Here is a 144,179-nt window from a genome sequence, read left to right as displayed (position 1 = left end):
GGGAGCACACCACTTACTGAGTTATTCTTCAGCCAGTTCAGTCCCATAGGTAGTTCACTGAATGATGGCACAAATGATTTGCTAGCTCCGAAGGAAAGGTGATTGGGAAAGGAACAAGTGACACAAAGCACTGAGTTATGCCACCCTAAGGTGGTTTTCCAGCAATTCCTGATACAACAAGTGAGATATCAATATCAATCCATTTTCATCCTGTCAGACTGCCAGGTTTTCAAGAGGAAGATGAGGACTTACTCAAATGTGCATTTCTCTTGTTCCTGACATGCTGAACACCTCAGCTCTGGCATGCACAGTGGGCTGCAGGGGAAAGAGGTGGTCACCATATTCCCATGCTGGGGCTCTCCTCCCCATTTCCAGCTTTCCATCAGATCTAGCAAACTGACATGCCAGCTGATATGACAGAGACTTAATTTTCAGTCAAATCAGAAAACTATGTATATTGTGTGTTTTAATTGATTGAAGCTTGGAAATTAAAGGTCCAGGCTCACACTGCACAAGAAGGTCTGTGGAAGTCACTCGGTGTTTAAGCCAAACTGCATCAGTGCTATGACCCAAGAATATCCAAATGTCAGTGAGACACAAATCCAAACATAAGAAAACAAAAGGATAAGAATTCTTTATTTTCCCTCAAGGCTGATTTTCTGCTCTTTCCCAAATGGAGGAAGGCGGAGGGAAAAGAGTTCTTTCAAAGGATGGAGAAAATTTGTGCAAAGTCAGAATAAGTACCACATAGTTAAACATGCAATTTAATTCAGTGTCCTAATGAATGAATAAATACAAACACCAGCAACAGATGCTGGAAAGCTGTAAACTGTTGCGTGGCAAGTTATGTCCATTACAAAAGAGACAAGGAAAAATAATGGGAATATCTTTACTTTTCACATGGCTGTAACTTTATTTGAGTCATTCATGTCAATTCAGAGACAAGAAAGACTGTAGGTAATACAACAGATTACGTTATTCAGCATCTTCCAGGTAAGGAGACTTTTATTACCACACTATTACCGTTAGTTACTATTACTATTTATTACTGACCATAGATGTGCCAGAAGAACAAGGGCAGTAATTGTGTATGTGCATATGCATATATGTCCTCCTAAAAATTAAATCTTCCTGCATTTTGGGTAATTAGTAACACCAATAACTTCACACATAGTAACTAACCATAAAATAAAAGGTAAGAAAAAGAATAAAAAATCAACTTCTTATGTTTTGTCACAGATAGCAAAACTGGTTATAAAAGTGACCCAAAAGTTTGTCAGTCAAAACTAAATCATGCAAATTCATCACAGTATGAATTTCCTCATGTCATTGGTAAGCAAGCTCAATAATTTGTTTAATGAACTCAGTCACAGATGGAGACTACACTGGAGACTTTCAAGAAGCAGTTCTAAGTCCTTCTCAAAAAATAACTGTGTCAGGCATTTGGGGACCAAAATTCACATAAGAACCCACCTTGAGAGGACACAGAATTGATTGCACATATCTGTGACTCATACAGCTGTTTGTCAAAGCAGAGGAAAAGAATGGTTTGCACCTGAAAGGGCACTGCTTGTTAATTCCTGCTGGTTTCATTCTGGGGGAAAAAAATAATCCCCACTCAGCCTGTGTCCTCAAGAGTGAGTCAAAAACATCAGCAAATAGGCTGGGCTTCAGTCATTTTTATCAACAATCTAACAGTTTTTCTCTATAAAACCCTCTCAAAATGGGCTTGTGGGGAGATGCTCATGTGGAGTGCCCATCCCTCTGCCAGGTGCTCACTGCAGGCACCTCTGCTTCCCAGTGTATCTGAGCATAGACAGCACGCTGCTTGTGGTGGAGCAGACATCTTCTGGACTCTTGGCTCTCATTTGGGTTTAAGATCCTCTGCAGTCTTTAAGGCATCCTATTGCTGGCTGGAAAAGGAAGTGTCCCAGGAGGAGAAGGCATTCCTGGCTGAGTGCTCCCATCACGGGCCGAGCTGCATGACAGGCAGGGATGGAAACAAGCCGCCAGCTGTGTTTCCTACAGGAGTTGGTCCCATTCAAGGACATGTTTTCAGCCCCACCATGCACTGCACCCTCAGGGGACATCCAGGTCCCCAGCCCCACTCTCATTTCACACAGAGGTTTAGGCAGAAGCCATGGCAGCATCCCACTGTCCCCGCTGCAGAACTGCTGCTGCACTGGGGACAGCTTTAGGCAAACTTGGTCACAAACTTGGATCTAAATGCTCAAACTCTACTGATATCTCATTTCAGGCTCCCCTACCTGATATACTATCCTGACCCCAGATTTTCTGACTCCTAGTTCAGCCATCCTTTCTAATAAATTTTAAAACAACATCTTTATTGTTGTTGTCACTATTTAGAAGGTTTCATTTGATCCTCACATTTCTTCCCAAAACTTTCACATAATTCAATCTTTGAACTCTTTTTTTTGGCAGGGAAATTGCATCTGATACCTTGTTTTGTTTTTCTCTTAAGCAAATGAGCTCTACACTTTTTTTTATTGATAAGGATATTCCACATATCACTGATGATACAGAGCTGAAGTCCAGATCCAGCACAGAGAAATGGTTCTAAACCTTCATACAAGATGAGGCTGTGGATTAAGGAACACCAACAAATCACAGGCACACCAGTAAAATTCCTTTTTCTAGGGGTTTGTTGCAGTGAAATAATTTTTGCTCATGAACAAAACGTGTTGAATGATCAGATTATTTTTACTCTAGATTGTATTTCATATGAGGCAAACAGAAGATCCAAGAGTTTCTGTGTTTAAAGCCGGAAAGAATCATTAGATCATCTAGTCAAGCTTCATCGGCCATTAAATTTCAAGCTGGTACCTTATATTAAATCCAAAGGCTTTAGAAAAACTAAAGAATTTCGGGCCCTCGCATCTTTTGAGGAGATTAAGCTGTATGTTGCAGGCAGAAAATCAGAGAGACAAAGTTGGTGCCAGAGGAGTTGTGAAGAGCAGAGAATTGATTAGGTGCAGGATGTTCTAAGAAAGTAAATAGTGCCCTCATCACTGACGAAAGTAAAAAACCTCTGTCAGTCCCTGGAAGTTAAGTTATATTTCTGACCCCAAGCCTGAGCATGTTGTGGGCAAAGTAAGCAGTCTGTATCAGCAAAACAAGGGTTAGCAGGGCACTGACTTGAGAAACAAGTGAGACCCCCATTGCAGCCTAACTGCCTAGAGAATCTGTAATACTTTGTTAAGACACAGCACTAAAGCCTGCTTTTTATAAAAAGGTTTCTAGACAATCCTTTCTCTGATTGGAAATCAAGTCTGCATGAAGCAAGTTGATTGAAAGACTTGGCTGCACTTCCTCAGTGGCACTGGCTGGTGGGGTGGGCCACCTCCAGAGCTGTCTGAGGCAACTGGATGAGCACACAGTCCTCATACATGAACCAACAGTCCCACTGTCTGGGTCTGCCTCCACCTACAACTCTCCAAGAACAGCAAACTTGGAGTTCAGATCATGCTTTAAAGAAAATCCTGTTCATATTCACAGCTTTTATAATCTCTGGACTTCTTAAAGTTTAAGAAATCTGTATATCTTTAACAGTCAGCAATCACAGACTATGGAACAACATAAAGTAAGTAGGAAAACGTACAGGACAATTATTCCTTAGGGAAGCCAACAGAGGGATGAGCATCTTGTTGAAGTGCCCAGAACAGCCACCAATTAGGGTACATGGTTATCAAATATTCATAGACCCCATCCTGCTATAGGCTTAAAATATTTACCATGAAACTGTGCCCTGTGTTTTAGTGATTCCAAAGGGGTTGAAAGATCCCCCAAATCCAGAAGACAGACAAGATATCAGAAAGGCAAATGCTAGCCAGATGGATATGGACAAACCTCCATTATATCATCTCACAGTGAGGTAGCTGCATTCAAGAGAATTGCTCAAGGGAAGAACTGTGAAGAGCTACTTTGTCATCTCACTGCATCAAGATCCATTTTCTTTGATTAGAGTTAAAATCTATACGTTCTGCTGATTCAGGAACTCTAAATGTATTTCTTAAGTGCTACTCTTTGATTATTGAGCAAGGATGAAGTAAACAGTGAATGTTCTTGGAGCACCAAAGTCATCCTTTTGGATTATAAGTGAGCAGGAGTAACCTTAAGTCTGGCAGACACCCATGGGGTGCATAAAATGGAATATTCAATATTCTGTTTAATATCTCCTTGCCTTCAAGTGATCTTCCTGCACATTTGCAATGGGTCATGAGCGACTTTGCTTGCTGTTTTGAAGCAGAGTGATAAACCCATACAAAAGCAAACAACAGCAGGAATCAGGTTCCCAAAAGAAGAGAGGAATAAAGTTTCTACCCAATATATTGAACATCCTGTGTCTTTATGCAACTAATTTCTCAGAGCTGCCAGGGTGTAGTTTATGCCGGGGAAAAGTGACCTCCACACCTCTTATCAACGTCTGTGCAGAGATCGGCCCTTGATTTGAACCTTTGGTTAATTTGTCAGCATTGTGCATGTTAGAGGAAATGACTCTGTGCAGCTTCCCTGGTGGGCAGTGATATCAGGTGAATTCAGTCTCCAAGCTCCCCCAGCAGCACGGTGCACTGAAACAAGGATGTGACTGGTGTTTGTTTCAGCCTGTTAATGAATAAAAGCAAAATGTCATCCAGTGCTTCAGAATGAAAGAAAATAATTGCTTTGGACAGACTGATCTAATTTTATCAGTGTTGATTTAAGTGGCAGGCCAGGGTTACTGTCCTTTGAAATTTCTGTATTGGAGCAGGAGAGATTTGCCAGTCAATACAGAAATATACTCTACCCAAGATTGATCTTCTCTGACAGATTATTATGCAGTAGAATCCATAGGTGAAATTTCATGGCTTGTGGTATCCAGGAGGTCAGACTAGATGATGATAATGGTCTGTTCTAATCAAAAAAGTATCCATGGCTGTTTTCACAGAGAAGATGCTATTTTAAACTTAATTTAAAAATAGTTGAATTGAGTGAAAGAAAGAATATAGCAGTAGGAGTGGTACAGATAATTTAATCTTTGTTAATATTTCTCTACTCTTGGCAGATGCTGTCTCTCCTTTGCAAGAACAAAAAACATCATAATCCTTCCCTTTCTCCCACATGTGTTCTGTTTCAATATGAAGCAAAAAAGAGTGACCTTAGCTCTGCACAGCCAGAGCCAAGGGCTGGGACTGCAGGTTGAAAACTCATAAACCAGTAAAGCTATTTTAGTTGTAACATATGAAAAACAAACAAACAAACAAATAAACAGATTTTATAACTTTTTGCATTGTAAAAACTCTTAAAATCTAGTTCTATTTTTTCCAGGGCTTTGATTAAACAGATTGTGTGTTTGATAAATTTTCACTAATCCCATTCATAATTTTTCTGCACACAATGCAATCAAATATTCTGTTTCACTTATTACTTGATATTGGTTAGAAATATCCATAATGGGTCATTCTTGGTGTTTATGTGCATACAATTCATTGCAGGACACACTCAGTAATACATATAAATTTTAAGGATTCTTTCCCTTTCATATGTGATCAGGGAGTGACTGCACTCTTCATACCCTGCTACTGTGAAATGGAATAAGCACTTGTCCCTGTTGCACAGGCAGTGAAGAAGGCTAGTAGAGGAGTGCAGGGCCATTTCAGGGTTGTTCTTCCATATCTTCCCCCTACTCACCAAAAATGAGTCCCATGCTGCAGATCTGGCTTGCCATGGATGAAACTCTCCATTCTCAATTACTGGCTCCAGCTACCCTCAAACACAATTGGAGCCTGAAGCATCAACAAAGTAGATTGCTACCTCAATAACACAACTGATGTAAATTACATTTTTCTGCACATAAACTGTTTTCATCCTAACTTTCTTGAAGTTTCTATGTTGTTAGCAAGCTACCTAAAACTTGAAAACCAGTGTCAAGAAGAAAAAAAAAACACATTGTTTTCAGAGATCCATCCTTCGTGTTTCCAGATGGCAGTAAGAGCCAGCATAGCTTGGACTCACAGATTACCTCCTATTCTACAGGTGGTGAGTGAAAAAATGGTTATTAGAATAGCAAGTATAAAGCACTAATATATTTTCATGCTGTTCAAAGAGAGACATTAAGAAGATAAGACCAACTTTTTGTCATTTCAGGAACAAGAGAGTTCCAGCTTACAATGGTCCACAGCATCCCTGTCCCACATTTATCACCCTAGGCACCAAGACAAACCTCATCAAACTTTGGATCCATAAGAACAGATCAGAAGGTACTAGGAGAGAGGGTCGTAGGAAATCAAATCACCTTCCCCTCTTTCATCAGCAGAAGCAAACCATGCATCAAAGCACTCCTCACTCCCTCCAGGTGACCAGCAGAAGCCTCGAAGCAACAGGGAAGCAATAGCAGTTGTAACAAGACAGAAACTCCCAGCTGAAGACTGGGGAGCTCAAAGCCAATTCTGTGAGCACAGCTCAGAAACACTTGTGGTGAACTCAATGAGAGGCTTTTCTTTATGAATAGTGGCAGCTAGTGACAAGCTCAGTGATTTTGAAGGGATGTATTCTGAGGGAATGTGAAAACAGCATTAATAAGAGCCTACTCAGTTTTTATAACTGTGTGTCTCTGTCTACACAACAACCCTGATTAGGTAAAGATAATAATAGCTGTTTGTCTTTGAAGGTACACATCTCAGCTGGGAGCATTACATATTCGCAACAGCACAGGATAATTTATTTTAAGAGGGTTAGGCATCAGTGCTTCTAAAATTGGAAGAGACAGATATCTATTGACTCTCACACCACTAAAATCCTTGTGAAAAATTGATGACAGGTTGTTTTTTTGAAAAGGCAGTAAGACATAGCACTGATATCACAACCTTGGGCTCCCACTCATTTCAAAGGATCCATCAACTTCATAAACTCTAATAGAGACAACAATATCTCAACACACTTCATTTTAGTGAAAGTGGAAAAGTAGCTAAAACAGTGACAAATATTATATTCTAAAATTGGGATTGAGTCATTCAGACAAATGGTGACATTCTCGTCTCTTTCCCTGGCAATCAGAGGACAAAATGTCAGCTATTTAGTCTAAAAAAAGGAAGAACACACTAGATGTTAATCCTTGACCCCTATGGCTCACCAGGGATTGTCTTCCTGCAGATGACTCACATGAGAGACAACTTTTATCAGTTCTGACTCTAAGATGCCTTTTAGCAGCATGTTGTCAAGGACCATGATCAAAATCACACCCTTACTTCTTTTTTTTCCCTCCCCAGTTATTATGCATTCACAGTGTCCTTGGAATAGCCTGCCCATGCTTCACAGCAAGGCTTCAAAACCACCCGAGCAGAACTCCCAGACTGTGCATTTCACCTTTATTGAACACAAGGCAATCTGGCCTTGTTGCTGTCCTCTTCTAGTGCAAAATGAACAATAAAGATTAGATAGATTTGATTACGCTGTGCCATATTCTCTGGTTTCCCAGTTCTGCATCTGGAGAAATAAAAGAAGATATACATAACTGCATTTGAAAACAAAGTCATGTGCCGCTTTTTTTTTTTTCTGTTAGTCATTTTACACTAATGTTGGTTTTCTAAACGATATTATGGCAAGATGTTGTGTGCTCTTGCGAAGAAGAAAACTCTATAAAAAACATGTAACCTACAAAATATGTATCCTAAGTCATAATTAGGGTGTTTTACTTTTTTCATTCTAGCTCTCCCTCTCGTAAAAAGCTCCATTTGCAGATGGTTTTAAAATAATCATATTTGAGAGTCCAAAACTAGAGTGAGCCAAAAATCTAGCATAGATGGTCCCAAGTTGGAGCACATCCTCACCAGTTACATGTCACAGGACTAAAATTTGGGCTAACAAGTTTCAGTTAACACAAGTAAAGACATTGTAAGCCAAGAGTAAAAGCAGTGTCACGTATGGTATTACTGTTATCACAGACCTCAGGGATTGCATCAGTACTCATGTACAGTTGAGATCAAAAAGGGTTATTGGGTTGTTTTAAGGACTCTATTTAATATTTTTTTCACTTATATGTTTTCCAGAGGCAAGGTTTGCTCTCTTCTCCTGTGGCACCAAGGTCTTCTCATTAAAAGCCTAGGGAAGAACATCTGGTGTCCAGCCCCCAAGCTTTTTGTGGTTTTAACATTTTAAAGCTAAGGTCATAGCAACAGGTGTGATCACAGTGGTGAAATTTTCGACCTGTAGGCTTTCATTTCTTTATTTTTTTTCTCCTTCAGATAGATTTGATTTCTAATGTAAGACTTGCACTATATAAAACACTTGCTCCTGGCTTCAGGTAGCAGTGTTTCTAATCTTGCTTCTTTATATGCACCTCCACTGTGTGTGAAAGATACTGATTAGCAGTCAGGTTTTTGCCAGACAGCAGCACACTCTTGTCTGCCAGTTCCTCCCCAAAACCTGCAAATGAACTTGGGCTGGGGTCTAAAACAATTGCTGTCAGTCTCATCCAGAGCACTCAAGATACCTCTGAGTAAAGAGTGACAATTTTCACACTGACTTTGCCAGATCTACAAAAGGAAACTAGGAAAATACACCCAATGTACTCTCTTTTAAAGCTTTAGGCAAAACTGAATCTCTCATCAGGACAATGACAAAGCTCCAGACCACAGCATCCAAACAGTCCTTAGCAGAGCTTTTCCCCATTCCTTCTATCCTTTCAGGAAATTAAAATAAAATAAAATAAAATAAAATAAAATAAAATAAAATAAAATAAAATAAAATAAAAATAATCTGTATCAGCTTGCAAAATAGAAGGACACCCATCAAGGAGAGGGGTGAGCTTCTTGCCCTTGGCTCTATTTTCAGTCAGTAAGACTGTAGTGTGAGTTGCACTTCTTTCAGAATGTCTATTTCTGTCTTCAGAATCAATTTGGTCCATGCTAAGGTGGTTAAGACTGATGGGAGAACCTGATCTTGAATAGTGCTTGTCTCTGCATCAGCTAGTCAGCGAGTCTAGATAACTGGCCTATTTTATATGCTTTATTTTGTCCGGCTAAAATAAGATGTAGTGATCTCCACCAAATATTGCTTCTATTTCATACTAGCTGCTGTGTAAACAACGTTAAAAGCCCTTGCCTATGCACCAGCCTGGGACCTTCCAAATTGTTGAGGTGATTAGGAACATGTGTTCTTCTGGTTTTCTTTTAGGGTAATGCTCCTAGATCACTTGGTACTTATGAAAATCCCATCTAGTTTCAAGCCTCTGCCCAGACTGGACTGGTTTTGGTAATTTTAAAACATTTTCAGAACTTTCAAAAAAAACACCTCCAATCATTATGCTGCTGAGAAAGAATGAAAACCCCAGGGCCAATGCTGGTGTCAGTTCCAGCTGTGTAAGCCAGTGGACATTTGCCTGGCTGAGATCTGCATCTTTGTTTTATCAGAGCTGCAACCCGATTTCCACTGTTTCTTATAGTAACCTCAGTATTCTTTCCATCACCTGGTTATTTAGTACATCTCATCTACTAGAAAGAGAAGGCATTCTGCATTGCCCATAAAAATGTGCTACTCTATTATGTTATATTTTGTATGTGAACAATCCTGGAGACAGAAAAGCTTTGGTAAGCCTCTTCTCAGTTTAAACGTCATGTCTCGAATTATCACAATGAGCAATCAAGCGTTGATGGAAACTTTTCATTTTAATTACATTCAATAACTTCTGCAATTTCTGTATTATTAATTTTCTTCCAGACATTATAGGAAACCCAGATTTAGTGTTCTGACAGAAGTGTAACGTGAATAAGCTCCACAGAAAGGCAGGAAGCTAAAGACATACTTTTTTGTCTCTTTTTTTCTGAGACAAGCCTTAGGCAATTTTGTGATTGATTCTTTCATTAATTTCACCTAATGCCTTTGAACATGAATGCTTTCACTCATTTTCTCCTCATGAACCACAAACATTCCAACTTTCAAACCATAAGTGTCCTGGTCAAGATGGAAAACTTAATGGCCATTTCTACCACGTAAAATACACTTGCAGGGAAAAGGTGAACAGACCCCCAACATCAAAGAAAACTTTACAAGGCAGAAGTGATAAAGAAGAGCAACAGGGACATTTTGGATAAAATTGATGTGGCCAAAAATATTAGTGAGACATGTCCTTCAGCCAGAACCCCAAGTCAGGGAATTTCATAAACTCACACCTGAGGTTCCATACATCCTTAAGAGCTGTGGATGCCTCTGAGACTTGCTTTAGGTGTTTTTCTGAAAAGCAAATGAGTTTCTTCCAGCTATGATGTAAGAAAATTTTTCAAACTTACAGTGAGAATTGCTGAGAAATCACATGATAGATGAGGTCCTGTTCAATAAAGCAGTTGCCATCTTTAGAAAAAAGGTCTTGAGGCACTCCAGTGTTGTGACAACAGCTGCCTGAATACTTACAATAGTGTATGTGGCTGTATAGAGGGCAACAAAGAACAGTTATGTGTTGAAATGTGCCTCACATACAAACAGTCTAAGATTTGTGGTTCAGGTTGAAGAAGCACATGATACTGCGTAAACAAATCCTGTGGCTGGGTTTATCCAAGAACTGCCTGGTGTTCTGAACAAGGCTGTTCCTGTGCCAGAGGACCCCAGCAGTATTGCTGAACTAGAAATGCTGGTGATCTTCAGGTAGCAAGGGGGTTTAAGGATGTAGAGGAAAAATAGGCAAAGACAGATTATAGGGAGCTAAGGGGAATTTCAAAAGGGTAACAATAATAATATATTTTGTAAAGGTGTATTTTTTACATCATTCCTCTTCCCTGACTAGCTTGTTGTCAGTGACAGTGGATTCCCCATGTGTTTTCCTCATGTGGGAACACGAACACTGCCTCTTCTTATTGCACCGGCCAACAGAACCATGAGCTGTTCAGGGCCAGATCCTGCTACAGAGGAAAACACATTTTTGGGGTGTACCAAGTTCAGAATCTATCCCCTGAGAAAATGACCTTATGTTAAAAAGTGCAGCTTGCCCTCTCTGAATACTAGATTGTATCTTTGTGCTTCCTGAAAAAGTATTATTCACTTAAGTATTTTTTTGGGGAGAACTGAAGTCAGTCAAGAAGGCAATTAAAAATTGCTAAACTTGGGAAAGGTGAAATGCCAGAGAGAGGAAAACCTCAGGTTCACACCTACCGCATACTTGGATAACAGCAGCTGGGTCATCAGTTGCAAGAGCAGGTTTATCAATAGTAAGTTGTTTTGCCAATTAATCCTCTCTGAGCTTTACCCAAGAACAGAGATTTAACAGAAACTTGGCAGAGACTAACAAGAAGAAAAGGAAAGCCTCTGAAACAGGTTAAGTATGTCACTGAAAAGCTGATAATCTCCTTGACACACAAAGAAACTGAACAGATCAGCCTGCCTCTTTCTACCCAAACTGGAGTTAGCTGAACTGACATAAACCATAAACAATGTCACCCACACTGGCTTTTTAACTGTTTTTAACCATTTGCCTTAAGCAGCAATCACCTGATACTGGATGGTTGCTATTTGTAAAAGCAGATATGAAGATCCCCAGTGCCTTAAGTGCTCACTGATACTAGCAGTGAAGAAGACCTCAGGGATGATACAGATCATCCCCCTTCTCTGTGCAGATTGCCTCTGCATCATATCACTTTTAATACCCCTTTCTTCACTGGGGGATTGCAAACAGTAGCACACCTGGAGATGGACTTGCAGATGAAAAGGCAATACAAGCATGCTTTGGAATATTTGGGTGAAAGGAGACATAGGAGTACAAGCAATTATTTTTGCTGTATATTTACATTTTTTATTCTAACTATTTAAGTGTTTAGATGAAGCGTGTTCTCTGTTATTTGCTGGCTCACCATCCTAAATGAAACAGCTGGTATAGGGCCTCCAGGTCCAGGCGCATTTTCCTTCTTGTGTGAGTAGGGGCTGTGTGTTTAGTTTTGCACTCAGCAGCTGTTTACCTCCTGTGTGCTCCTCAGCAGAGTACCTGTGCTAATTAAGTGCCATGTGGTGAGCTGGTTATAAAATACTTATTGTCTCTTCCATGAATGTACATTGTATGTGTTTCCATGGCATTATGTTCAGGGTCTCTGGCATTTCCACACCTGTATGCTAATGGCACATTCTAAGTGAGACTTTTTCCTCCTGTATTCTTCCATTAGTCACTTTACAATGATTTGAAAAGACAGGCTTTCAGTGCACTCCCACAGGCAGGGGGGTGACAGTCACTAGGTAATAACTTTGGCAGCTTTCAAACAGGAGTCACTTAGCAGTAACTGGTAAAACCAAATATCCATGGTATGTCACTTATCACAGGATGTCACTACAGCTCTCATGTGCTAAGCAGCTTCATTTGGCAATTCTCTTACACCTTCCCATTTTTCTATAATACTATGGAGTCATTATTTGGAATACTACTTGTCTCGTCAGTTGTAATAAAAATATGAGGTAAGATTTATTTTGGGATGTAAAATGACTTCCTGCAAAAAACAGAAGAAAGTTTCAAAATTGGAAGTCATGGGAAAAGCACAGTGGATCCAGAGACAGCTAAGTCACAGGAACTTGCCCCCAGAACTTCTTATGTTGATGCAAATTTTCCCTGCACATTTCTTCTCTGTGAAACATAAATGCTTATAAAGAAAGGACTGGGCAAGGCACTAGTTTAGACATAAGCACCCTTTTCACATCACAACTCATTGCTGCTCTCATTAGTGGTACTGTACTGGTTCTATCATTGTGATGGGAAAGGTGAAGAAAGATGCAGGTGTAGGCTCAGGCTGAAGCCAGGACACTGAGAAAATTAGGTATCCATTATGACAACAATAAGTGATGCATTAAACCATCCTATAACCTAAAGAAAGTTATAAATCTGTGATGAATCTGTGGTCTGTTTTTTTTAATGTTCTAAGCCAACTGGAAAACACTGATGAGAGAGAAGTCCTTTCTTTGCTGGCACAGCTATTTACAGTGTATGTGTTTAATTACCCTCTTCCCTCCATTCACCTGCATTTCAATGCAGAACTGACTTATTTTCTCATTTAACAAAACGCAGCCCTCAAGCAGCTCACCAGCCTCTGGAAAAGGTTTAATCTGTATGAGGTCAGCAGCAGGGTCTTCAAGCAGGTGTCCAGAAGCAGGTGTGAACTGCTCTCAGTAATTACCTTCAGCTCTCAATTTGTCCTTCAACGTCTATTTGAAATTTAACTATAAAATAATCAAATGGCTTGTACCCCACTTCATCTTCAAAGCATGTCAAATCAAAGCAAGAAAGATTACAGCACAGTAATTCCTCCAGTTTTTCTTGTCACTGAAAGCTATTGAAGATGTTTCTGAGATGTAAGAGATTAAGACAAGCAGAGGTTTTACCTAAGGCATCGGAGTGCTACTGAGAGAGGCTGTGACAACACAGGTCCATTTCAGGAGCACAGCTGAGGAGGCTGCACTTGGCCAGAGTCTGTGAACAGGGTGGCCAGCATCACCTGGTCACCGTAAAATCCAGAAGAAATATGCTTCCATGCAAGCAATAATGAACCCATAGTTCCTTTCTCTCTCTAGTGGGATTACATCTCAAGTTACTGTATTTTAATAATAACACTGTTACTTGACAGTTACTTCACAATAGACTGTAGTCCCAGACACATTTTCTTCCTTTGACAACTACTTTCTCCTAGTAAAAATTACAAGGAAAAAAAAAAAAAAAAGAAATTATAGCTCTGAGTAAAGTGATTACAGAAAATATAGAGAAGAATCAGACCATACAAAGAATGTAATTTTAGGCTTTAACAATCACAGGCTAGATGTTGCAAAATGCCTATGACAGATTATGTTAACCACATCTTGGCTGCACACAAAGAACAGCACTGTCTCACGCACCTGGCCACAGTGGGGTTCTCATCTTTTTCCCACATAAGATGGCACTTTTTTCAGGACACCTTGTTAACTGTAAAATGTTGTCTTGGTTTTGGATTTGCTTATTTGATACCTTTTAAAAAGCATTTTTATTGGAGAAAATGACAAAATTCTCCCTGGGGCCACAAAGCTAACGTTTTCTACCATCCTGCCCTGAAGTAGCTTCTCCTACTTTAAAATGCATGAAGTCTGTTTAAAAATCTACCTTTTTCAAAGAAAAATGAGGCAGCCTTCAAAAACCTGTAATACTTGACCAGGCTTTCTAACTTAAGGGATCCTAATTTGTCACATTAAAAAAAACCCACAGGAACTCTGAATATTATGCTAGAAGGGTTTCTCAAAATTCTTTATGTTTCTTTATAGACGTGTACAATCCTAAAAAATATCCAGCCAGAATTGCCTTAAATCCAGATGCATTAACCTTTCAAGTAATATCTTTCTGTGCCCTTTTTATAGTTATGCTTTCTAAACACTGATCCAATTAACTGAAAAATATCTTCTGGAAAACCCTGTCATTTACTGTTCTGTTTTACCTTAAGTTACCTATACAATCTCCAGTTCCACAATTAAATACCCGTGGGGAAGTTAAACCAAGCAGAGCATGAGCAACTTATCTGACTTGAACACGTGGCTGCCCATGGCCATGGCAATCTCCCACCTCTGATGACCAAGGGCATGGATCAGACCAGGTCTGGGCTCTGCCTGGACTCATCCTCCCAAATGACGCTCTGTAAAGCTTTATTGTCTTTCTTTGACAGTGAGCAGATTTCTTTTTTACATGTAGGAAAAATGAACAAGTCAAGACAAAGAAACCCTTGAAGCACAGTGGTTAGCCAGTCAGTTTTGGAAGGATGGCACACCCCACTCTGAAGCACAGAGACAGACCATTTAAAAGGTCATTAACCAGCCTGTCCTGTATGTTTAAGCCTATGGTGAGCAGCAGTACTGGCAGACTTACAAAGTGAATTGTGATGAAAGCTGTTGAACAGTGTGCATTTTCACAGTATCTAAGCAGAGCACAATTTAGTGGATCTGTTTCTCTAATTGTAACATGTTGCAACGATTCACCACATTCAATCACCTGCAGAAACCTACTGCAACTAGCGCAGAAGAGCAAAAAGGAGGGAGCGGCACCAGGAAGGCCAGTGGGTCCCAATACAGACACATGAGCAAAGACTTACAGACCCTGATATTGCTGACAGAACCCTCTATCGTTGCAGGCACCATATCATCTTTTTTTCATCAGTTGGACACTTTCCTTCTGCTACTGTTGAAATCTCTTCTCAGAAGGAAACCTTCTGCAGGTTTTTGAGGAAGAAATGTTTTATAGTTTTAATAAAAGGATTAGTCAGGTTATACAACATTTGGTACTACAAGATGATGTGTAGGTAAGGCCACTGGAAATGGAATAATTGTTATTTGGGATATGGTGCTTCAGCAGTCAAGGCCAGGTGCTTGGCAGGTTTTGGTTGATTGTCATACAAGTGGAAAGGTTGCAGTTTCAGATCAGTCTGACTGGTTGTGATAGAGAGCTCACATTACATTACAGAGGGAAACACTACAGGCACTTGTTGCATTATGGGAAGGCTGAATTTCCAAAAATACTGGTTGAAGAACAAATGCTATCAATACCTGTAAGGAGAAAGTATTCATGGATGTGTCAGCCAACATATTTCTTCATCTCAGTTGCAGATAGCCAATGAGACGTTATGTTTTGGGATTTCAGTAAGTGATGGTTAATGGAACAGAATAATAGAAAGTAACTGCAGAATGATCACAAATTGATTCAGCTTATATTTAAAATCAAATAGCAAATAGGGGTAGGTCTTTAACTAAGGATTTGGATTTCAGAAAAAGCAAATTTAGACAAGCTAAGGAAGTTGATTAGTAAAATCAGCTGGACTGAGATGATAAAGAAGCTTGACCATGGAAGGAGAAAAGAATTTTCTGCTGTCTAAAGAACTAAAGGTAATAGAAATCTATCCTCAGTCAGAAGAAAAACTTATAGAAATGGATTCCACACTTATGTAAATAAATATCCACCTTGTTAGGATATAAAAAAATATTATACCCTTTAAAAAGGTATAAGCAAAGGATATAAGCAAAGAGCTTACAAGAAGTAGAAAGGCAAAATGACAGCTAAGTAAGGCTAGATTTCACAGATTAGGACATACAAGGATAAAAAACCAGGAACTGCCAAAAATCTATCTGAGATAGGTCCTGCAAGGGATACAAAACCAAACAAAAAATGTCCTTTGGAAATACATTGCAGAATGAAACAGGAAAAAAAGTTTGGCTGCTAGTCCTCATGATTGGGTAACTTGCAGATTAAAGATTGTCTAGAGGTGATCTCAAAACTAGAGGATGTATGCACTGATGGCAAGGGCAATATGTAGAATGAGAATGAGGATATGGAAATCAAAGCTAGTCCCCTGGAGAAGAGGGGACTTGAGGAGAGTTGCAAATGAGTATGGGAAAGGAGGAAGTGGGAGTAGTCTCCATGGCAGAAAAAAAGGTCTGATACACAATGTAGGTTATTTGTGAGCTATTTTTAGGAAATCCGCTAGATCAAATGTGGTACTTTCTAAATGGAAACTACTTACAAGGAGAGGGGAAGTGGGACACAAGATCAGAAAACATCTTCAAAAAATTATCTAAACAAATATGATTTGACCTGAGCAGAAGGGTTTTGCAACAGATTTGGAAGGAAAGGAGAACAATAGCCTTGGAGATAAACACGAAGTGGCTTACTAATACCCTAATCTCAGTAAGAACTACCTACTAGATATCAGTGTTTCCCACTGGCTTTCTGCTGCTTCTTGCTCTGGTCAAGTCCAACTAGTTCCACTAAAAGCCCGGGAACGAGAGCACAGGAATCAAAAGCATGTAACCATGTCAAGTATGCATTTTCTGTTTATATTTATGCAGTAAAAGCATACTTTACAGTCATGTAGCCTCTCTTTCTCTATTTCAGTCATCATTTTCTCTTCTCCTACAGACTGTCTCATTCTCTGACTGATCAAACAGAATTTTTTAACTTCTTCTGGTTTTGGTTCATTTTTCTTGAAAACAGATGACAAAATTCCTAATTGCTGTATTTTGGGAGAGGGCTCATCAGGACATTGCCCAGTGGTATTTAAACTTCCCTAACTAGGAAATTTATTTCTTGAAGAATCCTAAGGGTATGTTTTCCTGTCTCTGTCTTTTACACGTGTCTTGCCACTTGTCAATGACAAGTATGTTCAAATCTATCTCAGTCACTTCTCTCTGATCAGCTTATAGTGGAAGTTCATATCAGAGACTTTCTTGTCCTAAAGGGCTTTTTTTAATGTCTTGTATGGTTAAATATTTTTCAGCCACACCTACCATCCCTCTTCTGTCCTTTCCTGCTGATATTCTCACACTGTTCTGTATGATGATGCTTCCCAATTCTGTCAGTGTTGCACTTGTCCTGTTTGTGTAAAGCTCATTAATGGAAACTAACAGGGTCAGATCATCTAGGAACATCCTGCTACTTCATCTTTAAAACTAGCTATTTCCCCTGCAGCCAGTTCCTGGCTGTGCTCTAGCTCCCTGTGATAATTCCCATATCTTCAACCTGACTGTGGTACTGAAATTTAAAATAAATGGCAATCAAATGTGATATGGAGCATGTGAATTCTTACTGAAACTGTCGGATGATTTCCAGCCTTTATCAGGATTTGTCTCTATGTCAGTTTCCAGACCATATGAAATGTCTATCATGCAAACTGATAAATGCTTTTGTAGCCAGAGGGAGCTGAGGAAGATGTTTAAAATATAGATACCTGGCAGTTTTGTAAAGGAAGCAACAATCTGCTGCCTCAAGAGCAGTACACCATGGTAAAGGTTTCAGAGATATAACAGAACATATAAAGGCCAGCACTTAAAGAACACAAAAAAATTTGGGGGCTTGTCGTTAAGGTATTTTCAGATACTTTTTACATCAAAGTTCCCTGGAAATATTATCGCTTTCAGAAAAGAAAACAGAAGTGCCTGGAGAACAGTTACTTGTTTGTCACACATGACAGGAGTCTCTCTGGCAATATGCTTGGACAGGGGCCTGAGCATCCTGCTCTGACCTCAGCTGACTCTGCTTTAAGCACACAGGTTGGACTAGAGCCCTCCTGATGCTTCTTCCAATCTGAATTTTCTGATGGTCTTGTGAGACTCAGATGACTCTATGCTGCCCCTAGGCACAAGCAGGAAGGCTGAGCTTACATAGCAGGAGTTTGCTGGCTGCCTGAGTGTACCAGGTGAGCCCTCTCTCAGGCACTCCTTTCTAATTTCTGTCCCACCTCTCCAGGGAAGGATGCCTACCAGGTTTTTAAGGGACTCTATCACAGCCCTGTGAGAACCAACTATAGCACTCTGCAGAAGCTTTAAATTACACAAAGTAAGCAGCAAGAACTGAGACATCAAGCAAAGCTGACCTCTATTAGACACCTACTCTCTGAGTGCAGCACAATACCCAAGCAAAATCAACCTTCAGGCTATTCTGACTACCATGCAGTCCCTTGGCAGGACAAAAAATACAGACATAAAAAAGTAACTTGTGCTCATTCTTCTCACTGCAGACATGTGCTCCCACTCTGAGCACAGAAAGGGGGCATAAGGAACAGTATAATGTATGTCTCATTCCTGAAACTACCCTTCTTCCCCACTTCAGAAAGCAAGAAAAGCAAATGAAGAAATAAAATAAACTCCCAACCACAGCCCTAAAACAGGATAAATCCAAAAGGATTGTTGCCAAAGTGTGGTTCCCAGCCCGCCACTTCTCCATGTCTGCTGTGAGTGACCTGATGAGATGATGAAAAGAGAAAATGCAACGTGGGTCCATGCAGCTCCCCTCTAGTGAGTAGTTCTGGCAGTTCACTGGTGTACACTGTCTAGACAGATGCTGAAAGCAAGCTGAAGAAATACTACAATACACCCAGAAGGTTCAAAAAAACATATTCTGAAAGAGCTAGTAGATTTTACTTTCTGCCTTAGGGAAAACTTCAGCACATCTAATCAATAAGAGCTTTCTTGGCTGCATTTGCAAGAGTTGGTTGGTCCCAAAGACTGAGAAAATCCCAAGGCTGTGTTCAAAGGGTCAGAAAAGAAACAAAGATCAAGACCTTTCTGATAAAGAAAAAGAAGGTCCTGACTGAGTGCATGTTATGGGATCTGACCCCTTCCACATCCAGTGTTTGTTTCTCTCCTGAGGGTGGGCTGGAGCATGGGCAAGACTCATTCTCCTGAAGCATGAAAAAGGAAAGGGTAACATGCTTCTTAACTGAAAAGGAAAAAAAGATTTAAAGCAAACTGGTTTTCCAATGAGAAGTGTCTTCCACAGATCCAATGAGAAGTGTCTTCCACAGATTTGAAAACTTCCTTAAGAAAATTCTGAGGTTTATTTACTATTTTTATTTCTAAATAAAAATAGTGAATTCTATAATTCTTCTATGAGAGGACCTAAATTAAATAACTTGTCTGCATTGTTTCAGCATTAATTTCTGTGTCTTTTTTAGTTGTTCAGTGCCACATGGGTGCTGCTGTTAGATACTTGATGTCACCATGCTCTCTGGACATACTGCCTGAACTATACGTCTGATGGCACACTGTGATAGCATAGCCAGAAGCCTGCATTGCTCCAAAGATGTTCAGTTTATTTCAGGAACAATGTTGTGACAAACGTTTCTATTTAACCTTTTAATATGCCCAAAGGTAAAAACAAAACCCCAAAATACTCACAATTCCCTCCAGGCAAAACTTCTGCTTTCATGTCATCTCTTGCTTTAGGTCAGATAAACAGAAAACAAAAATGAAAACATCCCCGCAAAAGACTCTCATTTTGGCACAAAGGCAGGATAGAAGGCAGGTTCATTTGGAGCTTATTTTGTTTTTTCCATGTGAAATACTATGGAACCACCAAGGATCTTCCAGGTTCATTCACCCAGTGGAGCTTCTCACTGACTCAGTCAAGCCAATACCTGCATACTTTGGGACAGCAGGGTTGACCATGACTGGTGGCACCTGTTAGGAAATCTGAAAGCATACAAGATGCGTAACAAAGAAACATCAGGTAAAAAAATGAATTAGCTTGGGATCGTGTCAGCAGCCCAGAGCTCCCCTCACCCTCTTTGATTAAACTGTCAAAACATATTCTTTGAGCATGTAGTGTGCCAATACCATGGTGTTTGTCTATGGCTCAGTGGCACTGGGAGGAAAGGATTTAGCTGTCTGCAAAACAAACACGCAAACAAAATCACAAAGCAATAGCAGGCAAGACCAAAGGCACAAACCCCCTTTTCCAATCGATAACTGTACAGTGCTCACAAATGTGTGCCAGGAGCCAGGCTATAAAACAGATACCTGTGTTAGAAATGACACCTTGGGGGTGAGAATCATTCCCCTCTTGCCAGCAATAGGGTAAATCCACCCCATTGATTTCCACAGAGGGTTATTCCTATTTATCCCACTAGAAGACACTTAGGATCTTGCTGTGCCCTTGACATTCTCTGTCCCCTGTCCTCCTCACTAAGTGTACCATGGCCATTTTAACAGACAGAAGATATTTCTTGATGAATTACAAAAAGAAATCGAGTTAGAAGCACCTTTCTGATCCTTCATATACCCCCACCCTCTCCCCAGCCAAGGAAGTGCCCTGATACTGGGGCTGGCATTGGAGGGCACAGCAAAGCTGTGGGCAGCCTCACTGTATCAGAGAAACAAGGTTTGAGAAAGTGGCTGAAACCATCGGTCAGGCTGAATTAGCTAAAGTGGAGCCCAGCCAGAAGACAAAGGCTAGAACTAAGATTGTAGGAAATGTCATCAGATCTTTATTAAAGGCAGGTAGCATCTTGATCCCTTATTGTGACAGGCAGATTACAAACATGCATGCGGAGATGGAAGTTACACCTCTGTGCAAAGCTTAGTTGCACTCAAATTTTAAAACACTGTCAGCTACTCACTGTCATTCCCTTCCTAGAGCCCCTGCTTGTGCCAAGTTATCAGATTTAGAGAGGACATTTGGCAATTATATTTCAAATTCAATCCTTATTTCCTTTTAAAATTTACAAGCTTAGTTAAAATAAAAATACTCCCTTTAGGGCTTTCTTTTGGAATTAGAAACATAAAAAATTTTTAAAGCTGTGGGAAGGCATGCTTTCTGAGGTGACACTAGTTTATATAAAGAGATTATTCAAATACAGTGGCAGTTCCTTTCAAATAACTGGAAGGTTATATTCAGGAAACAAGATCCTAAGATTGCTTAAGCTCTCCAGAGTAAAGAGATATCACTACCTTCCTTCAGCCCACTGCTCCCCCTCAGCCTTTTCAACAGCGTGCAGCTGAGGGGTGGAGGAAGGTGTGAGTGAAGAGAGCATGCAGCAGGAGAAGTCTTTCCCTTTTACACATCCTCCAAAACATGGCACAGCACAGGATCTTATGAGTCATTAAAGGTACACAACATACAGGTGGGAGGAGAGTGGACTATAGTTAGCCATAACCTGTAACCTGCAATCAGTTGCTCTTTGCAACTGATTTCTGTTGCTATAAAGCATGGGCAGGAGATACCATGCCCATGTGGGTGTGCATTACCTTAATCTCCTCAGGATGCAAATGACCACACGGACTACAGGGGAACTCAGTGTGCTGGTGGAGAAGCTCACATGCTGCAAGCTGGTCCCTCAGAGTTGTATTCACAAGACCCTATTCACACTCACCTGTTGTCTGAAAATTTTGTAGGAAAGCAAATGTTACCTTTGCCAAATTAAGTACATTGAAGTAAGCAGACTGCCATGGTCCTTTCCACGCAAAAAGAAGTAATTCACCTACATGGAGCTTTTGCGCCACTACTGCTGTTTGTGGAAACCTTTCACCTCAGCACAGTTGTTTGCTGTTTCAGGCCTTGGTTTTGTTATCCAAGCTGGGAAATGCCAGAGAAGTAAATATGTGCAGCATTCTCTGGTGTGAAAGGACTCAGCAACGGCGGGAACATATAGCTGAAAGGATGTCTTATTTTCTGGTTTGGCTGGTTGTTTTTGAACTGCTTGCAATCACTTCCTAAAAAACAAAACAAAACAAAACACCACACCTAAAAAACAACACCAACAGCAACGCAAAACAAACAAACAAAAAACCCACAAACAGCTAAAAATTATCTCCTGTTCCATTTTTTTTCCTTTAATATTTTATATATACACTAGAGCTATGCTTCCTTCTTCCCCTTCTTCTGTGGGAATCAGACAAAACACAGAGCCCAAAACGTTGCACTGATTCTGGGGAATGAGACACCATGAATGAGCTCTGCTTCCAGGAAAAAGGAAAGCTCAGCTCTCTAGGTGGACAATTCAGAAGTTTCACAGTACCTCCTAGGAAAGTCTCTGCTTTCTGACCTCAAAGCTCCAGGCATTGAAACCTTCAAAACTGAACTGGGATTTCAGTGTAGAGCAGGGAGTGCATATCGGCCTTGGGAAGAAAGAAAACTTGGTACAATTTTCACTGCTACCTGGGGTTTACAGTATGGCATTTCCATCAGCTGGGTCAAAGAGATAGAACTAACAAACAAGTTTTTGACCATTTGCCATCTCAGTTCGTTACTGCCTCCTAGGCCAGTATTGTACTGCTACTATACTGGTAAATGAAATGGTGGAAAGATGTTCAATCCAGTCCTAACTCAAGCAGCAGCAGAACAAACAGGTAAGTCACAAATTTCACTTGTGGCCACACTGGAAACACAATACCAGGATACAAGAGAGGAGACAATTAGAAATTGCGCTCCATTTTACCCTGTGAATATCAAGACTGGGTGAAACATTAAGGTAGGGTTGTTATAGCAACAGGATATGGATCTGAAAAAACCCTGAAGTCTCCTTTCTCCAGAGAATAATTCAAGAAGGCAAGGTTTGAGGGGTGAGGTAGTGTCCTTCAGTAAAATAACTGATGCAATAAGAAAAATAAATCAAACAAGCTTTTGGACCTATCAGCCTTCTTGAAGAACTGTTTATGCTCTTGAAAGCTTTTCTGTTTCATCCAATTACTTCTGTTGCTCTCTGAAGACATTCATATCAAACTCTTCTTACTTATGTCTTTAGTCTGTCCTAGCTACAACGCTCCTGTGACAGACAGACTGCCATACTAAGATATACAACTGCTTTCAGAGGTGTTGTGTAGTGGGACATCATAGATGGCTATCAAAAACAGCAATTGAACAGAACTTATAAAAAATATAGGGTCTCCCACAAAGTCCAGCTCAATAGAAATACCATAACATTGTCACACTAGTGTTCATTATTAAAGTGATTCCAGAAAACAAACAAAAACCACAACACCACATGCCTGCAAATGTATATTCCCCTTAGGTGCAAAGAATCTATATGGACTGGAAGGAGGTATGAAAAGAAAGTAAGATAGACAAGGCAAGGAAGACAAGGAAAAAAAATACCAAGAACCAAGGATAAGATCATGAAATACAAAAAGCTCATAAAAATTTTAATGTCCAACTGGTAAAGTGTGAGGAAGTCAAGTCACTGGTGGACACCGGCCCAAAGTCAAGAACGTAGAACACAAGGAATGCGTCTTCCATGTGTAGTGCTGCCCTGCTGCAGGGCTGAGTGATAGTGCTGCTTCAGTGACATGCAGCAGATCTGTTAAATGTAAAAGCTGACCTTGATATGTTTGCCATCTGCACCATACCTGTGTACCTTATAGAGAAACCCTGAGTTCTTCAAGACCATATCTGTGTTTATAGTCCTCAGAGGACCTGGTTTAATTTGTTTTTCCATAAAGCTCTGAGGAAAAAACTCAATATTTTTTCTTATGTTTTTACATTCCTACATTATATGTATTTGTCAGCCCTAATGCCAACAAAGGGTTCTTCTACTTTGTCAAGCAAGTACACCAGTGAATCCCAAGAGACCAGTTAAATCCTGAGGGAAAACCTGACCAGAGTCCAAAATCAACCATCACAGGGGAAGAAAATCCCAGTGGCCACCAGCAGCAGAACCTGGCAAGGAAGAAATTCCCCAGCTGGGCATGAATGATGAGGCTCAGCTTTTGCACAGCAGACCTGTATGATGGATACACACACACAAAGTGAATCTCTGAGTGTCCACAGGCAGCATTATCCACATTTGAGCCAAGTACAGCTGCTTCTAGATTTGGGCCCATGCCAGGGAGCAATGCACCCTCCCTGCAGCTCTGCATCTCCATGTTGCTCCCTGTATAGCTCAGATGCCCACCCTAGGAGACGAGGATGTGTGGCCGTATGTGGGTCTCAAAGGAGGACCTGTGCTGGCTGTGCTGGGTGCCCTGTGAGCTGGGGTGGGAGAGAGGGGTTGGGAAAGGAGAGTAGTGAGAGTCAGAGCTGTGCTGGACGCTGGGATTATAACAGATCTTCTCTAGAAAGGATTTCAATTGCCCTGGCCATGGGAGTAGCACTAGATTTTGGCAGAGGCATCCAGTAAGGCTGTGGTAAGTGGTGATTCTGATTAGGAAGTAATTTAGCTTAGAGTAAAAAACTACAGATGCAAGAAACTCTCAAAATATGCCTGGACGGGGAAAACGCAGGAGATGCTTTGTGAGGAACAAGAGAGCCTGAGGTGATCATTGTGGAGCTGGGGTTAACCCAGGAAGGCTGTGCAACACTAGTGCCAAACTTGTACGGGACACCACAAGCAAGATTAAACAGAGACTTGGAGTTTTAAAAGCTCTTCACGAGGTCAGCTCTTCTTACTCCACATTAGCAGAGCAAATGAGTGAGGCTGCACACCAGTCAGGCTGGACATTTTTCAGACTCTTCCATGAACAAAGGGATAATGGACCCATTTTCTGTCAGTGCTTGTTCCGTTGTTTGAAATCTACAGCATTTAAGGCAATGGCATGAAGTCTCATTTAGCAACAAAGTGGAAAATGTACAAATTTCTCTCCATTGTATCCTGAAAAGCTACCTTTAGTCTAAAGGTAAGGGACAGTGCTTCAAGGGATGAAAGCTCATTAAATCATTCCCGTGCTCTTCCATGCCCTGCTAATGGTTTTCTGTGTGACACCCTATAACTGGTCTGAATTTTTCCCCACCTGCTGACCTGGGATACATTTGAGCATATTGATCTCACCACTCCTGGCTTTGTTGCGTATTATCCTTAGATTAAAGGATGTCTCTGTTTGCACATCAGCTACCATTTTGCAGATGGCTGTGGATTAACTGCTAAACAAGATAAATTAAACAGTAGAGAGCATTACTTTGCATCCTTCTTGGAAAGAATCATAATGGAAGGCACCAAAGTACAGTACATCAGGCACACCAGCATCATTTTCCTTCTACAGGACCACAGTTTGCCAACATCTCTGCATAAGCAAGTGCTGTCTGTTTAGAGCATATACACAGAAATACTGTTTTCTGCACCCCTGTTTTAAAGAAACTTACCCTTCTGCAGTTGGCATCTTCCTGTCCTGGCGTTTACAGCAAAAATGTGCTCTTTCAAACTTTTTGAAATGATTTTATGGTATAATGCAGAGCAGGCAAGTATAATGCTGTAAGTACAAGCATGAAACAGAGTGGCACAGCAGCAAATGGACCCATTAGAACCCTTCAGGCCTTTGTTTCCTTTTACTTAAGTGGTGCTTTGTACACATTAAGTATGAAAATGAAGGATTGCAGATATTCTCTTTCCATTTTATTTAGTATTAAGTATGTATTTAATGCAAGCCCTTGGATTGTTAAAACATCTTCAGACAGAGATCCTTTAGTAACTGAGGACAGACTTGAGAAAGCTACTAAATGTCTGAACTAAAAACTGAATTATTAAAATGAAAAAGACAGAGACTTATTTCTAATTGTAATAAAATCATAGTGCTTCTCATGACTGTCTTTAAGTCTGAAAAGGCAAGCTTTTCCTTCCCAATCATCTTGTTTTTACCACCAAAATGTGACCCCTACTTTATATGTATGCACTTTTTATGCATGGGTTTCTTCAGCAGCCTTATTGGTATTCACTGTTGCTGTCTTTTATTCCACACTGAGCTTGTGCAATTCGGGGCATGAAGCATTTCTGTTGTGTAACACAATGTGATGGACTCTTCAAAAACCATGTTTAACCATACTGTCCAGAATATTTACTACATGTTTAATTTGGCTTTATTTTTAAAAGATTTTGAGGTGATTTTGTGTTAATGTCAGGGTGTTTTGAAATTATGACAATAACACATTTAAATGGTAAGTAGTTGTGTCAGTTTATCTAGTATGTACATTTGCAAGCTAAGCTTTTTTCCTGGGGGACTGAGAGGATTACAAATATTTTTAGTATGAATTTCCCTTATCATTTTTCTTTTACTTGTAGAACTTCCTGTTGCTATCATCACCTTCCAAATATAAATAGATGCAGCAGTTAACATTACTGACTATATATTATACCTGGAAAGAAGCAATTAACCAAGGTTCTTTTACTTAATTAGAGATGTAAAAATTATGTGCTCTAAGGTGTGATGTTAGTCATCTATGTGACCTTAGAAAAGCAAGATAACAATTCAATTCTGCATTCCTGTGAGGTTTACCAGCAAAATGGAATGCCAAGATCAAAGCTGATCTGGAAGTATCTCAGATTACAAAGATGTCAAGTTCATCCATGTCTCCCCTTTTTATGAGACTAGAAGTATACCCAGATATTTTATTCCTGGAGGGAAAAATATTTATATGGATTTAAACAATATCAGGAGATATTACTATCTTGCTACCAGCTCTGTCGGCAGTTTAATAACCCTGGTAATTATGCATTACTGCATGCCGAGGGCTGGTGTTGACTTTGGATGGCTAATCTTGGTCTGCAAGGTGAAATGAAAGCTATCTTGCTGGTACCAAGGGTACCAAGGCATCAGTCAGGGGTTAAATACATCCCAAGGTTGTCAAGGGAGGTGAGTGGCTTGGAAATATGCAGGGATGCAGACTTATGCCTTGAACAATTTTATAATAAACTACTGAATGCTATAAAGCTCTACAGTAACCCTGCTATACGTTCTCTTCTGGTAGCCACCCTTTCATAGAATAATCTTTCTTCTGCTCCTGCCTCTCTTCTCATTTTCACTTGCTAATCACTTTCTTCTTTCTTGGAATCAGCAGATTCTTTTCTCTGATTTTAATGTTGAACTGTTTACCTACCTACAGCTGTTTTTCAAAAAGGATAATCACTGCATTTAAATTGAGTATAAATTCACAGGCTTTGATTACATACAGCACTCTGAATTTTACACAGGCAGTAAAATTGGAGGCAGTACGTTGTTTTGGAGTTGCAAGTGTGGAAAGAAAATGTTAGGAAGCCTACCTGATCAGAGCTCTTAAAATGGAGCCAAAGCAAATTTCTTACTGGGCTACCCAACTGAAGACCAACAAAACCAAGACATTTGCACCTAACATTGAGATATCGAGAGACTGGCGTGTTACTAAAAAGGTTAGAAGGAGAGATTTTTCCCTTCCTGCGCTGGAGAACATCAAAATAGATGGATATTCAATATAGAAACTTGTCTTGATCAGTGTGGTCATTAACCATAGCTGTTCATGAAAATTCTGTGTCCTGAAGGATGAGATAAATGTTTCCTATTACATTTTATCTTGATCACACAAGCCTGGGGGAAGTAAAATGTCTTTCGTTGGTTAAAGGACATTGTGGCATACAGTTCTACCATTACCTTGTTGGTGCCTTTTCACACTTCTTGTCAGAATCAGAAAACCTAGCACAGGAATCAAACAGTTTTGGTAGGTTATTTGAAACTTTGGCTATAAGTAAAGGGATATGGAAATTGAAACTTTTTCTTTAATATTTTTAATGTAGCTATAAAAAAGTCTGAAGTGGCTTTTGAATTTAGGTTGGACTAAAAAGCAGGTATTGTCCCTCCCTCCAAGCACAATATCAGATGCAGAGTCCACTTAGTTACACTGTCCCAACTCCAGTAATGAAAGGTAGAAAATGCTTAGGGAAAATTTATAAGAAATAGGGTAAATAAAGCATGGATCTTTCCCTTGCAGCTCTTCCAATTCCTTACTGCACACTTAATCTGGTCCTTCATTTAGGATATAACCAGACAAGTAAGACACCAAAGTTTTGCTGCTCTCAAGGTGTCACATCCAAACAACAGAGCAACCCAGCTTTGGAAGGCTCCTCTTTGCAACTCAGTGCTGTTCATTATTCCCTTATTGTCTGCCCAGCTCAGCACACACAAACTGCAAATAAATGATGATATGAAAAGATGAATTCTGGGACCAAGAAATGCCTTATTTTTCCAGAACTTGTGGGTTTAATCCAACAGCAAACTCTGAGGCTGCATGATCATTGTGTTTTCTTGAAACAGTAATACATAATTCTTCACTCCCTGCTTGATTTATTGACTGCAAATATCAGCCTGTATGCAGGTATTGTCATCTGATACATTTGTTTTAGTAGTCAGTATAAAATGAATTGACTACTAGAAAATGCATATCTGTTTCACAGCCAGGCTGCAATACAAAATATATTCCCAGTTCCTTTATTTATTATTTTTCCTGTTTATTAATATATGATGTCTGAAACTATTAGTCTTACTGAAGCCAGTAGGATTGCCTGGGCTAAGGAGCACTTTAATCTACACAAGGTTACCAAACTGCAGTCTTTGTTACCAGCCTAAATTTAGGAGGAAAATTATTGCAGCAGCCCGAGAGCAAAGCAAGATGAGAAAGACGACAGGGGAGGGTGATGCTGCTGGGTGGCACAGCAGCAGGAGGGGCAGTGCACAGGGCGTGCTAAAGGCTCTTGAAAATTAGTCCTCAGGTATCTCCCCAGGGCCCCTCATCACTCAAACCTTACATGATTACTAGCTATTCTGGTCACTTTGGCTTTAACTGCCTTTTGCTTTGGTATCCTGGTTATAAAATGAGGATGACACCAGCAGTTAATTCTACTTGGTTGTTATGACAATAAGTATGTTACATGTTCAAATGTTCAACATTTCAAATACTGAGGTGAGTAATCCAAGAAGTCCATAAGGAAAATGATAAATCTGCATTTAGTCCAGTGCTTAAGCAAGGTGCAGGAAACAAATGAAGGAGCATACTGACAAAGAGCTTTCCTTTGGAAAACAGAGTTGGAGGTTACAAAAGTAAATCAGTCATCGCAAGTACAGAAGCGGAGGCGGCTTTACACACATGTATTGCCCCACAGTGTCTTAATTATTGTGACTTTGTTCTTTAATTTTGTGTCCTGTTCTGGTCAAAATATGCATGTCTACTTCTGTGGCTTCACAGAGATTTAGGAGTATATTGTGTATGTCTCAGTAAAACTGACCTTCAAAGGAACCATTACACCATGGTTTTCAGAAAAGATCTTAAGTATCAGTCTAGAGCTGTTCAGAACTTGGGCACAATCTGTTGCCCTTTGAAGGGATGTGCCCAGGGTGGCAGCACAGTCCACCTAATCAGCAGTGACAACGGCACATTTAAATAATTCAGAAGTTAGAGGTATGATGAGGGTGACAGGAACCTTCTAATGGCATGATTGCTTTAGCACAGGGAACTGATGCTGACACTTGGTGGTGCTTGGACTAGAAATGAAGCCTTGATGTGGTGAAGCAGCAAACAGTGAGAGACAAACTGGTTGCCAGTTTGTGGAAAGTAGAGCTGTCATAGTTGCTGAGTGTAGTAATGACAAAAACATCTTTGTTTCAAAAATTCTGACATGCACAAAAGCAGGAGGGAAAAAAAAAAAAAAACACTACATCACCTGCTGTTCAGTCCTTCTGAGGTTAAAGCAAATGAAATTTTTAAATCTATTGCACCAATGTCTCATTGTCAAATGTCTCTGAGATATTGGTACGAATAACACTTTTAACTTCAAGTATCAAACTACTTTTCTATCTGTTTCTGGGTCTCTTCTGCCAGAGAGAGACCACCAGGTAACATAGATTAGCCAAGGTGCTTCTACAGCTCTGAGATACTGAGGCTGAGATGTAGAAAAGAAAGAGTGATGAGAACGCATGAAAGTGAGTACACATAAAATGAACAGAAGTCTGTAGCTTTAATTTTTAAAGGATACAGTCGTCGTTTCTGGCCACAGCATTTTCGCATTCTTTCCTGGCACAGCCTGGGTAGTCCTGACACAAGCAAATCACTCTTGATTGTAGGAGGTGCCTTGCGAAAGAGAGAAATTTGAAGATGTCTGAATCTTTAAAAACTATTTGTGCAGAGTGTGTTCTCTCTGAGGAGAAGTCCTGTCTCAGCAATTGGGAAGGAGCTGTTGCAAGACACGTTTAAAGATATTGCATTTGTTTGTTTGTTTTTCATGTCAGATACCTTTGACAGAATCGTAAATAACAGTAGGAGACTCCTGCCTGATTCTGGTCTTCTGAGATTTGTTTGTTTTAGGACAGTAGAGGAACCATTTTCCCTCCAGGAGTCCTGGACCCTGGCACATATGTCTAATAAGCATACGTTAGTAACTTAGTGATGCAGGCCAAGTCACTGTGTTGGTTTGAACAAAAAAAATAGAGAAAAAGTAATTACTTACAAGGTATTTTTACCAAGTGAAGTATTGTATAAAGAAAGGAATTATGTCACCCCTTATCAACATGTAAAAAAAAAAGAAATTGTCTATTGGTATATATACATATCTTTATATTTAACAAGGAAAGTGTTACATATTTGTCAGGGAAATTAAGGTACATTTTCTCCAATAAGAGAACCAAGCTCAAAGCCTACAGGAAGTTTATTTTGTGTAGAGCCTAGATACTGTTAAATGTAATGTGAGAGTAGAAGAACAGTCAAATTTCACAGGAGAGGTCATAGCCAGGCATTTTATTAGTTGTTTACACTATAAATCCCTACATAAGTCTCCACAGTTAAGACATGAAAATGCTATAAAAACTTGCTAGAGTTTTAAATGCCTTGCTGAATGGAAGTAAGAAAAGCAACAAGCAATCAAGCTCAACCTACAAATGTGTCCTGTAAAATTGTTGATAAAAGCCATTTCCTCCCAAAGCAGAAGAAAATTATTCTCCCTGGTTTAGGCAATCCAGAGAGAACTCAATGGTGAAACTGAACTCCAGGGGTTCACTTGTGGTCCCATGTTAGCACAGCAGTAGGAAAAGAACATCTTAACGTTGCAAATGGTGTTTGATGCACCTAAAGCATTATCTTGATACCTGGCTGACTGACACAGCTACCACAGCCAGAATTGATGAGGGACCACGTCCTTCTTTGACATTTCTATGGCAAGGGTCAGACTGATCACTGGAAGGGCAAGTAGTAAAAGCTGGGGAGCTCTGGCAAAGAGTTCTCCTTCTCAGAGGAGCTGGCATCATCTCTCAATGCACCCACAAAGCAAACTGACTGCAAGGATGTCATACCTATTAAAATTCAGGTAGTTTTCAAAATCTCAGGTTCACCATCAACCCTGTCTTATATTTTGCTTCTATTACATTTTTTTTCCTCTCTCTCTTTCCCAGTCTTTTAATTGTGTTTTTCCTTTTCTAATTTAAAACAAAGACAGGTCACTTACCCATGTTCCCTGATTAACACAAGTGCTCACTGGGAAAGACCTTACTGCAGTCTGACAGAGAAGCAGTTGGTAGATTAACAGCCCATCTTTTGACAAATTTTACTGAATACAAAATAAAAGGAAGAAGATAACTTTTCAAAGACATTTTAATTTGTGTATTTAACTTTCCCCAGCATTTAAAAAGGACTCTAATAGCAGAAGTGGGTGAGAGCTGGTTGGTGTCCCTATGGCAGAAAGCCCAGCTAATGGGGTGTGCTCTGTAATTATTTCATCTGAGCTCCACCACCACCTTTGGATTTGATCTTGCACAGATCAAACTGATCTTCTCTTGAGGTGAGAGGACAGTAATTTGTGTTCTTGCTTTTTTTCCCTTATTCTCTGGTGTAAAGAATATAATCTAATATTTTCTTACTTCTTCTTCTAGGTTTCCTTCTTTCTAAGTGTTTCAATCTGCTTCAGCCTTACATACTTACCTATGGTAATTTGTAATACTGTTTTACACTGTGTGGTTTCAGTTCAATTAAATGCCTAAGTGTTTAACTGCTTTCCCATACAGCAATACCTGAATACGCTAATAACCAAGCACTTGTGTTAGAACTTCCTTCAGTGAACACTGTAAGCCAAACCAACTAACCCAGAAAAGTAATTTTTGCATAGTTAGGCAATAAAGTGCTTTTACCATGCTATTAAAATACAGCTGAAAAGCGATAATAAAGAATCATAATCCAATTACATTTTCTACAGTATTTCACTACACTGCTACAACTTGACAAAAATAGTTTGTGTCATGAAAGACACGTATAACAGGAAAGTAATCATATGTTAGTTTATTTTATAAATAATATACATTCATTCAGCCAAGGACTGTCTGATAGACCTAAATAAGTGGAATACATTTTTCCCCCAGTTTATCCTCCTGTAAATAAATCCCAGTGCCAAGAACAGGACAGACAAGTAGCCCTGATTTCAACTGGTCTACTCACATAAAAGTATTTTCTTACACAGCACTTACTGCATTGGTTCTTCAGGTATCAGGCTGTGACAATGACACAGGAAACTGAAAACTTCACTGCCTTTCTTGCACCACTGAGAATGGCTACATACAGAATTTGAAAAATTTTACATATATAAATCCATATACATAATTTGGAAATTTATAAACCAGTTCCATACCTCTGTAGAAATACCTGGCACATAGTGGAGATTAATTATCAAGATACATGGATATTCCCCTCACATCAGGACTGACAGACCTTGAAAACCCATCTGTCAGCAAACTCTGTGGTGGATTCTTATTGCAGATGTTAAGTCAAGATGACCGTATCTAGTCCTATTTAGAGATGAGGCGGAAAATATGATGACCACTTTCCTGACAGGCAATAACTTCTTGTTAGTAAAGCCATCAGAACCGTCAGATAAATACGTAGTTCAATACATAGCATAATTTCAGGCATGCATATTATTTACTCAATTGCCTGTTACAAGTCTGGTTTGTTTTAATCTGTTCTATCAGTCAGTGATTGAGAAATTTCATTAGTTTGTTGGGTTTTTGTTTTTGAAAAATAAATCTCATCTCTGTCATACTGACACTTTTTTGAACACTATTTTTCAGATTATGTTAAAATCCCCTGAAGTCTCTAGCACTCCGAAGGTGATTACCTATCAAGCCATTTCATATAATCAAGTGTCATACTTCTCTTCATTCATGTACACAATTTTTTTTTTACTTCCCAGGGAGAGCAGCTGCACAACTGCATGAGAAAAGGCCCTGCATCAGTAAAATATTACTATTCAAATACTGATTGAAAAACATCTGGTCAACCTGTCATTTTATTTAAGTTCTGAAACTAAATCTTCCACACACACAACAGTCTGAATTCCAAGAGAGTGAGTTTATTCCTAATAACATAATCCTTTAGCAGCAGAGAACATAACTTATATTTTTCTGAAACTGAGCTAAAAATAACATTATTTCTGAACTGAAACCCCGTATGTTGTGTTTCAGAGTAGAACAAATGGTTTTCTCTTAGTTTGAGACAGATTAGCATGCAGTTTACAATAAGCAAGAACGGCCAAAACGTATTTTAGATTTAAAAGAATCTCCTTTTCCAATGCAATTTATGTAATAACCTGGCTTCTGAGAATACACCAACTTGTTTTTCTCTGTCACTTATTCTTTAGGAACCTGCTTCCCTGCAGGAGTTTTATAATGACAAATTTTAACTCTGAAATTTAAAAATGCCTTAAAGTTTTCATTAAAATTTAGAAGACTGCCAGTACCATCATTTCTGATTGGAATGGTCAAAATCAGAAACTGTTAATGAAGGGTAACATGTAATTTATTTTCTTATATGATAAAACTTCATGTGCTCTCATTTTTATACTACAAGTGGACTTCAATTAAAAGTCTGTCTTCTTTCCTAGACGTAAGAACAAAACACTTAAGTGCACAGAGGAAATGCAGCCCTGAGCCCACCTTTTCCATGACAAGATATGTGGCTTATATTTTTCTAATATTCACAACATGAATTAGCTGGAGTCAGTTAAATGTGGTGATCAGTGAAATACTGCTCTACACCTGGTGTTGGAGTGATTTAGGATGTGGAAATTAGAATCTAGCAGAAATTCAGAACCAAAAAAACCCAAAACAAAACACAAAACAAACAAGTAAGAAACAAACAAAAAAAAAGAGTCAAATCCCACAGTTCTGTGTTTCAGACTCCCAAACCCACATGGAAAGAAAAGCATCCACAGGGAAATCACCCTGCAAAGTCACATTATCTTGGTTTTATTCTGTGACACTGAACAGATCGATATCTCTCTGCCTCCAGCACAGTTCCTTCATTTTCTCTTTCTAAACTGTCCCTTCTGTAGTTAGTAGTCTCACTACATGCCTCTAAAAATAACATCCCCCATCTTCTTTGGCAATTTCCTTCACAAAATAAAAATAGCTCGTAATTAAATACTAAATGAAACACTGCTTAAAGCACCTTGGGGTGCAGAGGACAATGATATGACTCTCCTGTCAGTGGTATGAGTGATGCATAAGAAGTCAATAGCACTCCACCAGAACAAAATAAAGTACCATGGAAGACGTCACAGGCTTACAGTGTTCCCCTGTATGCTGTTCTTGACATTTATCAGCTAGTGATACCCCCACACCCCCATTTCTCCCTTCCTAAGAGGGACATAAATCTAAAGGCTCTCATGAGAGTTCCCACTAGACCTGTTTATAAGTGTTGCAGAAGAGCTGGACATTTTGGGTAGTTCTTGCTTGATTTATTAAGAAGTAAGAATTTAAAATAGTTTGATTTTTTTTTCTTACATTGAATTTTCTTTGAAAGGTGCTAAGGACTACAGTCTCATTTGTTCCCTTTACCAAGAAGAGTACCTGAATTCACTTGCAGTCCACTCACTTGAAGCAAAATGCCAGGTTCTTTTCGTAGTTCTTGATCTTGTTTTAAATGCAATTGTTTGCTTCTGCCAACTCGTAATTGCACAGAAAGGTTGATGCCTGTGACTGTGAAAGGAGGTTTTCTATCATTACGTCTAATGGCTGTTCTGCTCTGTTGGTGATTACTCATTTACCTCTTATGTTTGCAGCTCTTGGCAGCAGTTGCTAGAAGACTTGCAGCAGTTCAATGTTATTTCCTATATGTCTTTCACAGAATCATTTGTTTACTGTTCCAGGAAAACATCAACATCATAATGCAATTTATTTCTCTGATTAATGAGAGAAGTAAATCCACCCATTTTTCTAGCTTACATTCATTGTATTCAATAAGCTACAGTTGTAGGTATTCAAGAATATTTGAATTGATAACACACCTTGAAATTTTTATCCCCATGTGGAAAAGAAAACATATTTACATTATTAGTCTCACTTTTACCTACCATCTGCTACAGGAAACAGAAATATTAGGGAAAAATAATTTTGCAACAATAAAATACGTTTGGCAAAATGGTGTTTTGTCTCTGTGTGTTCACTGTGACCCATGAGGAGGCAGCCAGCTTCTGTTTGCCATGGGAGATAGGTCTGTCATTAGGGAATATAAATTACAACACTCTCTTTGTGGATCCCAAAGTTGTGCCCAAAACACTGTCATCCACTTCAGAGACTAAAATTTGCATTCCCTGACTAGTCCATTTTGAAAGTCCATTTAGTCAAACAGTCTTTCTCTATAAGGGCTGTAGAATTAAATGATTACTTAGGAAATGTGAAACTGCCCAAAGTGAGTCCTGGTATTTCTGAAGGCAGTGCCATGGACATAATTGGAAAGATATGTCTTTGCAGAATATACATTTGATCCAATCAGTACTGGTGTAAAGTATGAGACTGAATTTTAACTGACATCCTGACACCCTAAATACTTGGATGACAGTCTGCACCCATAAGAGGCACCCATACCCCTGCATTTGTTTTTACCAGACAGTTTTACACTTAAAAAGAAGTTAATTTAAGCCTTAAAGATAAAGCTTTTTCTTGAATTTTTAGAAGGAAGAACTTAACTGCCTCTTACTGAATAAGTAATGATTCAATACATCTTAATCAGAGTATGTGTCCTTCGGAGAGTGAAGGTCTTGTGAAATTTTACCTGCAACCCATTTGTAATGTCAGTTTGACGAAGTTCAGCACTTGTTTGGTACCATCAAAAATGCAGACTCATTTCATCATCTTCTCCCTTATGCTTTCTCTGAAGGACATAAAGTTACCAGCCCAGATCTCTTGTCTATTTTGAATAGGTATCAAATATATAATTTCTCACAGCACTTATATTCATTATTTACTACCTCCTTTCTTAAATGGTCTGATATGGTACTCAGGCACTGTTGATCAGCGGGACTGTTTTTATACTGTTGTACTATATAATTTACATGGAGCTTGGCATCTTTGGCCCCAGTTTTCCATGACAATTGAAATACCTGTTCAAGTACAAACTCTACTGCAAAGTGTTTTAAAACACAGTTGTTGAAAGATAAATCGGTTTTCATTGTTTAGTTTGCTCTGCCTAAAGAACTTTAGTTTTCTTCTTCAAGGAGTTAATCTGTTAATTAGTTCAGCCACCCATTCTTCAATGAAAAATAATTGATTCCCCAAAAGCATTACCTCACAACATTGAAAGATTTTATGAGATCTTTGCCATTATTATGGGGTGTTTTGGTGAAAGTCTTGTGACTGGCAGCATACCATGGATGTGGTCAGGAGCAAATTCTGAATCCAAAGTGCTGCAACAGAAGCTGAGAGCTCAGCAGCCCAAAACCTTCCCTGAAAAATGGCCAGTTCTGTACAGCAAACAAAAACCCAGGATTTTTATTAGGAAAAAGTACTAGATTTACTTCTCAATGAATATTATCATCCTGTAAAATGTCTCTCAGGACTGATTTCGTGGGTGTGAAGAGAAGGCTCAAAAAGACAAATTTTGCAATGCAAGTGAATAATCGGACACTCACCCTCCCTCAGTTTTACTGTTCCTAGTGGGCCTCATATGGGTTTTGCTGGCATGTGATGTAAGGTTCTAGTAATTTTAAGTAGATTTTTTAAAAGGCTGGATAATTTCACGCAATCATTAACCACCTCTTGCTGCTTGGCATGCTGAAATAATAAGGGTAATTGAATATCATGCTTCTGGGTGTAAGCTAATTGCCTGCAGGGCTCTGGAAGGATATTTCTTTCCTGTACACCACATAGTATAATTGGATAGGTAATAGGCCGTATGGGAGCCTTCCACCTTCCTCAAGAATATCAGTGCAGAAGGTAAAATGTCAATTTAGATGAACAAATGATTTAATCCAGTATGGCGAGCCCCCTGCTCCTATGGTGCCATGGTGAACAACTGTTTGGATTGCAGGATATACACCTGCCATTGTGTAATGAGGTCCTGAGTAACCTGGGTTATTATTTTTAACCTGAAACACCAGTAAAACCACCAAACTTCTCAAAATTTTCATCTCTATGGCAACCTCCATATAAAGTATTGTTCAGTTGTGAATTAATATGTATTTATGCTTAAATGAGAACCAAGAGTGACTACTCCTGGTTTTATAAACATACCATCCCCTGAATCCCTTTAATCTTCTCTATGTGCTGTTAAATATCAGGTAATGGAGAGGCACAGTGTGAGCTCAATTAGGTTAAAATCTTATCGGTGTAATTGGGCAGGATGAGCTGTATTAGCTTGCCAAATAGGACTCACCACTGAAGTTATTTACTCAGTTTTATATTCTTCCAAATGCAATTAATTGCATAACTACTAGCAACTAATATTTATTAATTAATGGGGTTCCAACATAATTGCATGTGATAGACATCACCAAATGAGTCCTTTGAGGTGACTGGAAGGTAGGGAAGGGGATCATTACCATGAATACCAAATCTCCTCAGCAGACTGACTCACCTACAAATCACATTCAGGAGCAACTGGAAAAATGGCCAATTCTAAAGAGGACTCCAAAGCACACACTGCCATACACATGGCCTCAGCATGGGATGCTGGGTCTTATTAAATCTCAATAACCTCGGAAAAAAACAAGACTCTGAAAAAGCTGTCTACAAGAATGACCTTATTACTTTTTTCTGCCTTAAACAAACAAAATTTCACTGTCTTCAACAAATTTCTGTTCCTTCCAACTCTTTTTTGCTAGCTAAACACTCTTCCCTACAATTTTAGCTAATTGGAATTGAAATCTCTCTGTGTAACAAGCCCTTTACTCTGGCGGTTGTTTGCCAAGAAGCCCTGGCCATGCTTTTCAATACATCACTGCTCTGTTTTCCTCCCTTCACCACTGGAACAGCCTCTGTCTGAGAGAAGCAGGTACATGGAAGGCACTCTCTGCACTGCTGTGCTTGCTGCACTGTTTTCTTGCAGACAGCAATGCAGAAGCTACACGAGATCATATAATTAACAATCCAGTTACTGAATTAGAGTCTCAGAATACTGTTGCTATTATGCTGTTAGAAGTGGCATCTTTTATAGCAGCTGTAACTCTGGAATGCCTGTGGTTATCTCGGGTCCTGAACAGCCTTACTAGTTAGAACAGACTGTTATGATCCTGACCAATATCCTAATGTGTCTATTGTGCATTAGCAGGGTACTGTTGTTATGATCAAAATTTTCAGCAGCAAGGATTCATTTGACATTTCTGACTTGGGCTATCTAGGGAGCCTGTGTTTTAGTGGAATGAGTGTGTGAGCTGGGCACCTCGCTTTTATGCAAGGACATGAGCACCTCTGAGCCTCAGAAAGAATCTTCTACTTAAGAAAATTCAGAAGCAACTAGGATTTAGTGAGTTTTGATCAAAATACTAACTACAGGCTGTGACAGGTAGACCAGATACCTTCCACATGATATCTCTAATACAAATAGGCATAAAACAGATAAAGGATGAGATGAAATTAGATGTATTTTCAGAAAACCATATTAATTGAGTATTCTTTTTTATCTACACTTTATGTAAAGATCTCCTGCTGTTACTACTAGATTCTACTTTGCTTCTGTCCTTCACTATGGGACAGTGCTGTTATACACAATTAAACACATTTCCAATTTGTGCTCCTGAGACTGTGGCAGCTGTACTTCAATAGAGAGTGAAGGCAGACCAGATGGATAGAAGGTGAAGTGCTGTCAGTCCTTTGAGACTGAAGATGCCACAGAAGCAAACAGAACCAATGGCTTATAAGGTAAAATAATATCCTGACAGTTTGATGAAAGACTAATTCAGAAACTTCTAGTCCTCTGAAAAATTAAAATCTCCAGCACCATCAAGGGCTCAGATGAGAAAGGTTTGGAGTGAGCAATGTAGGTGCAGTGTCATGCTCCCCTTGGCATGCCTTTTGCAGCCCCAGTGGCCCTGGAGCTGTCAGCTTTGTGGCTCTTGGAACCCTAACCATGATGGCGGCTTGGTCCTGATCCCAACAGTAAGCAGCTCTTCACCTCTCCACTTCGAGCCAAGCAAAAAGCAGTAACATGTTTTGAATATTTGCTCCTCTGTCAGGTTTACAGATCTGGCCTTTCTGTATATATTACAGCAAAGATTTCCAATCAGTCAGCTTGACATTATTCTATGAACTGACCATGAAATTATACAAATAAAGGGCAGTGTGCCCTGGAATACCCAATTCAAGCGTGATGAATATTGACTGAAACAGAATATTTTAGATTATGAGGGGCTTGCTTGGATTTTTGCTTAAGAACCTGAGACATACTCAGTGTTTACATTCCCAACATCCCCACCTGCTTTACAGACATGCCGCCCATCCCCAACAGAAAGGGGAGCCCATTGCTGTAGATAGCTGAAAAAATTGCTGTTGCCCAAAACCATACAAAGAAATCTATGCTTTTACAGGTACATATTTTTACCCCGTTTTGGAGAAGTAAAAGGAACAAAGGAAATAAATATTATGTGGCTGAGGTCGGTGACCGGAAATCTCCAGAGAGAGAGGATGAGCAATGATGAAGGAAAACTGCTCGCACACAACGTGGTGCCCCAGGACACATAACCCTGGCAGTCAACTGAGATCAAGATGAAGACACTTTTTGGTGGGTCTCTCAGGAACTTTCTTTTTCCACAGGGGCGTGTTTTCCCTGCAAAATGTTATCTGAGTTCCCTGGGGTCTCTTGTCAATATGTCCCCATTAGAGAGTTAATCACAGGAATTATGTGAAAAGGAATTAGGTAAACTGTAGGGGAAGTTCATCCTTCCTCCCTTTCATAGTAACGTACAGATGTTATAACATGAAATGTTATGATACAAGAATGCATTATTCCCCTCAGGAATATCTTGGGGGGAAGTAGAAGAGAATATAGCTGAATTTAAGGAAATTTGCCTGTTACAATATGGCTACTTGCAGGGCAAATGGCTGCCCTTTGCCAAGTGCAAAAACATTATCATATAGAAGAACAAACCCCATGGCAAAGGCAAATTGTAATCACCACAGAAGGTAGTATTAAAAAAAAAAGGATCTTCTGTGGTTTTCTATATTTCCCCTATATGAGAATAAAATTAGAAAAAAAAAAAAAAAGAAAAAGAAAAAGAAACGGCATTTTGTGTTTGGGCCCATATGTGGGCAGCAGGCTTCAATGAGTATGTGGGTGGCAGACTTTTTAGTTAGGATCCCACAAACATCAGGATCTGTAAAGCTAGAGCTTTTTTTCCCTACTTCTTGGGGATGCTGGGAACATTTTGACAGAGTTGCTAAACCACACACTCACACACACAGGTGTTTGCATAGTTTCTTCTCCTGGTGTACTTGGCCTCATTTCCTTTTCAGGCTGGTTTCTCCAGCTATCACATTTTTATAAAATTAAATAACAATTTTCCTTTGCATTTCTCATTGACTGTCTGCCTAGATGGGCAGCGGGTTGGCTTGGTGGGCAAGCGGGAGATCTGGGCTCCCCATTTGCATCCAAAATGCACTGGCAGGAGGCTGACCAGGATTTAATTGTGATATCCCAAACATTTTGTGACTACTCTCAAAACCTTGCTTATATAAGAAGGCTCATCCACGTTTTTTTAAGCCTTTATCTGTCTCTAGTTTTGTGCCAGACTGCAACAGCTGGCATTTCTCTAAACTCTGCCTAAGGCTAATCCCTGCAGAGGGATGCAGGGGGATGCCATGGGAAGCAAGGGGCTCTGTTTTTCTCCCCTCCATTCTCCCCAAGGAGAAGAGGTGCTCCAGATGAGGAGTCCAGACCACCAGTGCCCACAACACTGCTACAGCCACCACTCACTATCTTGGTCTCAGGGTATTTAGAGATTGTTTATCGCTCTCAGGTGAGGGGCCAGTCCCAGCTGTAAGGCTGCCATCAAATTTTCTTCTCTGGCACATGTGTACTTCCCACCAGAGGGCACAGCCCGACTGTGCATGATGAAGCTCTCCCAGATTGCAATGAACTCCCACAACAATGGGAAAAAACATCCTTCACCTTGACATCCACTTTTGGGTCATGATTCCGTATGTCCTATTTTTCATTAATGTATCTCCTGAGGGGCTTCAGCCTAGTTCAGAATTCCCCTACTGCGGCACAAGCTGTTTCAGGGCAGCAGACAAAGAGTGTCGGAATGGTTGCAAAGCCACATGCCCTTTCCTTATTCTTCTTTCCCCCATAGCTACCATTTTTAAAAAAACACCAGTAAACTGCAGCTGAAGATACTGTTTTCTCCTTTAAATTTTTATTTAAATGGTTTGGTCATTCGGGGAAAAGAAAAAAAATGCAACAGGAAAATAAAATTATTTACATTATAAACCTATAATGTTTCTCCATTCTGAACTATAGTTTTTGCTGGCCCTATTTGAGTATCTTGTATGGGCTAAGAAAGGGAAGAAAGAAAATATTTCCCATGTGGTGAGACAGCACCCAACCGTATCTTCCCTCTTCTTCTTTCTCTTTTCCAGCAAATGTTTGCAAGCTGTTGAATAAAACAGTGATTGCACATACACTTTTTCATCTCTCACAACAGATGACAGCCTAAAAATGAGCTGAAATAAGAAAAATGCCTTAGGTTCTGGGGTTCCAACAGTGTCAGCACCAGAGCACTTCCACACCTTGTATATATCAGCCACTGGAGATGGGATTCACAATACTGTAGACACCACAGAGAGTTTAGGCTTCAGAGCACATATATCCCGTACTGGCTGTGGATATCTTAAATGCTGGTGTGAGCATATGCCCCCACTTCTCTCATTTCCTCTATGCAACAGTATTTTTATAAAGAAAATAATCCACCAGAATTACGGTAGTGCAAGTGCCAGAGGATCCACACAGCAATGCTAATGTAATAATTGGTTTCACTTGGTTGTTTAATCACTCAGAAGCACCATTTCGTGCCTGCAGGATTTTTGCATCTTCAGGCCCCTGTGAGATGGCCAGATGAGTGCGGGTGCTCACCTCCCCCTTCGTGCTGGTTGGTTCTGACCAGGGGCAGTGAACAAATGGAAATCAGAGGTAAGCAAGAGTTAAAAGAATGAAAGCTATGTGGAAATGGCATGCCCACTTTATTTAATACCTTTATAAACCAGAAGGTTTTTGAGGTAGCAGGTAACAAACAGGGATAGAGGGAAAAAGATTGCCTCAAAAAAAGCAGAGTTTTAGAAGTGACCTTCTAAATGTCTACACCTAAACAAAGGCTCCGAATAGGGAGTTTCACTTTAAAGCGGAACAAAATGAGTTTACCTCTGCAGCAATGCTGTTGGAGCCCTGATGCTCAGCAAAGCATTTGCAGATGAGCCTGTGTTTAGGTTCGGGCTAAGATTTTGTTTATTCCCATTGGACTTCATCAAGCACTTAATATTCTGCTATGTGTGTGCCTAACAGAGCACATGCTTCTCTGATGGAGAAAGTGGAGAAGAGATTAATTACACACTGAATCTTCCAGTAAAAAAAACTAGGCAATATGAAGTGCACCGCAAAACAAACAAAATAATGTGGTTATTCCAGTGTGTGGCAGACTTGAGGAATTTCTTGCCAGAGGCCACAGTGAATGCTTGAAGCTTACACCCATAAGAGACAGTGCAAGCACTTGAAGTATATATTATAGATTACTAAACAGAGAAATTACTCCAGCTATGGAAATCCCTCGAGCTCCAAATGGTCAGAGCCTGGGGGCAGTGTAGTACCCTCTGTGTTTGCCCTGGTCTAACTCTGCCCTTGGCTTCTGCTTGCGGCCACTGTCCAAGTCAGGGTGTTGGGTTGGATGAACCCTCAGTGTGACCTTGTGCAGCTGCTCTATAAGTGAACTGCTCCGTGCAGATATGGTCATTGGGAAAACAACTTTATTAGCCTTGCTTCAGAAACACAGAAGACAAGATTAAGTCTCAGACCCTGTTTCTAGGATATCCCCAGGCTACAACTCACGTTTTCAAGCTGAGCAAACAAGGTGGGCATAAGGATAGTCTCAGAAATTAGAAAATAAATACTATTCTTACAGACTCCTGGGAGACACCAAATATAAATACAATTAATCTCAAACTATCGGTGATCTGTTTTTGTTGACTGTTCTCGTTTAGCCACCCACTGTTCTGCCAAACATCCACTGCCAAACAGAGATCCTTGGTCTTCTGCCACTTCACCCCCAGGACAGATAACTGGAATACAGAGCAAACTCAAGATAGTCCCCTCACTGTGCAGCATTTTGAAATGACTCTCAGAAGTTTCTAGGTTCTAAAATGCCAATGTAAAGGAGACTGCTTGTCTTAGCATTTGTTATATTAACTGTTAAAAATCTAAGTTAACATTTTATTAAATTAAACAGCAGAATAACCCGGAGCTCAATTCCATCAGGCTCAGGTACTCAGTTACACCTCTACTTGTCAGCAGCAGGGAGAATCCACTCCTGCACTGCTGGGGCATTCTGCTTGTCACCAAACTCCTGCTGGCAACAGCCATGAACACCAGCTGAAGGAACTGTATTACAGGCCACGAGCAGAGGGGAATATTAACTAATGGTAACCAGCAAACAACTTCAACACATCTGTGCCAAAAGATAGGCAATGAGAGAACTAGATGTAGAAAAATACAAAAATAAGCAGAGATTCATTCATAGAAAACTGCTGTAGCTCTGATATCTACTATGCAGCTCTGAAGGGCTCTGTTTGAGGCACACATCAGAATTTGGTAGTATTTTTTTGCTGAAGAGACCAAAAGACCATTCACAACTACTGCAAGTTGCCAAGTGTTCTTCAAGACCAGTTCTCTTCAGTGAAGGAAACACATAAGGGTTTCCTGAGAAGCAACTGATATGGGAAAAAAACAACATATTAGTTGAAATCAGTTCTAGAAGGACTGATGGAAAAATCATGCTCAACTGTAGTTTTCAGATTCTTCAGCACGGAGATTTCTGTCTATCTATCTGCTACCATTTCTCCATATCTCTTGGAAGTAACCCAGAGCCATGCAGAATCATTACATGGTTTTGTGCTTCTCCTCACCGGGTTCAAGAACTACAAAGGAACAGGTGAAAAGAAGGAGCTGTGACACTGAAGCAGGTACAGCATTACTCTGTTATTTAGCAAGTCTGGAACAAGCAGTTACCAAGATGGGGTAAGGAAGCCCACAGAGAATAAAAATTCCACAAGTCAAATAATTTTCCTCAAAATTTATGTAGTATTTGAGTCTGTTTCAAATGGAAGGAGAAGCAGAGGCAGAGACCAAGAAGCAAAAATCAAGAGTAAATGTGTACGGACTAGAGAAAATCACAGTCATACATAACACAACAGAAATACTGCAAAAAACTGCAGGCTGTCCCCAGGACGCTGCAGAGCTCATTTCCGTTTCCAGCCACTACATATCTGACATGTACACATTATTTCTTTTAATTTGCAGTCTTGAAAATTCTGATCTCTGGTAGTCTTCCTCCTAATTTTATTTCCTTTCCAGGCAGGTGTGCAGCACATGAACACAGATGCTCAGACAACTCTGCTGGTGTGCACAACATAATTGTCAGATCCTGTATTTGAAATGAAGTTCCAAGACCTATTATCACCCATTCCCTTGAAAAATGAAGTGATTTCACTTTACCACCTTACACAGCCTGTTTGAGTCACAGAGACATGTAACAAGTGAGTGCCCTTGTCCTTTTCTAAGGGCTCACAACTTGTGGCATTTGCTGCAGGCATTTTGGTTGCAGCAATCCACCAATTTAGAACTTGTCTCATCAAAAATCAAGGTGAAGAATGCAGCAAAGCACTAATGCACCAAGTGTGAAGTTTACAACTTGAAATCCCCAGGACTACTCTCGTACTTAGATTTCCACAAGCTGTAAGTGCTTTGTTAGATCAGTTTCTGTTTAAAGAAGGTGTCCCCTGAGCACAGCCTTTCAGAGCACAGAGGAGAATCAGCAGATTGTCTGTCCAAACCCATCCCTAGAAAAAGGGAGGAAAGGTATGTTGATGGGCACAATCATGTCTTCTGTTGGACTTTAATAACTTTTTCCAAATCATTTTCTCTCCTACCCTGTCAAATGAAATGCAGATAACAGCGGGATAAACATTCTGGTAACTATTGCACTACTGAACAATGTTTGTTTTACTGGTGTGGGGTTTTTAACACAAATTTTAACACTTCACAGCAGCACAAAAACATAACAGTTTCAGAAACAGTTTCAAACCTAGCTATTTTTTATATCTTCTGTATTACCCAACATATATTTTAGTCTGGAATGTAAGACAGTAGTTGTGTAAAAGGAAGATAACAGCATATTCTAAGCTCAGTAATAACCAGACAAACTAGGATGATCATTGCCCTATATATATATATATATATACATATATATATTTAAATCAATTTCTGATGTGATTCTTTGGGTGTTTGTTTTTTGTTTTAGGTATTTTTGTTTTGGTTTGGTTTTTTGCTTTTTAAATAAGGGTGTCATTGAAAGACACCTTGAAATTGCTGTTACTCAGGAAAGCAAAATAAAATCATGTGTACAGCTAAAATTAAGTTATTGATTTTAGTTCCATAAGCAGAAATGCAGAAATACGCAAATGCCAGAGCTCAGCATTTTCCCAAGTGTACTCAAGTCATGTTCCCAGCAATCAAAAGAGACCTAATCAAATTTTTTTTCTCTCAAAAATAATGATCCTGGCAGATTTTGTTAAATAGCTCATCAGGCTTTGCTGTTCCTGTGGATATTGTGTGCTTTCGGTGATTGCTGGGTGCTGAGATGCATTTGTGTCCCACTGCCACATTTCCTCAGTCCCTGTGCTTGTGTCTGCCAACTGCTGAACGGAATATTTCCAAGTCAACTGACATAAGATTGACGATGTGGCTGTGGCGATCACACCCCTGCCCCAGGGAGCAAGTCCCACTCACATCTCATCTCTGAGACTTTGCCCCAGCTCCTGGCTGTTTCCCAGCAGCTCCTGGTTCACACGGCTCTGCTTGGGCCTCCTCCCCTCCCTGTCCTCAGCCTGCATCACAAGCCCCCGCTTTCTCCTCTGCTTCTTTCCACGTGACATGAGACCACTGGAAGGAAGGCCACCACTTGCTCTGCCTCATCGCAGCAGACCACTCCCTTCTGCAGTTCATGTAGTTTCCTATTCCTGCTTCTAAATCTTTTGTTGGTGGTCTAGTATATCTAGTTATTGCATTACAAAATGTTTTGTACTCCTTCGCATGAAGATTGCTCTAGAATAAAGTGTTTATTTTGCCATTTAGGAAGAGTGGAAGATGTCAAAAATTAAGAAAAGCATATTCTATTTTAGTTGCACATAGTTGGGTATTTAAATTAAATTTTAAAAGTACACACTATCCTGATTGCTCTTTTTATTTTCTGAAGAGGGAACTTGGACAGAAAGTGCCATATAGCCATATAAGACACCAAGAAATCTACAAGAATCTGACCGAAGATTATGACATCTGTTCATGCATTCTTATTTCCAGGTGAAATCCCCAGTTGGAATGAAGGTCAGATCAGAGTCCTGGTTCTTATTGCTAGACTATGAGTGCCATCAACTGCAATATTCACATGTGTGCCAGGAAATTATGTTGGGGTCACGGACAAGTAACTCCCAGTTAAATTTAAGCTGACAACTTAGACCATTATAACATGCAGTTGCAAAGTACTTAAAATAATGTCTGATCAAGCGCTGACACAGCCAGTGTGGACAGAGGCACTGAGAACAGGAGTTGTCCTATCCAATTACTGGTAAGGGACCAAAGTTAAGCATCCTTTATGTCATGTTAAGAAACAGAATAACTCAAGTGTAGAAATTAAATAAACTATTTAGCTTGCAGAGTCTAACTGGTGTCAGGGCCACTGCTACTCACAGTTAAAATTGCCTTGTCTGGTGCTGTGGCTATAAGCACAGGTGTTGTGGGGCAAAAGAGAGGCTTTACTGCTTCAGCAAGACATAAGAGAAGAGAAAGACTGCATCAAGACATCTGTTTGTTTAGACTTCCATCTGGAGCTATCATTTAAGCATATTTTAAGAGATGCCCTCCCCATTAATTCTTTTAAAGCATAGCCTTATTGGTCTTATTTCAGAACGATACATCACTATGCAAGGGACTTATTTGACTGCCAAGCCATAGTGCATCAGCAACCACTTTTGTCCTCATAAAGCTTCACTGACCTGAGAACACTCCAGGTTAGTTGCTCAAGAAAGGGTAGCCAACTGGTCTGTGATCTTGAGAGCTTACATGTCCATATTTCTTTCTTTATACAGCTAAATATTGTAATTGCATTTTAAGCCTAAATAGTTTGGTTGTATCCCTTTAACCGGTTGGTGAACTTTACCTACCAGCTGTACTTTGTCTAACACACTGATTACATTTTAAAGTGAGTTGTGGTGTGTGCTACCCCACTGCAAAATAGTTTTCCTTTGGACATTAGATAGGATTGTATTTTATATATTTTATATATTTTTGCCTTTCTTACAATCTTTATATTCATTTATTAACCTCTGTGTTTATGTATTTTATTGAATTTTTGAAGATTGGATTCATTTTCAGCATTTGATTTGTTGCAGTGGCTTCGGGCTGGCTGCCCAACTTAACCATGGCTGCTGCACTTGGATGATGGCCTGACTGTTAATTATTTCCCTGCTGAAACTGCATTACCACAAAACAAATTTTGTTTTAATGACTTTAAGCAAAGACCACAGAAACCTGCCAGGCATTAGAATTTTTTTCTTGACAGCTGTTTTGTGCTTTTTCCTCACATCATCTAAATCAAGAATGAGATATCATTTCATATTTTACCAGTTCATGAATAAACAGGCCTTCTGTTTTCCTTGATGTAAATATAAGAACATAAGCATTGAAGTAATTATCAAATCACAGACATTATCCTGCAATCTTTATAAATTCAGTCTCCTAAAAAAGACAACATATTTAAGCACAAAAAGGTTGAATTATATATGGCTAAGGTTCACAGTGTCACCATTCTTGGTTTACAGCTCTAACAGTTCTCAGTTCCTTATCGCCAGACAAGCCTTAATATGTAAAAAAGGTTAAATAAAATACTTATTACTCATCTTTACAAATATGGCAACTTTTAGTCACAAAACCATTTCTAAACCAGTTAAGACTGGAAGGAAGGATCTTGAGGTGAAAGGGCAGACTAAGAAGAAATTATGTCTAATTAAGAATTAATAACCTATAGGTTCACTGGTAGCATAACTGAAGGGCCAACAACATGTATGTTGGTTGCCTATATCAAGAACATGCAATTATGCTAATATCTGGTAATGTTATTGCCCTTGAAAAATTGCTTTCTTCTGTCAATTTAGGAAGAAGATCAGTTATGAAGTCATACAGTTTGGTTTTGCTGTTGGTGACGTTGTTGTGTTGCCAAGCAACAGAAAAAGCATTAATTCCTTTATATTTCCACCATTCCAAAGTCTGCTCCCTCAAAGCAGCCCCTTTCCCTTTAAGCTATACACATGTGAAAAATGAAACTATTTTTTTTTGCAGCAGAATATTTTTAAAGAAATAACTGCAGAGGTGCTGATTTACCACTACAAATGTAAACAGAGTTGGAGACAGTAATCCATATCCTGTCCTCTGCTACATTAATCCAATTCCATTTCAGCTAAGGGCAGCCTGATGCTCATTATCCTTCAAGAAGGCAGGACTTGCTTGCCAAATATATGCTTTTGTGGTACTTATTATGCTTCCAAATATTTCTTCACAGTTTCCTGTTGCACAGTCCCAGTGTATTTTTAAAAAAAAAAAACCTTTTTCATTGCTTTGAAACCTCTTACTGCAATTTAATGATGAAGAATAAAAGAAGCAACAAGGCAATACAGTTATGGCAAATGTCTTCGACTCCTTTAAATAATTTTTGTTTTTCTCAATTACAGTCAGTGGGTTTTATAAATTAGAACTGAAAAAGGCCATCATATTAGGTCATGGAGTAAGTCTGACATTTTGCATTCTTGTTTTAAATAGGGATTTTACTACATGCTCCTGTGCAACGTACAGTCTCTTTCTTTCCTTTATCTTTGCCCAAGAGGGCTTGGCTGGCAAGCTCAAATATTAATTCCACCTGGAGCAGAGACACTGTTTTGCACATTTTTGTGCAGCGCACACAACTCCGCTGCCAGGTGTGAGACTCTCCAACTATTCTGGAGTACAGCCTGGTATAAAACCTGCAGTCCCGGCCACATCCAGAGCTTCATGGTGCTTTATAAACAGAGAGTGAGGACCATAAACTTACAACCTAATCAACTATAGCAGACAAGTGCCAAAGGGACCAAAGTTCAAAGTGTGAAATAACAAAGTAAGGAGTAAGGGAGAAAGAAAGGTATTTAACAGTCATGCCAGCCAGCCCAGTCTCCTTCCACCAGGCTGCTTTGCCCAGCTAAAAATGTCATGCAGAAGATTCTCGTTAGTACTTTTCTGATGTCCGAAGGAAAAATATTAATGAAAATATACCATTCAAAGCCTGAACCATCCCTCGAGTGGCTGTGTTTGTTACAAAATCACTGAGTTATCAAAATATTTCTTCCTGGTTCTCATTAATGTGTTGCTTCTTGGGCCCACTTTAAAATAACCATTACTGTTTATCTGTTTCTAATTCTTTCTATAGTTGTTGTTCTTCTCTAAATTTTGTAGCACTTTTATAACTAAAGCAGCAAGGAAATATATAAGTTTATAAACAACAGACTGTCTTCATCCTTTCATCCAAACTGCGTCAAGAGGCTAGTCTGTGGAAAGAGCTAATGATCTAATCAGCATAAGAACATATTACAAATTGGAATTCTAATAGATAATCTCTAGATGCAGACTTATGTAATTATACTGTTGGAAAAATTGAATATTTTTATATGATTGCTTTTTCAGTTGCTGTAGCCTCCTGCAACAATCTCTTTAGTACTTAAATTCCTAGTTGCATTCATCAGAGAAGGCTTTGAATGAACATTCCTTGACAAGGTGGCCTTCAACGAGGCAGGCAGGAAGGTTGCAACGAAGAAAAAGAGTATGCTACGAACAGGTACAAATGGACTGCAAGCCATGTGATTTCTTTGTATTCTTTGTTAACATGATATTAGCAAGTTGTTTTCATGCAGTTCATCAGCTAATGCAATCTGTGTATGATACAGTCCCATAACAGTTCAGTAGACAAGCAAACTGAAATAGCAATAAGCAATGAATCAATAACTGCCTGCTGAAATTACAATAAACAACAAATTAACGACCTCTTCTTAGGGCTTCCTTGAATCTGTGGCTTCTGCTTCATTTGAATTTCTGCCCTACAAATGAAGCACTAATCTGCTTCCGTTGCTGATAAAATCAGAATTAGGAAATATCTGGTGCAGCATTACTATATTTAGTCATACACTTATTTGTTTGTGCCATCTTAAGCACTGCTCAGTCCCAAGAGCCCTAAAAGAGAAATACAGTTAGCTGTAAAACATGAACAAAACCCACAAGTACTTGTCCCAACAATTATTACAAGTTGCATCTGATGGAAAGGCCTGTCTGTTGGGGGTGCTTGGAAACAAATTTTAAGCCTGAGGTTTCAAATATATCTTAACAGAAAAGTAAAACTAAAGCAAGTTCTCTCTACTTCTTAAGCTATCCTCCTCCTCTCAGCACTTAATTTTGAGAGGCGCACAGTAATAAAAGCTCACCATTTTTACTCTAAACTCCATCAAAACAAGGTCAGCTGTAGTTCTGTGCATTTGCAACAGCCAGACAGAAGCATTGACATACTCCCTCTGCTCTCTGCATTGAGCCAGGAGAAGAAACCCCTTTTTTGTCCTTGGAGGTACCAGACATGCCGTATCTTCCACACACCTTCGCTGGGCTGCTTTTTGAGATTTCATCTTCAATAGCCCATCAAAACTGACACAGCATAGCAGATAAGAAATGGGATGGTCCCACCTTTATATTCTATATACCAGTCATGACCCTTTTTGCTACTCATGAAATTGGGCAGCAAAGACATAAGACGAAATGGGCTGCTGGAATTGCCATCATGTTTTTATTCGATAGAGAATTTTTCTTGTCCATTTTCTAAACTGGTTGTGTTATTTCAAAGAATCAGAAACAAAGTCATGATCAAAACCACACATATAGAATAACTTAAATAAACATTTTTCCTTTCAAACAAGATTGAAGTAGAGGATAAATAAAATGTATTATTCTGGAAATTCTCCATGAACAGTTCATATCTAATAGTTTTTCCATTAACTATTCAGATAATCAATATATATCACCTAAGCTACTCTGGCACTGACTAGATCTTTAGAGGAACAAGTCAGCTGGAAAAAATGAGATTTCACTTGAGAATAAATTTATAGAAATTAGGTTTCTTAATGTTTATACATCCTTAATCCTCTGTTCCTTAGGAAGAGGTTTTTCTCCTTTCTCTCTTGGACTACAGTGAATTGGTTTTACCTGAGCAGGGCTGGAAGCTGTTAGTGCCATCACTTAGTTTAGCTAAGAAACTAAGAAGCACTGGAAAACATTAGGGATCATCCACAGAGCCAACATTATCCTACTGAGGCTAAGCTTCTGAGTAACCCTCCTCAGAGTTGCTCTTTGCTCCTATAGAGAAAATTATTCACTTCATTCACCCCAGAGATAGCCCAGTATTAGCTTCAATTGGCTAAGTCTAGCATCTGTGCACATCCATGCACTGCTTGCACAAGGAGGGACCTTCGCTATAGTGAAAGAATCAATCTAGGTCAGCAACACAGAGGCTGTGGTGTCAATCATGTGCAGAGGCTTATCATGCACTTTCTACAGGCCCTGTTTTAGCCCAGTGGTTACAGCTGAGGTTGCCTTGGCAGCCAGGGAGCCCTCTGTACAGCACTGCACAGACCAGACAAGCAAAATGTGTCTTTGACTTGGAGATCTCACAGCCTGGGATAACATAATAACAAGCAGTCCTTCCCAACAACATAAGTAGAGCTGTTTCCTCTCTTCATGCCATATCCCTGCATAACCCCAATGTCATAAAAAAGTACAGCTGTTGCTCATTATATTTAACATTAACAAGATAGGCAAAGAGAGAGAATTTTAGTTCAGTGCACCAGACATTAGCTTTTTCTTTAAGAAACTGAGTTGAAAAAACAGTTTCCTTCTGTTTATTTCTCATTAATACCTGTTGTCTGCAGAATTAATAGAAAATACTTAAATAATGTATACTCCGCCTAAAATAACTGAGCAGCTGACAATGATCAGCCTCATCCTAACCTGAACCTTAATTCAGTCAACCTTTGTATCTTTTTTTCTGAAAATGCCTTCTCTTTCTTGTCACTGAAGTATTACCAACTCTAACTATTTCACCTCACATCTTATTTAGTGTCTGCCCTAAAATCTCAGTTCCTGTAGGAAAGCAGTTAAAAGAAAATTTTAATTTCCCTTTGCAGAGTTTCTAGGTCTCATACTTGCAGCAAAAGGCTTGAAAACATGAACTATACCAGTGTAAAGAAAGAGAATAAAAACCCTCAAAGGCACTTTTTAAACAAAATTCTCATGACTTTTATGACAAGCTTATAATCTGAATAATAGAGACAGGCATCTGACTCAGGATTTCTAAGTTCTTGAGGTGCAAATGTAAGGATTCCTCTTCAATTTCCCTGCCGCCTTCTGCTTTTCTACTCTAGTATTTTGCATGAGGAACGGAGATGCCCAAATTTCTGGTAGAAATCGGGTTCAGCACAATTCAGAGCTTCCTCATCTATGTAGACAGCTGGTCTCCGGGAAGCCAAAAAGTACTGCACTTTCCGCAGGCTCCATCCCATCACGTACTTCAGCCAGCCACTGACAGCAGCTGTAGACCTGCCAACGCCAGCGTTGCAATGAACGTAGACAGTGTGTCCATTCTCCAGCAGCCCGTGCAAGAGGAAGACAGCTTGTGGCAACATCTGTATTCTTCCTAAGGTTAAAAACAAGGCATGTTCATTTGCATTTGAGAAAGCTAGGTTCACGGATGAGATTGTCTGTACAGCTTGATGAACTGTAAATCATAATGGCAAACCTGACATATTTGGAATTTTTTTTTTTTTTTTTAAATGGCCTTCTACCCTAACTTTGTTTTTTCTTGCAACATAGATTCAGATCACACAAAATCTGTAAAATTCACCAAGTCTTCTCCAAATATACATTCTGATTAACACTGGATGTGTGTGGTATGTTCATTTTCAAAGGGACTGAGACAAGGCAGCAAATCACATCAAAGAGCACATCTTACATAGCATTTAAGTTAGTAAGCTAAATATGAAATGTTTTTAGTACTGGAGGTTTGTGAAGCTAGCTATATACTGCTGCTTTCAAAAACATTGTAATGAAGACCATTATGGCAATAATAAGTTAGAGAGGGAGATCAGAAGAGTATTCTCCTGTACAACTTAATAGTGTTATGATTAAATTGTGTACTACGCATATGGTTCAACAACACGGAATAGCATTTGTCGCTCCCAAAGGGATGAATACTCCTTATTTCCTGATGCCTTTCTCCCTGTTACCTCTGTTACCCTGGGAACTAAGCTGCATCAGAGCCTAACTTTTCCTCATGGCACAGATGAGGACTGACATTAAGCCCTTTCAAATCGCTGTTTTAAGGTGTCCTATTTTCCCTGATGTCCTGTTACTGATATGACAGTTCTCTATTTGTGGCAGCAGTATTTCACTCTATGGAAAGCACTTTCTTCTGCTGGTAGGCAGGTAGCAAATCATATCCTGGGCTACATTCAAAAGAAGCATGATCAGCAGGTGGAAGGAGATGATTATTCCCCTCTACTCCACTCTTGTGAGACCCCACCTGGAGTACTGCATCCAGCTCTGGGGCCCCCAACATAAGAAGGACATGGACCTGTTGGAAAGGGTCCAGAGGAGGCCACAAAGATGATCAGAGGGCTGGAGCAGCTCTCTTATGAAGACAGGCTGAGGAAGCTGGGGTTGTTCAGCCTGGAGAAGAGAAGGCTCTCAGAAGACCTTGTAACAGCCTTCCAGTACCTAATGGAGACCTGCAAGAAAGCTGGAGAGGGACTTTCTACAAGAGCAAGTAGTGATAAAACAAGGGGTAATGGCTTTAAACTGAAAGAGTGTAGATTTAGATTAGATATAAGGAAGAAATTCTTCACCATGAGGGTGGTGAAGCACTGGAACGGGCTGCCCAGAGAAGCTGTGGATGCCCCATCCCTGGCAGTGTTCCAGGCCAGGTTGGATGGGGCTTTGAGCAACCTGGTCTAGTGGAAGGTGTCACTGCTTATGGCAGAGGTGTTGGAACTAAAGGAACTTTAAGGTCCCTTCCAACCCAAATCATTCTATGACTATCACATTCACTTGAAAAAACGCACACTTTCTAACCTACTGGTTGGGAACAAGATTTTGAACTGAGCATTCCAATGGAGGAATTAAAAATAATAATGATTTATGTTCAATATCAGGTGCTACGGGTATTCCAAATTAATTAAAAATGAATATATAAAAGAATCTATGGAGATTTATCAACCTGGGATACTATAGTCACAGAAAAAGTATTTGTTGGGGGAAGGGGATAGCAGAGACAGACACACAGCACTGTCTCTCCATTTATAACCAGCAAGGCTGGCAAGCTGTCCTGCTGTGCAAGCTTGCAGTCTTCCACCTACACGACATATTTTCATTATACAGGCTGAATTCAAGCTGAAAGAAAAAACAGCCAAGCAGTTATCAATGTGGATGACTTTAAACTCAAATACACATAAACTGCCAGACACAAAGTACTTTTTATGGCTTCTCCGCCTACAAGAAAATGCGAGTAATTTGTTAGAGACAACACATAGAGAAATTATACCTCCTGTGTTAGCTATATTTTTAAGCAAAATTTACACAGGGAAAAAAAAAAAGCCATGAAAGTGGCAGATTAGTAACTTAAAGTGTTTGTTACTATTAATTTACTGCAAAATTGACCTAAGCATTACCTTCAGTGCTCATGTCTGGGGTTGGCATCCAGACATAGGCAAGACCTTCCTCTTTATACAGTTTAATGAGAATTTCAGGGCTCATGGGTTCCGGGTAGCGGTTGCAGCCCCAAGAATTCTGAACAACGTCCCATTCGGTCTGGAAGTTCATCACAGCCGTAACACCCAGCTCGTGCTTCAGCTTCACGGTGACGTGCTCCAGCTGCCGAGGACAACTTCCCAGCCAGATGTTTGGCAGAATTCTAGCATTGAGAAAACATCGTAGTGGGATTGATTAAAATACCTTAACAAGGAAACGGCCAACTTCCAGCTCCAAACCTGCTTAGCATCATCACACAAACACTGCTAAGAGCAGCTTTTTCATGTCATGCAGTAAGCAGCTTCTTATTTCATTACAGTTGAGTTGGTAATGTTTGATGATGGGGACCAAGTTCCTAACCTACCACAAAGAGCCAGACACCCTGAGAAAAAGCTCAGAGCATAATTACTATCACAGGTCTCCAAGGCATCCATCATTAGGCCTGCAGTAGAAGCTTACTAACATCACAGATTAGAAAACTCTGAAGATTCAAGCAATTTGCACAAAAAAGGACCTAAAAGATTCACATCTAGATCTGAATTACTCTATTAATTAGTCAAACACATAGAACTCTTCCAGCTTTGCAGCTACCTCTATTATAAGGAAACCAGACAGAACAAAAACCTCAACTTAAACTCCTCTGTGAGGAAACTCGAAAATGAATGAGTAATTTTCTTCTCATTTTTCTCTGTTCTTGTGAAGTCTAGTGGGAACCAAGTACAGAATTACAATACATGTCCAGCTTCCCTTAAGGCCTGAAAAACAAGCAATTTTGCAAGAACACTTGAGAGATATGTGTAGCATGGATAAACATCCATATTGCTGGTACTTATCTAAATCAAACTTCAAGACTTCTATGGTTTTCCCACTGTTAATTATCAAAAAACTATTGTATGTCTCAACAGATTTTGACATGAATATAAACTGAATATTAAGATGCTTGTTTTCAAATGAGGATTTTTGATCTGCATATGCAATTAAACTGATGGTATGTACAATGGATTATTTATATACAAAAATTGTCAGTGATCTAATTTAATTTTTTTGTTTGCATCAACTTTTATTTTTAACATGCAATCACATATTACACAAAATATCCCTACAGTTGAACGTACTACTGTAAACATTATTAACTACAAACATTGCAAACATTATTAACTCCAAAAAAATTGAAGCCAATCTATAACAAAAGCAAGATCCTCAAAAATAAAACATCTGCCATGCATTTCTTATGGTCTTTTTCAATTTGAATCTCAGAGACAAATAAGAAAAGTTTTATGCTTATTCAGGAGCAGTTGCTCCTATAAACAGCCCTTAAATCATCATGTAGCTATTTCCATTCCACTATCACAGTAGTAAGTGATTACTAGCACTTAATTAAGACCTACAATTGATGATTATTAAATCTTGCTATGTTACTACTGAAAGATTGTCAAAAAGAAAAATTCAACTCCAGGTAGCATGTGTTGTTTCCTGTATTTTAGCTGCATCTACAGTGAGTTACATACCAGCCTTACATACCAGTCTTTGGCCTTAATGGCCCATTTTAATGAGACAACAGACTTTATTTCAGTCTATGATAAGTGAGTCAAATTTAGACAAATATATTATATTGCTATTATATAGCAAATAACCATTTCAACCATGTTTCAACAGTGATATTGTTTGAAGATATTTTACTTGTTTTTTCTTTCACATCCCATGTTCTGGTTTAGATTGCAGTGAGAGTATTTCCTACTGCTAATAGAAAATGCATTTGTTCCTGAGCAGTGAGCAAGCTTTAACCCAAAATTTCAGAAATTAAGATTTACACCTTGAAGTTGTGTCCTTTGTCACTTTTCACACACTCCTGAACACTACCTATATGAAGAAGAGAACATATGAAAAGAAAGAAGTTCTAATACACAGGTTCTGGATTTCTTAAGCTACAAATTAAATCCAGTTCGCATGTTGAGAAATATCACTACTCAGTCAACAGTGGACTCCACAGCCACCTGAAAGAGATACAATAAAGCACTACAATTGTGTATTACCATTATGTTCAAGGCACAATCCCACACACTGGTATAGGAATGGAGCTTCTCAAAATTGCCCAAAATCCAGCATAACCAGCTCAAGCAGTCCGACCAACCAGAGGGGTCAGCAAAGGTCCACTGTAAAAACTGCTTCACTGCCTCTCTTTCCCCACACCAGCCCCACAGCAAACCCCAGCCTAACTTGAAAGAGTGATCGCTGTCAGGCTTCTGCCAGAGAAATTCGCTGAATGTAAGTTAAAGTGCCCAAAGAGACGCAGATGAATGACTGCAGATGAGCAATGCGCGCAAAACTCTATAGCCAGGAAAGACAAATGGCAACATCACTAATACCGTGTGACAATATGAGGATATTCTTTCAAGAACAAGGACATTAGTAGCCTTCCTTCAAAGGCTTTCCTGGAGACTTATACGTATGTAACTCTCTCAATATTTTGGGAAACATCTAATACAGTAAGTTACCTTGACAGGAGAGCAAAAGGGTGTTTTCTAGCATTTGACTGAATCAGGAGTGACTGAAGTGTTCCTGAGATAAATAAAATTCTGGGTAGCATTCTTGCTTACACATTAATCAATGCTTTATAATTTTTCCCCAGTGATTATTCAGCGGGTGAACATAATTGCTGTGCTATCTGCAAAACCACTGGGACATACACCATTTGTTTATTTTCTTCTTATAGCCTAAAGAATCTTGTTCATGACAAGACCTCCTGTACTGCACAATAATAATTGAATTTACTGAACAATCTGATGGGTTTACCGTGTTTTTATCACTGTCTTTCCCTGTAATTAAGCGAACTAGTGGTGGCATTCACAGAATGACCAAAACAAAGTATTTAGGACAGCCAGTTCTTGTGAATTATTTTTTTTCTGATCAGGTCCTAGAGTTTAGCCTTCGAGACAATCAAGATGCAGGCTCGACCTTAGTCTTCAAGCTGCTTATTTACCCACCTCCAAATAACTGTGAAGTCTTGTCTTGCTGGACAAAGCTTAACCACCGTTTTACCAGGAAAACAGTCCATGCAGAAAACAGTACTGCAGAGTCGTCTTATCAGCCAATTTATGTAAAAGTTCTGGGATTATCCTACTACATAGTACCTATATTTCCATTTGGCTTTGTCTGCTTCATACCTTGACTTTGTCTTATATCAGAAGGAAAGAATAAAAAAGGTCATGTGAGTACAGAAACTGATGGAGAGTTTAGCAGCTGTATTTTATATATTGATTTTGGATAGCTCTACTGAGGGCTTAATTACACTGAGAAGCAGGAAAACATACAAATTAAACACAAAAAGAATGTGGCAAGTTCATTTTCACATCTCTTTCCTTAATAATATGACTTTCAGTTTTCCTTTTCCAATGTGGCCTTTCTTCTTTAAGTTGCTACTGTACTTCAGTAGGTAGTTAGATTTTAGACTCAAGAGATTTTGGCAAGGGAAAGAGACCTCTTTTACCTTTCCCTCTCAACTGTCACGTAATCATGCTCGGAGCTCTCTGACAGCTGCTGTCTTCCAGCTCACATGTAGTTCCAGCAGCAGATTAAGCAATTCCTATGTGCAGTTCAAAAAACATTTAGGGATTATGTGTGATCAATAAACCTATAATCTTTTCAGCCATTAACCCATGTCATATACTCCAAATATCACAACAGGGTTGTTTTTAAACAAAATTCCACTTAGAATTATGGTTTAATATAAATATAGGACTTTGCCACTGTACATGTTAACTCCCTGTGTTACTAAGGATAGTAAACCATGCTGGGCCCCAGAGGAAAAAGTAAATTCAGTTAGAGACACTTTGTCAATAAAGCTATCACTTAGAGTAACATGAAAAATACTTGATTAAATTCTGAGATTAAGACTTGCCGATTGTCTGGAAGACCTTTCTTTAATGCTACTTTCTGTAAAGCTACTTTCAGCCTGCCCTACACTTCAGTTCTCCATCAGTAATATGGAGGTAATATTTACCTACCTTAAGAGGACTTTTGCAAATCAAATTAACAAATTAATGTGAGAAGCTTGAATTTGTGGTAACAAGGACTAAATATTAGGCAGGTGTTTGCTCAGCTTACTGGATTTACAGAGCCCAGACTGAAGGCTGACATGTTAAAAACCTGCTTTTTGACTTGTCAGCTGGGAAAACTAGCAACGATTTATCATTACTGGGGAATAAATATGGTACACCCTGAAATAATTTGTACAGTTATTTTCCATCTACCATCACACTTAAATTATTTTTAATGATGCAGACATACACTGCCCTTGGTTGCTTCCCCCGAGGACCCTGCACAGCCTAGATTAAATTATACCAATTCACTACGAATGCATCTGAAACAACAAATGCGTTCTGTTTAACCAATGCAAATGCAAACAGTCTTCCTATCCTTAAGAAGAAAATAAATCTGAGGCAAAGAAAGACTAGCATTCTGAAACATTTTTTTTTAATGGTGCAGATTGTCATTTTCAGGCTGGAGGAAATGTTCCCAAAATCTGAGGCACTGTACCTTTCAATCTTAGACTGTCACAGGTAGTAAAAAAACAATCCAGCAATTGTAGGTGTAGGGATCTGATTGACAGGGAGGGCAACCTGCCCTAGGGGAAGGTACCAGGTTACTGCATCGGGTGGTCAGCTCCTCCTTCACAGCTTCTTAAGCAGCTCCTGTGTTACTTTTGTTGATAATGGTTTAAGGCAAATGAGAGCCAAATTCAAATTTCCTTAAAATGTTGAGCTGTAAGATGGGATGACCCAGGTACTGTTTCCAGATCTCTTCAGTGTACTAGTAGCTGGCATCTACATCCTCTCCTAAAATCTGTCTTCCCTCCGCAGGAGTCACAGTTATTACAGATAAGGGTAGGATTCAAGCCTTTGGGGAACACATTTCATCAGAACATCTATCAGGTACAATATTTTAGCTGTTCTTTTATCCCTACAGTTGCCAGCTTTAATCAAGAAAGAGGACTTTGCCAAACTAAGGAAAAATCCTAAGGTATTTTTCACTGGTTATTAGCAACAGAGTGATCCATCCACCACACCATTTGTTTATATTGGTAATATTTTTTACCAAGGTCCAGCATATTATTTTAAATGAAAAGTGATGGATTGATACATCCTTCAGCACCAGGCCAAGATGCAGCCTGACGTTAAAGCTTGCAATTCATTTCAGTTGTCTGCACCAGCCTTCCTTAGATCCCACTAAGCATCTGCAGGCTGAGCACTAATATATACATATAACAAGACAGGGCAATTTAGCTGAAAAAACAAACAAAATAATTATTAAATCAGCTGTGTCCTCCCTTAAGGCTTCTATTTCCTAAAGGTGTAGCATGCAACTACAGCTACATGTAACCTGCAGCAAAATTATTCTGCATTCCCAGAAGACCAACATATATAATTCAGTGAATTTACCCCCAGCATTTTGTGATGCTTGCATGCATGTGGAGCATTTTTTGCATTGATGTATTGCTATTACCCTGACACCACTATGAGCAAGCAGCCCAAGGGGCATGTAGGCCTGAAGCACAACTCAAGAGATGTTTTTTGCAGCACTGTAAATACCAGAGACTGCTTCCAATTGCAGTGCATTCCTTTTTCCTCCCCTGATGGCGATGGAGTCAGAACTGGTTCCAAATTTTTTTTATAAGGTGGATTTTCAACGGAAAATTATGATCTGTCTGAATCAAAAGCCTGCAGTGACACTTTATACTTTTAACCAAATTTAAACTAGTTCAAAGACCAAATGTCTGATAAGAAATAAAGGGAGACAGCAGGATGGCAGCAAAAAACTCCCACCTCTCTCTCATTTGACACAAAAGAGATTTCCAAAAGTATTGCTTTGGGCATATTCAAAATGAGAACAGAGGAAATCCTACCAGCTGTAGCTAAGATGCTCTTTTGTCTTTTCTCTACCCTCTGCCTTGTGACAAGGCACATCACTTTAAATGGTGATACCACTCAATTTTGATGACCCAGAACTATCATCCTGTATGTTCTCCTTCTTTTGCCACTGGCATTCCTTTAACAGCATATAGCGGCTTATTCTTAGGTACATGGATGTCTTCCTTTTAGTACCAAATTAGACATCTCTCTTCTGGGCCTTCCTTGTTTTTAATCCTGTACTTGAGACAATGAAAATAGTAAGAGCACTTGCTAGAAATCAGATGAGGTTCCTATATCTTTGTCAAAGCAATCTAGAGACATTATTTAGATTGCTATCTAATGTCCTGAAATGCATTTACAAACAGAGAAGGATTTTCAAATGACCAAATTCTGCTCTCCAGTGTAAGATCTGAACACTTTCAAATATTGCTTGATATGTAGAAAGCACACTGATGACCATCCTCACCTTCAGAAATATTTTCCTAATATCCATTATGAATAGTGCAGTCTCAGGTCACAGCGACATCTTTTTGTCTCCATAATGGACACAAAGAAGAGATTATTCCCTTCCACTCTGCAAAATGCTTTTACCTATCTGAAAATTACTAACACACACACCCACATGCATATTCCCATATGCATGCATGCGCGCACATACACACACTTGCTTGTCATATATTAAAAGCATCTGATGATTCTTCTTTGCCTTTGGACTCTCCAGCTGGTCAACATCTTTCTTAAGATGTTATGCCCAGTACCATTTCTGAGAACTGAAGATTAGTTCCTTCTTGTGGTTCAAAGGCTATAACCCTCCTCATAGTTACCTGACTGTCCTTTTACAGCCTGACATTGTTGACCTATATTCAACATGGAATTCTGTTTTCAAGTTAAGATCTCTCACAAGAGATGAGCCTACTCAAGGAGAGAGTAAAATCTGCCCAAAACAGGATTATTTAAGATTTTATTAGTTACAACTACTAGTGACATCAAATAAAACTAAACAATCATGCAGCAAAGGAGCAGATAAGATTCACAGTTGATGAATATATCTCAGTAATACACCTTGGAACAACCTCAGCCACTCACACAAACCACTGGGTTTTAAGCTAACTACAATCAATAAGAAAGGGAAACAGTACATGCTTGGAGTGATGCTTGGTGAAAGTGTTGCTTTATAGAAAAGTCAAAGTAGTAATATTAGCCTATACAAAAAAGTGAACTGAAAATAACATAAAACGTATAGTAACATTCTAAAAATCAATGATGCCATTCTATGTACTCAAACTTTGAACTTTCTATTAAAAATTTATTGTAACAAAAAAGATATAGAAAAAATTAAAACATTCAAAATACAGTAGATGCCAGTTATTTCTTCTGAAAATACTTTCATATAAGGGCAGACTAAGAATCTGGCTTTTTTAAGAGGTCAGAGGATGATTGCTTAAAGCTAAAATACTTGGGAGGGACAAATCAGCTGTCTCTATCTACATAAAAGAAATAAAGAAACTCAACTTCCGTACAGCTTCACCTATAAAGCAATTACCAAGAGATGAAAGAAAAATGGAAGATTTTTTAATTATTTTTTTTTTAAATTCTTGCATCTTCCTCCAAAATATTAACACAGGCAGATATCAAAACTGAGGAGTCCCTGGTTTGATCTTGTACAAGAATTCTGGTTTCATCACACTCCCTTTAATACAGGACAGAGAGATCTCATAGCAAAATGCCTCCTTACCAGTGAAATAATGAAGTAGAACTGAGGGGTTACGACACTGACATTTCATTGCACATTGCACAGGGCACGTGGGTAAATGGCTGTGGTCTTAATCCCTTCACCTGCCGACTTACTGATAAAGTCTCCTTGCAGAAGACAAGCTGATGGAGCCTTTGTGATGAGAGGCTTGACTTAAGCAGGATTGACAGAACACAGTCTGATGCACTCAATTGCCCAGCACTCAGATAAAGCACTGATGGCCAGAGCAGGAGAGCAAAGTTTAATGATACTATGGCCTAACTCACGGAACACCAAGATCTAATAGCTAGGCTTAATAAGATCACTCTTACCAATGAAGATGGAATAAATGGCCATAACCTTAGCAGAAGTCATCAGAAAAAAGAGCTGATTAATGATTAAACGATATCCTACTGAAACGACACAACTGCAGACCTGGTAAAAACTACTTATATTTTTGAACAAAAAATTGCTTTTACCTAAATACCAAATATAGAAGAAGCACAAGTCATTGCCTATAAATTTGTTCTGCTTTATCACTGAAAGAGTGCAGTTTATTGTGAAGTTAAGAATTCTGCCTCAGGGCTTTAAATGAGGAGAAATAAATAGACTACAGTGTAGTTCCAAGGTGGTTTTTTTCTTCTTTTTCTTTGGCACTGTGATGAAAAGCAATTAAGCTCTGGCAAATTTTCTTCTTAGATGTAATTTGGACTACTTATCTAGCCTCTCACATGGGAGCAGACTTGGCAACTAAAAAGAAGCACCTGCTTTTATCACTTTAGAACAACACTTTGTCGGCTTAGCAATATGCAAAGTTTCTCAAACCCTTGAATTCTGAGTGTTATGCTTAATAGTATCTTGTTTATTCCATGTTCACAAATTTATGCATGAATGTGGCATCAAACTACCTCATTTGCTGCTATGCAGGGCAAATAAGCCATTAAGATTTGGCCTCAAACTGACAATGCACTAAAATGAATAATAAGGTAAGAATAATATCAAACCAACAACTGAAATATAAGGTTACCTAGACAGGCAGCTAAAAAGCAGTTCCAGTGGTACAGTGCCCTCAGGTTCTGCTGTCTTAGGCGGGGATTTCTGCAGCACCAGGTTGATGGCACAAATCTTCACACACCAATCTGTATCTACAGCAGGAGATATAGTGCACTCTTCAGGTTACAAGACAAGGAGCAACCATGCTACTGCCTAAGCACAGCACAGCTCTCCTCCTCATCCATAACCTTCTGGTGGATTCTAACTCTGGGGAGGTTTGTAGCCTATGTCTGCTTTATGGATTGTCCTAGCTTTAACTCCAGCAGAGGTATAGGATAAGTGGGATCCACATGAGTAGAATTAAAGTCATTGATATAAGAGAAGTTTAGTCTAGATAAATCTACAAAGCTTTCTGTTTATGGCCCATTTTCCCCTTCCACAGCAATGCCAAGCATTCCCTTGCAAGGAGCATTAAGAACTTCTAATAAAGAAGAAACTCAAAAAAACTCCCATTTCATAAGGGGAGCTGCAGAGATAAAGGGCAGTTCTAATACCCTATACCCTGCAAAAGCAGGGAATGTATTTGATGAAAACACCTAGACAACCGGGAAGTAAACCACATTCCATACTGCAAAAATGACAACAATACTTGGATAAATAAGCAGTAGTGCTATGCATGAGAGTCACAAAATAATTCTTCTTTTGTATTCAGTACTGGAAGATCATCACCAGAAGGATTGGGAAGAAGGAAGAGAAACACATAGAGAGCCCAGCAGCGAGAATCAGAACAATCAGAAGAATTTTCAGAGAAATGCCTGAAAGAATCAAGGGTTAATATTAAAATGAAAATACTCAGATGTTCCAACCTCAACTACTCTGTGATTCTGTGAAAAAGGACAAGAGTTTCTAAGCATATGAGAGACAGCTATAAAGGATACTAATTTATTCTCCATGTCTGCTGTGAAGAGGACAAGAAAAAAATGAAGTTAAATTGCACTAGGAAGACTTAAGTTGAGATTAGGAAAGCTTTTAATGGTAGGAATAGTGAGGTAATTGAATGAAGAGTAACAGGCTGTAGAGTCTCATCCCTGAGATGCAATCTGATTTAAGATCAGTCTGGATAAACCTGGAGTGATTTAAATATAATAGCAATTAAGTTAGAACAAGGAAATGGACTGGAAGCTTTCTGAGGTCTCTTTGAGCCTATGATCTATGATACTATAATCATAAGCTTTAATTTCCATCTCTGGCATCACTACCTATAATAATTTATCAAGATCCATCTTGAAATAATTTAGGTTCCATGTCCTCCCTGCCCTATTTGAAAGGTCATGCCAGAATTCAGACACCGTTCCTTTCATGTCAGAAGCCTTGTTCTAATTTACACTCTAAATTCATTCGGAAGCAATTAATATCCATTTGATCTTAAAGCAGGTTCAATTTCAATAACTCTTCTTCCTCCTTTGTGCTAATTCCTGAATGTCTTTTACAAATAGCAATTTATCTTCTTTCTCAGTCTTCAGTTAACTATCCTGCCTGTCTCAGATACCAGAAGTAGTCAAGCTATAGTAGCACAGAATTCATTGCAAGCCTATTTATTTTGCTCCAACTCTAGTGTAATAAAAGCAACAAAGCCTGCAGAAAATGCCCTCATGCATTCCAACTTACTTCAGGTATCTCTGCTTTTCACTGTGGCTTATGTTGAAAGCTTATCTTGTGTCAGGGAACCTCTGACACAGAAATAAAACAGATTGCTACATCTTTTTGTAACCAAATTTGCTATTCCCATTCCGCTCATGATGCGAAGAGGATGTAAAGTTCTCCTAACAAGAAACCTTGGGGATTCTTTTCGTGGGATATCTCCTGACCACAAAGTTCATGTGAAAAAGGCAACATAAAAGAGGCATTCTGTCCCCAGCAACAGGGTTTGTACCATTACCTCAAAGCCAATTACTAATAAATGAGATAAACCAGCCTGATACAGCTGAACTCTTCCATGCCAGGACTAGAACATGTTCCAGTCTTGTCCCCCTTTGGGAAATGAAAGTCCAAAAGGGATTGTAAACCATCTTCATTCTTCTGACACAATAACAGATCAAATGTATCTAATTTTGTCTCTATGATAAGTGTGCATGCTGCAATAAATTCAATGGAATTGCTCTCATTAAGTTTGCAGTATATTTAAACATAGACAGGGAAAAAAAACCCATATAAACTCTTATCCCTTTCATTCACTTCACTCCATTAAAAAGTTTAAAGCAAATTAATTTATATCTTAGAAATTTTTAATAATCTATTTTATCTCTGCTTTAGATACAATCTAAAATAACTTGGTCACACAAGACTTTAAGAACATGGCCAAAACTAAATTGTGGAAGATAAAATGTTATCCTCCCTGTAATCAAATGAAATATCTTCTGTCATATTTCACTATGTATTTGTACTATGAAGATAAGAAAATAATCATTCATAAGTAGACCAGTGCCTTGGAGGCAGGGCGTCAAGATCTAGCCTTATACAACTTAGTCAGACTTTATACCTGCAAGGTTTCTACTGATGCCTAAGGAGCACACTTCACGCAGCAGAAAGCAGGATTTGCCTTTGCAGGGAATTACTCTTCTTGCACTTTCATTTGTATAAACATTATCTGAAGCAAACAACGTGCCAATTACAAAAATATAGCCTGAGAAAAGAATCAGGTTCCAAGGCTTGTACTGAACAACCTGGAAAGGACTCCTCTGTTGGCTTGTGAGGATTAATACTTAAATGCTCCAATTATAGAATCTCGTCTCATGCAACCATGGTTGCCAATGGTTACTCCCTACATATGTCTCTGTTAGGTTGCCAACATTCCCATTTGTTTTGAATTAGAACAAATACTCGGAAACACAAGAACAACAGGCTACTAAACTAAGCCAGATCGGAACGAGCCATGAATCTCTTGGCATTAGGAATGAGAATTTCTAACATTAATGCTTAGCAATGGGAATGATGCCACTGCTGGCACCTTTAAGTTAAAGCATCTTAACAAAATTGACTTAAACCATTACAGAAGAACTTCAGGTTAGTGCCCAAGAAGTTTCAGGAATCGTTGGTAAAAATATCTTTTCTCTTCTTTCAGAGTTTACGTGTTAGCAGCTGCTTAGAAATCTGAACTGCAAAAATAATAAAAGATAAATTCACTTTTCAAAATACAGCATTTCAGATCCAATGGAAATGCTTTCCAATGCTTCAGAAACAAGCAGATATTCATGAAAATTACATAGTTGCAAAGCACAGTTTATTGCAAGGTAGCCCTGTGATCCACATGGCAGCATATGCACACATGCAAAATACTGGAATCCCCTCAGAACTACAACAGTCAGAGGAAAAAGCACATCCATCCCTTGTGGTACCATTCAAATACAACAGCTCTGTCTGGGCTCTGTATCTGTGTTCATTCCAGTTAAGATATTTATCCAGAATTTCTAAACCCACGTCAGTTCATTTACACTAATTTTGAAGAGGGACAGACACATTCTGTCCCCGCTAGGCTGGGGGACAATATCTTGGCAAGACTGAGAAAAACTGATTTAATGCATTCACCACAGTCAGCTACATAAATACCTAAAATAATATGTTCCCACAACAAAGTCAAAACAAAGGGACAACAGCTGCATGCTGCTACCATAATAAAATTGTGAGGAAACTTCATTTTGCCAACATACCTGGTTACTAGATTATAAACATAAAATTAATGACCCTGGTGGATGAGTTGACAACCTCAAAGGCAGAAGCTGACACTGTAATGGAGCTGCTGAGAAGCCCCAGAAGGACCTTTTTAACTCTTCCCAGCACAAAACTGCAAAGTAGAGTGGGTTCTCTTGAAGTAGTCTTGGATGTCAAAAGGGTAAAAATTATTTTACTTAAATTTCACGAATGAGCAATGCTGCATGTTTTATTGAACCCCAAGGACTGAAAGAAATTACCAAGCGTTGCCTATTTTCTTTAAACTGCCCTTTTTTTTTTTTTCAGATTTCTTTCTTTTCCTAGCAATATCATCTGCTTGGAAATTGGAATTGCAGGCATTTGAACAAATGTATTAAAGTGATCTACTGTGCTAAAGTTTATGTAGATGTGTTTACATTCTCGGCTGAAGCTTGACTTTGTAAATTTGTAAAACATTACTCATACTGGATAGCCTTATTATCTAGACCACAAATATATTTGAGAAGCTTTTTCCGCCTTTCATCTCACCAGATTGAAGCAACTCAGTATTACAGAAAGCTGAGCAATTCGGCCTTCTGCAGTGAAAGTAGTAGTTAATGCTGTGTTTAGGCATTATCTGCACACAGCAAACCCTTCAAGCTGGTAGCCAAACTGCAGAAAGAAGGAGCACTAAAGAAATTATTTTACTGGGGAAGCTGAAATTCTCCTTACCAGACCTTCACCTTAGGAAAGTGAAGGCACTGGATATAACTGTTAGGAACAGAATTGAAAAAGCAATCCTGGAGAAGCCAGATAAAATTTAAAAATAGTTTAAAAAGGAGAAAAAAAAGCTCCAGAAGCCCACCAACATATATACTAGCACCCAGCATCCAGTCCCTGAACTGAAAGACAGAGCCAGGGAGAGTCTTGCTGCTGACCCATGGCTGATGAATGGACTTTCTGCATGATGCTACTGTCCTATTCCTGCTGCTCTTCACTCAAGGAAAGAAAGCAAGCTTCTAGTTCATTACTGATTTCATCTGTATTCTACATTTTCTTGTCTCTGTATTAAAACTGAAATGCATATCTCCCCTTTTTCCTCTTCTTGCATGTTTTCTATCACTGGGTTTTTACACAGCAAAGAAAAAAGACATTTCATTTAAACTCACAAACCATGGTGTCTATTGAGCCAATAAAGAGGAAATCCATATTTTTTATACCTTGGCGACACCTATGACACTTGACTCAATTTTTATCATAGTTCACAAGAGGACAGGCATTAAACCACTGAACAATAGCACGGATTATGTATCTGACTCACTGAAATTAAATTTCCCAAAGTACAAGCATTAAAAGAGGGAACAAGAGGCTTTCAGTTCAGCCTCTTAATATGCTCCCTGGGAAGACAAACACAGTGCATTTCTTTGTTTTTTGTTTTTCTTGCAGAGAGAAAATTATATATGGGAAGATACAGCAGCAATTTGATAATCTCTATTTACTCTTGGGAAATAAAATACTTATGTTCCTGAGACAAACTTCAAAGAAACTAGAGCTACATTCAATTTTCCTTTCTAATAAATCATTTTTTTATCCTTTATATAGGATTCTCCATATTTTTATATGGAGGAACTTTTTATTATAAAATTATCCTGTAAATATCTAGAGCATTAAGCATGAAAACTTGCATTTATCTCTCTCAGCATTTATAAAAGAGGTAGAATACATAACTTACTAGCTTCAGCTTGCTGCTGTTTTAAATGAACTACCTTTTACAATTTTTCCATTTCATTTGAGTTGAAACAACTAGGCAGTTGTTTATTTCAGATTTTCCTGATTTACAGCTTATGTGTTTCAGAAATAAAGTATACACTGAGCAAGCGAACACCAAACCAGCTGGTGGTTATAAACTATCTGATGGTCTCACCTTTCACATTTGGGGTCTGAAAACTCTCTTGCTTTAAGGCTTTTTCTTTTAAAGAGTCAGCTGCAGGCTGGCTGGGCTAACCTGCCCCAGGAGTTGTGCCTGCGAAAAACCAAGGGAAGGGTGGGCAGACTGGGTCTACACTGCAAACACAAGTACCTGCTTCTACAGTTTCACCAGTTGAAAATTATGGAGTTCTCTTATTGAAGTTCTTCTGATAATGACCCAACATCTGAATTCACTCCCTCCCAGTAAACTAAATAGCAATAAGGTTGAGTGCACAATCTCTGCTTTTGAAAAAAAGCTTGTTATCTTTAGATAAACTATTTTAAGAAATGCCAGTGATTACAGGGCACCTAATAAATGCATGTAAAAGCTAACAGGAAATAAATATCTGCAAGATAACTGGAACATCATCTTCAGTGAAAAAGTGATGCTGCCCCTTCCCCGTAGTGCCAGCTGTGAGCTAAATTGCCCAGGATTTCACAATCTCAGTCAATTTTGTTCACAGCCAGCAGTGCCGGCAAATTGCTTTCCAATGGAGACAGAACTTTACTCTCTCGCTGACAGCCTGAATGTTAAAGAGTAAAGAGGCAGGAAAAAGGGCTGAAGACTTCCGGAACAAATACGGACAAGGGACAGGGAGGCCTGGTAAAAGAAGAAAGAGAAATTAGAAGCAACAATAGTTTTTGCTCCCTAACTGTGATACCACACATGAAATTCATATTTACTAGACTATCAACATTTGTCTGTTATATCCCACAGAGAAAAACAGAACAAAGACGTATGTTTACTCCTCAAGGTTTTCTCATTAAGGGTTCCCAGTCTTCCTTCTGATTTTTGCTCCCAGAATGACTCAGAAATCTAACTTTTTCTCAAGAAATAAGGAAATCATTGTGTGCAGTGACACACCTATGAAAATACCTATTTTAAAGAGCAGCAGTGGTTTGAAGTAAATATTACCCATTACCACACAGCTGACAAAAGGTGTTCATCTTGCCATCAACAGCCAGTCTCTGATTGCTGCGACTTTAATAACAAAATACTCATTCTTCAACAATTGTGTCTCCAAGTAACTAGTTCTGAATCAAATTCCCTTTCCAAATGCCACATATGAATGGCAGAATGATAAATAAAAATTCATAAAAAGTCCAGATAAAACTCACAAGACTATCCAGACAGCATGCTAAGCTTCCCTTTAGCTTGTTGTGTCACATTGCCCATTTTGAGTATGATTCAGATTGTGATTAGGAGGAAAAAACAAGATGTAATGAAGGTGCCATGGAAGCCATTTCTTTTTAGTACAGATGAGTGTTGGGCATCACTTTGGGGGATTCAGAAACTTCTGAACTGTGAAAATATTCTGTGTTTCATTAGAAATAGGTGGGTTTTCATCAAAAGTAAAATCCACACATCAGTGTGATGTGCTCTTATTGTGCTCTCAAGAATTATTCTAACTGTTCTAATAAATAATTTATAAAATGTTATGCTATTTAGACTATATATAGGAACTGTTCAAAGTGAATATCAAAGCTGGTGAATATTAATGATGCCTGCCATTTGAAAAATACCTGACATAAAAATATTAATAGTTCACAAGTTTGCTAGTTCTGAGTCCTGTTTGCTGCCAAAATTACTTCCTCCCACTTACCATTCATCAGCCATTATTTCAACAGTGTAATCCCAACGTCTAGATGATATTTCGTGTCACTCAGCCACTGCAGCACACAACAACCCTGGCAGCAGGCTGGTCAGCAGCCAGTCATCAGATTTAACAGACCAGTCACTGCAGGTAGAAGTAGCACTGAGAATTCAAACACTGATGACAGCTATACAAAACTTTTTTATCTAAAAGCCCGGTGTTTATTTTCTTCTGGCAAAATTTACATCACCTGTTTAAATGCCAGATTTTGCTTGTTACAATGGCTCATACAAGAAATGCGATTAGAAACGAATAAGTGAAATCCAGGAGTTCCAGGAGTTCCCATTTTAAGCTTCTTTCCAGTGCTCAGTTGGCAGGTCATGGGAACAAATAGCAACAGCTATTTGCCAATACTCAGAAAAACAAAATGTGAAAAGTTCCCTCGATCCAGTTTATCCACAGTATTACACAGGTACCACAGCTTGAGACCGCACTGCTGGCACATCCTGACTGTATTCTTGTTCAAGGTACTGGGATTTGCAGCTAAATCTCTTATAGCATGGCTTAGGTTATCCCAGCCAGGAGCCATCCTGCCCACGCAGAATCACAAAACTTAGAAAATGAGAACCAGTTTTCAAGTTTTTTGCCATTGTTAGGGAGGGCACAGCATGGGAAGTTCATGAAAGGAGAAATTTTTCTTTAGATGGGCAAAAAATGTGGAAGAAAAATGCATTTGTTACCCAAGACAGAGATATATCCAAATTCAATGAATGTAAGCAAATAAGGACTTTAAAAACAGATAAAATTCTGACCTCATAATATGTTTATCTTCTCACTCTTGCTCCTATTTCCTCACATTCTCTCTTCATTTGCAAGAACTTAAATAAAAAATTGCTCAAAAGTCACCTCTTACACTGATTGAAACCCATATTCTTTAGAGTAGACACTAGTAAAAGCATTTCACAGCTCCAGTTGAGGGTAATATAGAAAGAAAAAGAAAAAAGATATTCAAGGGACAAGAACCAGTTAATCTTTAAACCATTTTATAAAAGACAATTCCCATTGATAAGGAAACAATCACTCTAATTTAGACAAGTTTAAGACTATAGCTCAGTATAATAAAACTATATTCGTATGCGCGGTCAAATGTCCCAGTTTACGGGATAAGCGTATGACAAAATGTGGCTTAGAATATTTTCATTACTTAATGTATAAAATGGCCAGATAACTTTACAGTTAGAGCCCTAAGTACTGAGATCAAAGGCGAAACTGCTATTCATGTTAAGTATTTTTAATCAGGATTATTTTACTAGAACACAATCAAAGAAGTTTGTTAAAGAGCTCATTATTTCTTATTCTTTTACTCTAGCACCACAAGTATTCTTCAGGCACAGGGGACAGCTAGCTCTCAGTTTTTAATGTTAATTATGGTAATCTCCAAAGACATCATCACCTCTTCTCTTAATTCATAACACAGGCATAAAGCATCAGTTCAGCTTTCTACTACAGTAGCACAGTTCACTGCACTCTAGGGGGTTTTTGTGACAGCTTCCTCTTCAAAGCTTTTTTTGTAACTCAGTAATAAAATTAAAAAAAAAAAAAAAAAAAAAAGAAGGGTATTTTATTTTGTGAACGAATTAGAAACAGTAAGTCAGAAGAGAAGAGCAAAAATAAAGTGCGCTCTCTTGTATTTTTCCCAGTCATGTAATGCAAAGGTAATTTTGCCATCATACTGGACTGAGATGAACATTATTCATTAATACAGGCTACGGATGTGATATAAGGTCAAGATGAAGACACCTAGCCCTGGTTATCTACAAACAGGTGTCTTCAGGCACAGCAATGCTCAATGCATTGCCAAGGACAGCTTCCCACCGACTTCTGAGACATCCTAGAGCATCTGGAACATCTAGATGGGGCAAAAAAGATATGGTCAAAGAGCTATAAAAAACCCATGTTCTTGTAGTGCAGCAGATGGAGGCCAGACAGTAAACTCTAGAGCATGTCAAATGACACTAGACATCAACAGCCAAGCAAGCAGACAGGATGTTTAAAGTGTCATTATAAATCAATAGAGATCTCATCAGCATCATCAGTGGAGTCTGGAGACCAATTCAATTCTTCAATTTGCTCTAAAGCAGACATCTAGTTGCCAGTGAGCTGAATTGCTGTAAACAGACATATGAATTTAGTGGTCTTAATCTCAAGCTGAGGCCTACCACAGATGTCTTTAAGTATATCTTTTAAATTCATCAGTCCCAGCAGAGCTCTAACATTCAAATAGCAATAACTGTGACTCGTTGACCCAAATAAGTTAAAAGAAGTTACATTATTTCCCTTCTCCACTGATTCTCATGCAAAAATATACTCAACCAGCTTCTTGTTTTCCACCCCGATGAACGATGCATGTCAACCAAGTAAACGCTCATTTTCTTCCCAGGAGAATTACTACAGACGAAAGGAAACCCTGTGCCCATCAGCAGAATACTTACTACTTTAGTGCCTTGAGAAGGTAAATAAGGAGCATCTGGATTTTGCCCTGGATGATACCTCATCCACTCACCTAATCTACATTAACATTTTAGTACAAGTCAGGAGCACACTTTCTATGTGCCTGTCCTGATCATCTCAACTTAACACTTAACTTGGGTTGTAACCTACATTACTATGACAGTGCTGAAGGAAACTGTCTTACCAACAATCTACAAAGCATTTGTAAAGACTACATCATAAATTAAGTTTAATTTGTAACCCTCAAGAAACAAACAAACAAAAAGAGTATGTCCAAGCACAAGGGTTTATTTTCTTTTATCTTTTGCTTTATTTCGTCTTATAGAATAAATTAGGGACATAAACACTGAGGACAGCAACACATTCATCAACTTCACAATTTCCTGGATTATATCCAGTTACAGGAACATACCACTCACTCCATAAACACTGAATATTAATATTTAATGTCCTTAAAATCTTAGCGCCAAAAGCTACCACAAAAATTGTAGCTCAAAAAGTTGTTGTCAGGACCCATGGCTACTCTCAAGTAGTGACTCCGCTGTCACATTATATTACATTTAAAATTTATTGTGTATTTTCCTCTAAAATGTTTAGTAGCCAAAACAATACTTCAGCTAGATATTAGCTATCATTATTGTCTGAGGAATTCACTTACATAATCCAGTTTAGCTGCATTTTACATGCAAAGCATGTAAAAATATATTTTTCATCATATTTAGTGGATATGACCCACAAAAAGCACTGCCCCCAACTGTCCTAAAATGAAGAGGTGGTGGTCATACAACATATTCTAATGAGTTGGTAAAACTATGGGAACTCACTACTTATCAGGGGTGGATTTGAGAACCGAAAATCAGTCTGAAAACAGAAAACCGTAATTACATAGCTTTTATTCTCAGTGATATTCATTCCCATTGCACCTAATTCTGCCATCAAGCATCATTGTCTCCAACATATTATTTAAGGGTTTTGTCATTTCAGGTGTCACTCCCTCTCTTGCTCTTATACAATGCCTTTCTTCTGAGAATTGCAGAGGTTTTTAATATAAATAATAAGGTATATAACACCTATGAATTAGGAAGTTCCACCTTTCACAGATGGAACTGAACACAGCTAACAAGGCCCAGATTTACAAATTTTCTGAAGTCATCTTCTCCTCGAAAATATTACAATAACTCTAATTTGCTTTGGAAAATTACTGTGTCCTAAGTGAGCTCTCCTGCAATTTGAAGGCATCTTACCACAGTAATATCTCACACAAAAGAGAAAGGAACTGTAATTTTTTTTCCCAAATAGATTTTGGTGATATGCGTCATTATATGTCCAAAACAAGTGAACACTAACATCATGGAGGTATCAGTCATGACTGTGTCACTGTCTGCGAGCTCCATTTCACACTTTAAAAAGTGAACTGAAATCCTGCTGCGCTTAAAAACGCATCATATACTCTCCAGTCTTAATGACCAACACAAAGTGAGTTCTGTAAATATATGTTTAAGCATAAATTCACTGATTCATGAGCAAATACATCCATACTGAGTAAGAAAAATCTGATTCCTCAGAGCATTGCCATCAGCCTCAGCATGACTCAAAATGATTTTTGGCAACAGCAGGAAGCAGGTTCTTCTTATCCTGCTGCAGCCCATTTAAAATTTTAGCACATGTTTTATGAAGGTGGTAGCGAAGCTTAGAATAACTATTTCTAATTTTTGTGATTAGACAGATGACAGTCAAGTAAAACGTGTCCAAGGGCTCATGTGGGAGCCCATTTTGACAGAGATAAATTTTCCTCTCCAGCTAATTTGCGCATGGCACCCCTATTAAGTGGAGCAACTCAAAGTAAGGGGCTCACATCAAAAGTTTTCACTGACAAATCACTTCCTTCCAGCTGCCACCATTCTGTAAGGATCCTACGGCTGGTGACAGGACTCAGAATTTGTGCTCATACAGTTCCCTGTGGTACTGCTTCCTCCGTTACAGCATGGAAATAAGTAATCTTAGCTGGATAACTACAATTCAATCCTACACTGAGCTTTCAACCATATAGGCAGGGGGACTGTCTCTTTGCTTCTGTTTTGGGGGTTTTTTTGTGTTGTTGCTTTTTCTTTATTTATTTCTTTTTTTGGTGACATTAATCTCCATAGTACTCTTCTGAATCAATAAATCCACTACAAAATAAAGGCATTTTCATCAGATCCCTTCAGCTGCCCTGCCAAAAAAAAAAAATAAAAATAAAAAAATAAAAATTTAATTAGCCAGTATTTTTGGGCTGCTGTGTTATAATGAGTAGAATGGTGAATCTGCCCCCAACTGTTAATAATTAAAAAGTCATCTAAGTCTGCATATCTTCAAAGTATTAAAAATAATTATGCAACAGGACTGATATGGGATATGCTCACTTAATATAGCTCAAAGAAATGAGATAAGAATTACTTGCTGAAGATGTACACATAAGGTTACCTTGCAATGAAGGTGTGTGTGTGAGGGGAACGGAGGAGGGGATCCTCATCTGGAAAAGACTACACAGCTCAGAAAATTTTCTCCAACTATTCTTTAGCTGAATCTGTGCTTTTTACCTAATCTTAGAAACATATAGTCAAACAGATAAGGCAATATTAAATGGATCACTGCTGCCTCTGGAAAGGAAGATAAGTTAGCCTTTGGTGCTTTGATATTCACTTTCTGACAGCTGTTCTCTCTCACAGACTTCCTCTGCCAAGCAAAATGATTTGCGATTGACAAGTCTGTACTTTGGAATAAACAAGATCTTTTCTCTGATAGGGTGTTGGAAATGTATGCTTAAGACACAGAAAACTGTATAGTCTGTCAGGAATATTATATAGCTCAAGGCAGTCTCAGGAAAAAGGTACGAAAATCTTTCCCTCATACGCTGCAAGTCTGATGAGAAAAAGACAAGTCTGCTTCTTACTCCGTGAGAGGGTGGAGACAAAAGGGTAGAAAGAGGAAACAAGATGGTGAGGTTGGAGTACCTGAGACAGTAATCTGGAGAAATTCACACAAAGCAATGCTAAGACCTAATGAAAGTATGAGGTGCTTTGATTTCCTAAAAGAAATACATATCCCTGTGGGATCACTAACTGCTGGGTAACCAACACCAGCTGCACATGGCATATCGGGGCTGCAGCATCCATGCAACAGTTATCAATCAACAAATTTGCTGCCACATCCATGACTGGAGATGAGGAAAAAGTTACAAGTGGTCCCAAATTCCTCAGTGTCACTTCGTTAACCACCAGTGCTAAAGATGTATCTCTAAATACAGCCTGTGCTCTATAAGCAGCCCTAACGGGTGGGTGCCGCCTTTAAGCTTCACTGTCTCCTAAGTCAGGCCAGGATGCTTCACTGGTCGGGCAGTGGACTCAGGTGAAAACCACATCAGTACAAACATTTTAAGACTCGCTTAAGTTTTAGTATGTTTTTAAAATGCATGCACAGAAGCAGAATTAATCTCTAACAGCTGTTATTAATTGCAGTTGCTGCCACACATAAGCAATAATGTCATGCCCTAAAGTTCTGGTGCTGGAATATGTTCTTTTTGTTTCCAAGGAGATGTTTTTCAGCAAAATAATCCCAAACCAGACACATTACATACATGTTTATTTACATGTATATGTGGACAAGAATTTGAAAATGACAGTTCCTCATACATTTATCCATAAATTACCACTAGTCATTTTCAGATGTGGTGCAGCTTAACACATTTCTACATGCTGCAGGTATCCTTAAACTCAGAATCTCTCCTCCTTATTGCCAAAAGTGACATTTAATTGCAAAGAGGTGTGAACCATTTCTTAAACTTTACTGTTACATACATACTACCATTCACCACTTCAAACTCAAACTTTGCTGACATCATGTCAGTACAGATTTTCTCTTTGAATACTTGACAACAGCCAAGCCCTGAACTTTTCTTTTACCTGGAGTAATGGATAGCTTGATGTCCTGCAATATTAAAATAGAAGTCAGTTGTATGTTTCATCTCATCAGTATGTCCAGAGACTTCAATCCAGTGCGCTATTGGGAGGCAGTAAACTCCATCTACTACGTTGCTCTGGTTATAAACACAAATTCGATCATGATGGGGCCCATTACCTAGAACAGAAGAAAGGACAGTTGCGGGCTGTACATTTGGAAAATCTTCCAAAAGACTTGCAGGAGCTGTGAACTGAGTATTTAAGGCCAGGAGTGGTGTTTGCTGCCTGTTCAAACTGCATTTCTCATAACACATTATTAACATCTGAAATAGCTGTAACAGAAGCACTGACACAGAGCAAATGTTCAACATTAAAATAAATTTTTGCAAATTATTTAAAAAAAAACATTAAAGCTGTGTAAGTCTCCCAAAACATCAACTGTGGCACTTAGAATTTCAAGAATAATGAACTTCATTTAAGTTCCTCATTTGATGTCTGATAATCTGTGACCTCAGCATTTAATGTTTCTGGTGCGTGACCTCCTTTTTGGGGGCCCCAGCGTGCTGTGGCCTGAGGCCCAGCTCTGACAGGGTACAGCAGTGTCACTGTCCCTCAGGCTCACACTAAGGAAGTTGCCCAGCTATGAGAAAGACCTCAGAGAAAGCACAGAGTACAGCTGCGCAAGATCAGAAAGGTCAAACTCCAAAGAAAGATTGGACTGGCAACACTGGAGTTGTTACCAGCTTAAGGATTCAAAAACGCCGATGTGGAAAGGCATCAGATCCTGAAAAAGAAAAGCAAGCAGGTGACAGGCAGCAACCTGGCACCAATGAAGACCTGTTTCTGGGAGAAGGATGGTCCTCCTCCACCTCACCCACAGCTGCCTGGCCAGCAAAGACTCTCTGGGTGTTCTGCTGGGGACGGGATGCACGCTAATGCCCAGCCTGGGAGCTGTCTTTTATGTTTGCTAACCAATAAACAAGCACTTTGTACTCTTCAGATGCACATGTCTTGCTTAGAAGGTCTGCTCGTACACAGTGAAGTTGCCCAAAGTCACCCAGAGAGACACAGTCATATCTGCAATGCCATGCAATCATGATTACCTAAAATAGCTTTGTCTAAAGGAAGAACTTTTTCTTACATTTTTCCATTATTTAATATCTATTACCCCTTCTTCTCTTACAGCAATAGTGTGAGCTTTAGTACAGAAAACCAATTTTTAGTACCATGCCAGAGTAAGCAATTTGGATTGAGCGGGGTCATGTCATCAGTCAAAAGGTTATCTAGCCTCCAAAAATTCAGTACATGTATGTTCTCCACCCCCATAATTTTTACATACTTATTGTAATACTAATTGCCATGTAGGAATTATTGTGCAGATTAGAAGTGACCTGGTCTATGCCTTGCTTTTAATGTAAACCTGTTATACATTACTAATGATATTAGAACATTTCTGAGTAAAATTATACCCGAAGGAATATCCTCAATTTCACACTGCACGTAAATGCAAGAGCAGCTTCTAAGCACCACATTTAGAGAAACTTGCTAGAGCAAGAGCATTCTGGGAGATGTATTAATGCAATGACTAGAGAAAAAGATTAATAGTAAAGCTCAAACAATCTCCTTATTTCCAGATGACATGCAGTACTTTCTATCGTAATTATGAAATATTATTATTTACCAAAAAGAAAATATGAGGCAGAAAACTATTTCCTCCTTCTATATTGCTGAACCATGATGCATCAGATGCAATGGTATGACACAGCTTTTGATAAAGCGAGAAAGATCAGCTCCTGAAGCTATAAATATCACCACTGTATTTTTAGCTCACATTTCTAATTGTTTACACATTCTTACCACTTTTAAAAAATATTTGAATATAGCAGTACACATCAAGAAACAAGACAGCATAACAAAACCTATGGATGTTTACGACACTTAATTGACTTCATGTATTTAACAAAATCTTTACATTACAAATAACACATCTGGCCTCCCCCATTTTACCCTGTGACAACTGTCCGCAGTGGTGTACGTGACCATGGCCCTCCCCAGCCATCACAAGGCTGTGTCTGATCCTGACCCCCACCCACCCATGGACTGACACCCCATCCCAGTCTCAGTCTGTTCCCATCCCCAGGGAAGTGTCCAATGCCCAGGGCTGGGATTGCCCCAGTGCCCCAAGCTGCTCCTGGCTGCCACCCTATGGGGTGTCTCTGCAGCGCCCAGCACTCCAGCGCTCAGGGAGTCACCAGCCCTCACTGCACCCTGGTGGTTTTGGGCCATATTCTCAGGATCTCTAGCTCTTTTGCTTCTCCCAGCCCCATGCTTCCTTGTAGATGGGCACCCTTGTGTGATGGGCACCCCATGCTCCCGACCCTTGCTAATATCATCATTCTGCCAAGGATCCCTACAAGAAACTGTCTTTCCCCTTAGTGCTCAGTGACACCTTACACACACACTGGCTCCCTCAAAGGCTGGCCTTCCATTGCTCACAGTTGTTCCTCCTCTTCCATCAGGGATTCTGCGTGGATTTTTGCCATCACCACCTATGATATCCCTCTCTTGCTTAATTTCTCCTTTCTCTGAGCCAACAGTCAGTCCTATAAGACAACAAAGCCTCACTCTTGTCTTCACAATCTCAGTTGCACACCTCCTGCTTTCCCATTTCCAGCTGCTGCTGCTTGAGGTGCATGTCCCATCATTTACCGGTTTTACTGTCCATCCTCTTCTCCTCCAGCTTTAATTCTTGTCTCTTTTCCTCCTTCCTTTTCTATCATCTGGCTTATAAAATGGCAGTTACCCCCTTGTCTGATAACCTTCTCACCTTCACCATCATTCATTCCCTTACCTGGCCTGCAACACACATGAAAGCAGGGCCAAGTGTAAATTGCCATGAGACACCTCTAACAGGTTTTGTCAACTCTCATTCTGAAAAACTTCCTTCTCTAATTGTTATTTATTGCTGTTGACTTTTCTGCACCACTCAACCTCACCTTCCCGCTGTGGCCTACAGTCAAACTGGAATCTCAAAAGAAATGTTTCCATTTTGGCTGTAATACTCAGGTAAACAATAACAGCCTGCATTCATAACATTTTTCATGAGAACTGCACAGCTCTTTACTACTCCTCACATTTTATAGTGGCCTATGAATGAACAACCTTCTCATTGAAATATAAAGTCTGTGCAACAGAATGCATATAAATATATATTCAACATATGTATATTCATGTGTGTATATATATATTCATGTATTTTTTGTTCAACAAATACAGTGATATAATTTCAGACAGGAAGGGAGAGTGCTACCATCTCTAAGAAATACTAATTTAGAGAACAGTATGATCATATTGAGCTGTTCAGGAAGCTGAATTCTCCATTCACCTTGCAGGAGTTATGAAACAATCAGGATCTCACCACCCAAGTAGTATCCAAACAATACACAAGTGCTTCTCACCACAGTTTGCTTCACAAGACACCTTTAACAAATAATGTTTTCAGAGAGTTTTTCTATCAGTTCACATCATGCTTCTGCTACCGCAGTATGTCACCAGAAAACCATAATATTTTTGATTCCATGAAGCAACAACGCAAAAAAAGTTTCAGAAGTAGAGGCAGATGACAAATTGGAGGAGCAATGCAGAACTCATCTATAATTTAACGTTGCTATAAAAGAACTAAAGACTGGATTCTTTGAACTTTTATCTTTCAGAGTCATTTAATACAAAAATAAGTCAGCCAATTAAACTAGTTTTCATTCAAGCTAACTGTTCATAAACTGTTTTAAATAGAAAAGAATTTGCATCACTTACATGTTCTGTTATATATTTGCAGAACGTATAGGGGTAGGAAAACAGGCATAGCTTGGGTGATGAGCAGAAATCATTAACTGTATAACCTTCAGTTCTTCTTCTTCTACCCTTGTCTTTTTAAACCTTTTCTCATGAGTTTCTTCTGTCTGAAGTAAGGTGCATCAGCCTCATGGTATGAGGCAAATGCAGCCAAAACATGCCTTAGTCTCATCTTAGCCCCTTTATCTCTGCTGGTGGAGCAGGCTCCTTGCATCTCCTTTGTGATAGTCATAAACCTCTGCCAGACTCAGCTGAGCTGGCCCAAGGCTTCCCACAAGTACAGGAAGAGTTCACACCAAGAGTTCACTCCCTTGCCACAACAGGCCAAGCAAAGTCCTTTCTGGACTTGGACCCCAGAGCACAGAGACTTTCCCACACCCAGCATATGGCAGGTCGTTAGCTACAGGCAGCCACCAACAGCACCATAGATCAAAGACTAGCACTTCTTTGGCCACTTTCCAGTCCAGGGCTGCTGATATGGTGCAGCTGGTTAGTCTGTGAGGAAACTGAGCACCTAAGGAAGGCAGTGGCATCAAGCTCATCAGAATCCGATCCCTCTCAGTGCACCAGAAATGTGGTGCAGCCCTTTCTACTTTATTACCTTCTGCTCAGGCACCACAGACAAAAAAATAAGAGTCCAGTGCAGAGAGACATGCCATGAGACTGCATGTATGCAGAGCATGGACATGTCTGCTCATGACTGAAGCTGCTCATACCCTCACAACATCCTACTCGGATTTCCCTCACGGGTTATAATTATCTGCTTTATCTAGGAGGCCACCGCACCTTTGGATCTTGTAATTGACTTCCTAAGAAGTTAGACTCAGCAGCCCTTCCCCACAGAAACTCAGCTTTATTAGCCACATCTTAAATGAACAAAGCATTCCAGAAAGTAAATTACCAAAGTGGAAGGTCTAACACTGAAGTTTAGTTTCCATATCTGAAGCTCAGAAAGGTCCTATCTACAGCTGTCAACCACAGCTGTCAGGATGCCTCAGTATCACCACCTGGTGTGGCACAGAGAATGTCCAGGGTTTCATTTGCTGCAATCCAACTTGCTTCCAAGCCCACAAGTGCACATCACATCTTTACCAGCAACAATGTGTGCACCACCAGCCAGCTCCCTGCACACACCACTCACACAGAGATGGAACAGCTGGAGGACTTCGCATCTCTGCGACAAGGCAGGTGCTCCAGACTTGACGAGGAGGGAAGCAGCTCACAGCACACCAGTGCTGAGCTGCGAGGCAAATTCTCACCAAAAGGAACTCTTCAGGGCAGAAATTGTTCATGTAAATATATCTGTCCCCTTACACTAGTCTCCCCAAGTTTACCCAAACCTTGTATGAACACTTTGAGGTGTTTTGAATCACTACCCCTGATTCCACCAGCCTCCAGAGTGGTGGAGTCACCACAGCTTCCATGTAAGCACCTTGCTCAGACAGCAGCTGGGTGTCTCCTCACCAGCATTTGCAAGGCAGCAAGAGCAGAACTCCCATATTGCTCCCAGCACACACCATCAGACCACTAGGTAGGCTTCCAGGTACTTATCATATGAAATATACAATTATTAGAGTGAATTTTTTATAGTCATTTTGTATAGTCATGAAAACATAGTACAGCCTTAAAGATTTGGGGGATTTTAATAGCATTTCAACATTTCTGTTCCTAGAGACAGTAGTAAAGCAAAGAAAATAAAATCTGTTTTCCACTCGCCTGTTCATCTTTGCAGAAAAGAAAACAAGCACAAATGCCCTCTGAGACAGGGCAACACACAACAGGAAACACATTTTTACAGCCCAAACCACTTCTAAATTAATATTTTTCTTAACCTTGTTTTTATTCATATTGTGCCAAGTGGCAGAAGATTGGTTTAATTATTTATTTTGGGGATGCAAAGATGCAATCATGTGAAAACATGTAAAATTCAACCATAACAAAGTTAAGTTAAATATCTGAACAGTACTGATCTTCCTGTTAATTAATCATGTAGAATTTCCTAATTAAAGAACAAAAGGAAGAGTTTATTAGAAGATACAGGTCCTATTTTAACCAATAGGGTAGCACTCTTTTTCCTTCAATAAGGTCCAGAATAATTTTAATTAAATTCCGTCTTTGTGCCTCTTCACAGCAAAAATGCTTATCTGAAACAGAAAAGTAAAAATAAGTTTCTAGGCATTAAATTACAAAGTTAACCATTGCTTTTGCAACCCAGCTGTTGCTCTCTCTACTTTGGATGGTTGTGCAGTGGAATCCACTGATGCAGGTAGGGAACTGCTGGAGAACAGAGCCAGCAGCATCCCTGCTTACAGCTCAAGCCTCACAGAAGGCTCTCAAAATCTGCATGACTGTACATATGGCTCCTGGTTTAATGCACATAAAGGATGATCAAAGTGGAATACAAAGGAACCTGGCTGCACAACCTACCAAAAAAACAAAATGAAAACCAAAGATCTCCACATAACTGATACATGGCACTGGCAAAAGACAGAGACAAGAATGAAAAAAGGAAAAACAGATGAAGATACAGTAAGCGAGAAAAAGACATACAAAGATCAAGGACTGGAAGAAGATAAGCAGAGACCAGAAGATGACCTTCTGCAATTTGATCTAATTACATGCAGTAACAGGATACAAAGAAAAACCTTCAGTTACTATTTTATTCCAGCTGTACTGAAGAGATTAAAGTAGTATAATCCAACAGTCTGCCAACAGCACAGAATCATCTTGACACGGAGGACAACTGCACACATTGCATAATGTTCTGAAAGAGTCACACTGGTGAAATTATCAGCTCGATCTTAAAAGATAATGAGCAAAATCTGGGTCAATGAAATTTCGCAGTGGTTTTAAGTGTGGTGAACAAAAAAGCCATGAATGAATGAAAAATAATAAAATCACCTCTTCCACTGTCTCTGCAGAGTCCTTTGCAGCAAAGCCACGTAGTGTACTGCTCGGCCACAGCTCTCCCAGCTACCAGGTGACTGCACGGCTGGTTGGAAGTTTTCACTTTGTTTCTGTTTTTCCCTGTGTGAGGGAAGGTATGTAGAAACTCCAGCGTATGGCAGCAGCTGTCAAGGTGCTGTGTGTCTCATCCCTGCTTTACCCAGACCCTACACCACAAGCGTGCAACTTCCAAACCTCCAAACCCCAGCAAGGTCAGCATGTTTCTCAGTTTGCTGCTGCCTTTGAAGAACCACAGGACTGCTTAGACGACCTTAGATAGACACATTAGCTTCAACAGCAACAAATAAAACCAAACAGCAAGCAGCCAGATTACCTACTTACAAATCAGTAAGGGCGAAGACTTTTTTAATCTTTGTCATAAATTTTGCATGAACCAGCAGGCTTTACATGTCAAGTCAAAATTTTGAGTATGCCTAAATATTATAAGTAATTACATTTGAAATATTAAACAAGGTCCTTTAACAAGGTAAATGAACATCTTCCCCTGGACGATTTTAATAACATTATAAGCGCTATAAACACACTAGGGGCAGAGGAATGGGAATGGTTTGAGGAATAAAAGATTTTTTTCTAAATAGTAATAGAACAACATGAACCAAAGGAAAACATGAGGGAAAAAAAAAATCTCCAAAATGAAGCATTTAAAAGATTAAGTACTTGCTCACTTCCTAATCTGTCATACCAACATGACAATAAAGAAAAGTCTCAAGTCCTGTTTTGGATCTGATTCTCACAGGCAACTGAATTTGCTATCACATTATGTCATTATCAGACATTACTCTAACTGGACTTCCATCACTACATTTATAATTTTCAAATTTACTTGCCCTTTACATCAGATTTTATCATGAAAGTCTCCCTGATGCCTAACTGGCTAAATGAAATTCAATCTCTGACGCCTCGAAATAGTCTCTCAGTCCCACCAAGCCTGAATTGCTATTGATTGTGAAAAAACAGAGGTAGGTAAGGCTGAATTCCCCTCACTGGAGCTGAGCGAGGTCAGGTATTTTGGCAGTTCTAATCTGCCACAGGCTCTTGGACTGGAGTCCCACCTTTCTGAAGTCTCAGCAAAACTGCTGAAAAACTGCCCTTTGTTTTTACACCTCTGACAAATAGTGCCAAATAATGCATTTGAATTCTGTATGTCATGTATTTACCCCTACCAGCATGCTTAAAAAAAAATATACTCTGCTTTTTAATGCTGCTTTTTTTGCTGTCCACAAACCATCTTCCCTGTAGATTCTGAAAACAGTAGATTAATTTATTGTATTATTTAAATACCTAATGTAAGAAAAATTGTTAATTTACCACACCTAGTTCACTAACTCCTTCTTCACAACTGCTCTGATTTTTCAGAAACGTTTCCTCACATTTGCCAGATCAAAAGAGATATCCAAGAAGCAGAAGACCGTTTGTATCATACACTGCACGTTTATTTTCTGACACTTAAACCAGCCCATTCCAACTTCTCATTTGGTAGGGCTGATATATATAACCAAGGAAATAAGTTTTAATTCTATTAAAATTCAGGTTGAATTTACCATTTGTTAGTATATTAGTCTACTTCTAAGAGAATTATTTTTTTTTAATTTTTTTAATTACAGCAGAATTAGAACTAAATGGTTTACAAGAAAGCCCTTCTCAGCACCTAATGCTGCTAATGAACAAAGCTTTTTTCAATTTTTTTAAATCAGAGATGAGAAAATAAGAATTTTCAAAGGCAACACTAAAAAATGTGTTTCCTTTCTCTCTCCAGGTCTGCTTAGGCACAGGTGTTTCTCAGTGGGACCTGCTACTGTACTAAGAGTTTTTAACCAAATGCCCAGTCTAATGGTGTAGATTAAGCCATAGAAAAGCAACTAAAAGGGAATTCAGCTTATGTAAAAAAGAGGTTCTTCTCAGACAGATGGTGGAAATAAAAATAAAGGAAATGCAGATGATAGAATAATGGCTGATAGCAACAAAATGTATAATGTAATAGTCTTCCTGACTGCTTTGAAACTCTATGGCATTGTACCGTGTATTATCAACTGTTACTTTCTACTACACCAGAAAAGGCTACTGAACTACAGGCAGGAAACAAGTTACACCAAAACAGTAACCATGGAAAAAACTTAACCAAATTATCATCCCAATTGCTTCTCACCATTGAAAATAAATTCTTGACCCATACTGCATGCTGCTGTCACTTAGAGGTGAGAGCAGGGAATGAAGTAGGGGATGGGAAAAACAGCAAATCAAGTACTTGCATAAACGATGCGTTTCTTGTAACTTAACCGTTATAACCACAAATGCTTTAATTGGGCTCTCACAGCAGCCAGAGCTGGTCCCTGATTATCTCTGTGGGTTGGAAATGACACATATTAATACCTGCCAAATCCAGAGGATCACATGTGTACGTATGTGGTTTTATTCTTCTAATTTTGCAGCTTCATGGGCAACTCTCTGTTGGTTTATTGATCTCCAGTAGTCTGCTCTGTATAAGTTAGTTAATGCTGACATATAGATAGAAGTAATGAAAAACTTGCTACTAATTACTTATACCATAATTCATGCTAATTATTGTCTTGTGGGGGTTGAAGAACAAAATGCCAGGAGCTATTGCACAGAAGTTTCTTTCCATTCCTTAAACAGCTGTAGATTTCAAAGTTATCACCTTTTACTTGTAAAGATTCCTCACATCTGAAAGGGGTTAAGGTATCTAGCGTCATCCAGAAAGCAAGAGCATTGCATGAACAAATTCATATTATGCACAATTATTCAACTAACAACATCCAGTTGTGCTTTATTTTCCTTCCTAGTTCCTACCTACTTCAGAACAAGACTGGGATGGGGGGAAGCAAGTAAAGCCCGGGATTGTTTTCAAAAACAGAAGAGACTACTGTAAATACTGATAAAATGTGCAAGGAGCTGTAAGAAACTCAGCAGCTGCTGACCGTTCACAGGTAAAATGGCGACACCCAGTGGGAACAATCCTACATAAAACAGCTGCATTAAAAGAGATACGAAGAAATGTTATCCTCTCCAGGTTTGGTTGTTTGTTTTTTTGTTTGGTTAGTTGTTTTTTGTTGTGTTGTGGTTTGTTTTTTTTTAATAATAGAACTGCTACCTAATTTGGGAATCTGTAGATTAGCTTTGGGAAAAAATGAAAAATAAATTAATCTCAGTTGCAGAAAAATAATGTTGCATACAACTCTACTTCTGAATGGCCTCAAAGAATGTTTACTTCGCTTTATCCTGCTATGGCTTAGCCCCAAGTATTTTCTGTTCTGTTACAATCTCTCCAACACAAACAGCAACTAGATATTAACTTCCCATAGCCTTTAAAGAATCTTCCCCTTTAAACCAAGAAATTAAATCCATTTTGTTCCAAGGAATTGAGTCTAAGAAGTGAGATTGTTTTAGGTTTCAGTGCACTGCCACTTTAAAAACAAAATTTAAATGTGCCTTGCTATCATCAGTGTTTTCAGTCAATCAAGTGCTTAACCTTTGAAAGCTACGATCAAGTTTTACTTTTGATATTTTCATTAATTATATTACAATATTATGAAAGCCTTTATTACTCCATAAATGTACCAGTCTTTTAAAACTATCATCAGAAGTGTATCTTCTCCAACAGAAGGCTTAAACTGTAACTAACAAGCTCACAGGAGCACGAACTGGAAATACTGGAAGGCCAACACACCGACCAAACTCTGTTGTATGGGCCCCCAAGAAACTGCAGAGAACAGCAGCAGGTAAGTGCAAACAAGACACCTCCTTTTCTCTCTTCTGCTCTCCTGAAGACTAGAGATGGGATTTTATTGGAAGGAATAAAGCTCTGCTCACCTGTGCAAATTACTAGAAAGTAGGCTGATGTGCTTTTCAGCTTTAACTGGCAATATTGTATCTATCAAGCTTCAAGCAAGCACCAACTACATCAAACTAATGGTTATGTGAAAATGGACCAACATTGCAGAATATAAGCTTATACTTTATATATATGTGTGTATATATATATATATATATTATTTTTTTTTTCCCTCCTTCTCAAAATGTGTCAACAGACTGTATTCCATTATCTCAAAATACGGTCTGGGGCATGCCCTCAGTAACTCCTCTATGCTGTTACGGAACACATATCTTGTACAATACCCACAGTTTATTTAGACCAGAGCAAAACAGATAAAGGTGTAGATGAGTGTTCAAGCATAAACCCACAAAAACAAATCAAAGCATTAAGTTTCATCTTGTATTTATTTAGTTTTGACAGCAGGCACAATATACTTCTTCTCCCCGAGCTGAGAGAGAGACATAAAACCAGTTCTGAAGAATCTACATCAAAAACAAAGTACATTGAAAGACACACAGGATGCAGTTGATTTTTTTTTAATTATTTTTTAAAAACATGTATCTATGTTATTTTTTTTTAAATGGGTAAACCTATTCCTAGGTTCTAAAGCTCAACATAACCAACCTGTTTTCCACATACACAGCAGGACAGTTAAAAACTCTCCTGGATAGCAGACTTTTCAGCTGAGCTCACAGCAGGTAAGCAAAGTACCAACCCTGACAAAACTTCACTTAGGCTAGAGCATCTACAGGAATCCCATGATTTGAGCCAGAGGAGCCCTATAGCTTTAAGTGATAGGCCCTGGATGCAGACCAGCATCATCACCCCAGGACAGTAGAGGTAAGCATCTGACCCTTCAGAAGCACAAGAGAGTCTCCTCTCCCACCTCATCCTGCAGAGAAGGGAACTAGCTCCCTCCAGACACAAGCAACAAGCCAGCAACCCTCCTGCTGGCCAAACCTGGCCTGAAGGCTTCACTTCCTACCAGACCACCTGGCAGAACCCAAAGGCCAAAGAACACTGGCCCATGACTTTGTCTCTTCTAGCCCACAACAAACACCCTCACTTTATCTTTCAGTTTCTCCATTGCATTGGAATGGCTGCAAGGATGAACTAAACCTATACTCAAAACATATGATGCAACATGCATTGTGGTATTATAAAGATAATGCACATCACTAGGGAAATTCTCACATGAAGTACACTAATAAAAAAACAGGGAGTGATTTTTTTTAAATATGGCAAATTATTTCCTATCCAAAATATGTAAACATCTGACATCCGTAATTGGACAGGAGTTTCTCTGACTACAGATGAATGCTTCAACTCAAACTCAGTGCAAGTATCATTCTGCACCTTCCTCTATCCCTTATAATCACGTCATCAAAACTGCAGATGTTCTCCAACAGCTAAATGTCTCCCAAAGCACATTTTAATTCTAAACACATAGGATACTGAAGAGCCATAGTACAGCATTTACTTATCACAAAAAAAACCTTTGTTCTTTTTTTAAAAAAGGTAGTTGTCTATTCCAGCTGTGACTTTTACAAGAATAAACAGATGACAGACAAAACTTTCATTGATCTACAGTTGAAAAAAAAAAAAATCATTAAAACAAATGACATAAAAAAGGACTGCAAGATATTGCTTAATTATTGGATAGAAAAACATCTTTATGCTCCCTTCATGTAACACACGAAGAACAATAATTTTCAGGGTTTAAGCTAATTTAGTTCTTTCCTGTAAATAACAACTTAGAAAAAAATGGTTGATATGAATGACTAATTAAAAAAAAAAAAAAACTTCTGCATTTGGATGATATGCCTGGTTGTTTTTTTATCATTCCAGCTAAGCAAAAAGCTCAAACTGCTGAGCATTCACAATGACCAGAATGAAATCCCATGCAGGTTAATCCTAAATCCAGTAGCACTACTGCCAAAACAGAAGATGTTTATTACTCAACAGACTACATTTACTAAATGTGCTCCCATGTATGGACAAATACCTTGAGATATCATTACTTACAAACTAGATAGTAACCATCACCTTACAACTGCAGATTTTCTATAGACTGAAGCACTCTACTATTATTTCTATATTCACTGTGATGAGGACCTCTTTATATACCAATATCATTGGCATATTATCTAAATTTGGCACCTTCAAAAGAGACCCATTTCTGCTTCCTTGGACAGCTGCAAAGATTTTTATTCCATAAATTCACTTTTCCTGCATTTCTGCAAAAGAAAAACATGGTTAAAACAGGCAGAATATACTACTTATTTCAGCTGTTAAATAAAACAATTACTACTAAATGGTGTAAATAGTATTCCATGACACAAATTTCAGTGAACGTACTTTTAACATGTAGGCTATTATTAGTATAAAGAAGAAAAAACAAATGCAACAGTTATGACAACATGCATGTTTTAGTCTGTATGACAGTTGTCGAATAGCAGTTTAAAAGTGTAATATGTCTTCTTGAAATAGGTGAGGAGCAACTGCTTTACAATGTGTTATTTCAGTATATGGATTATGAAACTATTCCATAAAAAAACCCTCGCAAATTACCTAGTCATCTGTCTTCCTTTCACTGAGTCAGATCCATTCCTCAGTAACAAGAGGTATATTTAGAGCTTTGACTCAGCACACAATTGTATGAGTGTTCTCTTTCATTTAAGATACTTAAATTAAACATACTGGAACTGCACATGGAAACTGACTGAGGCTATTGAATATTTGACAACATGGGAGAAAATCAGGGTGGAAGTACTACAGCAAGAAAACTGGAAAAGCTTTTCCTTATTTTTTTCAGCAATACCATCGGTAGAATTTACTAGCCTGAAAATGCCATCGTGACATTTCATCTTACTGAAATAAAGAAACAAATCACACCTTAATGCATAAGTAGGAAATTCTGAGTTCTTTACTTCAGGGGAAAGAGAGAAAACAAAACAAAATATCATGACAACTGATGCCTAAAGTACGAAAAAAATAATGAAGGTGTTTCAAATAACTTTTACCAACCTAGAAGAGCAGCCTCCTTCTACATTCACTCTCCTCTACCACATGGTTACATGTTTTTGCTAGCAAGTGCTCGTGTCATGTCACGACAGCCTAGGAGGTTCTACCTGCAAGCACAATTCAGGCCACCCCTGCACAGGAGGCGGCCGACACCGGCAGCGCCCAGTTCAGGCAACGGCCCGTTTGACGGTCACACCTCTCGCTGTCCCCGGGCGATGCTCCGGGGCACCGGCCAAGAGTCGGAGCCGCCGGAGCCGCAAGCAAGGCCAGCGACCGCTCAAGAAGAGCTCCCAGCGCTGCTCTGCCCCCAGAGCAGCACCCAGAGCCGTCCCTCGACAGCCCCGCGCCTGCTGAGAGCCGGGCGGGCGGCGCCGGGGCGACCGGCTCCTACCGGCCTCACTGCAGCCCCTCACCCAGGCGGCTGATCGGTGCCTGCCCCACGGCGCGGGCCAACGGCCGAAGGCGCTCGCACCCGCCGCTAACGGCCGCCCCCCCGTTCCTCCCGCCCGTCCTCGTCACCCAAGGGGGGCGGGGCAAAGGCGGCAGCCCCGCCCCCACCGCGCGGGCACGTCCTGGCGGCCCCAGCGCCGGGGGGTGCGAGGGGGCCTGGTCGCTGCCGCGCGCCCGTCCATTACCTTCCCAGAGAAGGTCGCCGCCCCGCCGCCGGAGGAACTTGTACCAGAAAGGGCTGGAGGCGTCCTCGTCCTGCAGCACCACCTCCGCCAGCCACAGCGCGGGCTCCTGGGCGGGCAGCGGGGCGGCTGGCCGCGCCGGCTTCATGGGCACGGCGCGCTGAGGGTCCCACTGGCCCAGCTCCGGCCGCGAGCCGGCCACCAGGAGCCCGCCGCCCTCCGTCATGCGGCCCGGCAGCACCACGCCGAAACGGAACAACATGGCGGGCAGCGGCCTCCGTCTGAGGGCGGCTTTGCCCCGCAGGCCGCGCCGCCGCTAGGGGGCCGCGCCTGGCCCGCACTTCCGGCCGGGGGCCGGGTCACCGCCCCCCGGGGCCGCTCGGGCCGCGGCCGGGCTGGGAGACGGTCCGTCGGGGAGGGGGCGGTGTGGGTTTTCTGGTGCCTGAGGACCCGCACCCACGTAGCGGAGGGGATTTCCCTCTCAAAATGCCATCTAGGAGTTAATACCCACCCCAGAGAACCTTTTAAAATTGGGACTGGAACAATTACCTCTGCTGGAAAATACTTGGTTTGCAGGTTGCAAAAGAGTACGTGTCTTGTGTACTGACTGTAGCAAATTATTATTATTGCTTCATTAAATGAAGCTACTGCAGTGGCTTCTGAGAGCCCAGACTTAATTTAGTGCAGCAAACACATCATTAAATAACTGCCGTACATGCAGCATTACAAAACAAGGTTTAGCCTCAACAGAAGTGCCCACGATGGTTTAATCTTGCCCTGAGAGGCAGACAGTTATGACAAGACCAGAAATGTGAAATATTGAGCGAGGTTAAAAAGTTTTTTAAAAAATTCTGTGGCTCCTGAAAGCGTGTATTCTGTTTTGCACTTCTAGCTGTAATTTGGCAACTTCTGCATGTAGCAACATTCAGGACTTGCAAAGAATGCCTGAGAAAGAGGATGCAATCCAACCATTTATAGCGCAGTCCTTGTCTGAATAGACCCATTTCAGAAGCGTTTAAGGACAGAAAACAGAGGAATGGTCACTTTATTTAGGTCAAGTTCTGAGAACAGGATGAAGGCCTTTCAATGAGTCAAAAGAAATCCTGCCTTAAAAGATGGCTGCTTGTTTCCTGTGTTGGGAGTGATGACACGCTGCAGTGTATGTACTGCCAAATTTGTTTTTAAGAGTGCTTTAGTTCATTTTAGCTGATCCACATTGAGCTTGTGTAAGTGATATGCCTCCACTTTTCCAGACGACCAAAGCTAATGGAATTCTGGCTATCCTCCTTGCATGTCTGCTAGCACCAGCCCTTGCTGCAGCGCTGCTGCCTTTGTGGAACAAAGCATTACGGTTTAATCTTTGCTTTTGTTCAGCCTTAGACAAGTTACCAAAGTGTCTTTCAAATATCTACCCCTTTCCAATAGACATTCATTTAATATAATGGGCAATACAGAATGTGACAATGAACTTTAGGGTTTTATCCCAAAATACAAGCTAGAGAATAGCCCTAAAGGCACCCCAGCATCTTATGTCTACATAAAACCATATGCTTCTGTTCATTCCAGTCACAGTCTCAGCTAAGAAATTGCAGGATCCAGCAATACATCTGATGGATAGTTTAGTTCCTGGCCGTTGTCTATGCCTCAATAGAAAGAAGAACCAGCAACAAACCACAACTTTTTGGTGGCCTGGAAATAGCGAGTCCTCATCTTAGACATGTAAGCCATATGGGGCAATTTAAAAAAAAATGTTTCTAGACTCTGATGTGCCAAACACTAGCTTTAAAAATAATTCAGTCTGTTCCTTCTCCAGGTTCTGCCATTGTGTGCCTGTCAATACTGGGTGTTAGATTAACGCTAAAGATGACAGAAAGTTACAAGGTTGACTTCCTGCTCTTTCCTCAAAAACCCAAGTTCAGATTAGGGTTAGCTCTGAGAGGTCAAGAAAGGTTGAAAAACTGGATTTATTGCTGGATCCTGCAAGACTGGGATAAAAACTAGAACTGGATATCGGCTTGGGCCTCTGAAGTCCCATGGCTTGGAGAGAGTGGGACTAGAAGAGGAATTTTTAGTGATGAATAGTACCATATTGTGGACTCCGGGCTGTAGCCAGGATAAAATGGACTCTCACTAGATCTGAGACTGGTGAGCTACAGGTACCATAAGGTTTGGGTTCAAGTTCAGAAACAGAAGCAAATGTGTGTTTTGCCATTGTTAGGTTTGTGTTGTCTGTGGATTTGTCATCTCTAAACTGGAGTTCTAGCTAGAGTAAAGGCGGGGAGGGGAACAGATGTTACATTTGCTGTTACTGTTTGGATTGCAGGAGTTGAAGAAGTACTTCAACTGTTGGGCCATTGCCACAACCCTAAATTTAGTTTTAAGTGTCAACTTAAGCCTCCTAAATAATTAACAATAGATTATTGTCCTGTGCCAAAATAACTCCTTATTCTAGTACTGCCTGACCAGTGCCCTTCCCCTGCAGTCCTCAATGCTATTCTCAAACCTAAAAGCCTGTCCTGTAATCCAGTCATCTTTTAAACACACGACAATTTCATTTTTTTCCCTATATTAAGTCCTCATTCCAACTTGTCAGCCTTACAGGTCCCATCAAAAAGGGGTCAAAACTCTAATAATCAAGTTGGTTTTACCTGTCCCTGAAACTACTGTTAACTGTTCATTCCCATGGGAACAAACTACCATCCTAGTAGTCTGTCTGAAATGTAATAATAAATGCTAAGCCTTTGTGTCCTTACCAGCTCTTTAGGATCTAGCAATAAACTTAACCTACAGCATATTCTGAGCAGAAGCCTTGCTCTACTTCAAATCTAACAGTAAGCTAGCGACACAGTGATGCTTAGTGCCAAATTCATTTTAAAGCTTTCAGTTTATTGTAACTGGTACCATTACAGGTGTTTGTCAGTGCTGACTGGTTTTCTAAGTGGGAAGAACTGTATGAAAAAGAATTACTATTTTTTCTACAGCATTAATATCCAAAAAGGGGTTCTGGGGATCAGAGTTTCTGCAATAACCAATTGCTTTGTGGGATTTCTCTGAAATGGTACTGATAGGTCTAACCTTATGTAATTTCCAGACAATGAGCCTATATGTCTGATTTATTATGCAAAATATGTGCAGGTGGTGGAGATTTCACAGGAGGAATCACCAAGGCTGTGTACAGCTTAGTATCAACAGCTATGTCTTCAGTTTCTGCCTAATTGCTGTAGCTAAAAGGATTCTAAGGAAAAGTTTATATGTCCAGCAACTGGATCTATTATTATATTTATGTACATGTAAAACACATTTAAAGGCATTTTCTGTTGCTGTGCACTAAACTTCTGCAGAATCACAAATCTTGCTATGTAGGGCCCTACTGATATACTAATGCTGAAATTCCGTGTTTATGTAAATCCCATTGTTGTGGATGATTAAACAGTCAGGAAATATATGTTTATGGTTTTCTTATGATATAGAAGTCTCTCTAATTTCTTATACTGTCTCTTCCTGGCATAAAATTGTTCTGGTATTTTTGTGATCTCAGAGTTTTGAACCATTTGTTACATTCAGGAAACTTGGACAAAACATTACTGGCTGAAATTACAGCAAAGACACTAATGAAGAAGTTTGACAGTATACAGCAGTCCAAATTTCAACTTTCAAAGTGGAAAGTCCTCTTTTTCTTCACCATTTTCTTATTTGAAAAGTGTCTGCTAGGTATAGAAATAGCACACAGCTATCTGAAAAATGTGAACACTACTAAACTGACAGATAACTTAGTTCCACATTGGGGTAGTTCTTCACTGATTGCAGACTTTTACACTATGGTCCAGTTCGGTGCTTGGCACAGCTTTATCTGCTGCTGCTGTACAGTGCTCTCAAATGATAATATTACCAAGTAGGGAAATCTGTAGTGAAGACAGAGGCTGAAAAACAAAAACAAAGCACAAACACTGAAAGGATCTGGTTGGAGAAGGCAGGGCAGGGGGGGTGTCCCTAACTGCAAGTTGTAGGTGATGTTTAGATTAGCTCTGCTCCTTCCTAGACTAGCCTTTCTTCCCTTTTTAGGTCATTTTCTTTCTTTGTAAAGATGTGGATAAAGTGCTATTGCAATTTTGAAATGTTTGTGCTAATTATAGAAAAGAGAAAGGCAGCACACTGTACAGTCTTGCTTGTAAAAGGGAAAACTTTTATATTATGTGGCAAACTGATTTAAATGCATTAGTCATTTGAGTAAAATGTTAGTTGCCCATGCTTCTTCAATATGAAAGTGACAAACACAAAAACCACCAAAAAAATTAAGATCAGTTTTAAGTGAAAGTTGATTATGTTGATTAATAATCTGAACTAACCAGTGATCTGTGGATCCCACCCTTCTGACTGAAGTCCCACTGTCCTTCTTGTGATAATTCTGATAGAGGTATGAATTAACACTTTCACTGTTTGTTCTAATTTGACAGTACAGCAGATAAGAAAAACCTGAGATTTTACCTTTATAGTCTGAAAACTGTAAGAAGGCTAAGCAGTTTAAAAACCAGATAAGCACCAGTATTCTCATTTTTTACTTCTAGGTGCTCTGTCAGAGCAGTGATAACTGCATGAACTGCTTAGTGCTAACCAACAGAAGCTCTGTCATGACTGACCCTTTTAGGATTTGTGTTGGTGAATTGTAATAATAGGAGATTATTTTCACTTTTGCATGGTGTTTTGTGTAGCATATATCCTTAACTTGAAAAAAAAAGTTTATTTTTAGAAGTGACTAGGCAGCATAAATATGCAATAACATTACAGTAAACATTACAAGGACACACATAGGAATCACTGCTCTACTATGTTTGTTTTTGCAAAATCCTATTAATCCTAATAAATATAAAGCCATCTCTGCATCCTCTCCAGCCTCAGATGTCTTGGGAGCTGGAAAAAGTCCCAACATATTTCAGCAGAGGCCCCTTTCAGTGTGCTGGATCAGCCCCATCAGTGCCCAGCTACCAACACCTATCACAGATCCACCCAGCTGCTTCTCGGCTTCAAGTAAAGCAACCCACACAGTTCTTGGAGGGACACTCCAGGCCAGCCTCACGTATCTGTGGAGCATCTGCACCAGAGTCCTATGTCCCCAGGCAAACTAGGAGTTCTGACAGACTTAACAGCAACAGGGCCAAGGATTTACTTAAGAGGGCTTGTGTAAACTCTAGAAGAGTAGAGATTTGCTGATTGCAAAGTACCTTGAGCTTCTTGAGTCAAAAGCAGTAACAGTAAATTGTTACAATGCCAACTTATTATAAGGTACATTGTTTGTAACCAGTCTTTTACCAGCAATGGTATGTCAAGTTTCTCATTAAAATACCTACCTTGAGGGGGGAAAAAAAAGTGTTTCAGCCCTTTCAAACAAGGCACAATGTAAAACCAAACACGACTGTAAGCAATACCAAAACTTCATTCTATTAGTTAGGAGAGTGGAATCTGACCCAAAATTGTGTGCAATATGACTGATGAATTTTTAAGTAGAAGAATGTGTGTCTCTTTTTTGTGGAGACATACATAATCCTCCCACTTTGAAAAGCTGAGGCACACAGACCCTATTAACTGTGCTCCAGTCTAATACACCATCTGTAACTGACCACAGTCCAGTGTTCTGAGAACCGCCAACAAATTAAAGTACAGAAACTTTTTATCAGTCAGTATACTCCTGTGATCATTTTAAGAAAAAGTTACCATTTAGTTTTCATTATGCAGACCTTTTCTTGCAAGTGTTTTATATATGAACAACAATATTTCAGAAGATCACACAGTGTTAAGAGGGAAAAACATTTGGCTCAGTCTTTAAGATCATAGCATCAAGTATTGTAAGTTCTGCGTAATTTACTCTCTTCAATAAATTATTGATCTTGAATTCGGGAACATTAAAAATCCAGTTGCTGTTATGTAAAAGGTGAGGGAACAATGGGAAAGTTAGGTAAACACAAAAAGTTTATTCTCAAGATGCTCTTGAGCAATACACTTCTAGCTCCAAAACTGGGTGGAACTTAATTTACAGCATTAAAAAAAAAAAATGGAAGTCTTGCAAAAAGTCTTCTGATTAAATTTTAAGGAAGTTAGAAATAAAACTGGTTTATTGCTTTTTCTCTTTATTATTTTTAAAAAAGCAAACACTGTCTGAGGGATGCTATTCCCCAAATCATGACCCATATAACAGAGAACAGAGGATGAAATGTAGAGATTTTGTTTTCATTTAAATATACAATTCTCAGTGGTTATTATATGCTCCTCATAATACAAGAAATCTAACTTATTGGTGACTGATCTTAGCAATCAATTTCTTTCTCCAAATATATAAAAATATAACAACTTAGAGCCTTTTTCTTAGGCTGAAACTGGATTAAAAAAAAAATAATGATCAGAAATTATCTTTAGGGCAACAAATTATCTTTAAGGTCTAAATAACATGGCAGCAGAAAGAAACAATTCCAGAAACCACCCTGCTTCCTGCCTGACAGTCCCACCACACACAAAAAGTATTAAAAGGTTGTATCATCAGCCAGCTCCAATCAAGAAGTAGATTTAATTCTCAAGGGGATAATAGTCTACTGAGTATCTCTATTCATTATCTTCTTGCCTTGTAGGAACATGTTGCTGTATCCATCTATCAATCCAATACATTGCTGCTGCTTCCTCATCTTCTTGGTATCATGCATACACAGTTTTTTTAACTGTACATTTCTTGTCTCTCTTTTAAATAAACTTTATTTCAGCTGATTTGGCAAGCTTGACTCAGTTCACTTACCTGACACACAATCCTTGCTGAGCAGCAAACACTCTTCTCATCCAGACATAAAGAAACCCTTGAAAATATGAATTGCAGTCTAGAATCAGTGTGTAAACAGCCTGCAACTTAGCAACCTTCCACAGGTCATGGCAACAGCTCGCAGCCACAAGCCAAAGGATGTGTGCGACATACTTTGGAGACTAGATCATAGACAGGGGACTTCTACTACTTAATTTGGTGTGTGTGTGTTGCTGTGTACCATAGTGACCTGTTTCCACTTGAGCCCGAGTTCTCCCACAGATGCCTCTCCCATTGGCACAGCCAGGCCCTCAAGTTAATTCCAACGTAGAAGCCACAGCTGGCTGCTCAAGAGCTCTGCCTGGCCCTTAAGTCACTAGATGACCACTTCTTGGTTTTTTTCTTCACCTGTTTTGAAGGAATAACAGTTTGGAGATCAGCCTGAAAATGGATCAGTCATGTTAATAAACAGTATTACAATAGCTTTTGAAGTGCAAGAATATATACTTCAGTATAGGCACATGAATAGTCTCTTTGTAGAGTTACACTTTTATTACACGTTACATTTTCTTGACCAGTTATGAGCACGCTTCCATTTTCAAATGACATTATCTTTCTCAGTACTTACTTTTTGCCCCTTACATCATGGAAATATAATAGCTGTCTGAAACTTATGATTCCACCTCCAAATGATTTTACATTTACTGAAAAATAGCACCTAGGTCTAATTGTCCTACTCAGAGTCCTCCTCGCTTTACTTATATACATTAAGTCATCTGCACACTTACATAGGCACAATGTTCTCAAAACTAATATTATAGAAGGCTTACTGCTATACAAAATTTGTTGCCAAAAGTCTTTCCTAGTCTGAGGTAAAAACCTAAATAGAGAAGTTCATAGATTCACAGATTAGTAACAGGCACTAATTTCACCAAAATTTAATAGTGCCTGAGTATGCCACCATGACCTCAAATTACAGGTAAGTGTAACTGTTTTCTTAGATTATCAGAATTACTTTTTGCTTGACAGCAGATTCATTGCCTGGGAAACTTACAGAATAAATCCTGACTTAATGTCTCACTTTTCAGGTTCCTACCCATAAGAGAATAAAATGGAGTTTTAAAAAAGTATCTTTATATATGAGTTGTTGGAATTAGTTTGCATGGAACTGGGCCCATGCAAACTTCAAGCCCTCTCTTGAGGTCCTGCCAGCCACCCAGCCATTCTTTGTGGTATGTAATTGTTTAATAAACCCATGTAGTAGAATATTGTCTTCTAAGTTCTTGAGAACTTGTTTGAAAGAAGTTTTCACACCGCATACTTTTATGAGTATTTTTAATTTGTTACTAACTACAGCTATCCCAGTGGTTAAAACAGTTTTGAGGAGAAAAAGGGAAAGAGAATAAAGCTTTTAGGCTAGTGTGGTGGCCAGTCTGGATTGACAGGGACAGCACAGTGAAGCACATGATGAGCGTTTACTAGATTTCCTGTGTAAGCATCCACATGTCAAATGACGTAAACTGAAAGCAACAAGTAACCACTGTATTTACAATTCTACTGTAAGTATGAATATGCAAAAATAAAGTAGGTTTTTTACATTAATGATCAATAGTACTCATCTTGTAACTATTCACTGCCCTGATTCCATTAAACAGCACACAAAATAAACTGTATCTTTCATTTGGAAAAGAAACAATATGATAACTCAGACTATTGCTTCCATAATTAGAACTTCTGAAAGTATCAGTCCTGACCTAGTGAAGATGACCAGTGCTATTCCACCATTGCCCCTCACCAGGAACAACAGTATACTAAGTGAGGTGCTAACTGTGCATTCCAAGTATAACAGGCTACTTATTTTACCTTTGCTTTCTGAATTACCTCATTTTCAGCTATACACCCATTTCTTCCAAACTGCATAGATTCTATCAATATACAATAATAAACAAGCTGAAATAATTGACAAGGTTTTCTTTAACTGTATTTCTAAGAAGTGATCATGCACACAAAAGGGACATTTAATATTTGAATGTTCATCTGCATGTTCCCTTCAAAACTATCTACAGATACTCGTTTGTATCTGCCATGCTACTGTGGGATGGAGGTAAACAGTCTGGCAAAGTTATCAACATCAATACCTTTAAAAATATATATAGATGTATATTAAAAAAAAAAAAGCCTGTCTCCACATGTTACCAGCTGAATAATCCATGCTACACCATACTCAAAGCAAAGTGCCACAGGTGAGATGGCAATCACAGACCTATCCACATAGATACACAACAACCACCTGAAGAAGAACTTGAATATCATTTTACTCCAGAAAGATCCTATACTGAACAAGCATAAGACTTACGTCTTTTTAGACTTAACACTGCAAAAGCTGAGTCCACCATTGTTTGCCTGCCAAAGTAACTGAGCCAATGTGGTGTATTCTGTTGGAACAACTAAATTAGATTTATCTTCTAATGCTTTTCCTTTTAATATTTTAAGGAGAGAGCACAAATCAGTACTCATATCTTTCTGGTCTCCATGTCTTTGTATGGAAAATTAAGCCAATCTGTCTTATCAAATGAGGTCTTCTGACATTTTTAAAGACTAAACCTTACAAGGTAGGTGTTTCTTCATATTTAAAAAATGTGAACTAAAAAGTTTAGTGCTTTCACTTACTAGTACAAGATTCAAAGTGACTCTAGCGAAGTGTTGCAATTTGTAAGCCTAAAGCTAAGACTTTTAGAGATAACAGATAAACTAGTAACCTCTATTGATTTTTAACAGCACATAAAGGATTAAGTTCATCTGGAAAGAAACCTTTCATTTTCTATGCTTTTAAACCATACATTTGGGTATTTAACATTGGTGCAAGTTTCAACTTAAGACTTTATGAAAATAAAACTAATTGCTATTTATTAAGCTATTAAATAATGGTCTTTTACATATGTAATTTAGGCTAGTATGACTGCAAAATAGGAGTTTCACTGTGGACAGCCAGGGGGATGTTATTTTTAGAACAATGAAAGGATAATAACAGAAATTAAGAAAAAGGGAATAGTGCAAAAAAAATGTTCACTGTCTGGACCATGCAGACTTCAAGAGAACTAATCATTCTGCTCCCACTGCTCTCAGCCATCCTTTTTGCAAATCTCTGTGGATTTCATTAAGGTTCACATACAATCAGCTCAAAATTTAAAGGGCCTAATTAAACTTCAGCTACTGATTTGGATATTATATAAATTTTTTGAACACTGCAATTCTAGTTTACCTTTTAGAAATGCTTGCAAATACAACCAGTGTTTATTTAGGAACATGTCATCAACCAGACAACTACAAAAGGGAAAGCTACTGAACTGTTACCTGGCAGCTGACGAGAGCAATGGATGGATTGCACAATATCACCTAGAACAGTTTATTTCAGACATGGAGAACTAGTACTTTGCTCTAGAATTGAGGCATGTTTTAAGCAGCAACCAGTAGGACCTGGATTAGAACAGTCTGAAAATTGCATGAAGTCAACTGAATCCACTCACTTCCTCAAAAACACCTCTTTCCTGTAAATTTAGTAATAAGTGTTATCATATGCCAGAACATGAGTATGTACAGCATATTTATCCCTGTATCTCACAAACTTAAGACTGTTCTACTGAAACAAAAAATACACAAAAATCTGTTAAAAGTTGTATTTACATAACGCCAGCTGGCATCACTTTTCAGTGAAGTGCTTCAAAGTCAGATAAACAAGTTGCTAGCAGTCTTTTCTAAGTAAACAAGTTCTGTTAAGGTTTCTGTCCATACTGCTGGAAAATGAGTGGGTTTGTATTATATTTATTATTCTGTATGTGTTAATACTCATTTTGCTGTAGCATGACTTTGTTCAAACATTGCTACCCACATAAATTCAAGAAAATAGAAATCAGCTTTTTTGACATATAAATCCAACTAAGCATAAAATGAACTGTGCATGAATTTCACAGAATTACTGTAGTCACAGCTTTAGCACATCACTTCAATGGGGTTACAGCTATGTGATCCATAGAGAGCAATAAAAAAGTGATTTTTTTCCCCCCCCCTCATCCAAGCTGCATTATGGATGTGTTTGTCAGAACATCCCCTTGAAGCCTAACAGCAACTTAAAAGGTCTCTAATATTGGCATTAAACAGTGTTTGGAAAAAAATCATTACTTCTGTTGTTCATTCCATTTACACTGATGTGAAAAAACAATAGACTAGCATTTAATGCCACAGAGGGAAACAGAAGTGGCAGTAAATCTGCTGGGAGAGTGCATTTGGCAATGATGGGATCACTGACAGTACAGGCTAGATTTTAGCTCCTGGCATATGCCATGGCAAATCCTCAATCAAATTATTTGTGAAATGATGTTACTAGCTGGGTTGTGGTTAATGACCAGATAAATCTCTCAATCTGCCCCAGTTGCAAAGCATAATGCATCTGCTATATTAATACTATGGTGATGTCCCAGCTGATTAATGGGTTACTCATTATACTGCAGTACTTTGCAATTATAAGATATGCAGTCACATGTGCCTGAAAGCAGGTAACTCCCTTATCATGGGCAAGTCCCCAGATAATTATCTGCAGCTGGTAGTGTTCTCCAGACTTTCCTCAGTCCCTCCTCACATGAGATTCAGCTTGAGCACAACTTCAAAATTTTACCTCCACAGATGCAAGTAGTCACTCTACCCTGACAAGCTGCATCGACCCTTGAAGAAAAACATTCTATTACAGTCTCCACATACTTATCAGGTACTTGCTTGAGATTCAAAGTAGCACAGCATGCTCCAGTTGGCCACTTGTTAACTTTTTCCTAAACTCTGTCAGGTCACCACAACTGACAGAATACACAACACTTTGTGTGGTGTTCTCAGTAACTAACCATAAGTAACACTAAGCTATTCATCTAATTTATTATTGCACTGTTAAATCAGGAACACCCTACTTGTCTGCATATCAAAAACCACATGCACAGCAAGATGCCATATAAAACTCTTCTTGCTTAGCAGTAAAGCCACCTCACTTGGGCAACAAAGCATCCACTCATCTCTTAACTCTTGCAACACACAATGACACCAAACTCCACAGCCACCATGAGCCACCTGATGCTCATGAACAGCTGCCACAGTTCTTAATGGTCATATTTTACCTTAACCAAGGTTCAAATCTCATTAAGCAGCATGTTATTTCCTGTTTGCTGCAAAGGCCTCCAGAATTACACATGAAACACTAAAATACTAAAGAGGACACAATATTAGAAGATTACACAATACACAGAAATCAAGCATTAACACTTCTGAACAAAAGTCCAACATACATTCAGGCTAGGTCCTTGATTGTTCATTTCCTAACCAGTCACATAATCAGATGAGTGGCCTATCACTTTGTTGAGATATTCATGTGAAAATACTAATGCAACCCCATTTTCATCTTGATAGCAGAATTCTTTCCATTTAAGTCACAATAAGCTTGAAGATAGCACTTTCACTATATGCTTGAAAACACACCTTAGGGGGACAAAAAAATCCCTCAAATCTTAAATTAAAAGCATATGTTACAAACTATTTTTTTGTATTCCATTTTTTAATATTGTAAAAAAATCTATGGTGGATTAACCCCAGCCCGCAACTAAAACCACTTTGTCACTACCCCTCATCACCCCCTCAAGTGGGATAGGCGAAAGCAAATGGGAAGGGAGAAAACTCATGGGTTAAGAACAGTTTAAGACGTAATAATAATATATTACATTAAATAAGTCATACTCAATGCAATTGCTTACGAACTCCGATTGTGCCAAGCAGCCAGTCCTGGAAAAGAAAGTGCCTCCAGTCCTGAACAGCCGATCCCAGTGAGAGACTGATAAAGCAAAAGGCAAACAGGCCAAAGGCCAACTGCAAAATGGCAGAATAACAAAAAGCCAAATTCCAACAGAACTGAACAAGAACAGAACTGAACTAACTAGCCAGAAAAGCCAACTCCAGCTTTATACTGAGCATGGTGTTAACAGTAGGGGAATATTTTCCTGACAAACCTGGATATCAATCTATGTACTGTCCTGCTGCTTTGCACCTGCAGTTGGACAGTTGAGAAAGTCCTTGGTCTCCTTGGCAACAGCCAAAATGTCTGTGAGTTCTTACATTCTTTTCATACCAACTCCAAAACATATCCTAGCTACTGAAAGCATGGGAAGCTTAGTTGTTATCACATTATTCTTATACTAAATCCAAAACAAAAGACCAAGCTAGCTACTAAGAAAAGATTCTAACTGCATGGAAAATTAACTTGATTTCAGCTGAGTACAGTTTGATACTACAGTATGACACTGTCAGATCAAAATAATTTTGTAAGGTCATTGCAACTTTTCCTATTTTCCTGCATTTCACTCATTTAATGATTTAAAATAGATGTCAGGACAGTCTAGGATGAAACTAAGCACCAGAACACTGAAACATCCTCAAGGCAGAAATCACAATTATCTGACTGATTCTAGAAATCTAGTTGCGTGTAAATATATACCTCATGAAATTCTAGTTTTTTTTTTTCCTACATTTTGCAGTTACAATTATACATGCTTATTTTGTAGAAGTTTTTCTACTACCTGAGGCTATAACCAGTCTGCATACCTGCTACTGCACGTGTTGCAGAATTTGGTTTGTCAAAATTGCAAAGGTGTGAACTTCTGCTGTCACATCTCATAGTCTACCTCATGATGATGAATATTGTTATCTCGGCTACCAGCAATTAGCAAGCCACAGTGAATTCTACCAGTCTTCTTATTTTGCTCTTTGAATTCCCTAATACATTTGTTCTCTTTTTCTGGCAAATACTGATGGAAACCAAAGAGATTAATTCTCCATATCCAAACTACCTTATTTTTAAATTATTCTTACCAAATATTGCCTCTGACATCACCTGCATGTAGGACCTACACTGAATACATACCCACAGTCAGTAGAGAGGACGGCACTCAACTAGTACTTGATTCAGGAATACAGGTAGCACCTGGAGAAAGTTCACAACTTAACACATTAGGGCTCAAATAGCAGCAGAATAACTCCTATTATCATGGCAAGACTGGTAAGTTATCAGTGAAACAGCTGCAGCATGCACAAGTCAAACTCCCAGCACACTCACAAATACAGTCCCTCAGAAGAGTCCCTATGCTGGGACTGGATGCCTTTGTTATTTTAAACCTACTTTTCCATTCAGTTTTCCTCTCCAGTTTGTAATATTCTCTACATGCCAAATGGTCACACTATTAAAATGCCATTCTTCAGACTGCCTCTGCTTTATATGCCATAACTTTTTTTATAAACACTATCTGAATGCTATTTTTTCCCCAGCGCTATAGCCAGCCACTGGATTTTGCTCATCTGAAGATGATCAAAGGTGCCTAAACAGACATTGTGACTGAAAGAATTTAAATCAGCTTTCTGATATAACAGCAAGCATCAAATTTTCCACTGAACTTAAATCTCTATTAAGGAAAGTAAATTCAGCAGATAAGAGCCTATGAAGATAGTTTCAGCAGTAGTATTCTCAGAAAAAAAAGTTAAAACATACAAGTAAATCCTCTAGAATACTTTAAGCATCAAGAAATTTAGACAAAAATATATTTCCTTACACAGCAGAATATCTAATCCACTTACGGTGCAAAACAAAAGGCTAACGTGGCCTGTCTAAAAAGTAAAATAGCCACAAGTTTGTAATTGCTGAAATTAAGCCATGAGTCACACCATGTTACTCGACACAGTTTAGATTAATTTATTATCAGGTTTATGTAGTATAGGTACACTTCTATTTGTAAAGACTATTGGCATACTCACATTAGCAAACAGAAGGGCAAAAGGTCAGTTTCTGAGCAGAGTCTATTTTAATGATGTTTGCATTCACGTTTTGCAATTCCACACACAGTTTGAACTGAGACTTATCTAAAAAACACCCTAAATTTTGCTTCTGTACCATTTTAAGCAACAATTTTCTACAGAAAGGTTTACTCATGAGACCATACACTGAAAATGTTCTTCACAAACCAGCAGAGTATCTTATTGATCAGGTAATCCTTCCAAATTATTACACAGAAAAAACAATTAAAACAAACCTATGAGGTACAATATATGTCTTCAATGTTATATTATGTAGTTAAATCTTTTAACTGTGGATGGAAATCTATGCAGCATAATTGACCAAAGCAATAGAAATGGGTGTATAGTCTAAAAAGGAATCACCTATCTTCATGCTGAAGTGAGTGTGAATACATATTAATCACTTTCAAATTATGCAATGCTTAAATGTTTGTAAATTGATTCCTTCATGTAATTTGATTTTTTGAGTACTTACTGGAATCCTATAGGCAGACATTGAGCACCATGTTTGACCACCGGAAGGCTAGTGATAAGCTTGTAAAAAAAGTACAATCATACTAAAAGAGAAACTCCAAGATTTTATTAGGATTTCAACAGACATTGCAAAAAAAATATTGCATAACGATTGAAAACATAATATTTTAAACAAAGTAGCACTGTGGTATCAAGTAAAAGAAAGACTGCAACAGCTGTCTATATATGCTGTAAGGAAAATGTACCAGGAACAGTATACAACATTTTTAAAATTCAAGGGCAAATGTGAACAAGCCACATTTTGATAGACTGACTATACACCATAGATGTTTTACAAACTGCATAGCAGTGTAAAAAAAGTTTTCATCCTAACTATTTGTATTCCTGCATTTGGAGCAGTTTACAAGGCAGAGATTTTGTTTACAACATCGATATTTTAATAGCTCTGGATTCTCATAAAAAATAAACTAATTTAACAAAAAAGCCTGTATCTACATTTGAAAACAAAAGTGCATGTATTGAGAAAGTGTTATTTCTTAAGAAGAACACAGAGTACTTAAAAAGTTCATTTTAATAAATCAACAACTGATGATACTTTAGATGTAGATCTGCACTGCGCTACAAGCGAGATTCTACCAACACCAGCTCCTCTAACTGAGCACCCACCCTCTTTTCTGAAGAGATCAAGACACATGCCTGCCTTCTGTACTTCTCAGGATTCTGGGTAGTTACAAAGAATGCCCCAGTACCAAAACCACCACATCACTGACTAAAAAAAAAAAAAAATACTAGGAACCCAAGACAGATGTTTTAAAATAGACTTAACCATAAATGCAAGCATAAACTCCTTAACATTCAGAATCCTTTCAGTCACACAACTAGTTTTAAACACTGGAGAGCAGCAGCAAGCAGCCATTAGAGCTAAAAGACAAGAACTGATGAAAGTCTGTCTCCTGCCTTGTACTGAAGAATTTGTGGGTAATGAGCATTTCAATGCACTCTGAGAACATGTGTGTGTGCATATTAAAATCCTTACCTAAAACCCAGTTGGTATAGTCAGATTTGTACATGAATCTAGATTATCCTTTCCACATAACTGTCGTAACAGCTAAGAATTACTCCAAATATTGCTAACTTCTGTAGACAGTTTACTCCTTTCCTTTCTCCAAACAAAAAATGAAAAAGTGTGCAAAGAGAATATGTCCTTTGAAGATCCAGGCAGAACTGCTGTTTGAGCTCTTGTAATTTCAACTCATGGCACTGAAGAACTAGATTTAATTATTTTTCTGGGCACCTGTAGCACTCAAGATAGAAAAAGGCAGTGAACGTTTAGCTGGACTGGATCCAGAATGGGAAATGCACAGATACCAAAGTTGTGAACTGCAGCCAGACTAGCCATAAACAAGTGTCCAGTACAGAAATTACGAGTAATAAATTTAGCCATTTTTGTAAACATCTCCTCCTTACTAATCTCTTATTTTTTCCTATAATGGAAACACATACTGTATTTCTTTGTTCCAAGCTCTGGTATGTTTCTGTTTTAGCTTTGTGGCACAGTTGCTAAGTGCAACAGGCTAGAGACACCAACATTAATACAAACAAGTTGGAAAGTCAGTTCAAGTTATTACAGTTTTGCTATACCAGGCCATTTTTCATAGCATGTATTCTCTGTTCACAAATGCTTTGTAAGATCTTTTATTATGGAAGACTGGAAGCAAACTGGAGTTGTTCATTTAACAGATGCAGTTGAACATACATTTCTGATATTCCTTATGCAATTAACAAATCATGTCTCATCTTATGAAGATGATACATATGCTATACATATCAGTGATTTAAAATGCTCCTCAAAAGAGCAGCATTTTTATAGACAAATTAACAGAAAAGGAGACAATACATCTCACAATCCCATAAAACAAGTAAAGCCCTTTCATTAGCTGCATTATAAATTCATAACTGTTCATCACATACTTTGAATTTCTGACTGCTCAAGCCATTTAACCCTCAGCCCACTGCAGGACAAGGGAAAACATTTTAAACATTTCATATTGATGTCATAGGTGCGAGAATAAAAACCAGTATTCCATGTTTTTAGCTCTAAAAGTTTTGCTCCCAAAAGTGATGTAACTGTTAATAGTCCAGAAGAAAAATAAGCATTGTTGACATGTCAAAAGAAAGTTGTAGTAAAAATCAAGCTGCAGTAAATCTGAGTTCACTTAGATAATTGCTAAAAAAAATTTTAAAAAGCTGATCCTAGATCACCTGTTAACTAGGAAGAGCACTAGAACACTGACTTCATGAGAAAAGATGAGCTTAAAAGCTGTGTTTGAGACATCTTCTATAAAGTTATGAATTCTTCCTTATCTTTCAAATATCTGGAGTATAATTTGTTAAAAAAATAGACCAAACACAGAATGTACATTTGGTCAGGATTTTGTCTCACTACAATTCAGTGTTTCCTATCTAAATGTGCATACCACTTAGAGGCCATTTTTGAAATGTTATCAGTCAACAGCAACATGGGCACCAGTAAATCAAAAAAACACACCTTAGGATTTCGTTCTTAAATTATATAAGTTAGATAAAACTACCCTGTCCAGCAAGTTCCGAATTTTTCAAACATTAAGGCAACTTTCATTACTTTCCAGCTAAACAATATTATAAAAAATAAATGTCACTTCAAACCCTATATACACAGTGACAGTGTAGATTTAGCTAGAAAGTATCTTTAGTACATTAATAAAGTGTCACGTAATATTACCGAGGTTATATCAGGTGCTTGAGTGTATGTGCAATTGGAGTGGCTGCAATATTTAAAGTACTGGTTTCAAAACGGAGCGCAGTGAACGTCCTTCTTTAGTGAGTTCTCGTGTTACACACATACATGGCAGCGGAACAGCCTCCTCTCTTCTCTCTACAGCATTATAGCTACATTTCTTCAAGTGGTCAGCCATGCTTACGATGTCAGCAAATTTCCACTCATTCACGGTACAGAAGGCTGTACTGAAGCGCCAAACCTAGAAAATAAGTTGCACTTAGGCTCAAAATGTTTTAAGATACTGAAACTCAGAGCAGGAAATGAAATGTTTGTGCTATAATACTTTCAGGCAATGTTTTGTGTCTACTATAAATTATGCTAAAAATCAACATGACAAAACCATACAATGTCAAATTTTGTACAGTCAGTCCCAAGTTAATTCAGATTACAAGTCAACCCTGAACACAGGGAAGAAAGATATGCAATATTTTTTTGCATCCACAAAGCAGACACAATCAGAAGTTAAATGATGAGGTATTGCATGACACATCACAATGGTCCATTTCTGAAATGTTTGACTTCTGCAATTTCAAATGATTGCTACAGATATTCTGCAGTTCTAGGTAGAGGGTTGGGAAATGGTGAAAACTGTACTACACAAAGATCACCCGTGTATTTTAATTATTTACATACTTAAGGCACTCAATATCATGACTATGGATAGGATCTCAACAGATTAGCCAAAATTAAAATAGCTGTAAACCATATAAAGGAAGAAAAGCAAACTTTGTAGGCAATTTTCCCACTTTCATGGAATATCAATATTAATGCAAATAATGAAGTAATCACTTTAATATTTTAAAATCTTGCAGAAAACAGAGGTTAATAAATTTAACATCAAGTACAAACTACACAGACACTACTTCAACTTCTGCTTCAAGTGTGGAGAAGTCTGAACCAAGCTGCTAGCAATTTTCACCAATTATTGTTCTGTACGACAATCTGTTTCTTAAAGGGATATTGTATAAAAAATAGTAACAACAATAGTGATCAGGGAAAATATAAAGGTAAAAAGGAGACACATGACCAAATTAATACTCTCCCTTTTACCTTCAAAATAAAAAAATAACTTACCTTTTCTTTTATCTGCCAAGAACTTCTTCCATCTGGGTACTTTCTCTTCTCCCAAAGCAGTATCACCATTCCACGTGCTTGCAGCAAGCTTCCACACACATCTCTCATTAAACGTGACACTCTTGAAAGCTGACATAAACTAAAACCATCTAGAAAACTAGCAATGTGCTGCAGAACCTCAAAAGGTAGACTACTCAGATGGTCATTGTGTAGTCCGATTATGCAGCTTTTTGCTGGTTCTGCTAATGCTGTGGATATACAAGGCTGAACTCCAAATGACCGCAAGTGGCGGTCATGAATAATTTTTGCCCCTTGTGTTGAAGGACAAAACCTTCGTTGAGAATATGTGCACCCATAATATGCCAAAGGACACCTCTGCTCCATCCAGCCATTAAGGCCAGCATGAATGTCACCATGCACATTCTTAAAATGCGATGAAAATTCATTCCTCCTAAACAACTGTCCACAAACAAATGTAAACATTGAACGCTGTTTTGTTTGGTATCTAGCCACATATTCCAATACCAAATCCAGTCCAAGGGTCTGGAATGGACTTGGATTTGAGAGCTGTGGGTTGGCATGATCACATGCAGAAGCTGAAGCTATTTCCCCCACCATTGTATTTGTGGCCAGTATAGCAGATGGGAGAGAAAAGGTCTGGGTCCCAAAGTCAACATGATACACATCGACAGTGCGACTTTCTGATATCCCCCTACCTCCAGGAGAGTCTCCTAGGCAAAACAACAGAGCTGCAGTGATTAGATCGATCCCTTGAAGACCCATAGGATCTTCTGTTATCTCCAAATCTGATGTATCAACAGCTTTATCTTCTTTTGGTGTAGACCAAAAGTGGCCAACAAGGAATTTGGATGAGCGATGCCGTAAAAGTGAAAATGCATTTATGTTTCTCAATCTTTCTTGCTCCACTTGTCTCTCTAACACTTCTTCTTCGTTGGCATTATGGGGAAGTAGTACATGATTAACATTGCCATTAACTAAGTGATTAGCTGATATTACTTCTTTAAGTTGTGCTGTTACAGGGTATGAGCTGCAAGACTGTAATGCTTCATCATCAGGTGATGCAGTACATTCGCCATTTGCTACACCGTCTGGTTTTGAATTAGATACACCAAGATCTTCATTCTGGTCCAACACCTTTGAACATTCATTTTCTACATGAAAGCCATTACACAAAAGTGAGGAGTTACTGAGGTTTAGATTTAAGTCATGTTTTTGCACTACATCATAACAAATATCACTAGAACCATTTTGCTCCATTTGTGAATTTTGACTCAGGCTGTCCAAGTTAATTCCCCCAACTGCTCCTACATTATCTTCATCTGGATACTCATGGTCAGACTTTTTATCCTGAATAATGCCATTAGAAGCTTGTTCTTTAATCTCAGGATCTTCTTTCATTTCATTTGGAGAAATGCAGAGCCTCGAACTTAACATATTTATGTCCCTTGTAGCAGTGTTCAGGATATCCAGAGCAGCAGCTAAACTCCTCGTCGTTTCTACAGTAGCTTGATAAAGTGCACCATAGGACTCTTCATCTACAGGCATCAGACCATTTGAATGCACTGTATCAGGGGCACTTGATTTGACAGAGGTTTGCTCTCTGGAATCTGGTATCTGATCACCTGCTTTTGACATCATAGTTGCTACTTTAAGTGACTCTAATAACATGCGCTGGTCTTGAAGGGCTAAAGCCATATCTAGCTGCTCCACTTCATCAACATCTTTACTTAGATTTTCATAAGATTTTCGGTCTGCATAACTGACTGGCCATCTATTCCACTCCATGGTACAACATACCACACTTGCAGGACAAACTTCTAGATGATCAGCAATTTTATTTCGGGCTACTATGAAGGGGCATCCAAAGCCACTATTCAAACAAGGCACTCTTTCAAGTGGACATAACATGCGATGTTCTTCAGCTTTACATGAGTGAAAAACTGCTCCACAAACCAATGGGCAGCCAATCAAATCACAGGAAATGCCAGGCTCTGGTCTGGTCATACAGCGACGGCTGACACAGTTCACACAGTGTAAATGTTGTTGAAGTTCCTCCATGACTGCAAATCCAACTCTGAGTGAAGAGAAAGGAGACAAAAGCATAGTATATTAACTCAACATTGTTAATATTTACTAACTATTATTTGCAGTTTTGCATCCTCTATGTCTACAGCTAAATAAATGTTAACACAATGTGAACTGATCAGCAGCCATTTTAAGAGAACAAGTATGTGACATTTTACCTCAACGAAATGGTATTTAAAAGTTCGTCTGAAAATTAAAGCTACACATTTGTATGAGATTTCAAAACAGTCTATGCATTTATTCTCCAGGTCCAACATATGCAACTTAGGTAAATGTGTTGTATAAACATTCCCTCTGGAATAGCTCTTTTCCCCTGCCCTTTGCAAATAGGTGATTCAACGAGAAGATAAAAAAAAAGGAAAAATATTACTGTTGACCATGACCTACTACCTAAAATCATAAACCATACAACTCTACAGAGTGGGGAGATGAAATAAAAGAAAGCAGATGCATCCTCATATCCAGTTCTCCAAATTAAAGAGAGGCAACCTATTCCCTGAGCTTGCTTGCTAAAACCTAAGCTTCTAACATCCTCTTCATGCAGTTCTGTTTAAGGCAATCTACAGCCCTCAGCATGTATCTCAATCCCCTGTCCCATCCATTCTAACCCCCTCAATGCTTCTGACAGAGAACAGTCCTTTACAAGAGCTCTTCACTCTTTTTCTTCATCAATGGCCTATAGCTCCTCCCTTATTTTTTATAGCTGCTGTTGCATAAGGGTAGCAATTAAACTACACATTAATTAAGTGCCTTTACTTCTTTGAAAACTTTTACATAAATTTTACTACCCAACATGCTCCTATCTATACCTCCAGTTCAACCCACAAACAGTATTTTTTTTAAATGCATGCTGTCCTGATTACAATACCAGCAGTTCAAAGTGGAAGAGCAATGCAACAAGGCCAAACAGCAATAAAGATGCAAATAAAATTAATTGTATACTCTACTGTAAGACATCGAGACAAACAAAAAACTCTATTTGTTGTGGTATCGAGAAGAAAAAAAGGAAACTTTGCATCTTTGTACCATACTTCAAGAAGCTCTGGAACTGCTCGCTAGTAGCAGTGCAGGCCCATGCAAGTGACCAAGCTCTTCCCATTCTCTGATTAACTCCCTCCAGTTCAGACTTATCAGAAAATGACTTACACAGAGCCAAATCTCAAAATACTGTGTCAAAAATACATCAGTCAGCTCCATCTTTTCCTCACTTCTCATCCTCCATCAATTTTCTTGAAAAAAAAAAAAGCTTACAGAATTTAATATCAACAGAAACAGTTCCTTATCTTATTCTACTAGCTAACAAGTGCTCTCACACACTGCCTTCAGACTAAACACTTTAATGCACTGAACTTCTTAAATTAAAAATACTCTAAATTGTAAAAATAAAATAAGTATTATTCCCTTTTGTTCAAACTGAAGAGGAAACAAAACTGCCTTTTACACATTCCACTTTAAATAATTAAAAGCATTTAAACAGAAATCTGTGTGACATTTCACTCGTATTCTTTTAATGCTTTGAAATTCACGCCAACTTTAAGTAGCAATCAGTCCTCATCCCCCCATCCATCGTAATTTGGATAACTCAAATATTTTAGCCACCCACTCTCCTGAACACTTCTAACAAAGCAGCATATGTGCTACACTTAGCAGGCAAAACACAGCTGAATTTTTCCCACCATACCTTAGTATTTATATACTGAGTAACAATAAAGTTTTGAATAAATTGTCAAGCGCATCAGTTGCTGAACTCAATGACTGACTTGCTAAACATTTTAGCAAACCTTTCTGGCACACAACCTGCTTTCAACTTGCATATTAAAGTCAGATAGCATCTACTGTAAAGAGCTGAAACACATTTAATAAAGAATGAAAAAGAGAAAACTTGACTTCTCTGAGACATTTTTAGTTCTTCCAGCAAAGCCCACTCTAAGTAATTCCTGCCAAATATAGCAGCCTACCTGTTGCTAGACAAAAGAAAATTTCAGAGTTTTGCATTAATACTGGAACCAAATGCTAGTTCTCCTCAAGTCAACCGGCGACCAGAGAGCAAAAGGAAGCTCTCAGGTTATGCATGTATTTTGAAGCGTTTAAGACAAAAGGGAAACAGCCCTGGAAAAGACAATTGCTAGTTTATAATGCAAGAGCCCTCAGAGCCCAGCACTTGCTGCATTTATCTAAATACAGTCCTGCTCCCAATAAAACAAGCAGTCTGGTAGCAGTAAGGCTTAATTTAATCAGTTACGCACAATTATGTTTAAAAAACAATTTTAAAAAAATAGTTTACCTACTTTGCAAAAAGCTATGCACTGTGCTGGCTTTAAGATGGCCTGAAGTGAGCCACATCTAGAGTGGAGGGCAGGTGCACCAAGCAGAACACACTGCTGTTCTAGCGCAAGCTGCAGCTGGCCCACAGGCACACAGCTCAGAACGCAGCCAAACTGAACTCGGGTTTGCCTGCACCATATCCTAAATTAGTCCACCATCATTAAATACTGTCTTTAAATAGACAAAGTGAGCTTACACAGAAGAATATTCTATTAAGACAGTAAAACCTTCTCCTCCCTAGCACACTATCTTGGTCTTTACAAGTCAGATTGTGAAACCTGAATTGCATCATGAGACTGGCCTTTCTCAGGCTCCTGTACTCCTTTCACACAAGCTAATATTAATTGAAACTTAATGATTTCATACAAGCAAATGAAATTTTGAAGTAAAGAGGAGACAAAACCTGGTGAAAACAAGAATCACTAACAGACAGTATATGAAAGCCAGACACCATGATTTACCAATAGGTAGATGCTAATTTTGTTCGGTAAGAGAAGTTCACAATCGTTTTTATAAAGAAACACTTATGCCTGTGAACAACTAAATAGCTGAAGTAACCTGTGCTTTCAGTTTCCATAAATAAGAATTTTATTGGTCATTAAAAGTTTGGTATTAGTTGCCATTTCTTTTAAATTTAAATCCTTCGGCTCCTTAACTACACATATAATTCAGCATCTCTTTGGATGTCAGCAGACCATCAGCAGAACATTCACTAAAATTCTGTGTCCTGTTTATAAGCCTTAACTTCACAGCACCTGCTGCAGAACTTCAATTTAGCCAGAATGTCACATTTTATTTATAGCTTACTACAAAGTCCTTTTATATACATTTAAAGTAATTTTTCTGCATTTTTTATTATAATACCTGGGCTTCAAACTCAACAGCTGTTTTGGGCACTCATCAGTTCCTGGACTGCTAAAACTAGTGAAGGCTTTTGATATAATTCAATTATCAAATTGCAAATTAAGTGCAAAGGAGAAAAAAAAAAAAAGAAAGACCCTATCGAACTGCTGAAAATAAATGGATAAGAATGGATAAGTCCTCAAGAATTAGCACATGCATTAATCAACAAATGGTCACAGCTCGCTCCATTCTGTAAGCTAACCACAGAACTTAGCACCTCTTTGATTCATTGATTAAAAGCATCCATATATGAATCATTTTCCTTTGAGGAAGCATAACAAACATACCACTAGCACTACACTGATAACAAGAACCACCCTCTTCCCAGACAATGCCTCTTGAAGGAAAAAACTGCTGGGTTAAGGGGAGATAAAGAAAATTCACACTGCAGATAACAAAGCACTTTCAGTTATTCTGATACAGAAAACTGAAAGGGCTAGCAAAGAGTGCCATTGCTGACCTGAAAAACAAAAAAAAAACCAAACAAACAAAAAAACAAACAAACAAACAAAAACACAAAAAAAAACAACACAAAAAAAAAACAACACAAAAAAAACCCCAAACACCTGTCATTGAAACATGTACCAATAATATTTACAGTGTTTATACCCCCATTGTGTTCCTTGCCATGATTGGGTGAGACTATAGAGTGTCAGATCAATGACTGTAGAGAACGAACAGCTGTCCTTTCCTGATAGTGTAGTGTCAACAACCAGCTTCAGTTCATGTGAGATGCTTAAATACACACACTTGACTGTTACTAGCAGAGAAACCTAAAAATACATCCTGTTCCAGTGAGGTGACCACTGCTTTCAGAATTTGTGCAATGACTTGATGTTATTGTACATACTATACAGTCAGCTGACCAAATCAGCCAGAACATGCTTTGAAAATCTGCCATAATTAAAAGGATTAAAATTCCAGCTGCTACAGCCACATGATTTTCAGTTGCTGTTGTAACACAAACGTTAAAATAGCATAATAAGGGTTTCAGTCACCACACAGTACTCCAGTTGCAAGTGAGAGCTCCCACTTTCTTCGACACACAGAGTATAAGGAGCTGTACTTAGTATTATGAAAACCTAAGTCTGCTTCCTTCTTCTCCCATACATGAATTCTTTGATGCCAATAAGACTGGAAATCACAGCAACTATTACTGCTGTTGGAACCTTCCATTACTCAGCCACCTTTTATTCACCAAACCTATAAAACTCGAGAGAAGAGTCTCAAATATAACTATCAAATTTGACTAAATAGGCCAATAGGTTCTTAAATTGCTGGTTCAAGGAAGTAGAAGAATAGAGACACAAGCAGTACTACAGGTTTAAACTCTCAGCATCATCTAAATCTACCCACAAGCAACCAAATATATGCAAATCATTCTAAAAAAATTCCCTTTTGTTTTGGAGATTGTAGAAAAGACTGACATATTTCTGGATCTTCCATCTTTTACCCAGGTCTCTGGCTAGAAAAAGTGGCTAACAAGTTTGGTAAGAAGCAAAAACTTTGAGAAAAAACAGCCAAGCGAGAGATTTAAGTGACAGGTGGTTAAAAGAAGGGGTAAGGAAAAACAGGGCAAGAGGTAAAAAGCAACACAGACATTCAAAAACAATAATTAAAAAAAAGTTTCAGAAAATTCTACCAAAATAGAATTGGCAGTACTACAGGTAATTATTGAACGAGCTGTTTTATTTTTCTGTGTCCTACCACGCATGGGAGAACAACTATTCCTTGGCTAACGGGTCTAACTATCAAATGCTTTAAATAAGCTTTGCAGCCTCCCAGAAGGTAAGCTTTCTTCTCTTGTCATCCCTATTCTACACAAAAACTGTAAAAACTTTTGTGTCTAAAAAACATCACCTCAGTCTGTTACTACAATAGCATGGCTGCATTAACTTTCTATGTTAGGCATATTATGCTCTCTTTTTGAGTTTGGGGGTGGTGGTGTTTGGGTTGCTTTGAGGTATTTCTTTATCGGGTTTCAAATAACCAAGGAAAGACATGAACAGGAGGTTCAGCAAATGTCTTCAACACCAGTTCAACTGGAAAATGGCAAGTACCAAAACTAGTTGCCATCCCTGCTTGAGGATACTCTAATTCTACTCTTCAAGACTCCACCAAGCCTAAGGTTAAATATCCCCATCCTGAGGCTTCTCCAAAGCCAGTGCAGCCACTGTCCTCATATTAAGGGATCTGGGTATCTCAAATCCTGCTTAAATGTCTCTCCATAGCATTGGAAATGCAGGAAACAGGGACATAGTACAAAGTTAATCTCATGCTACACTGATTTCCAACTACCCTTTAAAAGGTAAATTCAAAAGAACAAACAACATTACAAACTGCTAGTTAAACTGCTAGTGAAATAACATGACTAAAAGGTGACAAATTTAAATGTATGTGGTTCAGTTGCACAAGTAATAGAGTAGTACATGTGGCCATATTTTAATCTTATATACTAGGCAATTGTTCCTTTGTATACAATTTTTCCAATTTGAAAGAGAAGTTCCTGACAGGAACTTTGTGAAGCCTTATATTTCTTGAAACTAGTTTACATCAAACACACTTTCAGGGAGCAGAATCCTTTCAGATGCCACACTTAAAATTTCAACCATATCAGACACAAATTACCACCCCCAAACCCTCAATTCATCAGGACAGCAGTGGATTCTCTTACAACTAGGCAGATCAGAGAAGGCAAAACCATATTCAAAACATTTGGCCAGACAAGTTTTCACTGCATTCTCAAACAGAAATTCAGCCACAACAAAGAAGAGAGCATCTTCCCTGCCTGGTAGGGACTGCACGTATTGGACATATTGGAATGAGTCTACATTACTTTTTTATTAATCACTGAACACATGAGAAGGAGCTTCAATTACTAAAGCCCAAACTACTGTACAAAGAGTATGCAACTTCTACCATTAACATCACTGTCTATAGCAATTTATGCAATACACAAAAGAGGCAGCAAAAGGTCAGGCTCAAAGCATGGCTTCTTAATGCAAGAAAAAAAAAAAACTCAGGGGGATACATACCTCTGGAAAGATTCTAGTTTTGTCAGTGATCTAGCATCAAACAAGTATGTACTAACTGATCTTAGAGGTGTAAAGTTACTAACTACCTCAAAAACAAACCAGACAAAAACAAGAAGTTTGTAACTACAGCAAAAACAGTGAGCATTAGAATCATGAGGAAATGCAACTTTTTTGTGGCAGCCTCATAAAGATAAGCTTTTCCACATCTATTCCAGCCCCAAACACCCGAATACAAGAGCTGACATGTACTTTGTATTCTTTTGAGTAACACTTTAGGAGTTCTTTTCTCCCTAGTGGCAAACCATCTTCCTCCCATTCAGACAACTGAGTGAGATATTTCCTCTCAAATCATTGCAGCCACAGGAAAAAAAAAAAAAAAAAAAAAAGAAAGAAGAATTCATGGGGAAAATGACCCAAAGCAAAACACTGCTTTGACTGAAGTAGACTCTCCAATGATGTCCCATGCGTCTGACTTCGTCCATTTTAGAATAGAAGCTCTGGTGGCACAATACAACACTTTCTTATATCACTATTAAATTCTATGAGGGTTAAAAATCAAAACCAAAACTACTAGGCTTTTCCTTAGAGTACTTTTGTGACAGATCTGCCATGCATTCTTGTCTCCTTAACACATTCCCTAAAGAAGAATCCTAAAGGCTTCAATGCGCCTTTGGCCACACACTGACACAAGACAACCACACCAGGAACAGCAATGCTTGCTGCATGGCTCAGGCACAAAAGCACTCTACCTGTTGAGATGGTGACAGGGCAGAATCAGCTAGAGAGCCAGTAGATTTCATGTGTAAAGCACTTCTGAACTTGAACTCAGTGCGACTTCTTGATTGCTGCAGAATCTGCAAGAAATGAGATCAGAAGTAAGGTTTCATTTCAGGTGTTACAGACTGCTTTCCACATGTACAATCCTCTGAAAAGGTCACCTGCGTATACTTCCTGGAGCTACAAATGTTTAAATATTTTGCAGGTTTTATGGAAAAATAAAAATTTAACAGACTTAACAAGCACAATCTAAGTTCTGTCATTTTAGCTTATTGCTACCTGTTAGTCACACTAGATGGCTACCTATTTAGATTTAAAGCTAGAAGAGATTACTTAGTTATTATTCTGACCCACTTCACTTAATTCTTTGGTTTGGCCCACCAGGAACCACTTAACGAGAAAATTCAAACTTGAAGATTGCGAGAGCTGGAAAACTGTGGAAAAAAAAAAGTCTGGTTTTTTTTACAACGCATTTTAGTCTAGTTAAAATTTGTCCAGGTTCAGTCTTCAGACATGAGAACTTATTAAGCAGTTGCTTAATATTAAAAAGCTCTTTAGTGTAACAAGCTGCTTCTTCCATGTATTCATACACATAGATTATCACTAATAAGAGAGGGGGAACCAAGGTGATACACTCAAAGGAACAATTATATCCTCCTCCTCAGATATTGTCTCACAAACCCTTCAGAAAAACAGAAAATCAACCATTTCTCAGAAGTGAGACAAAAAGGACTACAAGAAAAAATAATGCACTATTACAGTAGGTAGTTTTAGCCCCCCAAAAGAAGCCAAAAATTAATCCTCCTTCTTAAATAATATTTTAATTCATACATTATGTTGCAGAATTCTTGACTTCTGTATATTTAACAGAGATCAGGTCAAAAATATGGTTAATATACTGGTTTAGGTCTTAGTACACAAGTTTAACCAGTTCCCATAGCAAAATAACGAAATAACTTTAAAGTAAATGGAAAGTGAACTGCTCTCCCAAGATTTCAGACTGAAATGCAGATGCTATGGACTCTGTACATATAAGGTTATTTTTTCTATTAAAAATACACCCCTGCTAGTAGAAGATGGCCAGATCACTGTACAGCAGAATTAGATAGTACACAAAAAAAATTTAACAGACCCTCCACTGCACCAAAAAATACCAAAGTAGAAAAGACAGAGTTCATCCTAAAATATTTTGAAAAATTAAAAGTAGAACAAAAACAATAGGAGAACAAGAACAGAAGCAGTATTAACAATTTGAACCTATTCTATTTTCAGGCATTTCACATTCTTACCAAATTAAAGACATTTTTTGCAGCACCTGTCACCCTTTTTCCCTTTCCAAGCTGTTTTGTTTAAAAACAAATGAAAACAGGAAAAAATATCCAGTTTAAAAAAAAAAAACAAACCACAAAAAACACCAAAACAAAACAATAAACCCAAACAAAACAAACAAACACCACACTATTTTTTAAACAAAAGCTCACTTATCTTAAATAGTCAATGTCAGGAAGCTGGAAAGGTATCTCCTAACAAGCATGTTATACCAGCTCTTTCAATATGTTTTTAACTTGAATTAAGAACTGGAAAACACAAAGATCTGCACTACTCTTCTGTGCAGGGTTTTAGGACGTACAATGAGTCATCAGTTTCTGATCTCTAATATCCTTTAGACTGCCTTTTCCAAATGTCAACAGGCTTGATGCTATTACTTTTTCCCCAAAGACTCCAGCTGAACATTCCCATCCAAGCACATTCCATAGCTGATGACAATAGTGATTCAGCTAAAACAAGGTTTTGTAAGAGTATTACAGCTATGCCAATAAAGCACACCTCTAAAAAGATCCTATTTGCAATAAATCTGTCCCTCCAACAAATTACTATGTCCTGCAGGACTTTAGGAAAACTACAGTTTCTATTAGAGATGCTTCTGAATAGGCAAATAAATACAAAGCTTAAACTTCAACAAACACCACCCACCTTGTGGGACCTACGTAACCAAGTCTGAGGCAATTATCACTATTCAACCATCAACCTGAACCACTATCTTAAGTTTTATATGAAAAGCTGCAACTATGCCAGTTCGAATTTTACCCCACTGTGCCTCTCATTCTCATGCCTTAAGTTTAAACCTATCAGGTTTTCATCATGATTTCACATTAAGAGCTTAGATCAACGTTTGGCATTTGGTAAACAACAGCATAGTCTACTCAACTAGATGTTCTAGACTGTAAGGGTTCACAGGGTATTTTAGATTCAAGTAGCATTAACAAAAACAAGACATCAAGTGTCACCTCAAAAATTATTAAAAACAGTAGCTCACAAAGTAAGTCAGAATCTAGAGCTTGTCTGTGGCTTTAACTCTCTTGGCCTGTTTTAGACCAATTTACATTACAAGATTTTTTCAGTCTTTTTCCTTCATTCAATGTTGAGACTAGATAGTGGCCAGACACTTAGGACAGTTTACACACGGCTTTTCTGTAACCCTCACTTAATAATGTAAATACTTGTTTGTTTGTGGTCTATTCAGGAATACTTACTCCCTATACAATCTAACCATCTCACCAACAAATACTCAAGTTGTCTTTATTCTTATTGTGCACATAAGGAAACTGAAAGAGAATTGTCACCAGTAGAATGATCACTAGATAAATGTTTCTCTGCTCTATCTCTATACCACTGGATCTCATCACCAGAGGCAAAGAGCATTTGCCTCACTTGAGACAGAGCTCACCAAAGAAATAGATCTGTCTATATGAAGGAAATTTTATTTGTTATTTTTAGTTCATTTGGACTGAATAAAAAGCATAGGTTTGTTACAAAGCTGAAGCCACAGCAGCTACAAGAGCTTACTTGAAGACGAAGAGCCATATGCTTTCTTCTTTAAAAAGGTACCACAAGACGCTCTTTATGACCTAGGTCAAAAACTTAGTTGTCCAAAACTATGCAGAAATCTTGCCCAGAAAGTTTCCAACTAGATATTGCTAGTTAAATTCAGCACTCAGCACTTTTCTTGCCCATGAGACTTCTAACATCAAAGTAGTAGGCAAAGTAAATATAATCCAAATGTAAGAAGTTAATTGAGTAAAAGAAGAATTTAGTGCAAAAGAAAGAACATTCAAGAAGCAAAGTAAAGACACTGTTTTTGCATAGCCTTTGCCCATTCTGCTGGGCTTCTCCTGTTCTCTACACCTTCTAGCCTGGGAAAAGAACGAGGCAGAGACACCACAAAAAGTCTCAGCTTGCAGTACAACCCCATTCAACCTTTCGGTCTATTTCTTCTCTGGATGAAACTTTAGCACTATGCAGAAATTAAACACAGATATTTACATGCATATAGCACAGAAGATGGATTAAAGTTGACAGTGTATTTTTTAGTCTTCCAGGTATTTAACTTGTTTACCAACCAAAGGTCTTTGTACTTTCGGGAGATGGGTGGAAAGAAGATTATAAACAAGCATAACTAACACCCTCATCAACAGGGATGCATGAACCTTTACTCTCCAGATAACAGCACAAGTTAAGGAATATGTTGTTAACATGCAGCAGAAGGCAATGGCTTAACCATCAAGCACTACACACCAGTTCTAAAAGAACAGAGGGAGATCTCTTGACTAAAGTGCCAGCACAAGCAAGGTGATGCTGCTGCTACAGCAGCACAGGCCCAGTTTTGGATCAGTTTGCTAACACACACTTATTTTGGCACGTTGACAACATAACCAGCAAAAGGGAGAAAAGGATTATGAAAAGCTCTTCAGCCAAATCCAAGTAGAACTTTACAGAACAAAAGAAAGCCGTCTCTCCAGCCCACAGGTTCTCTCCCTGGAGAATTCAGAAGACCTGCTGCAAACAACAGCGGCGCTAGAACTTTTGGAAGTGAGGCCATACAATTGTTTAAATGCGCGTGCCATTCAACAAGCTGCTGTCACCACCCTATATGTTCTGGACAGCCAACCTGTGGGGTTACAGGAGTACAGCTGCACAACCTTCTTTAACCTTCCTTCATAGAGGAGGGAAAAAAGGTTCCAATGCACACCAATAATCGGCAACAAAAAAGGAAAACACCACATCTTGCATGCTCAGAGCGCAGCTACTTGAAACACACAAACACGGAGGATTAGAGAAGGATTTCAGCAATACCTCTGGATTATTTGCTCTTTCCCTTTCCTTCCATGCAGAAAGGAGCTTCTCCGACTGCAGCCTGAACAACACCCAGCAGACCCCAGCCCCGGCCCCAGCCCTTCCCACGTGCTATCGCGACACCTCGGATAGCGCTGGCAGCACCCTCGAGGAGAGGAAGCGGCAGAGCTCGCTCCGCCACAGCCACTCGCTCCCGGCGGCCGTCGGCCTGCGGAGAGGCCAGGGGAGGGGGCGGGGCGGCCGCCGGCGGCCCCAAATGGCACAGTACCACCGGCACACACTCAGCATTCGGGGCCGAGCGGGTAGGGAGGAGCAGACACCGAGGAGGCACGGACGCCAAGCCCGCCGCGGCCTCCTCCACCTCCCGGCCGGGACCTGTCAGAGTCGGCGGGGAGCCGCAACCGAGCCGGCGCTGGGCCTCGGACACCCCCGCCCCGCCGCGACCCCGGCCTCTCGCGCCCGCCGGGCCGCCATTTGTTTACCACCCGGCTGCCAGGCAGCCGCCGCCGGCCAGGAGTGGGACGCGCGAGACGCAGCCCCGCTGGGGGCGGAGGCCCCTGTTCGCCCCGCCGGTCACGGACAGCTGCAGCTCACCCGTCCCCGTCGCTCGGCAGGCAGAAGGCCGCGGAAGAGGAGCGGGAGACTGCGCTGCGCCTCACCCCTTCCCCCGCCGGGCTCTCGCCGCCGCGGCGGTCGCTTCGCCTCGCCTCGCGTCTCCTGGCCTGGCCCGGCCTCGCCTCACCACTCCCGCGCGACCCCGCTGCCGGCCACGCCCCCAGCGGCCGCGCAGACAGGCACGCGCGCCAGGACAAGGGACCGCGCGGGGAGGGGCGGCGGGCGCGCGGCTCCCCAGCACTGCCGAAGGGGCGGAGCAACGGGCTGAGAGCACGCGCGGCGCCAGCACGGCTTTTCTGCCCTGGCGGCCGAGCGCCCGCCCCGGAGCGAGGGGCGGGGCACGGAGCGGGGCCGGAATGCCCGGATGTGGGTGCTTGCCTGTCCCGCCGCCACTGCCCGCGCGCGTGCGCGGTGGGGCAGCGGAGGGGGGAAGGTGCGCGCGCGCGCGTGACCGGCTGCCCATAGTGTGTTCGTAGAATGACAGCGGCTTAGCATAATTTTGGTTGGAAAAGGCCTTTAAGATAATCGAGTCCAACTGTTAACCCAACGCTGTCACAAAACTATGCCCCTAAGCACCACATCTACATGTCGTTTAAACCCCTCCAGGGATGGTGACTCCACTACTTCCCAGGGCAGCCTGTTCAATGCCTGACAACCCTTCCAATGAAGGAGTTTTTCATAACATCAAATCTAAACCTCCCCTGGCACAACTTGAGGCCATTTCCTCCCATCATCTTGCTTGTTACTTATGAGAAGAGACCAACACCCCCCATGCTACAACCTCCTTTCAGGTAGTTGTAGACAGTGATCAGGTCTCCCCTCAGCCTTCTTTTCTCCAGGCTAAACAGCCCCAGTTCCCTCAGCTGCTCCTCATCAGACTTTTGCTCCAGGCCCCTCACCAGCTTCATTGCCCTTCTCTGCACTCTCTCCAGCACCTCAATGTCCTTCCTATGATGAGAGGCCCAAAACTGAACACAGGATTCAAAGTGGGTCCTCACCTGTGCCAAGTGCAGTGACACAATCACTTCCCTAGTCCTGCTGGCCACACTATTCCTGATACAAGCCAGCCTCCTGTTGGCCTTTTTGGTCACCTGGGCACACTGCTGGCTCATGTTCAGCCGGCTGCTGACCCACACCCCAAGGTCCTTTTCCACCAGGCACCTTTCCAGCCACTCTTCCCTGAGCCTGTAGCGCTGCCTGTGTTTGTTGTGACCCAAGTGCAGGACCTGGCACTTGGCCTTGTTGAACCTCATACAACTGGCCTCAGTCCAATGATCCAGCCAGTCCAGATCCCTCTGTATGGTCCTTCCACCCTCCAGCAGATCAACACTCCCACCCAACTTGGTGTCATCTTCAAGCTTACTGAGAGTGTACTCAATCCCCTCGACCAGATAATTGATAAAGAGATTAAACAGAACTGGCCCCAATACTGATCTCTGGGGAACACCACTCATGACCAACTGGATTTGGCTCCATTCACCACAACTCTTTGGGCTCAGCCATCCAGCCAGTTCTTAACCCAGTGAGGAGTACTCCTGTCCAGGACATGAGCTGCCAGGAGAATGCTGTGGGATACGGTGTCAAAGGCTTTACTAAAGTGTAGGTAGACAACAATTCACAGCCTGTCCATCATCCATTAACTGGGTCACCTTCATGGGAGGCCACATGCCCATGTCAGCATTCACGGGTGTGCACGTGGCCTGACAGCCCTTGGTGTGGGGAAAGCGGGACTGCTGCCCGACCTGGCCCAGGAGAGACCAGTACCCTCAGGGGTACCTGAGGCCTCCCTGTCCTGCCCTGCCTCCCTGATCTGGGACCAGTGTCTACTGGAAGTGGGGTTATTGTTGCCTAAGATTTCCTGAGCCCAGATGGGCCACCACTGTGAGCAGTGGAGCAGGCAGGGCAGGGCCTGAGTGGAGGGCACAGCTGCTGCTTCGTGTCCAGACAACCCCCTTGGCTGCCCTAGAGCAGTGGTGGATGCTGCGGCACTGGGTCTTGCTAAAGCCGTCACCTCAGCAAAGTGTTTCTTGCTAACCAGTTTGAAATATGCCTTTTGCTGTAACTAGCAGTGCCAGTCTAACACCTTTCTTGGTGCGTGTTTGGCTTATGGTCACCCTGCAGGCTTCTTGAGTGCCAAGCAAAACGTGTTGGTTTATTTCCCCTAAACCTGAATGTGCTCCCAGAATTGCAGGGTGTTGACTTGCCTTTGCCGGTTCTGCTCTTCAGACTATGGAAGCCAGCTGTTTAGGGGACTGTAGCTAGGTAGCAATTATTCAGGGTGTTACGCTGTAGGGGTCCTTATTCCTGATATCCATGTCATCTTTTAAGGGGATACAGTGTGTCTTGTGGTCCTGAGAGAAAAGCAATTTTATTTAGACCATACCCCTTTTTCAGAAAGAACATACTAATGTAAACACTATTCTGTGGCCACAGAAGATATAGATTTAGAAGTTTTGTTTGTTAATTCACAAGAAATTGTATTATTTCTTTAAAATTCCCTTTGAAAGCCTTGTTTGTCTGCACCCAGTTTCCAAAGACCCTGTTGCACTGCTATTTGTGTAGATTTCTGTTTGAGAGAGGCTGTAGATTCTCTAAATCTCTTAAGACTTAACCCATGTTCGGTGGGGAGTACATGAAATATGTGACTGTTGGTCATTTAGCATCTTGGAAGATTCTTACCTTTTCTTACTCTTATTTTTAGAGAACAGGAGAGACGTAAACCATCATCTTCATGCTAGGTATGTAAGACAAAGCACAAGATGACCTTAATATGAGGCGTTGTTGCCAGCTCTTCCTATAATAAGCACTCTCAGGTTTGCCCCACCCTTATACTACAGCCTTGATCTTCCTTGATCCTGAGGACAAGCCCTTTTCCCCTTCATAGGTTTGATTATAGGATCAGGACATACTCTTCTAGCCAAGTGAGCTCCAGAAGATGGTAGGGATTGGCTTCATGACTCACAGAAACCAAGCAAATAACATAATCTGCTCAGCAGGCAATTATACAAATTGATGGGCAGAATTCATGTAGACAGTCATTGGTTTTTGCAAATGCCTCTTATTGGAAATGTCTTCTGTGGGACCGGTGAAGTTCGCTGAGCTGCTTATTCTCACCACAGGCTGACTGAGGTCAAGGTGCTGCAAAGGTATTAATTACACAGGGTGTTGTAGAGCTTTTGTCTCTCTGTGCTGGGACTGGGCTTCTATGACATAATTTGGGCTTTTTATTTTAATTGCTTCTTTTGAGTGAGGACAGTGAATTTCTGTGGCTTGGACTTATTTTCCCATACCTCAGCTGAGACTCCTCTGGTCATTTGGTCACTCAGGGAAGAATCTGCTGCTTCTCTATTTCTCCAATGCGTATACTTGCTCACAGACCCTGAGCTATCCCCTTCTACCCCATATGACAATCATCATCATTCTCATTAACTGCTATTTAAGGTAATCAGGCAAGTTATAATAGTACAATTTGGCTTAGTACCGTTGACCTACAAGCCAGAAGGTTTTTGAGGATTCAGTGGGTGAACAGCTGGAGGGGGTATTTTCTACTGGCTTAAATCCAAAATGAGTGAAACTTCATTCTGGTTACTCATAAATGGAAAATGAGTATCCGTATCTGGTCTGGTATTGTTCTGTACATGACACTGTCACTGAAGTCAATGGAAGAGTGAAGTGTAAATTGATTCTTGAGGCAGTGTAATTCGGGTCTTTTCCCTTGTCTGAAGCAAAGCCTATGTCAAATGACAAGGCAGTTGCTGAGTTGTGCAGAAAATCTCCTGTAAGCTGGTAACTGTATGTGAAATAAAGCACATTTGTTCCTAAGGCTGTAGAAGGTGCAGTTTGACTGCTGTCACTTGCTAATAAATGTCAATTATTTAAGCACTTTCTGGTTTCGAATTCTGACAATCACAGTTGTTTTTTACTGGCAGGTATTTGTGTCTGGAAATTCTTTCTACATGGAGACATGTGGGGAAAAAGTAGCAAACGTTTCTGAAATGCAAGTAGATTTACTAATGCGTGAGTGTTCGTATTTAGCTGCGTATAAAAATAAACAGCTGAGATCTGCCCACAAAACCACACACGCAATTTGCACTGCACAGCTTTGAGAGCAGGATGTTTCCAAACAACAGACACCTCAAAAGAAGTTTTTTGCACCTCCTGGGTTTGTGTTTTCAGCCTAGGACCATCAAGAGATCTGATAGTTACTTTAATGCCTTTACGTTTATCCCTTTCCAAGCAAAGCCTCTCTCCTCTAACAAAGTACCTCTTAAAAGCCTGTAAATAGCCTGAAGACTTGAAGTAGCATGGTAATCAGATTCTCATTCGTAAAACTTTTTGATAGTAGTAACATTTGAGCTTTTTGAACATCTGGCGCTTGGATTATAAAAGAAGCCGTTAGAGAAGCTCATGTGAAGTTTGGGGTTTAGCGTTGTTTTGTCATAGTTCATCTTTAACGTGAGAAGGTTTTTTTTTTTTTCTAGGAAAATCTACCTTAACATCAGGTCAGATGTCTCAATGTCAGCATAAATGCCCACTTACATACATAAAATTAGGAAAGCTGTGGTGGGTGGGTGCCACACATGTTTTGTGGGAATTTTTGGTGCTCTGACCCAGGTACTGGGCTATAAATACCTTCAAGTCAATAAAGTTTTAATCCTGCCAAATTCGACTCCCTTGGTTGGTTACAGACCTATGAAGTCGCAAGATAGAATGGATCAATGGCCTCTCTCAGAGTGGAAAAAATAGTGTGCTCTTGTATGAAAACTTGTCTATAACTCTCAGGAGTGGATATTTTAATGAATACTTCAATATGTTGTTATAATCTTTGAAACATAATTCCATTAATGGTTTGAATTGCTATCCCAGGACATCCAGCAGTCATTCAGCATTGACTTCACACAAAACTACCCTTGTTGAAGACAGAAGTGAAAACTGTCACATGATGGTTATGTCTGGAGTACTTTTTCATAGGTAAAAAACAAACGCGACAATATAACTGTAATAAATTACAGTGTTTATACTTAGTAAACTACACTGGTCTGAAAGTAAACAAAATATTGAAACATTAGTTTTCTGACATCTTCAAGTGTCTCAACATGAAAACCATAAACTTAGTGGTTAATTAGAGGTGGCATCCTCTCATCTTTCCTGATAATTTAGACCAAGCACTGTAAGAAATTACAGAGAAATCTGCAGATCATGAAGCTGTTCCTGAGTTGTGAAAATGTCGTAGTTAGCTGCATTGGCGTAGAAGGGTTTGTGCTTCTTAGTTGAAATAAAAGTTCTCAGAAGATTCCAGTTATGATTAAAACTGCCATCAGTGCTCCCTCAAGGACTAAATTTTCAACTGGCAGAAGTTTGGTTTTATCTGGAGAGAAAACAATAGGCAGTGTTTGTTTACAGAGCAGCCTCTTTCAATGAGATCTAACTGAGCGTAAATTATCTCAGTATAGGTCAGGTTTCTCCAATTTGAAATAATTTATAAAAGAACATTACTGTAGTGAAATGACTGTACAGAAACAGTGTGTTCCAGTTTATTTAACTTGGAGAAGAGATACTGCACCTAAAACACTGAGGAAGCAATTTATAATATAGGATGGAGGGTGAATTGGTGCAAAAATTATTTCCTTGTAACTTAACTACAGTCTCTTCACTTTTTGCTTTGACTCTTGGTTGCCATTCAGGCAAGAGGAACACAGTGGAACTGTCAAAGCAGCTAAGCAAGGGACAGTGGTGGTCTTCTAAATAAGAGACAGAAAGTTTTTGTGCCATAGGCACGTGCAGGATACAACCGCCTGGGGTATGATACTGCCTCTTCAACTGGAGGGTTGCCTTTGTGGGGAGAAGGCTGTTTTCAGCCAAGGGGGTTTCTCCTATTGTTTCACAGAGGCTTTTGTATTTTTAAAGGCAAAATGTTACCTAGCATTAACTCAGATGGTTGATTCAGAAGACTTGGCGAGATGCAGTCAGCCACTAGTGGTTTTAATTTCTTTTCATTTTTCCCTTATGCAACTGAATTGGTGGTGTGATAAATGCTACTTCAGCATTTTATCTGAGGGGGAAAGGAGCTGAAGATCAAGTGACTGAACCTCAGAAGTGTCATGGAGGGTTGCGGAGGGAAGCAAGGGTCAAAATACCATCTGCACTCTACTGCCTGCTGTGCAACCCTGTAGCATATTTCTGGCTTTGGCAGCATTGTGATAGGGAAGAAGGGGAGTCGGGACTAACTCAAATGCAATTAGAGCTGGTTGGTCCCCCAGTAAACTATCAACCATATGTGCCTCAAAACTTGTAGCTCTAGTTTTTATCACAGCTTACTGACAGGAAGGCGTGGTAGCTGCCAGTCATTAGGGCTGATCAAGAAGCAGTGTATTCATTAGGAACATCCGGTTGGGTTGTGCATATATGTGCTAATCCAAAAGAGTATGCTGGCAAGGAAATCAAGCCCCTTCGTGACATGGGTGCATGACATTTTGGGTTTTTTGGACTACAGTAGATTATAGTTTTAATCTTTTCAAACAGTGATAAGAATCCAACTTCAAAGCAGTGTCACATTTTTTACTTTTAAAACATACTGATGGGTTGCACCAGGTTATATAAAAATTTTTTGTTTGTAATGAGCCACTTTATGAATCACTTACTTGGAATTGCTTCCCTCTTGTCTGTTAGCTTTCACTTAATGGGACTGTAAGAGGCCATGTGAGTGGGGAATGGTGTCGAATCTCTTTTAGTTCTGGTCATTCTGCCATAATTAGTACAATTCTGATAAAAGAAATAGCAAATTATCAGGCCTGTACATGCTTCTCCAAAAAAAAAAATCAATTAATTCGTGCACAAAACTGCTTGCTTAGAAACAAAAGCTCACCAAGTAGAGGAAGGAACAGCTCTACCAGCTCTATGAGGCCTTGTATAGGAGCTGCCTTCTTTCAGGAGAAGACTCTGACACCTGTATATATAAACCAATACATCATGTACTTCAGAGACACAAGACACAGCTTGTCCTGCAGCCAAAGCAGGAGCATCTGCTACTCAGAGGACTTGTAGTGAAACACTTTTTTTGTAGACAGGCTCATTTAAAGTCATTTGAGGTCAACAGTGGCCTGAACTTTCAGACAAAGACCCAGACAGACCCGGGACAGACTTGGAACAGCTTGCACAGGGATAGCTATACCAGCATTCGTTTTCTACCACGGCAAATCAATGTAGTTCTTGCAAAAGTTGTGAGGTTTTGTTGGTGTGTTTGTTTTGTTTTGTGTTTTGTTTTGTTTTTTTCAAGAGTATAATTCACAAAGAAGTACTAGCAGTCTGTCTGAGAATTAATTCCTAATCACATATGATTTTAGTCATACAAGGGATAGACTCAGCAACAAGAACAATGAAAATAAGTTAATGGGGGGTTTAATATTGGATATTTCAGTCTTACACCATGGGCTTTTTATTGACTCCCCCAACTGTACATCTGTTTCAGAGCTATCACCAACAACAATGGTCACATCCAAAATGGGAAAGGTTACTTATATATGTTAGAGTATGAAACACTAGGATGATAAAAGGTATACTAGAAGATAATTTAGGAATTGAGCTGAGGCTTGAAACACAGACTTTCACTTTGTGACCTTGAAAGATTTCTGTTTCTTGATCCCTAGTATTTGCAGATATGACAAGAGAAGATGTCCATATTTGCTTATTTAGGCTTACATTTATGTCTATAATATATAGATATTGAATATAATTTATGTATATAGTATTGTGTACATATAATATTAGAATATACATATTGTATAGACATGTTGTTATTCCCTAAAACTGGACACTTTTAAGATTCAGCTGAACAGGGTGCTGGGCCATCTTGTCTAGACTGTGCTTTTGTCAAGAAAGGTTGGACCAGATGGTCCTTGTAGTGCCTTCCAACCTGGTATTCTATGATTCTATGTTCTTTATTTATTATATTTCTGTACTATGTAGAATTATATAGAATTTCTGTATATTATATAGAAATATAATTCTTTTCAGGGATTACTCACTCATACGGAGCAACTTTCAACATACATCAGAAATTCTCAGTTATGGATTAAGTTTTGGCGGCTGGCAGATGCAAGGACAACTACTGTGGTTGTTTCAAGGAAAGGTTAGTACGCTGTTGGCTCTTCATGACAAAACTGGCAGATGTATCATAAGCAGATAAATTAGAGGCAGTTTTGTCATGGCAATGAAAGACAGAGGGCTGGCAATGTGATACTGAAGAGAACAGTAGGCAGAGGATGTAACCAGGAGACCAATATTGCAGTGAAGGCTCAGATTTAGAAGTACGTGGGCAAAATGATGTGTATATATATATATAGTAACACTGTATTTTTAAGCTATTTGTAAAATTGGCTTTTTATAGTAATTTCCCTGTTTCTGCTCTTTCCTCCCAAGTAGACTGATTCAGCCAAGACTCTGCAAAGAGACGACAGGCCACTCCTTCATATTAAATGCTTCTGCCTGTAATTACAGGTCAGATCTGGCATCCTGTACACTCCCATTTTCCAAGGACAAAGCCTTCCCTCTCTTCAAGACCTATATATAGTGATCGAGTTCCTCTGAATGACGCTGGGGAACTCCACTGAGCAATGCTAGTGAATCTCTCCTCATCTTGGATGGAACGAGGAAGGGAATTCCCAAAGTGTTCAGTCATCTGGGGAAAGATCTTAACATATATGGCATTGTCCTGGTCCAGTTCTCCAAAAAGAGTGAATTTCAAAAACAAGACTGAGGATTAAGGAAGAACTTTCACCATCCATAATAAAACAGATCAGGATTCAGAAATTCTACCCCTTTCACACCCTTGCAAAATACCCAGAACTGAACATCCAGGTCAGCTGCAGAGATGAAAATAGAACCTTGCTTCACCGATTGGGCTCTCAGCCCATAATTCCCTCCAGTCACAGCTGTGCAGGGAAGTTACCAGGGCTGTAGCTATCTCTTCTCCTTCATAAACATATGTGCTGGAGGTTTGGGAATGTCCAAGTTAAAGATATTGTGCAATACCAAAGGAAGAGGTATGCAGGAGGAATCAGTAGGCAGGACTTCATTTACAGCCATAAGATTTTCTTACGACAGGCCAGTTTCTTGCCTGGAAGCAGGAGACTGAATCCTCTCCAAGTTTATGGACCTTGGACATTGTGAACACTAACAACTGGGTAAGCCCAAGGAGGGCCTCTGCCCATACATTAGACAAAGAACTCAAGGTCATTTTGTTCACCTAAAAAAATTGTGTGGCAAATATCTACATTAACCAACAAAGATAAAATGGACTCTTTATTAGGCCAGACATTTTGAAAAATACCTAAGGTCAGAATGCATTTTTAAGGCTTTCTTACCTTCCTCCATCAGCTTTATTCCTGTGGATGAGTAAATGCAACACAGCTATCAGTTATACTAATACAAAAGGAGATTCAAGTCCCTTTTAGACAGTCACTACTGGATAACCCACCCCCTATGATTACATCAAGACTAATTCTGCAGATACATCCTGAGGTGTCTTTATTTCTCACGTTAGCCATGGTCAGTATGGAATATGCCCTGCTCTTTATGGTGCATTAATCTCCTTTTCCCCAGCAGTAGATGAGGCTAGGTTAGATCCTATTAGGAAAAACAAAATAAATCAGGTGCGTAGGTAAATTAGTTATTTATGCCCTTCAAAAGTATTTTATTAATCTTATGATATTGGATTGCGAGGTTTTGAATAGCGAGATAAACCAAGGAAGGATTTGATAGGATCGCAAGGTGCTAAAAGTTTTAGGTTTTGTGTTTTTAAAGGAAATCAATGCTGCTGTGTGGACAACTTACATAACAAGGTCTGAAGCAATAAATGACATTTATATCTGGAACCGGAAGCAAACTCTAGTATTGTTTTGTCAGATTTTGCCTGTTGGGTGCATTTGCAATCTTGTGACTTTCAGACATAGCATCTGGTTTTGAGACCGTTTCCAAAATGTCATACTGCCTTCTGCTTTGATTTCTTCCCTTGTTTAATGTCAGCATGGTGGCATTTCAGATATATCTTTAAAGAAACAAACTGGTTCATAAAACCTTTTCATGAGGCAGCTGCCATTAATATCTAAACCTCTACCACCTTCAGCCTATCAAGTAGATATTGTATTTGTGTCACAGTATCTCATAAGCTCTGAGAATATGATATAACATTATCTCTTCTGATCTACAAAATATTTCCCCTCTGGGCCTTGAATAATAAATCTTCTTGCTGTTTTCATAATGCTATAGGATTCCACAGCATAATAGAATCTGTTCTTCTGGGTGGAATATTGTAGTGCTCCCGTTAGAAAACTCCTATTTCAAGAGCCCATAATTCATTTGCTGAATGCTTGTAAATGTCACCTAATTCTAACTCCTCTAGGAACAAGTAATACTGCATGCTTTCTGGTACCACACTACATTGCCTGATCAGAGAAAGACAAATTCCTTGTTGCTCGTTTTCCTTCAGGACTACAAGTGTGTAATTTAAGCTGTAAGCTATCACCAGTACAGATTGGTTTTTTGATGCACAACACTGGACAGGCTGCTCTAGAAATAATATAAAGTATCAGTCCAAATAATGAATGTAGGCAAAACACAAACTGATTTTGATGAGACTTTTGCCTCTTCAAGCACAATTAAAAAGTTTATTACCTAGCTGTAAATGTAAGGTTAAAATGAAAACCTTTGCTGTTTGCTCCCTGGTTTCATTTCTGCTGAGTCATTGCACAGGCTTGCAGGAAGAATTATCCTTGTAAACAGGGATGCTAAAGCCCTGTGTTTGTACGCCTTGCTGGGGGCTCAGCACCTGCTAAGTGACAGCATCTGGGATGCAGAAAATCCCTTGTAAGGAACCTGTTCTCAACTTTTTAAGTTGGCCCAGCAGTAACATAACTTAATCTTTATCATCATATCACACACGTACAAACACAAGAACTTATGAGCTTCCAAACAGCTGCAGTATTGTGACAAATCTGAACTTTTCCATGCAGAAGAATGTAAGAGACACCATCAAATCTGAACATCTGGATCCTAAACATTGCTCGCACTCCTTCTCCATTAATCAATAAAGACAAGGTTTCCGCCTTGGCCACTTGGTGGTAACTGTATAAAATAAAAGGTATGATGCAGTTAGATGCAAATATCATAAATCTTTTTCTCTGTGGAACTCATTATATCAGACATTGAAGAGATTTAACTAAACAGCAGGATCCAGTGGCTAGACTTGAGATTCATGCATCCCACAAAATAATCAACATTAGAACTAAAGGAATCAAAAACAGATTGAGAAAAGCAGAGGTGACTGATGATTTTGCCAAATTTTATTAATCAGAAGACTATTTAGAAAAAGATACTAACACCACTGTAAAAAGTCCCAATTTCCACTTCGTTTTTAAATAAAAATTTTCAATTTTCATATCACTTTTTGAACATTTTTATTTTTTTACAGACTTGCTAGAGAATAGAAAAAGTGAAAGACTGCAAGGGAAAACGTATCACTTATTATTTTGTCTGCAATTTCTTCTGTGAGCGCTAGAATAAGATCAAAAAACAAAAGTAAAGAATTCCTGAGGCAGGATCACAAAATCGCGTTTTAAGAACAGGAAGGCATTTACATGTACACCAGTTCAAGCCTCGGATGGAGGCAGATGTACTTTGGAAGTCAGACCTTTCAGGCGGAGCATCTAAAAGGAATCAAGCTTTAGTGCCTGCCTCTGGAAAGGAAAGCCTGAGGTAAATTAAGTAGTGGGGTGTCAGGTTTGAGATTAGTGGTATTTAGATTGAAGATGGAGCAGGGGTGGCCTCTGTGGCACAATATTGTTTAACAGTGTTGGCCATTGAGTATCACACAGGGAACTTGTCTCAGGTGTGTTATTACAACATTAGGGGCCTCTAAGAAAAATGGCCACAGACTTTTTAGCAGGGCCTGTTACAACAGGATAAGGGGTAATGGTTTTAAACTAAAGGAGAGGAGACTGAGGTTAGATATGAGGAAGAAATTTTTTACAATGTGGGTGGTGAAACACTGGTACACGTTGCCCAGACTGGTGGTAGATGCCTCATCCCTGGAGACATTCAAGGCCGGGCTGGATGGGGCTCAGAGCAACCTGATCTAGTTGAAGATGCCCCTGCTCATTGCAGGGTGGTTGCACTAGATGACCATCGAAGGTCCCTTCCAACCCAAACTATTCTATGATTTCTTGCCTCCTCTTTGCACGTCTTTCGCCAGGTGCTCAGAGATCCCTCCCAGGGACCTGGCCCTTGCCTTGTGGCAGACGAGGAGACTGGAGCTGGTCATGTCTCCAGTGTCATTCCTGAGGCTGCACTGCTGGGGTTGATGTGATTTAACACTAGGAGTGAATAAAGACCTCAGGAGTGGGATAACGCATGTTAAAATAGCGTTCAAATGAAATGTGGAATTCATTTCATCTGCAATCAATCTTTGTGTGTGACTTGTTGCAAATATTTGACTTTGTGTTAAGTGATGTTTGACATAATTGCATACATTTATTGCATTTTAGAGAAGAATCTGATCTTGTAAGCTCTCAGTAGCAAGGAAAAGATTTGTTTGTCTTTATTGTTGGGGCAATTTGATGGTCACAAAAGAAAATAATTGTGTCTTGGAAAATATTGGCAAAATAGTTTTTACATTTTGTCATTGGCACACCATCAGAAGGTGGAATACTGAGAGTACTGATCCTTAATGGGAGGTGTAGATCCACTTTGGATTTTTTTGCCACATTGCTGATTTCGTTATACTTTCCATATTCCAAATAAATACAACATAGACAGAAAATCTTGTCCGTAAGGGAGAATTGGATCACAAAGTAAGCAAACTTTAGCTTCAGGGAACACAGTGCCTTCTTGAATCAAAATGGTTTGGGTTTGAGGTTTCAAGTTCTAGGATTTTTAATGAAATATGGAAACAGGCAGTATATTTGGAGAGGGGCATGGAAGAATGACTCTGTTGTGAGTAAATATGCCTCAAATAACAAGTTTTTTAGTAGCTGAAATGTTTTAATTTCCTCTTTTTATTTTTTGTTTGTTTTTTTGAAGCCTGCAAATACGTTAGCTTTCCTGCACACTGTAAAATTTAAAATTGCTCCTCAAAATGAAAGCTGTAATGATCATTGTGTTGGAAGATTTAAGAATAAAATTGAAAGACGGGCCACCCTAAAATTACTGGAGTGCAAGTACTTTCTGGAATTAATCCAGAAAATACTTGAGAGCTTCCACTAAAACATTGCGTGAAGGATTACATCCATGCAGCTGCAGGCCCTAGGGGAAAAGGCATTCATTGTATGAAAATCTGCTGTAAGGGAAAAGCTTCTGCTAGCTGCCTGTTTGGCTCATCAGTCTATAACCTCCAGGGTCCAGTGGCCCAAATGAAGACCGGCTGCTGTGTAAAATACTTGTTTCCCTTTGTAACCCAGAGCTCTCAGCTGAGCTGGTGAACTGGCAGGATTTGAAGATGTGATGAGCAGCTGAGGTCCAGCACCGTAGCGATACCATAACCTGGCCCAAGAGCAGCTGATGGTTTGTCAGAGGGCAGCCCCTGTCCCCGTCCCCGCCTTCTGCAGCACCAGCTATTGCTCATCCTCGGCTGCTCATTCCATTCATTACTGGCAGATAAACACATTAGTGTGGCGTTTCCGCTCAAATTAGCATCAGTGAAAAGGTAATACATTTAAATTATTATCAATCTTCATTTCACTAATTCATAGGGATGAACTGCAAGCTCCTTGCAGAAGTATGTGTTTTGTGTAGGTTTACAGAGGTATCACAGTGCAGATCTATATTTACTTAACATGTTTAAAGTTTTGTTTCCTGCCTGCATTCGCTAGTGAACTATTTTAGTGCATTCTTAAATTCTGGAATAAAATTACTTGAGAACTTATATGAATATATGCGTGGCTGCATGGTCAAACTGCACATATAGTTCAGCTAATGATCTTATAAAAGAGTTGGCCAATATATAGAATTTCTCCTCTATGGAAAATAATCTATACCTTGACTTTTCCTTTTGTCATAAATTGAAAGGAAAAGTTAGATTTTCAAATTTCCTTGAAGTAAGAATTCAAGACAATATTATTTGAAAGTGTCAAATGGCTCTTTTAAAAGTATTTAATCTCATAAGGTAAGGACCATTGTTTGGAACAGTTTCAACTTTATTCATAAAGTATTGAGTCCAAGTGAAGCACACTGTATTTCATCAAATAAATAGTTCTTTCCACTATTTTTTTTCTAAAAGGCAATAGATTCCTGTGGAAAAATATTCTGTTCATGGCATGTTTTCTTTAGCAAAAAGTATGCTGTTCAGAAAAATTTGGTCAACTCTGGTTTCAGAATAATGTTTAATGTGTGATATAACAATACAAAACTTTCTTCTATAAGGGGGTACTGGACTGCATGGGAAGGGTCTTTTGTTGGTGTGGACCACCAGTTTTCAATTTGAATTATAAAATGTCCTGGAACATGCATGGAAACAGATATGATTTTGTGATGATTGTAAATCTTTAATTCTAAAGCTAAAAGCATGTTATTTGGGCCTTCACTTAATTGATGCTTGTGATAAACCCAAAAGCAGAGAGGATAGTTAGGTGACAATTCTTGTAGTATTAACTGATTCAGACTTTCGCTTGAGTTTATATATTTTTAAATATGACAGTTCTTTACAATAAATTTCCTTCACATATAGTTTGGAAGGAGGCTGAGCCTAACTCATTTCAGTTAAGCAACTTGTTTTGACTGAAAAGGAGAAAGGACTTTGTTGAAATCTGTTTCCAACATTTTTTCCAACAGCTTTAAAATGAAAAGTGCCAACTCTCACATTTAAAATAATATTTATTTTTTTTCAGAAATCTAAGTTTCACTGAAAGTTGGAAATGGTTAATAACCTGAAGCTAATGAAAATGTTTTATTCCGAAACAGATTTTTTTTTTTCTCAATGGCTTCATCTCACTTTGAGAATAAGAAATCCACCACAGAAATGGGTCAGCCTTTGGCATTTGAATGCCACAGGGGCTGTGGCTGGAAGCAGGCTGCTGGGACAGAGAAGCAGTGGGAGCAGAAGCACAGAGGCAATGTTGGCAGTGTGTCTCCAGGCAGGGCAGAGGAGCAGACCAGAAAAAATACACAGTAAGTACCAGGTGTGAGCACAGGAGAGCAAACCTGAGGTCTTCTGTGTGGGAACATCTCTTGCTCAGCAAGCAGGAACTCTTACCCAGCGAGCAGGACGAGCTTTGCCCTGAGGAGACAGACAGAGAGCTCCAGAGACAAGAGAAAATACAACTCAGGAGGGAACAGACCACAAAAGTGGAGAAGATGCTGTTTGGCCTGACTCCACTAATGACTCCTTGCAGTGAGGATGCCTGCTCCATTGGTCAGCCGTGGTGGCTTTGTAAGGTGAGGCTCATGTGTTTCTTAAGCCTCCCGTTCTCTGTGATCTCCTCCCTTTCCAGGAAGCCATGCATTATTTACCAGCTAGGTAAGGACACAACCTCTCTGGAGGTATCCTTTATGTGTAATACCTCTAAAATGTATTTCTTTTGTGAGTAGTTTACTGTCCATCTTGATCTCCATCTCACTACCTCCATCATTATGGGGACACAACAAAGGGTGCCTTCCACCGAGCTACCTGTGGAGTAATACATTCCATCAGGCTAGGAAAGATGTTCAAATCTGATGCAAGCCACATTACTCCATCACTCATTATGCTCATCTAAAGCATGTAACTTCCTAATGGATCTTTCCTATCAAAAGGGAAAACTGTAGGAACCAGAACGATGTATGAATAGGAAAGTGTGAACAGGAGTAGAGATGAGAACAAGGGGCTGACAGCTCTGGGTAGTCATAGTGTTGGTCATCACTAGAACAGAAAAGTGCACAGGACCCTGTGGCAGAGCTGTGTCTTTCATAATCTTCTCTGCTGTCTCATTGCCATCTGAGCACTTTGGCTTCACATGGTTGCCATTGTCCTTCCAAAGTTTTTCTACAATTCACTCTTAATGAGAATTTTTATTAAAAAAATACTGTCCGTAATAACTGAAATTATTCCTCTGTTATATAATTTAACTGTCTTCCCCGATTAAATGTTGATGTTGACTAAATATCAGTGAGAACTCTCTTATGTTCATTGTGGAGTAAAATGTTGGTGATATCTGTTTGGCATCACTGTGTATCTTCCAGCCTTCACCTCAGAAGTATTTGAAAAAAAAAAAAAAATCACATAACTTACCAAATTGATTTTAACAAAAACGAATAGTCTCTATATCCGCAAACCTCAGATCTTTGTATAGCAGCACTGAGACAGAGAAGTTCACGTCTTCTGTATACAGTGTAATCATTCTGTGAATGATTCAGATTGATGACAGAGTTAAAGAGAGACAGTTCACGAACAGATCATAAGCAGCAGGTCTGAACTGAAAAATCCCTCTTTTCACGCATGTTAGCTGCAGTATGAGTTCAGAGCTTTGCTGCATTGGGGTCTGTGGTGTGAAAGGCTGCACTGAACTTTTCACAGAAATGTGGAAGTTGGCCCACACCTGCCCACACTGTCAGAGCTGAACACGGTACAGGCAGCGTATCCTGCTGTCCCCGGGTACCTGCTCTGTGCAAGTGCCACAAGGTGCTTGGGTTCACCACTTCCAAAGCCCTTGGTCCATGCAAGTACGCGTCCTCTCAATATTGCAGGTGCACGTAGGTCTGACACAGCTGGGTGCCCCCAACACATTGTACAAGGGCTGTACAGCAGCACCATGCACATTCCGTGGCCATCTGTCCAGCACGTGGCCCAGAAATTCTCTGATCAAAACCATGGGACAGCAGATTACCATGAAAAGGAGAAGTGGCCAGTCCTGTGAGTCTGAGTCAGTGTTTGTGGCCAAGATGCTTGACTCAGCTCATGTCTGCAGCCCAGCAGTGGACAGCAGGTATGTGCATTTCAACAGAAGCCATGCTGAGGATGTGAGGGAGGCTTTTTTTGGCTGTGGGGCTTGTGTGTCCTTCTCCGAGGGGATGTGTCTGACCAGCTGCTTGGTCATAATCCATGCAGCAAACTAAGGCGTTAACTCAAGAGCTTTCTGTCTGCAAGACTTTGATCTACAGGATCACAGTAAATATATTGAAAATTTGTAGGGCTTCATGTCCTGAAGAGAGACCACAACTGAAGCTAAAACCACACTGCAGCAAGCATCATATGTACATAAAGCAATACTGAGAACTTGCAATCTGAAACAGACCAAAGGAAATTCTGCTAGACTCATTCTTTATTACAGTAGTCAGGTGAACAGGCTCTCTCTAGGCAAGGAACATCCCTAGATGTAATTTTGCTGGTTTCTCTTAGTTGATCTTTAAGCAGAACAGTTTATTAGCTATGGTTAGGTGAAAAAAAAAACCTACTTGATGTCAACACTGATCTTATTTTCCCTCTCAGGCTGTAGTGCTGTGTAGCTAATAGGGTATTGGCAAGCAAACATAATATTGATAAAGCTTCTTGCAACTATGCTGGAGAAGTTACTCTGTATTGTGTTTGCAAAGACAGTATGTGCATCATCGGAAGTCTGAACGTTAATAAAGGAATATTAGGAGACAAGAAGACTTGTCAGCAGTTGCTGTTTGTAATGGAAACATTTCTATCATTGTGCACCACACGGCTCCATTGAAAGCAATCATCATTAATAACAATTATGTTTATTTTGTTAACACTGAGACACAAACAGAGACCTCTCCTCCCCCGAGCCAGGCATTACAACCACTGCTCTGGAGGGTTCCCAGCCTTGATGCATGGCCTATTCATGGATCTGCAAACAGAGACTGGTTTTTGGAATAGAGTAGTTTGAGGGGGCCTTAGGCAGGCTCCAGGCTTGTTTTTGCTCTTACCCTAGTACATCCAAGCTGGTATTTCAATACATTGCAGTGAGGTACCCAAGGAAGCGGACAGGAACTGTAGGGAGTTATTGCAGAGCACCACAATACCTATCTGCCAGCAAGGTCCTGGCAGCTTTTGAGCCTACAGCCTCCCCTCAGCCACATTTGACAGAGCTGTAGTTCCCAGGGGCAGTAAGGTTTCACACGTCTTGTGTAGAACAGCACCCAGATGGAGAGGGAAAACATTGTCAGTGCTCAGAGGGAGAAGAATCACATCTTTCCCTTCTCTCTTCCATCTTGAATGGGGGCTGCTGGCAACCCTGTTGGCACATTGGCCCAACAAACATGAGGCTCACCAGCCCCAGGCTGCCCCCCACCCCACCACAGACCATAGTGGGGTGGCTGGTGAACGTGTGCAGAGGCTGGTGAAGGACCAAAAGGGATGTGAGGGAAAGCCTAGGGGTGGGCTGACTCCAGGGTTGGCCTGATGAGGTCCTGGATAAGCACCAGCTTTCAACAGAAGCTGTGATCAAATGGTCTCCCTTCCAGACTAGGGGCTCTGGGGTGGATTCTCTGAACACCTGGCAGAAGGTTGAGGCTGCAGAGAACCTGAAAGGAAACAAAACTTTGTGGTGGAGGCATTGATGGAGGCTGGTGCTACAGCAGCGGAGTGGAGGCAGAAGTGACATGCGAGTCACTAAGGAGTCAGGCTTTGGTAGCACGCAAAGTGGAGCAACTTAAGAGGAGAAAATGAACATTCATTAATTTCAGGCTAATAGTTGGTGCCAGACATGATTAAACACACACTGCAGGAGGCAGTGGAGCCAAAAGTACACATCACCTTTTTGTGAGAGGTGTCGGTGTTTAAAACCTAAAACTCAGCCAGTCTCAAATGCTCATTCTTTCTGCTTGCAGAATGCCCTGGCGTCTGGGAAAGTTTTTTTCTTCTTTTCCATAATGCATATATTGGTTTATCTATATTTTTTGCATATTTCATTAATTCACATTACAAATTGTAATTATGGCTATTAATCCAATTAATTAAGTGGAGAAAGCTGCTGTGCCTCGTTTGATTTTTTTTCTCCTAAGTTACACCTATAGTAAATCTTCTGAATTTGGCCTTTTTATAGCTGTGAGATGCTTTCTTTAATGTATATTCTGAAACTGCACATATAGCGATTTTTTGTTCTTGTCTATATAAAGATCTATTCCCTTGGACTTTGAGCAACATCCATTTTCTAAAGAAAATTTACAGTTTTACAGAATAGGCATACTTCCTTTCATTGCATAATGCTTCTAATATCTTACTAATGATATTAGTTATTCAAATAGTGCATTAAGTTTATACAAACTCTTCATTGTCATAAATTTTCTGGAACGATCAGCAGTCCTCACAG

At 39.4% G+C, this 144,179-nt stretch overlaps 2 protein-coding genes and 1 long non-coding RNA gene across 13 annotated transcripts; 1 reads left to right on the top strand and 2 right to left on the bottom strand.

The window, feature by feature from the left end:
• Positions 1 to 51,305: 51,305 nt before the first annotated feature.
• On the bottom strand, positions 51,306 to 104,341 carry EPM2A (EPM2A glucan phosphatase, laforin). 8 transcript variants are annotated; one of them, XM_065057529.1, is made up of 6 exons: positions 91,986 to 92,149; positions 91,354 to 91,457; positions 84,429 to 90,563; positions 77,679 to 77,853; positions 55,264 to 55,505; positions 51,306 to 53,234 (listed from the first exon to the last, which is right to left on the bottom strand). In XM_065057529.1, the coding sequence occupies exons 4-6, from the start codon at positions 77,738 to 77,740 to the stop codon at positions 52,954 to 52,956; spliced, it is 585 nt and encodes a 194-aa protein (XP_064913601.1). In that variant the 5' UTR covers positions 77,741 to 77,853; positions 84,429 to 90,563; positions 91,354 to 91,457; positions 91,986 to 92,149; the 3' UTR covers positions 51,306 to 52,953. The 8 variants fall into 8 exon arrangements, with proteins under 8 accessions (XP_064913601.1, XP_064913598.1, XP_064913600.1 ...); XM_065057526.1 differs by having other exon boundaries at positions 91,354 to 92,218; XM_065057528.1 differs by having other exon boundaries at positions 90,487 to 90,563; positions 91,354 to 92,218.
• Positions 104,342 to 107,193: 2,852 nt separating this feature from the next.
• Positions 107,194 to 125,145, bottom strand: FBXO30 (F-box protein 30). 4 transcript variants are annotated; one of them, XM_065057520.1, is made up of 4 exons: positions 124,941 to 125,145; positions 120,120 to 120,224; positions 111,002 to 113,096; positions 107,194 to 110,126 (listed from the first exon to the last, which is right to left on the bottom strand). In XM_065057520.1, exons 3-4 carry the CDS (start codon positions 113,078 to 113,080, stop codon positions 109,923 to 109,925), a joined length of 2,283 nt encoding a protein of 760 aa, XP_064913592.1. In that variant the 5' UTR covers positions 113,081 to 113,096; positions 120,120 to 120,224; positions 124,941 to 125,145; the 3' UTR covers positions 107,194 to 109,922. The 4 variants fall into 4 exon arrangements, with proteins under 4 accessions (XP_064913592.1, XP_064913591.1, XP_005507682.2 ...); XM_065057519.1 differs by having other exon boundaries at positions 124,876 to 125,102; XM_005507625.3 differs by lacking the exon at positions 124,941 to 125,145 and adding an exon at positions 124,282 to 124,831.
• Positions 125,146 to 127,909: 2,764 nt separating this feature from the next.
• Positions 127,910 to 133,453, top strand: LOC135579071 (uncharacterized). The gene is made up of 3 exons (XR_010471436.1): positions 127,910 to 128,042; positions 132,910 to 133,024; positions 133,318 to 133,453. It is a non-coding gene; the product is annotated as an uncharacterized LOC135579071 (long non-coding RNA).
• The last annotated feature ends 10,726 nt before the right edge of the window (positions 133,454 to 144,179 follow it).

Source organism: Columba livia, chromosome 3 (assembly GCF_036013475.1).
Source record: "Columba livia isolate bColLiv1 breed racing homer chromosome 3, bColLiv1.pat.W.v2, whole genome shotgun sequence".
NCBI classification, from domain to species: domain Eukaryota; kingdom Metazoa; phylum Chordata; class Aves; order Columbiformes; family Columbidae; genus Columba; species Columba livia.
Note: the sequence above shows the minus strand (reverse complement) of the source record. Positions and strands in the feature narration are given on the sequence as shown.

Excerpts from the sequence above, each read along its gene's own strand:
- EPM2A (XM_065057522.1), bottom strand. The coding sequence starts at position 92,244 with ATGTTGTTCCGTTTCGGCGTGGTGCTGCCGGGCCGCATGACGGAGGGC. Across the intron at positions 55,506-77,678 it reads CAAGCTATCCATTACTCCAG|AATTCTGCCAAACATCTGGC; the intron begins GTAAAAGAAAAG and ends TCTCAATGCTAG. Across the intron at positions 53,235-55,263 it reads CCCAGACATGAGCACTGAAG|GAAGAATACAGATGTTGCCA; the intron begins GTAATGCTTAGG and ends TTTTAACCTTAG.
- FBXO30 (XM_065057520.1), bottom strand. The coding sequence starts at position 113,080 with ATGGAGGAACTTCAACAACATTTACACTGTGTGAACTGTGTCAGCCGT. Across the intron at positions 110,127-111,001 it reads CTTGGCAGATAAAAGAAAAG|GTTTGGCGCTTCAGTACAGC; the intron begins GTAAGTTATTTT and ends CTTATTTTCTAG.